Source organism: Silene latifolia, chromosome 7 (genome assembly GCF_048544455.1).
Source record: "Silene latifolia isolate original U9 population chromosome 7, ASM4854445v1, whole genome shotgun sequence".
Lineage (NCBI taxonomy): Eukaryota > Viridiplantae > Streptophyta > Magnoliopsida > Caryophyllales > Caryophyllaceae > Silene > Silene latifolia.
Genome location: NC_133532.1, coordinates 121709727 through 121819805, shown reverse-complemented (window position 1 = coordinate 121819805; position 110079 = coordinate 121709727). Strand labels below are relative to the sequence as shown.

General features: G+C 38.3%; 9 protein-coding genes across 11 annotated transcripts; 3 read left to right on the top strand and 6 right to left on the bottom strand.

Moving 5' to 3' along the window:
* Positions 1-7870: 7870 nt before the first annotated feature.
* On the bottom strand, positions 7871-13207 carry LOC141592862 (uncharacterized). Its single transcript, XM_074413734.1, has 4 exons — positions 13027-13207; positions 9352-10942; positions 8879-9049; positions 7871-8512 (listed from the first exon to the last, which is right to left on the bottom strand). The coding sequence occupies exon 2, from the start codon at positions 10828-10830 to the stop codon at positions 9367-9369; it is 1464 nt and encodes a 487-aa protein (XP_074269835.1). The 5' UTR covers positions 10831-10942; positions 13027-13207; the 3' UTR covers positions 7871-8512; positions 8879-9049; positions 9352-9366.
* Positions 13208-15513: 2306 nt separating this feature from the next.
* Positions 15514-20930, top strand: LOC141592860 (putative LRR receptor-like serine/threonine-protein kinase At5g45780). The gene is made up of 11 exons (XM_074413732.1): positions 15514-15786; positions 16214-16349; positions 16841-16912; positions 17336-17479; positions 17582-17653; positions 17742-17801; positions 18646-18722; positions 18813-18971; positions 19356-19694; positions 19917-20308; positions 20519-20930. Exons 1-11 carry the CDS (start codon positions 15696-15698, stop codon positions 20840-20842), a joined length of 1866 nt encoding a protein of 621 aa, XP_074269833.1. The 5' UTR covers positions 15514-15695; the 3' UTR covers positions 20843-20930.
* A 12842-nt stretch (positions 20931-33772) lies between these two features.
* On the top strand, positions 33773-36687 carry LOC141592857 (uncharacterized). Its single transcript, XM_074413731.1, has 2 exons — positions 33773-34718; positions 36302-36687. Exons 1-2 carry the CDS (start codon positions 34285-34287, stop codon positions 36525-36527), a joined length of 660 nt encoding a protein of 219 aa, XP_074269832.1. The 5' UTR covers positions 33773-34284; the 3' UTR covers positions 36528-36687.
* A 231-nt stretch (positions 36688-36918) lies between these two features.
* LOC141592856 (uncharacterized) lies at positions 36919-38813 on the bottom strand. 3 transcript variants are annotated; one of them, XM_074413728.1, is made up of 3 exons: positions 38656-38813; positions 37747-38028; positions 36919-37581 (listed from the first exon to the last, which is right to left on the bottom strand). In XM_074413728.1, exons 1-3 carry the CDS (start codon positions 38774-38776, stop codon positions 37139-37141), a joined length of 846 nt encoding a protein of 281 aa, XP_074269829.1. In that variant the 5' UTR covers positions 38777-38813; the 3' UTR covers positions 36919-37138. The 3 variants fall into 3 exon arrangements, with proteins under 3 accessions (XP_074269829.1, XP_074269831.1, XP_074269830.1); XM_074413730.1 differs by having other exon boundaries at positions 37747-37870; XM_074413729.1 differs by having other exon boundaries at positions 37747-38045; positions 38656-38763.
* Positions 38814-41290: 2477 nt separating this feature from the next.
* LOC141592855 (pentatricopeptide repeat-containing protein DOT4, chloroplastic) lies at positions 41291-44581 on the top strand. The gene has a single exon (XM_074413727.1). It carries the CDS (start codon positions 41385-41387, stop codon positions 44001-44003), a length of 2619 nt encoding a protein of 872 aa, XP_074269828.1. The 5' UTR covers positions 41291-41384; the 3' UTR covers positions 44004-44581.
* Positions 44582-45732: 1151 nt separating this feature from the next.
* Positions 45733-47538, bottom strand: LOC141592854 (receptor-like protein 51). The gene has a single exon (XM_074413726.1). It carries the CDS (start codon positions 47219-47221, stop codon positions 45920-45922), a length of 1302 nt encoding a protein of 433 aa, XP_074269827.1. The 5' UTR covers positions 47222-47538; the 3' UTR covers positions 45733-45919.
* A 3958-nt stretch (positions 47539-51496) lies between these two features.
* LOC141590667 (cellulose synthase A catalytic subunit 8 [UDP-forming]) lies at positions 51497-94992 on the bottom strand. Its single transcript, XM_074411237.1, has 25 exons — positions 94913-94992; positions 65901-66289; positions 64389-64485; positions 64065-64126; positions 63902-63958; positions 63108-63167; positions 62415-62471; positions 62102-62144; positions 61423-61500; positions 60558-60873; positions 60024-60174; positions 59492-59578; positions 57275-57458; positions 57086-57165; positions 56660-56717; positions 56436-56583; positions 56049-56315; positions 55613-55958; positions 55371-55508; positions 55119-55244; positions 54808-55020; positions 54482-54716; positions 54191-54390; positions 53431-53784; positions 51497-52226 (listed from the first exon to the last, which is right to left on the bottom strand). The coding sequence occupies exons 2-25, from the start codon at positions 66012-66014 to the stop codon at positions 51639-51641; spliced, it is 4059 nt and encodes a 1352-aa protein (XP_074267338.1). The 5' UTR covers positions 66015-66289; positions 94913-94992; the 3' UTR covers positions 51497-51638.
* LOC141590666 (uncharacterized) lies at positions 66291-66764 on the bottom strand. Its single transcript, XM_074411235.1, has one exon. It carries the CDS (start codon positions 66762-66764, stop codon positions 66291-66293), a length of 474 nt encoding a protein of 157 aa, XP_074267336.1.
* LOC141590665 (uncharacterized) lies at positions 88868-108780 on the bottom strand. Its single transcript, XM_074411234.1, has 6 exons — positions 107996-108780; positions 107551-107560; positions 92060-93387; positions 91283-91946; positions 90046-91098; positions 88868-89938 (listed from the first exon to the last, which is right to left on the bottom strand). The coding sequence occupies exons 1-6, from the start codon at positions 108778-108780 to the stop codon at positions 88868-88870; spliced, it is 4911 nt and encodes a 1636-aa protein (XP_074267335.1).
* Positions 108781-110079: the final 1299 nt, after the last annotated feature.

The window sequence follows — 110079 nt, the reverse complement described above, 5'->3', positions numbered from 1 at the left end:
CTTAGTGTAATTATAAAGTATATAAATTATCTAATAAATTATGTATATCTTGTATTGTTAAACATAAATATCTAAAAATTTAATGATTATTTTTCAGATTTATTACACTTTATTACCAACAACCTTCCTATATATGAATAATTGAATATCTTGGTCCATTTTTAAGGTATCCTGGAGCCTTAAGTTTCACTTCGGTATTCAAAATCATTTTAATCTTTATTATCGATTTAAATTTTAAATTTTTGTAAAAGAAATTCGGACTTCGATTTTAAAATCTGTAAGTACACCTTGCCTTCTGCATTATATTTCACTCCCCTGTTGTTTTTTCACTTTTCCTTTTCTATACTTTCGCATTTTGAGGTGTGCGTCAACCCATGGACGGTTTTAAACAATGATTCATGTCAGCCGACCCCAAGTCGGGTTTTATTTGGGTCACTGATTATCAGATCGAGTCGGGTTACGGGTCGTCGTCGGGTCGGGTCTGACTATCTTGGTTTGCAATATTCTCTGGTTCTATCGGATCGGGTTTACTCGAGTTCGGACCGTGTTACTCGGTTGGGCTCAGACTTCCCAACTCTAAATCAAAGTATTATATTGTTCAGTTATCAACCGGAGCAAAGAAAACTATCCATCACTGGAAAACATAACCGGCATAATTGGGCTAACCGTAGATAAAAAGAAGCAGCCCATTAATGAATGTATTATAAATGTATAAAGAAATTTAGCTTACCTAATGTTTTAACCCTAGTTCAACTACATCACTCTTCCCTCACCGTAAACTCCAACTAAAATGAGAACTTTGATCAATTTTTCATTACTCTCCCTCAAGCTCTCTATCACTGGCAAAACCAACCCAAGAATAATGAGTCTCGCTCAAATCTGACTCTTTCATAAGCTTTTCAGTCCTATTAATTTCAACTAAAATTATGGACTTCTATTCATCCTTATTAGAATATTTTTCAGCCATTGGATTTTGAGGTTTGATGATACAATCATTTTTTTAAATAAATTTTGACTGTTCTTTTTTATGATTATAATTTTTTATTTTTTATATGATTCATTAATTTAACTAATTTTATAAGATATTTTTATTTATATCATTCTTGGAATGTTTTACATTTGTTTAATATTTATATGATTAATATTTTGATTTGCCAATTTATTATGATATTTGATGATTTTTATTCGAATTTTGAGCCGAATTGGTGCATTTGTATATTGAAATAAATTTTATCCGAATTCTAATTGTCCAAGTTTTTTTTACCTATTAGTATATTTTTATTTTGTTACAAAATTTACAGGCTTTAGATTTTTTTTATTTATTCTAATTTTATACTGTATAGTAAGAAATTAAAGTTTATAAACTGAAATTAATTTTCATTTTATTTAAGGAAAAAATATCAAGACTGTAGAAATTAGATATCTCTCATTCCGACTGCCTCATCAAAGAATGATATTTTATTCTAATTTTATACTGTGTAGTAAGAAATTAAAGTTTATAAACTGAAATTAATTTTCATTTTATTTAAGGAAAAAATATCAAGACTGTAGAAATTAGATATCTCTCATTCCGACTGCCTCATCAAAGAATGATATTTTTTTCTAATTTTATACTGTATAGTAAGAAATTAAAGTTTATAAACTGAAATTAATTTTCATTTTATTTAAGGAAAAAATATCAAGACTGTAGAAATTAGATATCTCTCATTCCGACTGCCTCATCAAAGAATGATATTATTTTTTATCAATCATTTGATGTATTATTGTAGTTTTATATTATTATAAATAGAGAGAATGCACATGGTGCCCTTGAGGTTTGCCATTTTGCACGATATACCCAAAATTTTGATCCGGATAACTTTAAGAGGTCATAACTCGTGTTTAAAAAATCGAAATGTGACGGGTTTTTTTTTCATATCGATCGTCTTTTCGAGAACTACGATTTGGAAAAAAAATTAGTCGTATTTGGATCCTGTGGCTAGGAGTTTTAGTATGTCAAAGTTTTTTTGACCGAACTAACTTTGAGTAACCATATCTCTTGGTAACGAATTACAAATTTGATTTTTTTTTCAAATCGTAGTTCTCGAAAAGACGATCGATTTGAAAAAAAACCTCGTCACATTTCGATTTCTTAAACACGAGTTATAATCTCTTAAAGTTTTAGGATCAAAATTTTAAAGATATCGTCAAAAGCAAGAACTCAAGGCGCAGCACACATGCATTTTCCCTTATAAATATTAAAAACCAAAATGAATTTATGAATGATAAATGTTAAAACTGATAAATAAAATGCAAGTTGGGACTTCACTCCTGCCAAATAAATTTGTCATTTGCTATTGGCCCTACCACATTTGTAGAAACTAACTGAAATTTCTTTTGAGTTTTGATGACGTGGTTCAACCACAGCTCTCTAAATGCTCTTGCATTAATAAAGAGTAGATACTTTTTTTTAAAAGCTTATTGTATTATTTATACAAAAGATGGAGAAATGGGGACAAAAAGAAGTGGGGGCCAAGACCGTAAGACGAGGGAAGAATGTGGTGATGTTGGAAGAAAATTGGATCAAGAATCCCACTAATTATTTGTCTCTTGTGAGTTGTAGACTTGTAGAGCAAAATTATTCAATGATAAATTATTTTCAATTAGTCTCTCTTAAGTCGGATTTAATCAACTTAAGATTAATACAAGATAAAATCCCATTTATTACATATGAGTATAATATACGGAGTATAAGTTTTTTTTGGTTAATACTTAATATACTATCAGGGGTCGTTTGGTTCGCTAAGGGAATTGAAGTTCCAAGGAAATAAGAGTTCCCATGATTTCGTAAATCACATGAAATGGAAGAAAGATGTTTGGTTAGAATGTGGGAAGTTAATTCCACAGGAATTCACACTTACCTAGGGGGGCCTAGGTAAGCAACTTCCCACATCATGGAGGAATTGAAGTTCCTATGGAACTTCAATTCATGTGATTTGGGGCAAACAAACAACTCTCCCATTTTGCAAATCCCATGAATTGTAATTCATGTGTTTTAGAATGGGTAACCAAACGACCCCTCATTCTACTTTTATCTTATCTATATTATTGACTCGGTTTAAGTTAAAACAGATACTCTTATCTTCAACAAAAATTGTGAATTCATTTTATATGTATTTTTTAATTTATTCTCCTTTAAATTTGTATAACTTTTGCCTTTTTGTCTTTCTTGATTCCAATTATTTATACTTTATCCATGGAATCATTCCTACCTTTTCCTTTTCTTTAGTAAAGTCATTATTAATTTCTTTTATTCATTCACTTTATACCCATTAATATAATATTTGTTTTTTTGGTATTAATTTAATACTCCGTATAATATTGGTGATGAGTATAATAAGATATGAGTTCATCTTGGGATGAAACAAAGATTTAACACAAAGAATGTTCTGTTTTCCACTCGTCATTTGTTTAGTTCAATTTATTCTTAAAACAAAATTCTATTCACATGGTAGCCATCTAATTAGATCGGGTACTTGGACAAATTTTACACTTAAGGTAGCTATGTTGACATATTTTTCGGGAGCTATTCTTGCTTGTAACGGAAACGTGGTGGTAACGTCTCATTATCACATTTTTCTATATACGGATGTGAGATAACACAAGCTTGTGACACATCTCAAATGTAAATTTGTGATTTTTGTGTTCTATCTTGAATTAGTAAGGTCCATCAGTCATTTTTAAATCCTACTTACATAATAGTGTATATTTTACGAGTAGATAATTAAAAATTTAATATTATATATATATATTTGTACCTTTTTAAATCCGTCAAACTATAACTCCATTTTTTTCATTTGACTTCTCATCTTCTAGATCCACCACAAATGCTGATAAAGCCATGGAGTTCGACTATAAATTAGACTAAGGTCCAGTTTTTTCGGCTTATAGGAGGTTAACTGAACTGAATGGAGTTAAAATTTGACTGTATGAGTTAATTTGTGAAAAAATGAGCTGAACTCAGCCGAATAGAGCTAAACTGAACTAAATTGAGCTGAAATTAAGCCATAAAGAACAAAGCCTAAAGCACGCTGAGATTCTCTAGAGTTTATTTTTAGTAGAGTTGATAGAGTTTATCATAAATTGTACCAAGTTAAAAATAATAGACAATTATTACTACAAAGATGTGGAAAATGGATCTAATACTATATATTTAGAATTAGAAAACTCCGCTATAAAAAAATTATTTACAATTTCAAATAATCTTTAACTCGACTAATAAATAAAGTGGATGATGTTAGAGGTCTCTTCTTATATATGTGTGTGAGGGATATTATTGTCCCCGCATCGGTAGAATAATAGTGAATAGACCAGGTTATAAGTAAGTGAGCTACTCCCCATATCACCAATTGGTTTTAGGATGAAATCTCAGTTACTTATGGAACGATCTCATGTATTTATATCTATATAAGCCTGCTGCGAAGAACTTAACAGATGAAACTTGGGAGAGACGTAAAGTAGTGATTAGTCCTTAATGTCAATTTTTCATCTACAAATCTTCATCCAACATTTTTCTTATCCAAACCCACAAGATATGCATGTTGACTTTAGATCATTACACTTGTGAACGGAATTTAACCCATGTCTTTATCCTTAATAATACTTTAAACTTAGTCATATCGGCAAAATCACAATGATTATTATTAAGCTATACTCTATAGCAGTTGAATTCAATCAATCTAAATCTAATTTTCATAATTATAGTTACATGAGTACCCTATTGTACATGTTTGAAATCATTATAGCCTTTAAATCAAAAGTAAACATAAACAATTGTTAAGAGATTACTCCCTATTTAATACTCCATCTGTTCTAGTGATATGTTTACACTTTCTTTATTTTATGAGGGAAAATAAAGAAACTGTAAACATATCACTGGAACGGAGAGAGTAATAGGGTAATTAGAAGTTATGAAATAGGGAGTAATAGAGTACTAAATATGAAAGACAACGGAGTACGATAAAATAGGTATTGACATTATCAAAAAAATGAGTATTAATTAAACTTGTCCAAATATATTATTAAAAGAAGTACGAAAAAACATTAAAAAAAAAGGTTACATTTTTTTTGTAAGATATTTATTGCCAAACTTTAACATATATGTCAAGTTAACGGATTGAAGTTAACCGATTGAAATTTATCTGAATAATATGTTGTACTTTTAAAAAATAAATACAAGTACTCGTATGAAGTTTGTAGCAAAATTTTTGTAAAAGGAAATCTACTTGACATAATTAGTAAAACACGTGGGGCATAAAATCAAATCATTAGGAAACCAAACATATAGACGAGGTAGACAAATTGAGCTCACATCTTTTCTTGTTTACAATTTTATTTAATTATTAAATCAAAAATTTTAGACTTAGATTAGGGTCTTTCTTTCAAAAATGAGTAAAAATGTTTTAGTGCATTAGTCTTCATTCTAAAGTTGGCCACTTTAGATCTCTTTTTTATTTTTATTTTTATTATAGAAAACAAAAACAACAGTTCGTCTCTTTTAAGACGACCATATCCGTCTTAAGTGAGTCAAATACATAAATCTATTTCTTAGACATTTTGCTTTTCATAAATAAATCTATTTGTGACCTGTTTTCTTGTCTAAGATCGATATGTACGTCTTAAACCAGAATTTGCCGAAAAAAAATACGGAGTATTGCACAAGGGACCATATTGATTTTATCCCCATGGTTTCTTTTGAATTGGAATGCAACAGTCTGAAGTGTAGGAGACAAGCTGCACACCTCAATGGCTAAGTTGTCACTATGTATATGGTAAGCATTTGAATAAAAATATTCTAACTCAGAATTTTCCAACTAATAAAATTGTTGCCATGCAGTTTGTCGAATGAATTTTTATAGTGCGCCTGATTCACTGATTGAGTACATGTTTACAGTTTTACACCAATCATTCATTTCACATTTCGATAGCGACTCCCTCCCGTCCAGACCAAATTACCCATTTTTCAAACCAGATTTGTAAATATCGTCGACGTTTTAGTAAATATCGTCGATGTTTTCATTCCAAAAGACGATAATGCCCTTTGCATAATTACACTATTTTCTCTCTCTAAACAATTTTCTCTCAAATTCTACTAAAAATCAACTACATTTCGATCTCTCATTGCATTAAACCAATTAAAAGATGTTAGAAATTAACGCACATCGACTAGAAAACTTAAATAAATTTATAAAATCGCCAAATAAACGTATTAAACACGGTTTTTTTTTTTTTTTTAAAAAATGAACTAGTTCATGGACTAAATGTTAAGATTCAACAATCGACCACGGACCAAACGTTGAAAACCAACGTTTGCCATGGTCCAAACGTGGGAAACTAACGTTGGCCGTGGTCCAAACGTGGAAAACCAACGTTGGCCGTGGTCCAAACGTTGGAATCCCACGTTTGACCACGGAGATTTTTTTTTTTTTTTTTTTTTTTTTTAAAAAAAAAAAAAAATCTCCGTGGCCTAAACGTGGGTTTCAACGTTTGGACCACGACCAACGTTAACGCGTTGGTTTCCCACGCGTTTGGACCACGCAAACGTTGATTTCCAACGTTTGGTCCATGGTCGAACGTTAGATCTCAAAGTTTGGTCCATGGTTCAACTCAGGAGTATAAATTTGATTTACGCAAACAATTAACAATATGTTATTTACAAAATTAATGTCATGAACTAATTAGGCTGACATATTGTTAATTGTTGTTGTTGTTGTTTTTTGTTTTTAATTTAGTTGAGTTTGAGAGAAATTTTTTTAGAGAGAGAAAGTCAAAAGGGCAGTCATCGTCTTTTTTATGAAAAACGTCGTCGATATAAATCAGCCCCCTTTTCAAAATCCTCCTTACGTATTTGTGATTATCGGGTGGTTTGGTCTGAAAGGGTGGAAGTACCGCCTTCTCTTTTTGCAGTTTTTGGTGACCCGAATTCCAGTTAAGTAGACTCACGGGCCAGAAAGCCGGCAAAACTCTTCGTTGTAAGTTTAGATTAACATGGTCTCGAACCTGTAACATTTACAAAGAATAGTGCTTACACTATTACTGTGAAATTACAATCCCTCAAATATCCAAAATGATTGCAATATTTTTAATGAGTGTCGAATTCTGTTCAATGATGAAAATGCGAAGATTCTAACGAATAAGTTAAGCTAATCATGCCGGAAATGCACCCAACTGGGTCCTTCAAACTCATACATGGGTTAACTTCGCACCAGAGGCGCACCAGGCTAAATAGGTGATGTAGGGAGCTTTATTACATACTTTTACTACTGCGAGGGTGTGATGAACTTGGCCAAACAATCGTATAAGTCGATTAGCAATGAAAATAAAACAAACAAAAATCTTCTTATTAGGCCTCCAGTACGGCAGTACCAGCTATGCTCAGGAAGTCTATCCCTCAACAGCAGTTCAAGAACCAGTCTACACCAATTTTTGTTATTGGGTTTATCAGGTCCGCAACACGCATATTCAAATCTCTTATCGGCTTGGGCGACTGGACGCATCCAGAAGCTGTCCCACGGAGCTATGCATCACTCCACATTTATGTTATGCCCATTTGCTACCCTAGTCTTTAATCCCTTGAAGAATAAGCACTCTAAAAGACTAAAACCCATATGCTATACCATGCATAGCTACTTAGCTAGGGTCGTACCCAAGTCGAGCATCAAGGACCAGTGCATCAAGTTTAGCCAATAAAAACATCACACCTAATTGACTTAAAAAAAAAAAAAAAAAAAAAAAAAAAAAAAATGGTTTCCACAAAACCGAATCTTACATCAACACCATCCTAATACCTAGTATATGTACAAGAATAAAGAGCTGGAATAAATGCGAATCGTTTCTAGAAAGACCACCAGTCAATAAAACCGAAAGAACACACAACATAGTCTTTTAGGTAGTATTCCCACACCAACGATATCACTAATCAGTTTAAATACCAAATACAAGTACTTTCTCCGTTTCATTGAGTTGTACATATTTTTCAAAAATGTGAAAGAAAATTGGAAAAATGTACAGAGTTCAATAGAACGAAGTACTATATTCGGTCAAAAAACAATATCAAGATTTCTGGATAGAAGCGGTTTAGCATACTAGGCTATAACGCCCACTGCAATTGAGTCAGACTTGGTACTTAACTCTTCTGCCCAGGAACACTAGACCAACAGGGCAGTAGAATTTTGTGGTGTATTTTACGGGTTGCACATGCGTTCACCTTAGCAACAGGGGTCTTCTTACGCTAGATCACCTAGATGATAAATTGGTGAACTTAAGAGAAATATTATACATATGCACACCTTGTTTTGGAAAGTTAACAATTCCGTCACATGGTCCAAGTAAATTCCCTGACATTGGCGAAGCATTAGAAATGGGGAGATGAGTCCTTGCTCCACTGGAAAGTACCAGTATCACTATTGATCATGATTTCTTCTCAGCCCTTCTATCACTTGATCATCTCTTGGCTTCAATCTGCTTTTGTTGCCTGAAATTCATAAAGCAAAGAGTATTCATTTACAGACCAGAGGCCAATGTTAGCCAATTTCAGCTAAGTTTATTTTAAAAAATATGGCCGAATACAGTGCTGAGTGATTGAGACAGAATTAGGATGCAACGGGACAAAAATGCGGTTTGGTGCATGATGCATATACTAGTGGACTTGCTTATGTTGTGTCCTTAAATGCTCACACACCTATCAGAAACGAAAAACTACAGCCAGGAAAGTAGTTTGCAATTTCCAAAATTATTGTATCGTGTTGTGCAATTACTACCAAATCCTGTCAATCACATGTCATTATTTAACCAAGACATGAAATAGTTCAACCAAAGACATGATGGAAATGAGAATTACCATTTCATAATAAAGGTTGTCCTGGTGCCAGAACTCCACAGGCAATGTCCAGTTGAGACTGGCTTATAAATAATCTGCCATGGTTGGATTATATGTTCCGGCAATTTATATTATGCATGTGCCAGTGCTGCCCAACTCCAGCCTCCATTGATTTCATTGCTGAGTTATCAGCTGCAAGATGATAAATATATTATCAATAGATTAAATTTTGAAAGATAAAGTGCTAAATTCTCTTGTAAAATTTTCTAGTGAATTTTTTTAAGCTCAAATCTAAGACAACAAATCATTATTGCACCCGCAATGCAACGGGGAAGTGAAACTTCTCTAGATACATGAAGAAAACTTTTCAGAAGAACGGGTATCCCTCTTTTTGGCTTTTGCTCAAGTATCAAGTTTATGTTAATCATGGCCACTACAAAATAAAGACAATAAGCTTAATGGATAGAGATAGAATGGAAACACTGCTTAATTACCTGCCTCAAAAATTTTTATCGTGATCTAGCTTGATTTTTTTTACTGTGCAGGTCATCCATCAATCTGTTATAGGAGGCAATATCAGGAAGGTATTCTCTATCCAGCATCTCTTCAACCAGGCGCTCACCCTCTTTTATTTTACCTTCCATTGTGTAACCAGAAACTAATATCTTAAATGTCATTGCATCGGCAGCTAAACCCTTGCTGGAAGCCAGCAACCTCAATCTGTCACCTTCAGCAGTTCTTCCTAGACGACAGGCGTCTTGAAGAAGACAGTTAAATGTCACACTATCCAACAGAATGCCCTCTTTTAGCATCTTCTCAGTCAATGTCATCGCCTCTTCTATCCTCTGAAATTTCCTCAAACCTTCTATTAAAGTGCTACAGGCAATGAAGCTAGGAGCTTTTTCTTTCTTCCACATCTCGTCGACGACCTCTAGTGCTCTACCCACATTGGATTCACAACAAAGCCTCTCAATTAAGTCAGAGCTATCAAACCCATCAGGCAAAACCCCTTTCTTCACAAAGTCGATTAGCAGATCACATGCCATCGATGTCTTTTCTACCTGACACAGACCATTCACCAAAATCTCGCAAGTAACGCTTGATATCTCGCACCCCAAATCAATCATTTCATATGCCATAGCAACCCCTTCCTCAAACTTCTTATCCATAAAGAACCCTCTTATCAAAGTATTGAAAGTAACAACATTAGGCTCACATCCCTTAGCTCTCATCTCTTTAAACAATGCCAAAGCCGAACCAAACATCAAACTCTTACAATATCCACTAATCAGTATATTGAAAGTAAAAGCATCTGGCATTACTCTATCATTTATAAGCCTATCATACAAGCTTAATGCCTTATCAAGTTGGCCATTCTTCACAAATCCATGAATCAAAATATTATAGACAAGAACACTAGCCCTCCCATCAATCAGTTTTCGCATAGTATCAAATGCTACCAATGCATCGTCCAATTTCCCAACTCTGCAGAAAGAATTGATGGCAAACCTAAAGATGGCTTCAATTCTCGGACAACAAAATATCCCGTCAGAGCAGGGGCATGGCTTAGAGGGCATACTTTCTAGTAGAACAACCCGAAGAGCGTCAAAGCGATCTGAAATGGCTAGGGTCCTAACCATCCATTCATAAATATTATGGTCATGGCGATAAGAATCAATGGTACTCGCCCATTGGAAAATGTGGAAGTCAAGAGGCGTAAACTTTGGATGGTAATGGAGCTTGTTCTTGAGGAAATGCAGCAGCGTTTGAGGTGTGATTGGTGGACGTAGGTGTGTCGTAAGGAAGGCTAAAAGCTGGGGTTGCGTTGTCGATGCAACGAGAGATACTGTGGGCAGTGGGGTGGGGAAAGCTTCAAGCATTGGGGTCGAAGCTGGAGCAAGAATCCCTAAAGGTGGTGTTTGTCGAGGCTCCTTGAGCTGAGGACTTATGAGCTTCCTCATTGCAGTTCTCATGATTAAATTGGTAGGGTTCGTTCTCCGAATACCAATAAACCACCAAATCAACTAAAAAGCACCAAAATTCATCTTCTCGGTTTGGTAGCAACAAAAATTCTCTTCTCCAAACCTAATCATATACATTATCAAAGCAAAATAAATACAGAATTATAGCTAACACGAATTTCTCAAAATACTTCAAAAAAATATTAATCAGAAGAGTAGTACTCCTGTTGTACATAGTAGCTACAATAACAAAAAGTAACATTGGAGCAGCACATCACTTAATCCGAATACCAGGCTATCTAATAGAATTCAAGAGTTATGCTCTAAATTTTGAAATGGGTCGTGGCAGACACAAATTTGGGGCCCGCATACCAATACAATTCTCCATTTCTCCTAATTATTAAATGACGTTGTCGTTGCCTATAGAAAGACTAGAAGGAAAAGAGAGTAGAAATGTGATTAACTGAAATTAGTGACGTGAGTCCAATAATTGGCTAAATTTTGTTACAACTCAATCTAGTTACAGTACAATCAAGCTAAAAAGATAAAAAAAATACATAGCATTAAACCTACGAAGAAAACTTGAGAGCCTTGTCTGAACCTTTGGCCTCTCTTCTACCACTCTCCTATTTATTTCAGTTTTTTGCAAAACTATATAGTCCCCATGGTCTACACTGATCCATGGGAATAGGGGGGTACATCACTTCCGAATAATCTTTTGCAAGAAACTTCCTCTACGAATGCCTTGCAAGTTCAAATTCATTTTTTGTTTCATTGCCAATGGCACCTATTACTACAGGAGAAGAAGAAAAATTGCCGCACATCTTAAACATAAGGATTCATCGTGATTAAAGGTGACATAATTGCCTTGTAAAAGCAACCCAGAAAAAAACGATCTTTAAACATTCTGTGACATTGCAATTTCTGATCTAATTAATTTACGTTATCACCAAACAAGAAGCAACACTGCAGCATGGTACATATAAGGTATCAGTATTCAGTACACATTGAAACAAGGCTCCAAATATCACAGTAAATTACACTTGTGTAGACCGTCTAAGAAAGGAAACAAATTACCATGCAAACCTTTATAGCCCCAAGTTCTTCAACAAAAATCACTTAACCAACCACAACCATCAAAACCAGGTACATCTTTTCTTTTAAAGATGACAAATATATTCAGATTGCAAGTTGCAACTACCAGTGAGGCATCAAAAGCTCTGTAAAGGACTAAAAGTCGGGAATAATGGGAAAAATAAAGGGCATAATTCATGAAAAAGATATGGAAAGGATGCACTAGTGGCACTTGTTAAGTGAGCCTTGTCAGAAAGCCGCACCTAGAGTGCACAGAGGCGTTCTAGCTAGTGCCTCATCCAAGGCACGCCTTAGGCGCACTCGAGGCACACCTTTTGTATAAACTAAGAGGAGCACACCGTAAAGATACTCCTTTATCAGTGTTTTATCTTTGAATTGTTAAACAAACCCGTACCACTCGGCTAACATCAAGGCAATTAAGATAGTTAAAGCTATATGCGAAATTACTCGAAACAACCTAACCAAAAACATTAAAAAAAAAAAAAAAGCAAGATATCATATCATTCCGAATAATGTGTATCTCCATTCGCAATTATAGCATAGCTAACTGTAAGAATTCATAATCGAACAATGTGTTTCTTTGATTCTCAACTTAGACTACCAAAAGCACAAGAGAAACCAAGTAATAACAATTTTTTTTTCTCTAATCGTCTTCATTCACGATTATAGCATAGCTAACTTTATGAATTCATATCGAACAATGTGTATCTTTAATTTCCGCAAGTTTGACTACGAAAAACACAAGAGAAACCAGGTAATAACAATTTTTTTTTCTCTAATCGCCTTCATTCACGATTATAGCATTGCTAACTTTACGAATTCATAATCGAACAATGTGTATCTTTAATTTCCGCAAATTTGACTACGAAAAGCACAAGAGAAACCAGGTAATAACAATTTTTTTCCCTCTAATCGTCTTCATTCACAATTACGGAGTACATCACAGCTAACTGTGAGAATTCCGAAACGAAACGCGAAAGAACTTAAACAATTCCTAGAAATTCATTAATGCAATACAAATTTCACAAATTAACGCGTACGGATAGCAATTTATAAGAATATCAATCAAAAGGTAATTAAAATTCCAGCAAAATTGAAGTCAAAAATAATTACCTCAGGTAATAATTGCTATATAGTCGTCAAAGCGGCGTCGTTTGAACTCAATTTCCGATTGAGCGTTTCGTCTTTTCACAGCGGTTTCTGTGTCGTCATCGCCGTCGCGGTGGTCGGACTTTGAAGGATCAAACTAGATTTTTTAAGAGAGAGAGAGAGAGAGTGGATGGGTCACTGCACCAGTATCGATCGAACCCAAAGCCCCAAAACTTATGATTAGGAGTTTAGGCCCGTAGAATCGACTCGGTGACTTCGAGCTCGGACTCGAGCTAAGTTGAACCCAAACCAAGTACGCTAAAATTTGACTCTAAATATCGTTTTTTTAATTAAAATGTAATTTAATTTCTATCAATAATATTTACTTTAAATTACATAGTTTCTACAAGAAATTAATTAAAATATTAGTTCAGAAAATAAAACAACTTATAAATTATTATTTTAAATTAATAAACGAATAATTATTAGTTTGAATTCAAATTTATGACTTAAAAATTACGTTAAAATTAGGATACTGCTCGAGAAAATTATAACAAAGCTTGACCCCAGGCTCGTAAAGTATCATATGAGCCAAACTTGAGCTTTGGTGTCAATAGCTCGAGCTCGAACTTGATTTCTACAATATGAGTCGAGCTCGCGCTTAGCTCGGCTCCGCTCAATGACACTCATACTTACAATCATATAATTTCATATCCATCCCAGTTACGGATTTTTATAAAGTGGCCAGAGTTGGCAAATTAGACCAACTCATATCAAATTCCTTTCGGTCCGGTCACCGGATCCACAAATTTTGGTGACTAGTCTATGGTTCGGTTCGGAACACTATTAAACTTACTTGCACTCTTGCAGTGGTGCTCACCACAATAACAAACATGTTAAAATCTTTGTGACTATAGGTAATGAAATGCGGGCTTAGGTCGGACATGGACCAAACTCATGTTAAATTTTTTACCTGCGAATGAGCGGGTTAACGGGTTAGCAAGCCGGGCCTTTATTTTAAAAATATCGTGGCCAAAGCCGCTTATTTTGCAAAATGTATGAGCCGGTAATGAAAAGGATGACCCATAAATAGGTTTCTGACCATAAGCAAGTCTATTATCAACCCTGGAGAGAATCTTAAAGACAAAATTGACAATTAAACACAAATTCAAATCTCGAGACTAGAGCCTCTATCTTCGAGCTACATGTTCAAAACACCAAAACCAACGACTCCCATATGTTTCGTTCCTTGGCTCCACTCCCCACTATTACATTTTTAGTATAATGCCCTAATAGTAAGGCAAAACATTAAACATATGAATACAACCTTTTTCCACATTACTATAATCTTCATAAAATTTCAACAAGGATCCTCTCCATTTTCTCTCACAAACCCATTTAATAATATTATCTCATCTTTACTCTATTAACCTTACTTTTATGCATAAATCGTAAATCGTTCGATGTTAACAAGATATAATCTGGGCCATTAATAGACAATGGCCTCTCCATTACTTTTTAGAAAATGGAGAGACTTTTGGCTCATAAAATTGCTACTTAGTCCCTGTTCTTTTGGACTGAAACGGATCTGATTTGTACTGAACTGAACTTATAGGATCTGAACTGAACTTATAGATCTGAACTGAACTTATAGATCTGAACTGAACTTATAGGATCTGAACTGAACTGAACTGAACTTATAGATAAGATCTGAACTGAACTTATAGGATATGAAGTGAACTTACACGATTCGAATTTAAATTAACTTAAATATTATTATTATTATTATTATTATTATTATTATTATTATTATTATCATCATCATCATTGTTCTTGTTCTTGTTATTTTTATTATTATTAATTTCTTTTTTTTTTTTTTTATAAAACCGCAACTTTTATTATTATTATTATAAAAATAAACGCAAAATTTTATTGAGATTAAACAATTTTTTTACAAGAAATTAGTGGTCAGTCAAGAGAGAACACTGATAAGAAAATATAGTCCAAAACACAAGGTAAGATAATAACATTTTTCCGCTTTATATACATTGGTTTGTTCATACATTATACTACGGTTACATTACGATAAAAAATAATGAGAAGAGTGATAATTTTGTTTTAAAAATAATAATGTATATATGTATCGAATAATTAATAATGTCAAATATTTTTGCATCAGTTTTTAAAAATAATACTTTGTATATAACTTTTCTAAACTGAATTTATAGGATCTCGAATCGAATCGAACTTATAGAATCAATCGAATCGAACTTATAGGATCGAATCGAATCGAACTTATAGTATCTAAATGAACTAAATTTATAGGATCGAATCGAATCGAATCAACTTATAGGATTCGAAATGAACTTAAGTTAAGTGACTTTTTTAAAAAAAAAAAAAGAAATTTTTACTAGTACAACTTATAATCAGTCCATTAGTTAAGATGAAAATATCGTCTCAATAAAATCCCGGTTCAAATCTCACTCCCCATATAACCAAAGAAAAAAAGTTGCTAATAAAATCTTACTTACTCTTAAAAGTTAAAAGTACCATTTTAATAAAACCTTCCATAAATCTTGCTTTTAATGGAAGTACTCTAATCTCTTTATGTTTCTGACTAAAAAAATCTATCAAAAAGTTTCAAAGATCTTAAAATGTTTGTTATTGTTGTTGCAAAGTAACTATCTTTAGTTATGGTTATCTTTTTGGTTATGCTTTTTTTATGCATTAATGTTGCTGTAGCTGCAGATAGTCTTCTTTCTCCAAAAGGTGTCAACTATGAAGGTCAGTTTCCTAAACCCATTATCAAGTTCAATTAGTCTTGTTTAAGACCGTCTTAAGTTTAGGACAATGTTATTCTGGCTAGTATTAAATGAACCATATGGCATAGAAGAGGCCGTCTTAAACTTAAGACGGCCTAAATGAGGTTTTGTGTGTCAAGTTACCACCTTTTTATTGAATAATTAGTGGGTTTGTGTTTATTTTTGATATTATTGTGTTTTTTTGTTTGCAATGTAATGATATTATGTTGGGTCATTCGCAAACAGTCTCTTTGTGTTGCTAACACAAGGTAAGGCTGCGTACATCTGAACTCCTTACCTCACAATTTACAGGAGCCATTGAGGCATTGGGGTAATGTTGTTGTTGTTGTAATGTAATGATATTGTATGTTGATAATGTATTGTTATTGGATTTGGGATGGTGTATATAGTGGCTGCATTGATGTCAGTGAAGAAGGAAATGGAAGATGATGAGCTCAATGTTTTCGACGGTTGGGATATTAATTCAGTTGATCCTTGTACTTGGAATAGGGTTGCTTGTTCTGCTGAGGGTTTTGTTACTTCTCTGTAAGTCACCTTCATTTCCCTAAAATCAGGTCTTTGATTCATCTGAATAGTTAGGTTTGTGGCGGTTGGACAATGAAAATCCTACGGCATTACTCGTTCGCCCCCCTTGAACTTTTTTTTTTGCCTCCTAATTGAAAATCCTGGTTTCGCGTTGTTCATAAATCTGGATAGTTTACAAATAACTAGGGAAGAATAGTGTCATTTGCTGACAAGTAGTTTAGGTTAATCAACGTTTGGATTTTCTTGACGTAAGTATAGAAGAGGTGGGATAAAGGAGGCAGAGAGCGCGTAGGAGAATAATGCTATTGTGGACGTAAAATTGCTTAACGCTGTCCAAAGAGAGAGGGTAAATGTAAGAGCAAAACAAGTGGTCTCCTTTAATTTGTATTGTACATGTTCTAAGGTTTTGTATAATGGCTGTAGTGCATACCCATTGGGATGTTGATTGTGAAGTTCATGCTTTCAATTTCTACTATTTGTTTCCTTTGCAGTGATATGGCTAGTATGGGATTGTCAGGAACACTATCACCCAGTATCGGAAATTTGACTCATCTTAAATCAATGTGAGCTTCGTAATTCTCTAGTATACTGTATTACTCCCTCCGTCCCAGTCATTTATTGTCCTTTTCCATTTTTGGGTGTCTCGGTCAATTGTTGTCCTTTCTATTTTAGGAATGCATTTGATGAGCAATTTGATCATTCACACTCAATTTGGTCCACTTGTCATCTAATAATTGGCTCCCTTCTCTTTCCTTGGTCTTTGTGCCTAAACTAAAGGACAACAATTGACCGGGACGGAGGGAGTATAATGCTACCTTAAGAGGAGATTATTGTATGGTACTATGGTCTAGGACCAACAGATCATTTTCTTGTCATTCTTATAATATTTCCCTCAAGGGCTCCAACAAACAGCGTGGTAAGGGTGTGAGGGGTCAGATATGGTAGCTCTGTGAACGAAGTGATCTTATTACATAATGGTCATGCAGGTCATTTCAGAACAATCAGTTATCCGGGTCAATTCCAGTTGAGATTGGGATGTTGCAAATGCTTCAAACTCTTGATCTTTCCAGTAACCAGCTTACTGGTGAGATACCTGACTCAATCGGTTACCTCGGCCGTCTCAGTTACTTGTGAGTACAACCTGAAAGTTTTGTCTTTAAACACTGTTTGTACATTGTTACCTGTGAAGGCTATGATAAGTCATATATTATGCATTTTCTCACTCGTTGTAGGAAGCTAAGTAGGAATAATTTGTCTGGACAGATTCCTGAGCGGGTTGCAAATCTTACAGGTCTTTCATTCTTGTATGTTTCCTTTCACTTATTTCCTTGTTTATTCATCTATCTCACTGCTTAGGCAATGAAATGAAAACATTATTTCGAACATTCACAGGGACGTGTCATTCAACAACCTTACCGGCCCCACTCCGAGAATACTAGCAAAAGCATACAGGTATTGACTTTTTCTGCAGATATCAATATGGAACTTTCTTTTTCTTTTCATATTTTTGATGCTCTGATGTGAAGTGATCCTTTCTGCAACACCATAATGTTTCAAATTCATTAACATATGCATTAATGATACAAAGGAACATATTCCGTGCTACGGAGTATTTCAGCTTTGTTGATGATACAAAGAAACAAATTTATCTGCTACAACTTTTCTGCTGAGAGAGTAAATATTTTACGGGGGATGAAATCAAGAAATATGCATATGTTACGATTACGAATTCAGTAAGCAAAGATTTGGAGCTGGAGGCATGACTTTGCATAATATGCCATGTAAGAATTAATAGAAAGCTTTAAGAGACTAAGAGGTACCTGCAAAGGATTGCTTCCTTATTAATCTGTAACTACAATAATCTTGATTTTCAGATTGCTTAGTTTAAACATTAAATCTAAGTAGCGTAACTCGTAAGGCTGTAAGAGCATAGATCAAGGAGATAGAGTTCAGACACTTCAGAGCACATGATGTTATAAGGAACAGATTTTTTTTATAGTCTGTCAAAAGTTTCAACGATGTCCATTAGAAAATCGAGGGATGATACCCAAGCGCACATCGTATTTCAGATCATGTTTGGTTGAAAAATTGAAATGGTTTTCAAATAAGGTAGAATGTGTTATAATTATCCAATCTAATTGAATGGTCTCGTACCACCTTTAATGTTTTTTGGTTGTTACCTACTGGTGGATAGATGAATTTTTTATTCAACTGATCTATTTTTTAATTTCCAATTCTGGCGTGGTTTCTTAGTTTTATATCGGTATTGAGTGACAAACTACATCTGTGATCTCAGTTTAACAGGGAATAGGTTCCTATGCTCTTCATCATCTCCACAAGTTTGCTTGGATGAAACAAAGCCTGTAGTAAATAGTATGCTTTCTACTGAACTCTCTCTGTGTATGTGCTTGTGCACTGTCTCGTGAATCTGTTGTTTTACAAATTGATTAATGCTCCTCGTAGATTCCCTTTCGGACACAAGTACTCCTCCCAGGATAAATCACCAATATCAGTGGAAAAGGCCTGTGGCTGTCGGTGTTAGCTGCATATTTGTGGTTTCTGTATTGCTTGTAGTTGGATGGGTTCACTACTGCAGGTCTCATCTTTTCATGACATCGTATGGTATGTTCTGTTGCCTTTTAATTCTCTGTTAAATTAGGCCGGGCAAAACTAATGCAAGAATGCAATCCAATTGACCCAAAAGAATAACCAATAACTCGAATTGACCCAATCCAAATTCCAAAATGACGGCTTAGTTTATCTGCATAACAGACGACAAAAACTTGAAAAAAGCGATTATATGAAATGACTTGCTCATACCTAATGAATCGTCTTCACTAGGCGTGACTCGAGCTGACCCGGACACAAGATAATCTGATAGTAATGCAACGAGAAAAATCCAAAAGGAAATTACACAACCCTTAACCTACCCGAATGACCCGTTTGCCACATCTCGGGTGAAAGCCGTACAGGTTTTCATGCCCTCTGCTTCTTTTTAATGTGCAGTGCAGCAAGACTATGAGTTTGATATTGGTCATCTTAAAAGGTTTTCGTTTCGTGAACTTCAAGTAGCTACAGGCAGCTTTAACCCCAAAAACATACTAGGCCAGGGCGGGTTTGGAGTTGTATATAAAGGCTGTTTATCAAATAAGACAATGATAGCAGTTAAAAGGCTGAGAGACCCTGACATCACGGGTGAAGTGCAGTTTCAAACAGAAGTTGAGATGATCGGATTGGCTCTGCACAGAAATCTTCTACGCTTGTACGGGTTTTGTATGACACCTAATGAGAGACTGCTTGTGTATCCTTACATGCCAAATGGGAGCGTGGCTGATCGATTGAGAGGTTTGTGCTTGCCTGCCTGACTTCTGTATTTTTAAGTATCTATGATATCTTATGCTGATTTTGTCAGTTATTATCAAGTCCGTCATGTTTATTTGGACTTAGTACAGCTTTATGCGCGGTTTGCTAAAATATACATGTAATATACATTGTGACTCTTCACTTTATGATATTAATCACTAGCTCGTTGAAAAACGGCCTGTGCTTCATTTTCTTTGATTGCAGACCCTTGTCACGAAAAGCCTACATTAGACTGGAGCAAGCGCATGCACATTGCTCTAGGGGCTGGCCGTGGTCTCTTGTATTTGCACGAGCAGTGTAATCCCAAAATTATCCACAGGGATGTAAAAGCTGCTAATATCTTGCTTGATGAGAGTTTTGAAGCTGTTGTCGGTGATTTTGGTCTCGCAAAGCTCTTGGATAGAAAGGATTCACATGTTACCACCGCTGTCCGTGGTACCATTGGTCATATTGCCCCTGAATATCTCTCTACTGGTCAATCATCAGAAAAGACTGATGTTTTCGGGTATGGCATTCTACTTTTGGAACTTATCACTGGGCAGAAGACGATAGATGCTGGTAAAGGTCACGTTCAGAAGGGTATGATGCTTGATTGGGTAAGCATCTGATTATCTAAGTACATCGACTACTTTTTAAGTTGTATGACTTATATTTAAACTGTAAAAAACTGATCCGAACCCGGGACACAAACATAAAAAAAAAAAAAAAAAAAAAAAAAAAACAAATGACTCGAAACCCAGACTAACAAAATGACACAACTCGACTCAAAATGCATGATATAGAGTAATTTCCTTGCTCGTTTACAGGTTAAGAAGCTCCATGAAGAAAAGAAGTTGGACATGCTAGCGGATAGGGATCTAAATGGCTGTTATAGTGCAGCAGATCTGGAAAAGACGGTAGAATTGGCAATACGATGTACTCTGCCTAATCCCAGCATGAGACCGAAGATGTCAGAAGCATTGAAGGTCTTGGAAAGAATAACCGGTCAAACAGGTCATGGTGAAGGATTGCAAGCATGTAATTCACTAACCGAGGAAAGAACTTGTATTAGTATGAATACGCATTACACCGATCTGCATGAGCAACATTCGTTTGTGTTTGAAGACATCGAGTTATCCGGGCCAAGATGACTCGACTTTTGAACTGTAACTACCCATTTCCTGTCAAACAAATCAATCCTGTAATTACTCCTTCCAGAAATGGGAAAGTTGTTGATCAGTTGCCTGTTTAAATCTTATTTACTGTCCCAGTTGGCTTTTTTATTCATGGCGAGGTTAAATACTTAAATGACGGGTTGGCTCATGAACAACTCTAACTAACACGATGCACATTTGAACATATCTCGAGTTTCATTAAATTATTCGTATATTTGAGTTTAACAGATTTGGTTGTAGAAATATTAATACTAAAAAATCCAGCAAATATATATGACAGATCAGATTATAAGATGGAACAGTTCATGCCTTGATTACCAATAATACAGTTTTTCAATTAGAAAAACAGGATAATTACATGCGTATATGACACTTACATATTACCTGATCAATGATATCTGTTACGGAAATATATTATTCTTGTGTATAATATGGTAATATGTGGTAGTCGTGTGATATGGTAATTGTGTCATATGTAAATATCTAGTTTCCTAAACTGTGTTAGGGTTGTGTCGATTGTATTAGTATATATGCATTGTATTATCATCGTAATCGAACACACAGAAATATTCCCACAATTTCCTACGTCTTGTTTGCCTGGTATTACTTTAACTTGGTAATCAGAGCCGTTTTTTTCTCTCAATTGGTGTCTTGCGTCTACAGTCATGACGAAAGATGGAGAAACCAAGAAAACTAAGTCCATCAGTCCGTATTTCCTGTCAACTAGCGATAAACTAGGAGATAAAGTCATTCAAGTCGTGCTCACTGGTGACAATTATGACGAATGGTCCGTCAAGTTTCGTGGTGCCCTACGTGCTAGGAAGAAGACGGGTTTTCTCGATGGCTCAATCGCGAAACCTGATGATAAGTCTGAGGATATTGATGATTGGTATATGGTGAATGCAATGATTGTCAATTGGATTTTTAATGTCATTGAACCAGACTTGGGTTCAACAATCACTTATGTCGATGAAGCGAAGGTCTTGTGGGATGATATTGAGCAAAGGTTTAGTGTGGGCAATGGACCGAAACTCCACCGTGTCAAGGGTTCGATCTCAGCATGTAAACAAGGTGAGAAGGAAGCCGTGTCTGAGTATTATGGCCGTCTCAAACGTTTGTGGGATGAACTCGATAAATACGATCGTAATCCCGTATGTGAGTGTCGTGGCTGCAAGTGTCGTATCAACGAGAAATTGGATAAGAAACGTGACGAATGCAAAGTGCACGAATTTCTGCTAGGACTAGCTTCCCAGTACGCAACGGTGCGTTCGAATCTCCTGTTGCAGGAACCTCTACCCTCTCTAAATAGGGCATATGCTACTATCGTGCAAGAGGAGGGGGTGCGAGGAGATGAAGTCATTGGCAGCTCTGGAGTTCGTGGCGATACTAGGTCTGATCCCGTGGGTTTTAATGCCTCGAGTGCCAATAATGCAAGTTCTATCTCTCGTGGTGAAGGATCATCTCGGTCTGATGGTTATACACGGCCAAGGTGCGATAAGTGTAATAGATGGGGTCATGTGCGGGCCAAGTGCTTTGATATTATTGGGTATCCCAAAGATTGGACTCCACGAGGCACGTCCACTTATAGTGGCAGTTACCGTAACGGTCGTGGCAGAGGTCGAGGACGCGGTGGAGGCTATGGTCGAGGTAGCGTGAATAATGCGGCCGGCAGTGATGAGGCAACGGAGCACAAAGAGCAGTATGTGAGCGTCCCGAAGGAGCAATGGGACGCCTATGTTAACAATGTCAAAGGCACATCGTCTTCTAGTAATGGTACCCGTATGACTGGTAAGATAAATAATCTCAAACTTTGGTTATTAGACTCCGGTGCTACGCATCATATGACGGGTTGTCGTGAGTTGTTGAGTAAGGTCCATAAAATCAGTCCGTGTGTGGTGACATTGCCGAATGGCAAGACGTCACAAGCAGTCGAAGAAGGCGATGTTGTTTTAGGCGGCCGTCTCGTATTAAATAATGTGCTCTTTGTGCCGGAATTTAATTGCAATCTTGTATCTATTTATCAGTTAACCATTGATCTTGATTGCACTGTTCAGTTCACCAATTCATCTTGTGTTATACAGGACCGCGTGTCGATGACGACGATTGGAGCGGGTGAGCAACATGGGCGGCTGTATCTTCTTCAGGGGACAACAACACGTGCGTGTGGGACAACGAAAGCAGACGATGAAGTTGGTATATGGCATCGACGGTTGGGTCACCCTTCGAGAAGAATAGTACAGTATTTACCTTTTGTTAATCATAAAAATATTAGTCATAATTCCGCACTTTGTGATATTTGTTTTCGCGCTAAACAAACAAGGGAAAAATTCGTTGTTAGTGATAATAAAGCTGCTACAATTTTCGAATTGGTTCATTGTGATTTGTGGGGCGATTATCGTACCCCTTCGTCTTGTGGTAGTCGATATTTTTTGACAATCGTTGATGACTATTCTCGTGCTGTATGGGTGTATTTAATTAAGTCTAAAACTGAGGTGTCACAATTGCTAAAGAATTTTGTCGCCATGGTAAAGAGACAATTCGATGTCAATGTGAAAGTTGTTCGAACGGATAATGGCACGGAGTTTACATGTTTAAAATCGTTTTTTTCCGAGAATGGTATCATCTTTCAAACCACTTGTGTTGGTACTTCTCAACAAAATGGCAGGGTAGAAAGGAAACACCGTCATATTCTGAATGTTGCACGAGCTCTCCGTTTCCAGTCTGGCCTCTCGGTGAGTTTTTGGGGTGAGTGTATTTTGGCAGCTGGTTATTTAATAAATCGCACGCCGTCTGTACTGCTTCGAGGGAAAACGCCATTTGAGTTGTTGTTTGGTAAACCACCTATTTATGATAATATCCGAGTCTTTGGTTGTTTGTGTTTTGTTAAGCATCCTCGTCGCGATGGTGATAAATTTGCCTCTCGTAGTCGTCGTTGTATTTTTGTGGGTTATCCTTTTGGAAAGAAAGGATGGGAGGTGTATGACGTTGAGACCCATGAGTTTTTTATCTCACGTGATGTTGTTTTCGACGAGAATGTTTTTCCGTTTCATGATGGTGATAGTCCTAAAACAAAATCCCGTTCTGAATTGTTCACCGAGGCAGACACGGGGGATGATGGTGAATTCTTACTGACGGATGTTGATGTGGGTCGTGAACTGGATGGTGAGCAGGCTGGTGGTGAGCCCGTCAGGGACGTACACCGTGAGCACACTGCCACGGAAGGGGAGGAGCAGCCTATCCTCGACAGTGAGCGTGAGGTGGTGAGTGATGAGGTCCATCGTGAGGGTGAGAGTAGTGGAGAAAATGTGGTGAATGCGGGTACAGAACAAGCTGATACGAGTGAGCTTGGTCGCGGGAAGCGGCCTCATATTCCATGGTCTCGCTATGATAAGGACGAGTTTGCTATTGGCACTGCGCGTGTTGTCTTTCCCACGAGTAAACAGCCCCTTTCCCATGTTGCGTCCATTCCGTCGTCGTCATCAGGTATGCCCTACTCTTTAGCACATTATGTAAAATATGAACAGTTTTCGTTGTCGCATCGTTGTTTCCTTACTAATCTTGATACTAGTGTTGAGCCTAAGTCATATCGTGAGGCTGTGAAATGTGAAAAATGGCGTGAGGCGATGCAAGCTGAGGTGGATGCCTTGATTCGTAATGGTACTTGGGAAATTGTTGATTATCCGTCTAATAAGAAAATTATTGGCAACAAATGGGTATATAAGGTGAAATTGCGGTCTGATGGTTCCGTGGAACGGTACAAAGCGAGGTTGGTTGTGCTTGGAAACAGACAGGAAGCAGGTATTGATTACTCCGAAACCTTTGCTCCTACTGCTAAGATGGTCACAGTTCGTGTTTTTCTCGCTCTTGCTGCTGCTCGTAAGTGGGAGTTGCATCAGATGGATGTGCATAATGCTTTCTTGCATGGCGATTTAACAGAGGAGGTGTATATGCGTCTTCCGCAAGGTTATTCGGTTAATACCACGGGCAAAGTTTGTAAATTAAAAAAGTCATTATACGGGCTTCGTCAAGCCCCTCGTTGTTGGTTTGCTAAATTGTCTGCTGCGCTTCTTGCCTATGGTTTTGCTCAGTGTCGATCCGATTATTCATTGTTCTGTTATCTTAAAAGTGGTGTCGAGGTATATATCTTGGTGTATGTGGATGATCTTGTGCTTGGTGGGAATGACAGCACCGTTCTAGCCCACGTGAAATCGTATTTGCATACTTGTTTTCATATGAAAGATCTTGGGTCGTTAAAATATTTCTTGGGTATTGAGGTGGCAAGAAGCTCCACTGGCATATTCATTTGTCAACGGAAATATGCCTTGGATATTTTGTCTGAGACAGGAATTATTGGTGGGAAACCGGAAAATGTGCCTATTGAGCAGAATCATCGTCTAGCCTTGTCCACTGACGATGTATTGGATGATCCGGAAAAGTATCGTCGCTTAGTTGGTCGTCTAGTCTATCTGACTATTACGCGACCAGACCTGTCCTATACTGTTCATATTTTGTCTCAGTTTCTTCAAGCTCCACGACAGGCTCACTGGCACGCGGCATTGCGGGTGGTCCGTTTTTTGAAAAAGCATCCGGTCGGGTATATTATTTCGTCCGATTCTAATTTGGAGTTGTCTGTTTATTGTGATTGATTATGCGAGTTGTCCCTTGTCTCGTCGTTCGTTAATGACTTATCTCGCGTTTTTGGGAGGTTGCCCTATTTCTTGGAAGACAAAGAAGCAGCCCACTGTGTCTCTCTCGTCTTCCGAAGCTGAGTATCGTGCTATGGCTGCTGCAACTTGTGAGGTCAAGTGGCTGCGTAGTTTATTACAGTTTTTTCGTGTCTCTATCGCTCAGCCTGCTGTGCTTCATTGTGATAATCAGTCGGCATTGGCTCTTGCTCGTAATCCCGTTTTCCATGCTCGTACGAAGCATATTGAAATCGATTGTCATTTTGTCCGAGATGCTATTCAAGATGGTCTTATTTGTCCTTCATACGTGCACACGTCCGAGCAAGTAGCTGATTTGCTTACGAAGGCTTTAGGTGTCAGACAGTTTGAGTATTTAGTTTCCAAGTTGGGCGTTCTTGATCCCCACGCTCCAACTTGAGGGGGGGTGTTACGGAAATATATTATTCTTGTGTATAATATGGTAATATGTGGTAGTCGTGTGATATGGTAATTGTGTCATATGTAAATATCTAGTTTCCTAAACTGTGTTAGGGTTGTGTCGATTGTATTAGTATATATGCATTGTATTATCATCGTAATCGAACACACAGAAATATTCCCACAATTTCCTACGTCTTGTTTGCCTGGTATTACTTTAACTATATCCTAATATAGTAATGCTCAATTTCGTTTACTATTAGTAGGCCAAATGATACCGTCTTTGACCTACGAAGTATTATTTTTCTTCTTTTTTTTCCCCATTTTTTTTCGATGTGGCCGGTGTGTTTTTAAAACAGCTGCATGACGAAGATAGTTGTTTTAACTCTTAACTAGTTTTGTTACCCGTGAAAATCACAGGTGCGTTTGGCCTAGTGGTGGGCGGGACACTGAATATGGTGTTTGGGTTTGTGATAGTTCCGCAAGAGTGTGGTAGGTTTATGGTAGGTTGGAATGGGGTGGTCGAGTTAGTGGTAGAGATGTGAAAAAGAAGGGGAAACAATGTGAAGCAATATGTCTATTAATTTTTAAGAGTGTCCATGGCAAGTTAGTATGTTTTTGTTTGTTTTTCACTTTTTACTTTGTTTTCTAAGATTTCTCTACGGAGAATATTAGGTATTTGTTTTCTATTTTTTTTTCCTTTCTTCACACTTGATTTTTATTTAATATTATGTATTTAACTCCATACCATTGATTAATAGTCCATGCATTTAACTCCACACTATCTATTATTTCATTTGTTTAAGAGGTTTTAAAGAGTGCACTTAACTACACATCACTCAAAACAAATTATGGACATCGTGTAGACGGTATATGAATGATTTTATAATAAACTATTTAAATGTTGATTAAAGACAATTTTATCCTTTCTTCCTTAAATCATGATAGGTATTCAAAGCTTTTTCAAAAGAGCATTTTCGTAAACGTAAATCTACTTTACCTAAATAAATTTAGTCCATTAAGACATACTCCCTCCTATTCACAATAAACCTCCTATTTCATTTTGACACAAAAATTAAGAAAACACACTACCCCACCATATAAATAAATTTGAACCACACAAATACACTACCCCACCATACAATTAAATTTGGACCACACAAACACTTACCAAAAAAAGAAATAGGGAAGTTATTGTGAATAGACGGAAATGGAAATAGGGAGGTTTATCTTGAATAGGAGGGAGTACTTTAATTTGATAGAATATCTATGTGGTGAGCAATAGAACAAAAGTTATTTGAACGAAACGTTTAGAGCAAATATAAATACTTAATGATAGCTTAAGAATGTGTCGATGATTTTCACGTCAACCTTAATACTTAAATTCATAATATATACATTTGATAACACGTTTGCGATGAAACACTCAATAGAATCAACACTCTATACCAAAAGCACCAAGTGAATTTCAAATGGCGATGAATGACCGAAGCTTCAATGTATGTCAAAAGTCACGTCTTTCTGCACCATAATACCATCAATATTCAAAACCTTTCATTTAGTAGAACAACAAATATAAAAATTACATTGAGACGTTAGAGTAAAAACTACAATTTCTAAAAACTATTTATATCACAAATTAAAATAACAAAACGGACAACAAATTCATACCTAGCTAGAACTTTAAGTGAGAGATAATTTTACAGGTTTGCATTTATCCCATTACTCCCACATGTGTGCCTATGAACATTAAGATAAGAAAGTTAATAGTTGAGTCAATGATAAATTACAATATGTATAATAAGTGGCGACTAAAAAATAAAATTGAAAATTTTATATTTCAATGAGATAGAAATGAAACGATGCTATGAGTATTTTTTTTAGGAAAATGCTATAAATACTAATACCAAGAATACAAGCGTTTTGGAAGATTAAAAGTTGGTTGCTCAAAGGTCAAGTAGAAGAGGAAGGGAAAGGGTGAGCAATAAACGGAGGTCCATTGATTGCACAATTTATGTGGAGTAATGGAGTATCATTTATTCTCGAGCATTAAAAGTGTAATTGAACAATTGTCAAATATTTTTTTAGATAATAAATGCATTTACAAACACAAGATTTCTCTATGAAATGCCCTCTTAAAGCTACTAGGGAGTGCCACATAGGTATGCACTCAACACACATCATTTTTATATTATTATATAGATTAGAGGTGTCAACGGATTTTACAATATTTAATTCACATTTTAGTTATCCGTTTTTGTGTGTAGCAAGGACATCTTTTAGGAGAACGAAAGTATTTTCAATATAACACCAACTCAAAAACGATAATACCCTTCTACTACTTAAAAATGAAAGTTATTTTTTGTCTTTCATTTACAAACATTAAATAAACACAAATTTTTATTTCAGACAGACTATTTTCATCTTATTAAAAAGACGAGATTTTGTGACTATTTTATGGTCAAATATAAACACAATGATTCAGCTAGTGTTATAACTTATGTAACTTATTTTCTAAAAATGGTCATATTTGACTGTAAAATAGTATCAAAATTCCATCTTATTGTTTCAGATTAAAATAGCTCCGAGACCAACTCTTAAATAAATGATGTAGACGTTAAAATGCGTGATTAATTTAGAGCATGTTTGGCCTAAATTGTTAAAAATGAGTTTTTGTTTTATAAGCTTAACTTTCAAGAAGTGTTTTTCAAAACTAAAAATACTAAATTGATACTTCTATTTTTAAGGGTAAAAATATAATTTTTGAGTTTTAAAGAAATTTTTTTCAACTTTTAAATAATTGTGTGTTTGACCAAAAAACACTTTAAAAAACTAGGCTAAACACACATAGTGACGTTATCGCTTTCCTAAAATACCATAACTCGCACCGTCAAGGGACAAAATATGTGCAATAAAGAGGTGTACAGGGTACAGCCGACTGACCCCTGAAAGACACACCTACTTACTTGTGGACATGAATGAATATTACAACATGAATGACCGTTTCGAACACGGGAACTTGTCCACATGCTTGGCCCACCTTTCTATTTCATTTATTTTTGCACATACATCTCTTCATTATTGTACAACATTCCATGCCCCCAGTTTATTTCTATTCACTTATTTTTAGGAGATCCGTTATAACATTAAGCGATAAAGATAAACAAAAAACGATAAAGAAAACAATACTCGAATTTATGTGGTTTATTAATGGTGTGTTAGTTACGTTCACAGTTCACTAACGGTGTATTAGTTACGTCCACCTGACAAAAGGAAGGAGAGTATTATTGATACCGAAGATATTCCAGATTTCAGATTGAGATTGTTATGATATGCAGAAGTGTTAGGGTGTGACTTATAAAGTTTATACAGTACTCTCTAAGACTAATACAGAAGGTTAATTGATAAACAATGTCGATATAAGAACCCTTCTTCATAATCAATACCAACATAATTAATAATTAGTAATTAGTACCAAAATATTAACTTTTTTCTACGATAGATACCAAGTCGCCATAAAATCTCATCTTAACATACTCGAAAAGTCCAAAAAGGCATCATTCAAGTACAAATCACTCACTTCCAAAACCCTCTCTAAGATGAAAGCACCTTTAAAGTAGGAAAAAAATAGAGTAAGAAGGCGACAGGTCAGCGAAACCCAATCGTAGTCATTCAGAGTAGCGACTAACAGATTCAAGGCACAAATTCAGCAAGATCTCTACCCATATTATTATTGATAAAAAAATTTGTTATATTGCGGAATACAAAGTAATAAACAAAAACCGAGCTTTGACGTGCTGAATCTTAGTGTGCTCGCGCTTTTTTGGTAAAGGTTTTGCTTCGCTTGGGTCCGAATTCGAACTCAGTTTGACCAACGTAGCGTCAAGCTTTAATCGAAAAGGCCTTATTAAGCGGGCTAAGGCGCCCAACTCATTTACATCCTTCACAAATTCTTATTTAAAATAAACATATCCTAGTTAAACAATAAAACGAGCCAAATAACTTGTGAGACAAAAAGCAGAATAATGTTGGAAATGATAAATTTTATCCCAGCTACTATAGCCCATACCAAGCCGTGCTTCTTTTTCTCCCCGTTTTTCTAACACGTATCCGATTTTCGCCAAAGACTGATTTATTGCACACCGGCAACCTCAACTGTCCTTTGTTGCTTCTCAAATTTTAAGAGGCCGCTTTGTCTAACACGATAAATCATCCGTATGATTTACAGACATTTTGTTCCGGAACCTTATAATCCAAAAAACCATGTATTATACACTTCAATTTGAGTTGTTCGAAAGGCCGTACTGGGTCGTGTTTCTTTTTCTTCCGGTTTTTCTACCACGTGTCCGAAGTCGCTTTATTAGAAATTACTCTATTCAAATTCAACCCAAATAACAAGTATTAAACCATTTTTAACGAGTATCTGATTTCCGCCTCAAACTTAATTATCGAACACCGGCAACAGCAAATGTCATACGTTATTCCTCAAAATATGTAAACATGCTTTGTCTAACCCGATAAAAAGTCTGTTTGATTTATGGACATTTTTCTTTTGGGACCTTTGCATCCCGAAAACCGTGAACTATACATTTTATTTTGAGCAGCTCGGGAGGCCGTATCAGGTCATGTTTCTTTTTTTCCAGGTTTTCAACCATGTGTCCGAGGTCGCTTCAAGAGTTACCCTATTCAATTTCTGCCCCAAATAACAAGTATTAAACCATTTTAACGAGCATCTGATTTCCATTGTTCGAGACTTTTTTATCACACACCGACAACCTCAAATATCCTCTGTTGCGCCTCAAATTTTTTGATGCCGCTTTGTTTGACCCAGTAAATTATCCATGTGATTTACGGACATTTTTGTTCTGGGACTTTATTATCCCGAAACCCGTGTATTATAAACTTCAATTTGGCCGTTCGGGATACCGTATCGGGTCGTGTTCCTTTTTTTTCTCGGTTTTCTACCACGTGTCCGGAGTCGCTTCATGAGTTACCCTATTCAATTTCTGCCCCCAAATAACAAGCATTTAACCATTTCAACGAGTATCCAATTTGTGTCTGAAACTTGTTTATCGCACACCAGCAACCTCAATTATCCTCTCTTGATCCTCAAATTTTGCGAGGTCGCTTTGTCTGACCCAAGAAATCATCCGTGTGCTTTTCGACTATTTTTATTCCGGGACCTTATAATCCCGTAAACCGTATATTATACACTTCAATTTAGGCCTTTCGGGAGGCCTTATCAGGTTGTGTTTCTTTTTTTTATCGGATTTTTCTGCTACAGGTTCAGGGTCGTTTCAGGAGTTACCCTATTCAATTTCTGCCCCAAATAACAAGTATTAAACCATTTTAACGAGTACTCGATTTCCGTCACATACTTGCTTATCGCACACCAGCAACCTCAAATATCCACTGTTGTTCCTCAAATTTTGTGATGCCGTATTGTTGACCCAATAAATTATCCGTGTGATTTACGGACATTTTTGTTCCGGGACCTTATAATCCCGAAAATCGTGTATTATAAACTTCAATTTGGGCCGTTCGAGAGGTCGTACTGGATCGTGTTTCTTTTTCTTCCGGTTTTTCTACCACGTGTTCGGGGTCGGTTTAGGTGTTACTCTATTCAAATTCAGCCCAAATGAGAAGTATTAAAACATTTTTAACGAGTATTTGATTTTCGCTTTAGACTTAGTTATCGCACACCTGCAACATCAAATATCACTCGTTATTCCTCAAAATTTGTGAGGCCGTATTATTTGACCCGAGAAACCGTCTGTGCGATTACTCTTTGTTCCGGAAACAAAATCCCGAAAACCATATATTATTGTCTATATAAAGTAAAAGTTAACCCGATTTACACTTAAAAGGATCAGCTAGTCTTGTTATAGACGGATATCCGTCTATAGCTAAAGACGGGTCAAATAGCTTGAAAGTGGTGATACTTTTGGCCCCACCTCCCTACTTGTTGCTTGTCCTATTAGAAATGTAGTATTGTATTTGACTGTCTTTAGTTATAGACGAATATGTGCCGTCGATAATGAGATTTTGTATAAAAGGATTTTTTTTATTTAGAAAAGAAAACTAGGTTGATCCTTTAGGGTAGGACCAAACTATCTCATCCTTTCGAATGAGGGAGGCAAGTTGAAGCCACCGGCTATCAAACCACCTCGAAAGAGTTGAATTTGTGTAAGTCAATTGGTCTCCCTTGTGACGGGTTACCATTTGTGGCGGATATTTTGTGAGTTAAAATGGTAACAAAATGGGTTAGTGGAGAAAGGGGACCACATGAATAGTGTTGCAGAGAGAGAAAAAGTGGATACTTTGTGAGGTAAAATGATATCCGTCACTCAGGAGTGACGGATATGTGTGGTCACAAAGGAGAATTTGTGTAAGTTGTACGACCTTATGCTTGACCCACCTCTTTTAATTCTTTTTTTTGCGCATACATGTTGTACAATACTACTTCGTATTTCATACCCCAATATATTTCTATTCACTTATTTTTAGGAGATCTCTATCCATATACTGTTATGTTTTTAATTGATTGACTAGGTACACTAACACCCTTTTCATTGATGTAACAGCTCACTAGATCCACATTTTTTCAATTATTGTAGCTAATTATTTGGTAATTTCACATCTTAATCCATAACTACATCATGAAGTATATAATATGAAGTACTTCCTCCATTTCATTCAATTCCATACATTTGCTTTATACACGTATATCAATGCTCATTTTCTTTTGTTCATATCTTTAGTTACATATTAATAAAAATTATAAAAATTTGTTATTTACAATGTACTCGGTAAGACAATTAAAACAAGATCTCACATGACTATATTTTTTGCTATATAGTATTAGAAGTTGTATCGAAAATTCTCTCTATTTGTGAATAGTGTTCAAAAGGGCAAATGTATGGAATTGAATTAAATGGAGGAAGTATTAAACTGTGATTGAATCTTATGTATGCAAATTGTAGAAGTCAATGATATGTTATTTACTTATAAGAAAATGTAAAGGTCATCTTATGTGTCAAAGTTTACTTCAAAAGTTTGGAATTTTTTGTATGTAAATTTTGTATGTGTCTTTTTTTGGCATGCATAAATTTAAAATTTTAAGAATTCGGTGCAAAAGGTAATTTTAATGCTAAAGCGTAACTATATAAATGTTATTCCTTTTGTCTCATTTATTTATTTATATTTTTTTTATTCTTTGTGAATAGTATTTTGATTGGGATGGAGGGTGACAAGCTGAAAATGTCGGTAATTAAGTAGTTGTGACAAATGCCTAGTGACCGTTAAGGCGCATGTTAATGTTCTTTCCACTTACATAATCTCATCTTGATAATATAAAACTCGAATAAAAAAAACTGAAATTAAATAGCACTAGTTCTTGTTTGATATTTGATGAACGTCGTGCAATGAGAGTTAGATTGTTTTTGGAATGATTCAGCAATAATACGTTAAAATATATTATTCAGTAATTATTTTATTTTTAAGAATTTTCACATTTAGTCGAATAACGATTGTAAACGAATTTCATTTAATTTGTCTTTGATGCGCCTCAAACTCTTATTGACTTGAAATAGCTCAACTCTATGAAGATGAGCAACCTAAATAAATCGAGTTATATTAAAAGAAAATCGAAATTAATACTTAGTGCAATATAAACTTAACCAAACATTCTGTTTATTGACCGATTTACACTTCTCACAATAGAATAAAAACGAAAAGAATATATTACATTGGAGAGATTATTAGGCAACAAGGTGGTCCTTAGATTAATACACTTCCTTATATAAAGAGGCACTTTATTTCTTTATTTGCCTTTAATTGTCTTACACAACTCCTTATCTTTTTCAAGCTATTTCAACAAAAAAATCCCACTAAAAAAACACAAAAACAGGGGAAATAAAACAGATAAAATCAGAGGAATGCTTAGATATTTGAGGTATTCTTACTATAATTTCATATATCAGAGGTAAATTTAATTCTAAAAACTTTTTTTATAAAATACACAGAAACTTATGCATGTTTGTGTATGCATGTTATGAAACTATAAACAGAATTACAGCAGAAAAAACAGAGTAAAACAGAGGATTTTATAGATAATTTTATCCAAATTATTGATTTTTAATATGGGTTTAGGTTGATTTGATTTTACCTTGATGGGTTTTCTTAGATTGAGGTAAATTTTGGTGAAAGTTTTGATCTTTATAAAATTAGGTGGAAAAACCGAAGAGGTCCTAGTTTAGTGGTTAAGACGGAGGTATTGTGAGTCACAGGTTCGAATCCCCCTCCTGGCCTTAAAAAATGGGTGAAAGAATAGTTAATGGGTTAAATTTTAATTGTGCAAATAATGATGCAAGTAGTTCAGAAAAGTTACCTGATTTTAGTGGTAAAAGTAGTTGTGAGGTTGAAGTTACTGATATTGAAAGGAATTTTGGAAATCAATCAAGTGATTTAGGAGAGAATTGTGTAATTAAAAATGAGGGTTTGAAGAAATTGGTGGAAAATAAAGAAGAGAAGGAATCTTGTGTTATTGATGTGAAATGTGAAGAAGATGTTGAGGTTTTTGAAGGGGAAAAAGTTTGTAGGATTTGTCATTTGAATTCTGAGCAGGAATCGAAATCGGGTTCGTTAAGGGAAAAGAATGATCCTATGATGCTTGGATGTGGTTGCAAGGGTGAGCTTAGTGTTGCGCATTCGCATTGCGCTGAGGCTTGGTTCAAGGTTAAGGGAAACAGGTGAATTTCTTTTCTTTAGGAGTTTGAAAGTTTGTTTCTTGTTCTTTATTTGAATATAAATTCCTTGTTTAAGACGGTTGTAGGAGTGAAACGGATCAAAAGCGACTCATCAGTACTCGAGATATGTTTTTTGGATCCATTTCATACTTAGACGGTCTTAAGAGAGACTTGCTATTATCTGAATTGCTTTTCTTTTTTATGTTTGAAAATTTTGAGTTTGGTTAATCATTATTACCCCAATGTCTAATTGTCTATGGAGAGGATCTTGCTCCAAAATGCGGAGTAGTGAGTTTTGCATGAGGCGGATTCACATGTGAGACAAACCCATAAGGTTATGGGAAATACTTGCGTCCTCCCTACACTCAAAGGAGGATGACCAAAATGGGAATTAAATATTGTAAAATCCTCCTTTGGGTGTAGGAGGACGTCCTCCGGGAGGACGCAAGTATTTCTCTGGGTAGGGAGCTAGGGACGACGAACATTTGAAATCTTTTGTCTGGAATAAAGGAAGAAGCTATTTGCAAGTGGGTCTTGATTCAAAACACGATTGTCATATGGTATTTCATGATTTAAGAAGCGTATACGATTTAAGACTAATCTTGATTTAGTCCGTAGTATCACTAATTGAAAGAACATACGGAGTTAGTCTTTGGTTCCATTGGATGAACGAGCAGTACTTGTTCTAAGGTATTCAAGTAATCAACAAAGTAGGGTACTCTATCATTCGGAGGCCGTATTTCATAAAATAAACTAGGGTGGTATTTAGCAAAAAAGCGTAGTGATTCTGATTTGTTTACGTATCTAAAAGTTAATTTAAAATTCCTACTTCTATCCATAGGCATGTTGATTTGTTAGCTGAACAACTTTTGTTAGCCTTACCAAATTTTTTGTATTTATTCGAACCACGTAACTCCTTACTACTTTTGCAAGTATTTCCGCGATTAGCACTTTGAAATGTGAATGTTGAACCACAACCTTTTTCTAGAAGTAGAAGGTCGAAGCCCTTTTGTCAATAGACTTAGCCAAAGGTGAACTTTTGTTGTTCGTACTATTCTTTGAATGTTCGGTCCAAAGAGGGTACTAACAATGGTATATTGTAGGTGTTGTTTTCGTGTCAAAGAAAGTGGGTTGCGTAGGACAACATTTGTTTCCAATATATCTCATTTCCCCCTTTATAACAAGAGAATGAATGGTTATCTAAGGATGTCATAAGTAATAATAAGACAATGCTTGTTCGCCCGCCTGTTCCAATCTCATGATTACTCTAAAATTGAACGAATCGACAAAGCTGCACTCTCTTCTCACATACGAGGTTTATCCGTCCGAATAACTAACTGTAACCTAACTTTCATCAATTTTCATATTATCATGTTATGATGACCCTTCATTATTGTCCGAACAACGTTTCCATGGAAATCTACATTTTATGTCGGATATATCGATATCATTCTATTATATGCAGCAAACCCGAATTTGATTCCCTGCTTAATGCTGCAATTATTGTATTTCTAACAACACCAACAAAAATCCTAACATCAGGACCTTATTAGACTAATCTTTCATAAATCTTCTGAGTGGTGCAGGACGTGTGAAATATGTGGGCAAACGGTAACAAACATAAAAGGCGTTGGAAACGAAGGCTTCATGGAAGAATGGAAAGAGAGTACATCGAATGATAACACACCCAACTCATCAGAAAGGAATGCAGAAGAAGCTTGCTGGCATGGCCAGCCATTATGTAACTTCCTTACAGCGTGTTTAGTGATCGCCTTTGTCGTTCCATGGTTTTTTCGCATCAATTTTTGGTAGACATGGGTGTAAAAGTTGCCTAGGAGCTTAAGACCAAATTGCTGAAGCAGCTTCAAATAAAAATTAGATGAGATGAAATATGTTTCTGAATCTCAATTGCCTTTGTATATATCTACAGGTAATGCATTAGTTCTTTAAATAAAGTCCTTCGTTTTCTTAAGTTTTGCAGAAGCGTAAATTTAGCTCTAGCAAATCACGGAAGTTATATCGTATTTGTCTCATTTTTCACTTCCTTATTCTTGTGGGAGTGGGATTGATGTTTTTCTCGAGGAAATGAAGATCAGGTAAGACCGTCTTACATAAGTTTTCAAAGTAGGAACTGTGAAAAGTATAAGGTGATACAAAATTTGGAGGTTATAACCTAATAACACGAAACAGTGGAGTTCTCGGACAGCTAAATGTCTTCCTGTAAAAACATTACTGACATTTGTGAGGATTTATGAAGTTGAAATAATTTATAAATAAGTTGAGGAGCATTAGTTAAGAACAAGATTTCAAGAATGACTTTCAGACTGCACTACAAGAGTGATGTACTATATCAGTATAGTTTCTTTGTGCTCTTTTGTTTGTTGAAATTTCCGTAAGCAGAACTGTGAAATGCTGTGATGAACTTAGCCCTTGATCTGAAATCTCAACAATTCTAAAAGCTCACTCTTCTTTAATTTGGAATAACCTTTGATTCCTCTAACTTTGGCTACCCCTTTGAGCTCACTGAGCTTCATTTCATCGAGCTTTTCGGGATCTGCACGATCTTCTGAGCTTAACTCCGTATCATCCGCAACATTGTTTCTCAATGGTGTGGGTGATGGGATTGGAGACTTCTTCACAAAGTTGGATGGCGGGCGAGTTAGCTTGTTGGATGAGAGTTGTGCTTCATCCAGCACGTTGTGTGCGTTACTTCTTAATGGTGTTGGTGACGGGATCGGTGATTTCTTCGCGAAGTTGGATGGCAGGCGAGTTAGCTTGTTTTTGGATAATTGTTGCGGTTTGGGTAACGATTTCTCCTTTGGTTTCCTTCCTTTTCGAGTTGTTGGTATACTTTGCTGTAAGTTCACTGTGAAAAGGGTAAAAACTTCACATTTCATACTCAGAAAAAAACGGATCCGTCTTAAGCAAGACTTAGTGTAGAACAATCACAATAACGGCGACAGCCTCTATACAACCTTTTTGGTGACACCGTGACAAAAAGAGACCGTGACACTGTGACGGTATATCTTACCTTGTTTCGAGCTAGATTGGTGAGGAAGCTCCGAGATTGTAGCTTCAACAGAAAAATCATCACTTGGTTGTTTAGACCTCCGGCTAGTCCTCCTGATCCCAGATTTTTCTTCCGATATGGACTCCTGGATACGTTTGAACAATGCGATCAGTCTATCTCGGTTCACGATCCGACTGTCAGGTGAGTTACTTGTCCTGACTACACCAGCTCTTATGCCCCTGTCAGTCGACTGAAATGACGGCATATTGCGGTTTGCAAAAGATGTGGAACAGCACACATTTTCTGCCAAATATAACAAGCTGCATCAAGAAATAGTGTCTCAATTTCTATTCATACGTATCCACCCAGTGGCGGAGCCAGAATTTTCACTAAGGGATTAAAACTTTCAGGAGAGGGAACTACTAATTTAGTAAGGTATACTAGAAAAGGTTTGAAAATTTTACATTGTTCGAGGATCGAGCACCCCTACTAGCCCCCTAGCTATATTCACCAACAGTAATAGTCAATCGAAATAGGTACAGCCTTACAGCCTCTATCGTTGCATATAAGCCAGTAAGGAATGTAGACTAAGATATGAACCCATTTTCGACCTGCAACTGAACGTATCAAATTTTGAGGCGGTATCAACTGCATACACTTGCATAACAATAAGATTAGGACGCTAAGACTGCCTCTAGGATCAAGACTGAGATACATTTCACACGACTTGCGTAACGTTGTTATGATCCCATTTCCGGAAAGTTTATTGATCCTGATAGAGATTTACCTCTGAGGCAGCATCGGAAGTCAACTTTCGGAACAGTAACAGGTTCACAGTAAAAATAACATATGGTTCTAGAATTCCATGCATTATGTAATATATATAGCAGAAAATTAAGAGAAATTGGAGAAATAAGATGTAGATGATACCTGTGAACAATGAAGAACTGAGATTGTGGAATTTGAGATGACAAAGGGAAGAGAGACAAGTTGCATCCATTCCAATTTTCCAATCCTCAATATTCAAAGGTGGGATTGTTGTCAACCACATGCTACAATAAGTCCAAACCCATAAATAAACATACAAAGTTGCTTCTACTATCCGAACAATTAGATCGCTGTAAGATGAAATCTAGACTGCTTAGAGGAAATAAATCCTCCATTTATTTTTTAAGAAATGAAGAGAATCCTAATTGCTATCGATCATATTCAAGTTTACCATCGATCAATAATTGATGATAAGTCCAATTTCGATTTACTTATCTTTTTCTCATAATAATCCTGAAATAATTCCTTAAATGTGAATTGTTGTATAACATCCGGTCATCAAGTGAAACATTCTCATTTTCCTAAAAGGCTAAGTTAGTCTCATTTTGGAGCCGGTTCTTACTAAAAAACGGTATATAAGAGAATCCTTTACCTTAAGGCCTTGTTTGGATAGAAGGATTTGGAAGGAAAAGAAGAGGAGGGATTTGGAAGGAGACAATATCCATAGTTTGGATAGCAAAATAGGGTTGGAGGGATTTGGAGGGGGAGGGATAATGGATCCCTCCTTTTCCTTCCTCCAAGCCAAAATGTTTCCCCTCTAACATAGGCAAGATTTGGAGGGAAAACTCCAACTCTCCATTCTCCCTCCCCTTCCCTTCCCTCCCTTTCCCTTCCCTCCTTCCCCCTCCTCTCCCTTTCCCTCCACTTTTGCTATCCAAACACACCCTAAATGGTCTCGAAGAGAAAAAATCTCGTTAATCTTATGTAAAGTGTATAATATCTCTTTCTCTCTCTAACATCCTCTCCTCTCTAAATATCCCAAAAAAACCCAAACTCATCCCTTTTATTGTCCCACCGCCGCTGCCACCCATCCAGTCTCTACCCCATATCTTCCCGTCTTTCGCCGGAGATGACGCTTTCAGGTTTTGATTGCGCTCATCTCCGGCGAACCACCATTCCTTCTTCTGATTAATTCATTATACCAATTTTTCTTTTGTCAATGGGATTGAGTGCTTTCTCGTCTTCCTTTCTATATACAAGTTTCTGAGTTGCATGTCGTTCTCCTCTCTTGGATGTTGCCCTCTATGTGGTCGCTGGTTGTCTACGATCATCGTCTTTCCATCTCTTTTCTTTCCGGGCTGTCGTCATTCTCCAAGATGGGTGGTTTATGTTGGTTTTTTTAATGGTGGGTTTGCATGCAGCTGATTGTTTGACTTTCTCGTCCCTCCGTTCCCTCGTCCCGTCACCGTGAGTGCCGGATTCTAACCGGTGGTGATCCCTCCATTTCCCCACCCTTTGGTTTGGATTCCTTGTATTTGGTTTTTAATGTACGTGTCGATGAGTATAGCTCATCCAGTTGCGGCGATGTTGTACTAGGTGGTCGTATTTTGGATCCGATTTGGTGATCCCCCATTTCCCCATCAATCGGTCCTTTTACTTTATCACTAGTGTACGTCGGTGTCGTCTTCTAGTTTGGTCAGTTGCATGTGTAGCGGTGGTCTGGGAGGTGTCGTTTGGTGAAACGGGTGTCTTTACGGTCTTGCATGTCCCTTGCGTCGGGTCTTTTTTATCCTTTTCTTGGTCTTGACCGACTTCCCTGGGTTGTTGGTTTGTTTGGGATTGGTTGGGCTTTGAGAGTCGGTCCTTCTGATTATTTTGGTTGTCGGGTGCGTCTTTTGCAGCTGTTCTTTCTTGATATAGCTTTTGGCAGGCGGTTCTCATCCCTCCTCTGTTCGTCTTAGTTTAAAATTGGTCTTCTGTGTTAATCATTATGAAGATGGTGGGTCTGATTGTGTCGATATGGGGTAGTACATGGTTTTGGGTGTGTCCGTTGCGGTGGTTTCCTACAATTTCAATGGCTTCCTTTAGTTTTCTTTTCGTCATGTTTTTACAACTAATCTTCCTTTATGGGAGATTCTCCAATAAGCTTAGTTCTGTTGTTTGGAATAATGGCCTTTCTATGGTGTCCTTGGTAGTAATTGGTGTATGGTTGGCCGGGGGGACCTTTCTGGCCTTTGTTATCATCATACTTGCTTCCTTGAGTTGTTGGTCTTTGGACTGTTTGAGCCGATCGCCACGGTGTAAGGGATTCTTCTCCACTGAAGACAAGCTGCTTCAACTTGTTCTTCCTCCTTTCTTTCTACGCTCTTGTGGCGTAAGTGCACCTGGCTCGTCTCGTTGGCTTATGGAAGTTGATAGTATTGCTGATGATTTGGTCGAAGTTATTCGTGGCCTTCCTACCTCATCTTACCAGTTTCGCACCGGTCGTCTCTTTTGTCATACGATTGAGACGATGTTAGTTTTATTAGATTTATGGTTTAATTTTCTCTTAGCCAATGTTGAATGTAATATTATTAGGATTCTCAGATGGTATGCATTATACATGGCCTAAGCGATCTTTTTCTCTCTGACAAAAAAAAAAAAAAAAAAAAAAAAAATATAATCTAGACCAAATTTACACATAAGAAAAAAAGTAAAAAACAAAAAGTAAAAGACACTTACAAATATTAATCCGTTTCAAAGTATAGTTATATAAGACGGTTTTACATAAATAATCGTCGACCACTGCGAAGAGCCAGCCTTGGAAGTTATTTACTCCGTTAACCTTGATGTAGATTATAACTAACTAAAACGTACTTCGTATTACATTACTTTTGTCTGCCATTGTTGTCATGGCAATCATCTCAAACAATCTACATACATTCAAACCCTATCAAATCCCAACTCTAAATTTCCTTAATCACCATCATAATCCTTCAAAATCCCTAAAACCCACTTCAAAAAATCCTAAAAATCCCTCAAATTCAACAAATTCACCATCTTCAATAAACTCAGCTTTACTAAATCAAACAATTTATCCTCAAATTATAGACTGTAATGACAAAATTAGACAATTTTGTGTGGTGGGTAAGTTGAAAGAAGCAGTAGAATTACTCTGTGAATCATCAAAATCAGAACTTGAATTGGGTACTTATTGTTCAGTGCTACAACTTTGTGCAATTAAGAAATCGTTACGCAACGGTCGTAAAGTTCATTCAGTCATTTCATCGAACAGCTTACGGGTGAACACTGTTTTGGGGGTTAAATTAGTGTTTATGTATGTAAATTGTGGGGATTTAGTGGAAGGTAGGAAGGTATTTGATTTGATTAAAAATCAGAAGGTTTATTTGTGGAATATTTTGATTAATGAATATGCAAAAGTTGGTGATTCTAAGGAAGGTGTTTATTTGTATAGTAAATTGAGGGATTTCGGTGTCGTGCCGAATGAATATACTTTTTCTTGTGTGTTAAAGTGTTTTTCAGGATTAGGGTTTGTAGAGGAAGGTGAAAGGATTCATGGGTGTTTGTTAAAATTGCATCTTGGTGGTAAAACCGCGGTGGTAAACTCGCTCATTAGTTTTTACTTTAAGTTCGGGAGGGTGGAGAGTGCGCGTAAGTTGTTTGATGAATTGCTTGATCGCGACATTATATCTTGGAATTCTATGGTAAGTGGGTATGCATCAAATGGTTTGCCCGAGGAAGGGCTCAGTGTTTTCGAGCAGATGGTTTTTGCTGGTGTTGTGCCTGACTTGACGACTATGGTTTGTGTTCTTGCAGCAAGCGCTGATATTGGTGACCGTGATTCTGGTAAAATGCTTCATTGTTATGCAGTTAAAAGAGGATTTAGTCAAGATTTAACATGTAGCAATACACTACTTGATATGTATTCGAAATGTGGAGATTTAGATTGTGTGATTCGTGTTTTTGAGAATATGGATGATAGGAGTATCGTGTCGTGGACAACGATGTTAACTACATACGCGCGTGAAGGTCTATCAGGGGATGCTGTGAGATTATTCTATGAAATGAAAGATAAAGGTATCGAACCTGACACCTTTGCTGTTACAAGTGTGTTAAATGCTTGTGCTTCTAGTGGCTTGTTGGAACATGGCAAGGAGGCGCATGATTATGTTAAGAAACACAACATGGTGTCCGATTTATCAGTATGTAATACTCTTATGGACATGTATTTCAAATGTGGAAGCATTATTGATGCGGAATTAGTTTTTAGTCAGATGCGTGTGAGAGACGTAATCTCTTGGAATATAATGATTGGCGGTTTATCAAAGTACTGTCTTCCTTACGAAGCACTGAATTTATTTCTAGAAATGCAAGATGAATGTAAGCCGGATGGTGTGACCTTCTCAAGCTTGTTGCCAGCTTGTGCTAGCTTAGCTTCTCTGGAGACGGGCAAAGAAATCCATGCCTACATTCTCAGAAGCGGGCTTTTTTCTGACTCATATGTTGCTAATGCACTTGTTGACATGTATGTGAAATGTGGAGCACTGGGTTTCGCCCGTTTTGCCTTTGACATGATTGTCAGCAAGGATTTGATCTCATGGACGATAATGGTTGCTGGTTACTGCATCCATGGGTTCGGAACTGAAGCTGTAACTACTTTTGATGCCATGAGAAAGGAAGGCATTATACCAGATAGGAACTCCTATACATCTATACTGTATGCTTGTGTTCACTCTGGATTACTAAAAGAAGGGAAGACTTTTTTTACCATGATGAGAAAAGACGGTAAATTTGAGCTCGAGTTGGAGCATTACATTTGCATGGTTAGTCTCCTCTCTAATGGCGGAAAGTTGAAGGAAGCATACAATTTTATCGAAACTATGCCATTAAAACCAGATGCTCTAGTTTGGAGTGCTTTGCTTGAAGGTTGCAGAATTCATAATGATGTGAAACTAGCTGAGCAGGTTGTGGATCAAATTTTGAACCTCGAACCAGACAGTAAAGCATGCCATATACTTCTAGAAAATATATATTCCGAGGCCAAAACAAGGGAGAAAGTTGAATGGTTAAAGGGTAGAATTCATCATCTTGGACTAAAAAAGAATGAGATTTGCAGTTGGATTGAAGTTAAGGACAAAGTTCAAATCTTTATTGCAGGGAATGTCGCTGTGCACCCGGAGTACAAGAGCACAGAGGCATTGTTAAAGAAACTGAAAGCTAAGACGAAGCTTGAAAATATATCCATGAAGTCTAAGTACACTGCAATTAGTTCTGAAGCAATGAAAAACGAAGTAGCTCTTTGCGGGCACAGTGAAGCATCGGCTATTGCCTTTGGAGTGTTGAATTTGGCACGTAGCACGACCATACGTGTCACAAAGAATGCAAGAGTATGCCATGAATGCCATGAGATTGCAAAGTCAATCTCGAAGACTTGTCGCAGGGATATTGTTATGAGAGATTCCTTCCGGTTTCACCATTTTAAGGACGGAGTCTGTTCTTGCAGAGGTTAACAATAATACCTATACCGCCTCTCCTTTTTCCGCTGATTGGCTTTGTGCAGAATTTGGTGCTTGAAATTGAGGATTGATTTATCACTCTACTATCCTCCATCTCAGTGAATTCTTCCGAGATTGAAATTTTGTATAATGGGAATCATGGACTGACGGATGGAGGGAGTAGTGAGGGAACTATGTGTAATGCTATGTTACACTCGGACACGGGTATGGACACTTTATTTTAAGCCAAAATATGCAGATCGGAGAACTTCATATAGATAGTCAAGCCTGACACTTAGATATGCACCCGTAAAGCAGAGCCTCATTAGTAATTATTGTAAAGCGATATGGGATTCGGATTTTTACTAAATCCAAGTTTTAAAATGCAAGAGGCTTGTTCTGTAAACTGTACTGCTGTACATGCTTGGCAATTTGGCATTATCTTCCTGCAAAGAGTGTAATTGAGCAGAGTAGTTGAAGTAGAAGATTTAGTTTGACTCTCAGTTGTAATAATTTGATTTATTTAAGCTGACACAGGTTAGCCTGGCTTTGGTGGCAGCATCAACATTTATCTATTGAGTGTACTGATTGATCCATGTTATTGTAAAATGCTTCTTTATTGTACCGGTAGGTCTTGTGTCAGACTGTCAGGTGTGCAACCGTCAATGGTACAACAGAGGAAAAATGACTATTTTATGATAAAAATTGACTATTTTATGTTAAAAAGTAATCATAAAATGGTCACGTTTTCTGTCATCGTATCATAGGACGGCCGTAAATTTTGGTTTATTGTACATAATACGTAATTCTATTTTGGTTGAGGGTATTACAAGCAATATCAAAATCATTGATTATGCCAAATTGTTTGTCTGTGGATCACATGCAAAATTATCAACTGACAGCTTATTCTTCCAGTCTTCCCCAATTCATTATGAATTATGATGGATCTCATTTTGGAAAAATAAAAAAAAATCGCTAAATTAGTTACACGCTTCTTACATTATTATTAACTTCTCGTAAAATAACCTTATGACGTTTCACAAACCCCTTTTTCTTTAACACGGTCGTGTTAACATTTATGCAGTTTGTACATTAAAACATAATTAAACAATTAATGTCAGCAACAATAGAAAGCAACAGCAGAAAGTAAATGGGACATCGACCGGAACAAAACACAAATCATAATCTACACGTTTTGGATAAAAAGTGGTAATCAAATATATTAAGTATGTTTAAAATTAGGCTTTTTCAGCCTTTTACTTAATGCATGGACCAATTGCATAAAGATGTACCTTATAGATCTGCATTTGGTCTCTTGAATTATGTTATTCTTCATTTCTTTGAATTACTTTGTCAGGCATACTTTGCAACAAAGTAAACAAGAATATTGCCAGACCCGTCTTCAGTTAAGACGACATTCACAAACAATTTAAATAATGTTAAACTGAAATAGGGTTGTGTCTCTATGAAGTGTTAACTTAAAACCGTCTTAAACAGTACCTACTATTTATACATTTAGAAGCTCCTATACTTTCTCTAATAGAAAAATCAATACTTTTAACACGATTTACTAAAACCGTCAAATTATTGAATTTGATATAATACATTTATAAGTAGCTTAAATTTTGTACAAATTCACCAATCAATTTCACAGCCAAAATAACAACACTCGCCGGAGCATTAAGATTAAAATGCCGATTTCTTAATTGTAAATAAGCAACAAAATAATCACACAAATACGACGAAAATAAGAGGAATAAAAATTAAAAATTAAATACGTCCCGCCTCAAATTTCAATTTTCACAACTCTTTGCAATCTATACTTCTACAATAATAATAATTTTTGAACAATTTTTTTTTCCAAATTAACAAATTTCCATCCTAAAAACTACACCTAAAAAAACATTAAAAAAAAATAAAAATTAAATCAATTAAACACACCTCCTAGAAAGACAAATAAGAAAAATAATCAAAAACACAATAGAAGAAAGAGCAATAGCAATGCCAAGAACAACCTTATTAGGCCCATGACCACCACTACTTTTTCCACTAGTCTCGTCTTGCGAGCTACCACCATCGTCATCATCACTAGCATCGTCTCCACCATCATCACTACTCGGACTCGGACTCGCTGGAGGCGACATTGGCAGTCCATTCTTATCACAAGGAGATATCCCTTCAAGTTTCAGTTTTGATGAAACATTTGAATGATTATAACACAAATTAGCATTCTCGCCAATTTTAAAAACCGCTAACCTTTTAATAAATGATCCATTAAATGGCAATACACCTTGGAAATTATTCCTTTCTAGATTCAAATACTTCAACCCTTTCAATTCATTCAAGAATTTCGGTATCGTTCCGTTGAACTGATTTGAGCTCAAATCAATGTGTTCAAGTTCCGGCATTGACGACACTGAATCAGGAATTGAGCCGGATAAGGAATTTGTCGCGAGCGACAAATTCCTTAACCCGATAAGGTCCCCAATTGAATTAGGCATTTCTCCAGTTAACATATTTCCAGATAAATCAATATAAATCAGATTTACCAACTCGGTAATCGAACTCGGGATCTTTCCCTTGAGCTGATTATACGACAAATCAATGTAACTAATATTCGGATGCCATGATTTTGGCAGTGTACCAGTAAGATTAGCTTTTGAAATAGTTATCGATTGAAGAAATCTCAAATTCCCAAGAATAACATAAGGTCCGGTTGCTTTAACGGGTACGGATTGAACTATAAGATCCGTGACGTTTAAAAGACGACCGAGGAATACGCCGGTGATTTTTTTAAGGCTGTTGATGCAAGTAAAGGATCGGAGATTGGTGGATAATTCGGTCGGAAAGCGTGACGTGGCGGCGGGGCAATTGAGGAAGGAGAGGGAGGTGAGGGTTGAGAGGGATTTGAGTGCGGTGGTTGAGACGGAGAGGGTGTCGGAGCAGTTGGTTAGGGTTAGGGAAGTGAGGTGGCGGAAGGGTTTGGATGAGTCACATTTAGTGGTGGAGTTTTGGGTTGGGGAACATGGGTCTTTTTTGGTTGGGAGGTTTAGGGATTGGAGGGCTCTTAGTTGTTTTGGGTCTAGGGTTGTTGGTGTGGTGGTTGGTTTGGGTTGGGGTGTGGGTGGGTGGGTTGGGGTTGGAGTTGGGGTGGTTATGGCTAGGGTGTGGTGGTGGGCTAAGTGGAGGATGGTTAAGGTTAGGATGATATGGAGGAGAGGTGGTGTGCCCATTGATGTGTAGTGAGTGGTTGTGTTTTGGGTAGTGTTTTTGGGAGAGTGTGTGCCAAGTTGGTACTTGGGGGACTTTGGGAGTTGGGAGAGTTGAGTTGATTTGGGTATGGAAGTTATTGTGAGTTTTGAGGGTATGTAGGTTGCTAGATTAGCAATTAAACATGATAAGAGTGGATTTAGGGGGAGTAACACATTTGCTCATGTGGGGATGGGAGTTTGGTGATTGTATAGTGGTATGAATGAAAATATAAATGAAGGGACTTTTGTGATGTTCTATAGGGTATGGTGTGTTATTTTGGGATACATTGATTATTTTAGCTTGTTGGAAGTTTGTAAATGAAGTAGGGAGTAGGGAGTAGGGACTAGGGAGAGTGTAGTAATTCGGAAGTTATGAATATTAGATGTCAGCTATGAGCTATTATAATTGGTAAAGTTTCGAGGGTAAAATTCAATATACTCGTGACTTAGGTTTAAATTTCGTTAGTAATAAATTCGTCCTTGTGGCTCCCTCTAGACCAAAGAAAAACTATCAGTTTCGGTGTTTTGTGCAGCCCCATTCTCCGGAGAATATCCTCAGACAAGTCCTTTCCAAAGTGATCTGCGAAAGAAACAAAGCAAGAGTTAAGGTAGGGGAAATAAATCGAAATTCGAGGAACAAGAGCGTTAAGAACGGCGATGGGCCTCACACCGACCCCACTCACCTTTGTCTTAGGGGCGGTATGAGGCCGACATGGCAGAGCGGCTCATCCCGAAGGATGATCGCGTCGGGGAATCCATCTTTTCGGCACCCCACTCTTGTCCACCTCAAAGAGCCTCGGTGCCGACCTCTCATCCTCCTCGAGATAGACGCTGCGGCATCCATTTTGAGCTTCTTCCGGAAACCCATCTATCGTGCTCGCCCGAGTCTCACACCGCAAGTTAACTCGGTCTTTGGAAGGAGCGGGCGGCGGATAGTCATCCCAAGACCTTAACGTACACCCACCGGCCTTGCCAGTCCTTGCAAGAAGGAAGTTTGTCGACAGAGACATAACCCGGCTCCATTTGCACACTGTACCATCCGACGCGGCCAGAGAATGGTTTGAGACAGTGAAGCCGGCGGAATAAATTCACCGTTGGGGCCTCTCCCTTGAAGAGACAGAGCCAGACAAAGCCAATTATGGTCCTCATAGCCAACGGGTGTAGTTGTGCAACGGCAACGTTCATGGCTCTAATAATGGCCATAACGTACCCATTCAGCGGAAACCGGAGCCCATACTCCAAATGCCGCATATACACGCCGGTGTGGCCCGGTGGAGGGCAACAGACGGCCTGACCCTCCGCAGGGATAACAATTTTGTATCCCCTACCGAAGAAAAAATGGCCCTCGAAAAATTTGTCGCCTGAACAACTGGCGAGCTTATGAGTCCAAGCACGGTCAAGACGGACCTTACAAGCGTCGCCGTGATCCAGGACGTACTGCCTCCCTTCATTAGGACGAGGCCTTTCCACTTCATCACCGAAATCATCACCAAAATCACCATAGGAATCAGAATCCTCCCATTCCTCAAGAGTTTGAGGATCAACTTCAGGAGAAGGAGACCTAGGGCCCCCCGACGCGGGTTTACTAGGTCCAGCATCAACAGAAGACATGTTCGCAACAATCACTAACGAAATAAAAGAAGAGTTGTTTGATTACCTTGAAGAAATACACTCGCCGGATCAAAAACTCTGAAGATTAGAGGAAATGGAAACCCTTGAAAGTTTAGAGAGATGAAGATCTTGGAGAAAATTTTAGAAAATTTGAGGAAATGAAAGTAATGGCCAAAATCAAGGAAGAACTGCCCTATTTATAGGGAAAAGCCCATGAAGAAGGACCAATCAGGGCACAGCCCATGAAGAGTCAACCAATCAGCAAACAGACACGTGTCAGACATGCAACCACGAAATGTCAATCAATGCTACAGTTACCAAGCGTATTCAACACGCCCATTCACATCTCTTCGCCTATTCATCTCCCTCAGCAAATTCCTAGGTACCTGCTATCCGCCGGCCACATGATCGACCAAGCCAGGAGGCACCGGCCGGGGGCAATCAAAAATAGCCGGCACTCTCAGCCCTGGTCTCGGCCAGCGTCACATTCTTTCCCACATCGGATACCCTTTACGCATCCATGTGGAGGGGGGATATGGTACGGCCTAACAAGAACCACGCCGATGCATCAGAAGAAGCCGATACCAGAAATTTTGCTAAATTACTTACGCAGAATATACGCTCAACACACATCGGAGCCCATACCACGGCATAGACTACGCTGGGGGCAAATTGATGGGGCATATTCTGCACCGCTGACCAAGTCAACATATTGAGCAAGGTCAAGGGTATCCACAAAGAAAGTCAACGACTCGAGATGGACTAGCCGACGGAGCCCATCGGCTGTCACTTGGGTCTCGGCCCGACAACCGCCTAGCCGGGGCACATATCCGCGTACTCATATCCAAGACCCTCGGCGAGCCCGCCACAGTCCATCGGCCGAGGGTACAATCTGTCTTTCCACCGATAGCCACTTGGCCACTGGCACTACGTGACAAAAGGTGAATGCCTATAAATACTCCTCAACCTTCATTGAGGAGGAGATCCAAAAATTGACCTAATAACCACTATTCATCTGGTAATATCTTCCTTATCTCTCTACAATACACTCTTAGCCAAGTTACAACAACTTCTCTCTAAGTTTACTGACTTGAGCGTCGGAGTGAGTACGCTCGGCCAAAGCCGAGCCCTCAGTTTGTTCATCGTTTCAGGAGACCGCAAGGAGGATTCAAGCAAAGACATCATTCTACGGGCTACGAGTGGTAACAAATATCTGCTCTGGAATTACACCCGGAACAATAATGTCCATTAAAGATAAAATGACCATTCTTTATACTATGATTTTTCAATAATTAGTTTTTAAAAGCATAATATTCGGTCTATTTGCTCCAGACCTAAATTAAGAGGTCTATAGTTTATAGTATCGTGAATTATTACGCATGATTAGATGACCATTAGATCATTATCATTTCAACTTACACATTACACTATACACATTTGTAAATTTAATAATGGGCAATTCATGCAAATATCAAATATGCATTTGAGTGTCCAAATCATACTAACTTAGACTTTAAACTTTCGATAATCTAATCTAACTAACGAGTAAGGATCTTCCGTCACATACACGATCATATTCAAAGTATTTGTAGTTTACGTGCTTAATCATTCGATTCAATTCAATCTCTAGATTGGTCGTAAACTTAGTTTGTTCCATTTATCTAATTAAAGCGTGAACATTACTAGTAATTACTTTCGGATGCTATGTCAATGTCAATTACCATTAATTGTGTTGAATTAATTGCATTATTGACGACTAATAAGTGGGATCAAGTTTATGTTGCTTTCGGGAAAAAACAAAAACCAACAAAAGTGCATGCTATGTTTTTAGGGAAAAAAACCTTCCATACGTCTTTGCTTTAATTTATCCACTTTTGATCATTTGGGGTGGAAAACATTAGTGTTTGGTGTTTAGGTTGATAGGGAAAGGAAAATGAGTTAGCGCCGTTGGATAGCGCCTAATTTCGGTATCATCCTCTCACATGTAATAAGTGGAGATTTCAATAATAATGGCTGCATTAGACCGAATCATACGGAGTATTAGACATGCAGGAACTATCGTTTCTAATATTTACCTTATATTTGCCTTTATATTTATAAATAATATTAAAATTGAGCGAAGTCATAGAACTAGTAACCCTTTCAAATCTTTCTTCTACAATGTTGAATTTGGTTTGTTGAAAAGGAATTTAAATACTTACATTTTTCATATTATTAATTTGTTAACCAAATAAAGGCATCACTATCTCTCTCATACGTAACATAAAAGATAAAATGCGCTCCTTTTACCGACGATTTTTTTAGCAGCGGTAAAAATATTTTCTGTATTACACAATACTTATTTGAAAAATGCAATACAGGTCCATGTTTAAGTGTCAAACGCGATCATAATACAAAAGTCACTCAAATATCTAATGATATATATGAGTCGGATATAATTATATATCCGATCCGAGTATTGAATGTCTACCACATTACGAGATCCAAAATGAAAAGTTGGAGTAAATTGGAAAATAAGTGCAAAACAATCTACTTGGAGAAACAAATTGATCATTCAAGTAGTTAGACAATCACCTTTCCCATAATAATTTTTGCTTGGAATTTACTCCAACAATCTCAAAAATACCTTGCAAAATAAACTAAAAATACACAAAAACTCCATGTTATCATCCCATTTACCAAAAATATTCATAATCGAAGAGGTCTTAAACTCTTAACCCAGTAGTTAAGACCGAGGTATCATTACAATAAATCACGGATTTGAATCCCGCTCCCTCCTATATTCCTCTTAACAATCAATAGAAATACAACTTTGAGCCAAGGCCTTACTATCATCCTTACTCACAAAAGGGTCAATTTTAACCCAAACAAGTGAGAAAACAGAAGCCAATAAAACTGACCACAATATCACTATAGTTGGTGTCCTGTTTTGTCTTCCCATGAGACCCTTTAGGAAGGGGTACAAATGAAGGATAACCCACATGGCAAAAAACACCTTCCCGAAGAGCGGACCCCACGCTTCATACCCGCTGTTCAAGGCGTCTGAGAACCCGGCTACTACCCCGACAATGTTGATGATGATTAGGGAGGTGGGAGGGATGAGTAGGGTTGTCCATTTGAAAGCGTATAGTTCTCCAAACTCACCGTCTTCTGAAGACTTGGCTGTGACAGTGAAGTTGGTGTCGACGCCACCTATTACTTTTAGGAAACCTTGGAAGACCGCGAAGAGGTGGGCTGAGACGCCTCCGATTACCCAAAACTGCTCGTTACGCCACCAGTCTTCGATGCTTACTCCGCTCCAACGTAGTTCTAGTACACTCACTATTATGATTGACATGAATAGGCCTAGGAAAAGCATGCTTGCTAGGTTTGATAGCTGATACACACATCGAAAATATCGTGTTAGTCTTATGAAGACGATAAAACATTCGACGATAAGCTCTTCTTCAGACCGTCTCAGAATAAGAATTTATTCAGACCTATCATGGTTTAAGACAAATAGGTAAAGCGTAACTAAGTTTAAAGTTCTAATCCATCATTCAACAGATTCTTTACGTTTTATTAAAATACTCCTCACAAAAGAATAAAAACGTAAAGAACCTGTTAATATATACATTTAGGCCTCGTTTGGTTGCTCATCCAATTCATGGGAATTCTAGAATCCCATGAATTGGGATTTTTAAAGCTTGTTTGGTTACCCCATTTTTTGTAAAACTAGTTTTACGCCCGTTCAGAAATTGCACGGCCTGCATTGATAAAATTTGTTAAACATATATTTTATTGTCAGAAAATCCACGATTAGGTAATATATTATGACATATTTGAAAATTTTGACTGAGTCATATTTTAATTCAATTGGCCAAATTTTTCGCTTCTTTTTCATGTTCACAATTATTTTTTGACATATACTTTGTATATTGTAATGTATATTTATGTGTTAGATAATGGTTGTGTGTTTGTATTGAATTAACACCCACTTCTTGCATAGGGACCACTTTTTAATTTTTTTTTTCTGAATTTAAGGGGCCAATAAGAGAGCTCTAAAGAACTCAACTTTTATACTATTTAGATGGGGGAGTTCAAAACTCCTAGGAATTTCCAACTCCTACATGATGAGGGAATTTAACTACCTACCCCCCTCATGGTCATTGGAAATTCCTAATAAAGTAAAACTCCAACATGGCAACCAAACGGGTTATTGTAATTCACGTGAATTTTAATGTAGGAATTAAACTCCCGTGCATTGCAAATTAACACGTCAATGTAATTCCCGTATCAACCAAACGAGGCCTTACTTATTTGAAGGCCTTGATGGAAAATAAAATAGAAATTTAAAGGAAAGACGGATAAAAATAGGAATATATATGGGTTCGAGTTGATTTGGATATTTGCAAATAGATAAGAATTCACGGTCTAAAACCGATCAATTGCCATGCCTACTACCGTTTTACCTTCAAATCTTATGGTTATGTACTTACGTCCAATTAACCTTCTGGTAAAAGTGTAAAACAGTAAGTAAATAAATAAATAAATAAATAAATAAAAAATAACTGTTACAAGGTAATGTAAAGGAAACATACCACTGGTATAATGAACTTGCCAGTGAGGAGGCAGATAGCAGGCAAGGTACAGTAAGCAATGAGAGGAAGGGAAGTAAAGGGGTAAATAATGGTATTAGTGTATGCCAATCTCTGAAGCCACTTAAGGCGGCCGCCTCCAAAACCATACCAAAGAGGACAATGTCGACTCATGAAAATCTCGATGGATCCTAGAGCCCAACGAAGAACTTGATGAAGTCTATCTGACAAATTGAGGGGTGCAGACCCTTTGAATGCCGGTCTTAAGGGCATGCAGTATATTGATCTCCAACCCCGGCAATGCATTTTGAATCCCGTCAGAATATCTTCTGTTACCGAACCATATATCCATCCAATCTGCCAAAATAAAAGAAGGCGGTGAAACCCTGAAACTGGTAAATTCCATTGAGACTAACTAAATCTGGCAACAATCCGTCTCATTGTAGACGGACATTATCCGTCTACAGCCTCTTACAAAATGAGAGTGGATTGTGCAAGTATCCACTCTCATTTTGTGAGAGGGACACTATCCGTCTACAGTTTTAGACGGATAGTGTCCGTCTAAAGTGAGAATTTGTGATCTGGCAAATGGGTCATTCAGGTTAGCTATGGTCATTTCAGATATGAACAATTCTGTCCAGGTTATTCCCAGCTCAATGTAGTTTGAATCCGAGCCTCAGATTAGTTACTTTTACCATGTTAACAGCGAATCTAGCCTGTTTTATTAAAAGTCGAGATTTAATTGGAGGGGAATAAAGTTTACCTCTTTTCCCCAGGCAGTCTTCTCTTCATACCCACAGCTAATGACATGTATAGCTTCATTAATCAGCGAGGAAGGGTTAGCAGAATCAGGAATGCCTCCATTTTCCATCATTGTAGACTCGATAAGCACAGAAGATAAGCCAAATGTCTTTTCAAAGCTTGTTTGAGATATCAGCATCGACCTTTCATATTCATCGTAATCTGCATTTCACATTGCAATAGCAAATTTAACTAAAATCATTCATTTCCATCTGTAATGTTGGGATTAGCACAGAACTATAAGTAGACTTACCATTGAGTTCCTTAAGGTTGAAAATGGCAGCATCTAAATCTTCACGTTTAATCTCCGAGATGTCTTTTTCTTTCTTTTTACTTGAAGGACAGCAACAACAGGAAGATGAAGAGGTTTTTGGTTCTATACGAGGTGAGGATGGCGGTCCATAGCCGTACAAAGCTTGCCTGTTGAATACACAACCTGTCCCCACATAAACCGGCCCTTGAATCCCGTCAAGCCCTTTCATATTAACCTAAGATCACAAACAGCACATTTTATATTAGCCACCCTTTAGACCATGCAGACGGGTTTTGACTTATTGAGGGTTTGTTAAAGAATCTTACATCAAAGAAGACAATGTTTCGATTGGCATATCGATCACTTTTGTCAATACCATCGAATCTTTGAGGGAACTGCACATAACAGACATTACAGCCTACAACAGGATCCATCAAAAAGCACATTGCTTCCCGGACTGCCTTGCTGTTGTTAACATAGTGATCACAATCAAGATTGAGAATGTAGGGAGCATTTGTCAGGATTGCAGACACTCTGACCTGTGAAAGGCAACCGATAGCATTAAAACACGTGCAACGATTAAAAGACGGTTTTTGATTCTACAGTACTGGGAAATTGAATGGTTCAGGGAAAATACCAGAGCATTCTCAGCACCAGCCTTCTTATGATGTGGATATCCAGGCCGTTTTTCTCTTGAGACATATACAAGCCTGGGAAGTTCATTACCTTCCATGTCATGTGCACCGGTATTACCTAAGAAAACCTGGAACAATGACAAACATTTCAGAGACCATTTTCTGGTTTTTGAAAGCATTCACCAGAATTAACACATACTCCTGATCAAATAGCCTTGATTACGTTTACGTGTATACGAAGGCTAAAACCAAACCTGAATCATTCCTGGGTGATCACGAGTATTATTCCCGGGCCAAGGTGTACCGTCAGCCATTGTCCAGCCTTCTTCAGGAGTTTTCTGTGCCTTAGCAACTAAGCCATTAACTCTTACTTTGAACTCCTCATAATCTCTCTGTGAACATAGCATACATTATGAGATCACTACCTTAAAACGAAGGTTATACCTGAAATCGGTGTTCAAAATACAAAATAAAAAATAAAAAATGGAAGACGTACTTTCATTGATCTGCGTTCCTTGACAAAAGAGGGCTGGACTTTGTCCTTAAGGTAGTCAATTTTCTGTGAGAAGTAAAACTCAGGTGCTCGTGGCTCGATTTCATATTTCTTGCAGAAAGGGACCCATTTCCTGGCAAACTCAGCAGTCTCGGCAAGTGATTCAAAGGTGAGCATAGAGGCACCATCATCAGAAACATAGCAGGATACTTTATCAACTGGATAGTCCACTGCTAGAATTGAGAGGACAGTGTTTGCTGTAATTAGAGGCGGTTCTTTCAATGGATCCACTGTACTCACGAAGAAGTCGACAGCAGCTAGCTGTGAAACTTCTCCCTCTCTTTCAAACCTGTCCATATTTGATTCACGGTATAGTTACAGGCTTATAGCATAACATGATGGTATGATACCGTAAATACCCAGGAAAGAGTTGGTATACCTTAAAGAGAGTTGATCAATGAAGGCTTGCCGATTTATAGGAGACCACTTAGGAAACTGATCCAAAACCCAGGATATAGCAAACCAGATCTCGCAGATGACAGAAGTAAGCCAGAGGCCAAAGGCGCTGTCAACCGGGTTGGTTATTCTGTAGTGGAAGAACAGAACTAGAATAACCAATCTTGTGATGATCATTATTCGGTATGATGTCAGCTTGGTTCTCGGTATTGGAACCACTCTTGAAAGCGGTAATATAATCTCTCCGTTCCTAATCAGGAAAACAGACAGCAATTAGCGACTGTTTCAATTATGTTTACTCCATAATACCTGTATCTCTTTAAAATGAGCTACAAAACCCTAGTCTCACGAGTCATGGCGGATAACTTACGGCTTTTCTTCCATAACTTGCTCCTGTGGAACCTGATTACTTTCCTTAGCAACTTTAGTAGGAAGCTTTTTCTTTTTATCGGCCTTTCTCTCCCTCCAACTCTCGACACGATTCTTCCATAATGAACTTCCACTTTCACTATATGCTTCTGCAAACATAGGCAAGTCTTAGGAATGCATTGAATGAAAACGAAGACGTAGGAAGGAAGGGGTAGATTCGCTTACCACTATCCACTGTCGATACACTGCTGATATGTCTTGCATGTACTCCATCATTCTGATTCTGTTTTAATCAACCACATGTGAATTTAACTTCTGTAAAGTTTACATGATTGTCTACAACAACATTCAGGGTCTAATGTACATATCCCTTATTCTCTACCCCTACGTGGATTTGACAGATATACTATGTTATTCAGACTCGGTTAAAAGTATCCAATGAAAACCTAAGAGATAAAGCCGAGATGGGTGAAACCGTGCAAGGGGTAATAAGAAAAATCAGAGTAACATAGCATATAGGCTGTTTACGGATGACCATAGTGAAAATTGTGCGCATTTGGTGTTGACAACATAAGATATATGCCTATGAAAATTTAGCATTCAAAGAAGAAATAGCAAGAAAAAATGTCTTTCAATCCGAAATAGTCATACCTGGTCATTGTTGATATAGGTAGTCATTGTGTTACGACCACCGGATCCCTCAGTAGCAGCCTCATCATAAGTTGAAGCATCTGCAAGAGATCGAGCCCATGCCATTAGCCTTAGTTAACCGATACATAAGGTATTTGGGAAACGAAGGGAGTACATTTCAAGCTTGGGAATCACAGAAAGACGATTTACCTACATAGGGAGCAGCACAACGAAAGCAAGCCTTCTTACCCTCTTTAATCTCATAATCAACACAAGCCTTACAAACCGGGAAATTACATTCATGGCAAGCCACAAACACATTTCCATTTCCATCAAACCCGACTTCCTCACCACAAGTATTACACCTAGGAACATCAGACGCCATCATCTTCGACTACTTAAACCTCGTTCTCAACCTCAAACTCGTGATCCGAAACTAACCCTTTAAAGTTTTCATAAGAAGAGGAAGGATATATAGATTGCAATGTGAGTGAGGAAGACAGGGAAGTGCATGTATTATGTAATACATAGAATTTGGTAGGAGACTAAGTTGGTGTCATATTTTGGTGTGACTAATACTGCAAAGTAAGATGAGAAGCAACGTATATATGAATTTTTAAAAATTGCGGGAGTTTTAAGGAAAGAGTTTTTTCTGTTGAAAGAGGTACATCTTTCAACTAATTCACCATATTTGAAAACCCACTGCCTAACTATATATTTTATTAATAAATTGTAAATATATTAGTATTTTAATTTCATGCACAAATATGAATATAAAACCTAAGAAACTTCGAAAAATTATAATAAAAAGGTTAGAATGAGTATCATCGCTCATAAACTATTTCCAATGAATTAGAGGAATGACGGAATTATATTCTACTACCAAAACCAGAATGTATTGATATTAATAATGATTCTCAAAAAATTAGATAAATAAGTTTACACCGTATTTTAAATAATATTGCAAAAAAAAATCAACTCCATTATTTTTATCGGTTGAGACTAAATGGGTTACGCTCATCCGAACATACTCAAACAAACACCGATCTATATTAGTATGATATTTCACTTTGGTTGCATATCGAGCCATACACTTTTGGCACTTTAGTTTTATTGAAGGTCGAACACGTGAAAAATAGTCACACGAGAAACATGTCCGACACTCTGAGATCGTTCAAGTTCAGGCGACCATAAATAAACATTGGTGAGAAGTGAGCCCAACCCGAAGTTGTTCGTTCTCTAACATGTCCATGCCAATAATACTCGATCTTGCAATCAATTTTACTCAATTACGAGACAATAAAAGCATGAGAAGCATACATCAGTCGGAAATTGACGTCGCATTTGATGAAGACTAGTAGTAAATGAAGAAGTTTCTTCCAAATCTGAAGTTGGTACTTCACATTGCAAGGTAAGTTTAAATGTCCCATCTCTTAATTACCTTTCTCAATCTGAGGAAGACAGAAGAAAGTGAACCATCATTCATCACAATTGGTGTCACATAGTTTTACATAATAACACCACCACCAACCACATCGTGCCTCTGATGAAATCCAGAGGGCGTAGATATGTGAGTAGTTTTCACAGACCTTATTGAGATATCCACTTAGTAATGCCGCAAAACAGTTCAGAGAGTCATTTTGAAACTTTGGCCCCAATGGACGTGAAAAACCCGATTAAGTGCGAGTGTAGCAGGAGTGTTGGTGGTCCGTATCAAAAGCACCATTTCAAGGAGATATTCATTCCGTCTGACATAAAACAAGCTGAAGCTCTCTTGGCAAAAGAAACTATAGAACTCAGAACATTTACATACATATAAGCTGGCTAACTCATAAGTGCTTATTTATGACCTAAGTTCGGATTCAGTCGGCCTCAAAATCATCCTCGTGCCTGCCTTTATTCTAAAAAGCACATACATACCACCACGGTATTAAACTACTTGATCATTTATCAGTACTCCTGACCTAAAATTGTTGCACTACATATACAGCTGTTACTACCTAATAAAGAGCGGTATCAATAAACTTCAAACCTTGATAGCTCAATAGCGATGTGGTGCCGCAGCCAATATTAATGCCATGCATACAACAGGTGACATGGTTGATTCAGGTCCTGGACACTGCAATCTGGGATGAACCCCAAGCTAAGGCCTAAGAGCAAATGCTTTCCCATGTTTAAACCTTCCTCAGTATTACAAAAGTCTCTTTGTATTTGGTTAAGTCAACATCGCCTTTAAAACCTAATTTACTTTTTTCTTTGAGCCGGAGAGAGACATGCCTCAAACTCCAAAACAAGAAGCTCTAGGAACTCAATCTTACAGTAAGTACATCACTGGCTTTGTATATCTAAATGTGTTTTAGCCAGACCGAGATGTAAAGGTAAAACTTTTTTTTGGAAGAAATTCAAAAATAGCAGAAAACTTACTTAAGAGACAGTATACACCTTTACCACTTTAGATGTGTCACAGACAACAAGATTTTCTGAATCAGCCGGGGTGGTGCAAAGCCAGTTTACCTGACAAAAACATTGACGTGAGAATACAAAACAGCAGAAACAACAAAGCCTCAATATATGCAAAAGAAAAGCTTTTGATCGGATAACATAAACAATAGTTTGACATGGTTTAAACCTAGATTTAACCAAATATGTTGGACTTGATTTCCTAGGAATCCAAACTCAGGGAGGGAGGGCCTTGACACTCTTATAGTTCAACCCGGCTCGAATCAAGATTACAATGGACTAAGCAAACAAGAAAAAAAGTGAATAGAAGAAAATGGAAAAAACATCAAAATGTTGAAACCTGTTGTATTGAGATAAAGAGATTTCAAATTAGAAAAAAAAAAGGTAAAGAAATTTAAAAAAGAATAGAGTATCACATAAGGCAAAATATGTCACAGTAACATTAGAGCAGGAAAAAAATCCAACAAAAAGAAGGCAACCAGCGGAGGAAGATAATTACTTTTTTCTGGAGATTAATGCTAACGGCAACATTTGTGCTTGCGCAGGTTGTAGTCTCATCAAGATACCGGGACCAATCCCAAATCTTCACTGACTTGTCATTTCCTCCGGAAATTAAAAGCTTCCCTTTCTCCCCGAAAGATGAAAATGTTCTGAAAATTCAACAGAAACAGCATAGCATGATGTAACTTATACCCCTCCATAACACAATGATCTTCTCATTTTACTATACCAAGAGTAAACTTAGACCATAGTATATGTCGGAAATACAATTTTGTGAAAGATTTTATGATAATAAATGTCATTGCTTTGGTATCATATTACTGAGTATAATCTTAACATGTTTAAGGTCAAAGTTTTGAGACTTTGACCCGATTAAGTGAGATGGGTAGAAAATTGCAAAACCGAGGGTGTAAATAGTAACAGAAGTTGTTAAATTAGACCTGACAAAAGCTAGCAACTACTCTGAGAAAACTGACCCGAACCCCACAACCTGAGCAGATGGAACCCGAATATAGGGTGAACAAGAACTTACACGCATGAAGCGGAAGCCGAGTGACCTCCATGCGAGTATTCCAAATGCAATCTTTTCCAGTTCTGGCTCTCAGTGCCTACTGAGTTAGACGTACTTGAGCTGCCTTGAGTACTATTTTTGGATTTCGTGTTTCCTTTTGATTTGGCAACAGCAAGCTCTGATTCAATATTGATAATGCTAACAGCTCCATCTCCTCTTGCAACAGCACATATCTTTCCTGATCTCTCCAACATATCGGTTTCAGGAACAGCAATTGAATGAATAAATGGTGGGTTACAAAATTGTCCTTCCTTTCCATTTTTATGGTCTATTTTTCCTGAAAAGTAGAAAATAATCAGTTTACATTAGTGTCTTCAGCAAGCAAGATACATAATGCAAGCCCAATCTAATTTTCTTGGTGCAGCAAAACCTTTCTAATGATTATGGTCAGTAAAGATTCCAAGAGAAACACCAGCATAGCTCAACAATCAAGAGTCTATTCAAAATCATTTAGATAATCATTGAGTAAAGCCAAATAGAAGCATTTCAAGACCACCTTAGCATGGCACATGTCATCACAAGGCAGAAAAGAAACTAAAAAATTCTGGTGGAAAAACTGGCATCTCTGTTGAAGCATATAACATATGAGAAATTAAAAAAAATTAGGGCATAGTCACTCCTAGATCATCAAAGAACATTACAACTGTCACAAAATTACCTATTGCCGCCAGATAACACAGAAAGTGAGTTTCTTGACATAAAAACAATTAATAGATTAAAACATCGTGATTCTGAAACTCAGCAGGAAAAAAGTTCCGTTACTGAATGGAAACTTGGAAGCAAGCGAGTAATATACTGATTTGCATAGACATTACTTCGTACATACCAAAGTCCACAACAAGGAATGGACGCCCCTTGGAAAAATCCCACATAATCATCTTAGAATCCAAACCACCAGTAATAACTGTCAAGCAACAACAAAACTGGTCAGCGCAATTTTTGGCATAGCGAGATATCTGATATAAATTAGAAACAAACGCATATACTAGTTTTGTGTTAGTGTGTTACTAGTCATGACCAACTATTTTATAACCGGTTGAGAATAGATAGATACAAAACTGAATTGCTAATATACCATCAATATCTAAAATTCCAATGGACACGTCATCACTGACAACATTTACTCACATCAGTATTTCAATTGACTGGCGATATTATACCTGGGTAATGAAAGAGTCGGGGAAGTTATGACTCACCAATCCCAGAGATAATATTTCATTAAACTTTATTACCAAGAAAGGTGTGCCACCATCAGTGGGTTGGGCCATTGAGGTAATTGGCAAATCTGCCATTTGTCACTCTTAGAATGTACTTCACTGAGCAAGCTGCTCAAATCTCTAATATATTAATTTCATCAACTAAACCTCGTAATTGAACTGAGTCAGGAAATACGAGCCTTTTGATTACCAACTTCATAAAATCTCAACGAAAGATTATAATTATCAATTGGGCCACACGAATTACAATTATCAAACCCAAAGATTGCAGATTAACATAGCATTTACCTTCCCAAGGTTTCCAAGGAACAAATTGCACACTGCTACATATCTAGATATATAGGGTCAAGGCCACACACAATCACAATTCTTATTTGAGATAAATATTTTAAACGCTTGAAATTTTTATTTACAGATATAACTAATTGAAAAGAAGCATAAAAACAAAATAGGTACAAACTAAGTGCTGAAGCTCAACAGAAAAAACTGAAATTTGTCAATTTTGGGACTAGCTTATCGATTGAACTCGCGCCAAACCCATGAACCGTAGCATTATCAAGCGCATACAAGGCCAAAAAAGTAGATATAATAGAAAGGATACACTATCATGACCATTTCTCAATGTTTTGAAAGGCCGTCGTTGATGGATGTCAATTATCTGTAATGATGATGCCATAGCAAGAAGCTTAATCAATAATCAGAGAAGTTCTGGATTCTAGTGTACAATACAGCCAAATGCTTCGGAAGAAACGTAGCATAAATATGTATCCAATAAAATAAATGATTTTGCTAGCTAAAATTTTCAAGGGATCAGTAATTTCTTAAATCAATTTTGAGCAAAAAAACTTGGTAGTGAAAAAGGAAAAAAAGGAAACATCCTGTTTTTTTGTGTTTTGCCATCTCATTTATGACTTTGATAACAGTCATCAATTTATTAACGGAGAGCTAAGGTCACCATCCTCTTAAAAATGCTCCATGATTACATATCTTTATACTTATACCCGTTCGCACACCAAGAGAATACTTGGAAAGAAATTACAACATAATTCTCAAGACCAGCAAGCAAACAGACAGCAAAGGGAAATTACAAAACACGGTATACCATAGTCAACTGTACCACTGCAAATTATAAGAAACCAGAAGTAAATGCCCTTAAGAGATACAAATATATTACGTTAGAACTCAGTCTAAGGCATGTTGAGGAGCGTGGTTTGAGGACTACTCAGTCAATGGAGAATATCTAACACACACATCACGGGGCCCGGGCATGCTTAAATAAAGAAGACATTGGTACCTTCACATCACCACTATCATCTGCTGCAGCGAGAAAGGATGACTTCAAGTTGCATGATATCTGCACATGAATGAACAGGTAGCTTAGATGTTAGTATAAATATTTACAAATATGGAGTAACAATAATCCATGGACTTGGAAAGAGATTAAAGTCTAACATGGTAAACTGAATGATTGAAAAAGAGTTCACTACTTTGTTTGCACTTCCTCCATTCTTTAACAGCTTATACAATTGCTTCTTGATGATGGTGATAATCACATAACGGTAAATTTTATAATGTCGTTGAATTAAATATGCAGGTAGACATGTAGTAAAGCAGTTTTTTCTAATAAAACTCGTGTAGTATATAGTGTAGAAATTTAGAGCACTGGCCCAAAGGTTCTTTCTTTTTATTAGTAGCTAGAAGCGAGCACAGGTAACCAAGAAAGCAGATGAAGGATGACGAACAACACTTACCATCAACAATGAGAAATACGATATTAAATGGAACTTCTATCAAGATATCTAAATGTAGAAAGGGGAATTGATTTTCAGTTTTCTTCTTTTAGGGTGGGAGGGGAGAAATGTCAAATATGACCTCATGCATTTCGGAGCAGAGTTAGGTCTGACCTTGCTGCAGAGAATCTTATCTCTTAACCTACCCGTGACAAAGAAGATTTAAACAAACACCTTCAATAAAAAAATTATCAACAGTTAACCAAGTTCAGGACTTCGTAGCTGTGTATGACAGCCTCAATTTCAGCACGTTTCAGTAGAAAGAAATCCCAAACAATAAAACAAGACATTCTTTTACCTGGTTTATTTCATCTTTGTTATAGTTGTAGCTTTCCAAGGGCTTTTCCGGAGTAGCCTACAAGATCAACACCTCAGATTAGCTAATATATATGGAATGTACCAAAAGCGATCAGAAATTAAGGTTCCAAATTCCAACAAGCAACACAAGGCAAGATTAGTACCATTCGAACATCAAAACATCTGACTTCTGTCCCAGAGGATAAGTATATGATATTTTCATTGCCTGAAACAATCAATGAACATAAGTGACAAATATTATATCGAACAGAGAGGCAGCGAAGAAAGGATAGGCTCATCAAAATTTAACAGAACAACACAGCAAATAAAGCTAAACATGAAAATTGCACGCCAAATACATTCTAGTAGCAAGGCAAATACAAACATAATGGCATACGATATTTTCAGTGCAAATAGAAAAATATTAGTAATGAAGTAAATCAATGAAGAGTCTTTAAGAAACTTTTGACATGATCAGAAAAGCACACCTTGTTTAAAGCATATTGATGAAACAGCATCATCAGCCAGCTTCAAGACATGTTGCACATTTTTGCATCGTAAATCAAACAAGCAGACACAGCCATCCTGATGATGTTAAACAACAGTAGCATGGATTTTACCAACAGCAAACCATTTCGAGGAAAAAAAAAATATCACTGCACTTGCAATACACATATTCTAATATTCTTACAAGAATATAAACAGCAATTACATCCTTATCGAGTCATTTGCATAAAGAGGTCAAGGGGTCAAGCCAAGAGAGGGAGTAGGGGTAAATGGGTAATAGCACCCCCAAAAGTAAGCCTCTATGTTACCTTTAGGACTTGTTTGGAACAGGGGTAATTGTTATTAGATTAATAGAGCTCAAAGTTAAAAAGAAAACGGAAGAAATTGGTGGTGGAGGTGGAAGGTGGAAGGTGGAAGGTGGATTGAGAAATAAAGGGCAAAGTTACCCCATGAAAGAGGAAAAAAATTACCCTCTTTCCTTCCTAGAGTAATGTATTACCCCATATGAGCGCAACAGTTACCCCATGAAAGAGGAAAAAGTCGCCCTCTTTCCTTCCTAGAGTAATGTATTACCCCATATGGGCGCAATAGTTCCTCCCGACCTCCTCTTTCCACCTTCCAATTCCACCACCTACCACCGATGTCCTTCACTTTCCCCATATATTGAGCTTCATTACCCTTCAAATATCTACCCCTTACCAAACACGCCGTAAATATGAAATGATCACTAATGATATAGAGCACGTTACATACTACTTAGTAACAATGACACTTTCACGGTAAAATTATACTCCCTCCATCCCGGTCATTTGTTGTCCTTTTCCATTTTGGGGTGTCTAAGTCAATTGTTGTCCTTTCTATTTTAGGATTGCATTTGATGAGCAATTTGATCCTTCACACTCAATTTGGTCCACTTGTCATCTTATAATTGGCCCCCTCCTCTTTCCTTAGCCTTCGTGCCAAAAGCAAAGGACAACAATTGACCGGGACGGAGGGAGTAGTCAGTAATAGGAACCTAGGTCACTGATAATATATAAAGGGGTCGCATCAATTTTTGGTTAAGCTGGTTTTACAATAAGTTAAGCTTTGTTTGGATAAGAAATGTGCAGGAAAAAGGTAGGGGAGGGGGATGGAGTTGGCCCTCCAAATCTTTCCTTTGTTAAAGGTAAAATAATTTGACTTGTAGGCGGAAAATGGAGGGATTTATTTTCCTGCCCCTCTAAATTACTTCCTCCTAAATCCCTCCCTTCCCTTAAATCCCTTCCCCTCCAAATTCCGCTATCTAAACAAATTATTGTGAGACGATTTTACACATGTACTTCCACATAAGGGCTGAAATCCTATCATCTCCATGAACTACTAACCCTTAATACACCAATTTCAATTTAATTTAAACAATTTCAATATTTACCCTAAAAAATTAACAAGTTTCAATAATCAATTAATTAACAGAGTTACAGAAGTAAGTCTAAATAATCAAGAAAGAATAGTACCTCGCCAGCTGTAGCAAGGAAGCCATGGCGGTCACGAGACGAGATGCAGCAAGTAGCTGTAGATGTGTGTCCTTTCAATCTTCTCGGTTTCTGTTCTTCAGTTTCATCCGCCATTGTTAAAGCTTCTTGCTTTACTTAAACTACAACAATGGTGATTTTGGGTTTAAGGGTGTAAAGTGTGTGATGTTTTCTCCCCTTTTGGCACTCCTATGAAAAATTCTCCGAGCATTACTACCTTTCGTGTGGAGTTTGGGCTGTTAAAAAGAGCCCAAATGGTACGAACCCGATCAAATTCGACTTGTTTATAACCCGAGCACAAATGATGTTAATTCATTTTCTTTTAATGAACAAGATTTTTTTTTTTTTTTTTTGAGGGGAAAACCCGAAGGCTTACTTTAATATCGAAAGATCAAACAAAACAGCATCGTTCGCAGTCGGTGGTAAGACACTCGACCACTCCGTTCGACCAGAAATCCTAGGATAAATATGAGCTAAAGCATGGGCAACAGAATTGTTCACCCGACTCGAAAAAGACCAAACAACAGAATTAAAGTACTCGCTTAAACATAAGACCTCGTCTATAACTAGCATAAAAGAACTACGACCAGCTTGCTTCTTGTTGAGCGCTTCAATGACTTGTGCACAATCACTCTCCATCACAATATTCTTGTAACCCAGCCGTTTCGCTTCCTTGACACCTTCCGACACTGCTACAGCTTCCGCCACATGCGGCTCCCAAACTTGATCCTGCACGACAGAAATGCCCCACAAAACCGCACCCCTATCATCCCGACAAACAAGTCCAAGACTCACTCCTACCCCTTCACTTACCTCCGCATCTGCGTTGATTTTAACACACCCCATCGGTGGCAGTCGCCATCCTCTTGTAGACACCTCGTTTCTACACCTCTCGCAAACCACCCGGTGATGATTGGGCCGCATGTTTGATTCGCGGAACGATTTGTGACAGTTCGTAAGATTATCGTCAAGTGATTGCTCAAATATTAATGTCAACCTCTTAGTTGTCATCTACGTCCCGATACGGTCGTTTTGGCGGTAATTAGAGTGCATTTGAGTCCGGGTCAAAAACCGTCTCCATTTTTCGATAGTGTTAAATCCCGAGTCGAATGTTCGGAATGTTAGGATAATTCTATTCCATATTTCTCAAATTTTATCTTTTGGCAAATAATATCCCGTAATATTCAAAAGATAATCGAATCAATTCCGTCCTACCATAACTTAAACACGGAAATCTTTCTTAAACGGAGGAAACCTCACGGGAATAGACGCCAGTCTTTGCGCCTCTTCCAAGAGACGCATGGTGATCGCCTGCGCCTCTTCCCAGGCCCTTCTTTGCATGATTTACGTATCTTTTTTATATCTTTCCGAGATTCACTTCCAAAGAGTCTCCGAAACCCTAAACCTCCGCGTGATTAGTATAAATAGGAGCCTTCGTTCCTCATATTTCTCACGCGAGTGTCCGCCCTTCTCTTCTCCCTTTGCATTCTAGACTTCGTTCTTACTAATTGGCGCCTACGTGCTTGAACCTTCGACCACGTAAGCTCGGATCCTTCGGGTGACCTCTCCGTTGCATGACCGACCAATTTGACCACTACACTCAATCAATCTAATTAATCAATTTGTTAAATCGTTTTCCTCTTTAGAGGGCATTCTTTCCTTGCATTCGCGTCGAGCATTCACTAATCGATCTTCTTAGTTCATCTCGTTCCGTCAACATGTAAGTCTGAGGGTGTATAATTCTCTTTATTGTATTTATTCTATCGTATCATCATTGTAAGATTCACGTCGAAAGTACCTCATTAAAACCGATTTCTAAAACCGTCTTTAAAACCTTTTTTGCGGATTTCCAGTAGACAGACGTCGAGAAAAGACGCAAAGAATCGCTGCGCCTCTTCAAAGGAGCGCAGCACCTGCTGCGCCTCTTTGTGAGGCTGCCGCAGTTCCTGCTTCTTTTCTTCTTCCTCGTCCTCTGTAATTCGTCTTTTGTTTTATTTGTTTTCTTTTGTTCTTTAATTCGTTCGTATAATTATTTATCATTAATAATCCATATGTATATTATTCATTCACATGTTTTAATCATCTCAAATCCGACTTAAATCCTAAATAATCAATATTTACGGGTTTTCGTCATTTAAATTCAAACCCGGATTTTAGAAGTTCAATCTGTTCATATTGGGTTTCTGAGGTTCGTCATTGATATATTTGCATCCATGTTCGTGTTCATTCGTCATGTTTAGTCTAATTAATTGTTTAGTTTGTCCCATTCACCGATGTCACTAATTAATCATTCATTAACATCGACCCTTCACATAATTAATCCGTTTGTTTCCGTCTCATCCATGTTTTACTGTTTTTATGACTTTAATCGCATGTAAATAATCCATTAAATCACTTCCATCCGAGTCAAATAATTTAATCCATCATTAAATTTACCAATTAACATTAACGATTTGCAGTTCCGGCTTCACAGCCAGAACTCACCCTTGGAACAGACGCAGCAACTGCTGCGCCTCTTCCAAAGGGCGCGATGCTCTGCGCGCTGTTCGAGATGAGTTCGTCTCGAACTCCTTTTCTGCTTTGACGTAGTTTAGTTAGTTTACGTATTAATCAACTAATATCCGTATTATCATCCTAATTCCTGTTCGTTATTTTTTATTTACTTTATTTTTTATTCTTTTATTCCTTTTTTATCAAATTATCCGTTTTAAAGGTATTTTCGACATAAATCGCCTTTTCCAATGTAATTAGTGTAATTTTCATTATTGTAATTTATAATTATTTCTTTCATTGCTTGTATGCTCTCGCATGTAATTGAGCATTAAAATCCAACTTCGACCAAATTGCATGATAAACTAATTGTTCACCGACTTAGTTAATTCTCACATGTTAGGATTAATTTATGGATGTTGCATTGCATGCATATAGCCGAAAAGATATCAAGTATGAATAACTTCCCTAATCATTAGTAGAGGCCGCTATCGAGGCGGGCGGGATTAGGTGTTCGATCAAAAGAGCTTCCTAATACGTACCCTCACCCCTTACTCCAGATCTCCGTGAGCACCCGTGTTCATTGGCATCCACGAGAGTCATTCTAGACATAGAATGCTAAGGGTAACGATTGCTTAGTGTTCATGTCACTACTTTGTGTCTTGACATGACACGAGGTATTGAACGGTTCCAATTTCCCATAAAAATTGGTGGCGACTCCATACAAAATGCAAACGCTTGTCCCTCGTTTCTCAACCAAGCGCCCCGTGGCGGCCCGCTGTCACGGTTTGGCGACTCATTGGGGATATACACTTACGTGTAGCTAGGGTGAAACTTGAACAAGGTTAGGGAATAAGTTTGTACAAGACAATTGTCGGTTTTCATAACTCGGTCTTCCTAGACCGTTTAATCCGGCCTTCCTAGGCCCAACCCAACCCATTCGACCAATCGTCCCGTCTAAACGGTCCTAATTCTTATTTGGGCCTAAGGATGGATAGCGATTGACGTCATCCATACCATGATGCTTACTCTTGTTTGTATCAAGGGCCTTCACTACTTGAGGAAATGGACTAGGAATCGGCCTTACTCTTGTTTGGCACGAGCCTCTCCACAGACTTCGGGTTTGATGGTTCGGTATGGCAACCCACCCTTTAAACCAAAACCCTTCTAAATGCACTCAGCATCCCGTTATAATGCTTGTATAAATGTGTAAACCTTACGTGATCACCATTTCAAAACAAATCATGACGAATTTTCAAAAAAATCAAAACCCAATTTCAATCGAAAATTTCGAAAAAAGGGGCCTTTTAATTAGCGCAAAATCCGGTCAAAACTCTGTCCGTTTGTCGTGTCAAAATTCGGGCCACAAGCCCATTTCAAACCTCACCTCGAGTTCATTCCTACAACTACACTACAGTTGGCTAGGACACACATTTTCAAAGACCTCGTCTTTCTTCAAAAATCACTCAACACAAGTGGCACACACCCACTTCACGAGTCAAAACTTTTCCTCTTTTAGCAAGTGTGATAGAATGGTCGATCGTGTTTTGATTCGTCGCCGATCTCTTATCCAGTTTCCAAGATGCCTGGGTCAAGTGATGAAACAAACCTCCAGCAACTTCAAGAAAATAGTGATCGAATCCTAGCCGCGATAGCCCAAATGCAAATCACTCAAGAACAAACCTATGACCGCCTCGAACTTATCGAAGGCCGCATCTTTGATGTAGAGGGAAAGTTACCTTCTCCTGAAAAAGAAGTACTACAATTTTATGATGACGAGTCTAAAAATGAGAACCCTTTCCAAGGGACGACCGCAGCTGAGAAAAGACTCCAATATCTAGAGGAGCAATTGATGTACCTTAAGGGGAATGACATTTACAGGGAGAACAATCGTAAGTATGAAGCCGTCAATTCCAAATTGCCCACTAACTTTAGCATGACGGATATCCCTAAGTTTAAGGGACAAGAGAATCCTTTGAACCACATCCGCGCATTCAAGGACTACATGTCTATCAAAGGCATCAAACCCGAGATGTTCTTAAGGATCTTTCCTTCATCTCTCGACACCATCCCGAAGCAATGGTTCTACACTTTAGATCACAAAAAGGTCGCTACTTGGGAGGACGCCGCCATCGAGTTTTCGAAACAATACGCGGATAATGCCGAGATCCAAGTCAACATGCGCACTCTAGAGGTTCTTACCCAAAATGACAAAGAAGGATTCACCGACTTCCTAAGTAGGTGGAGGAAGACTAGTACCCAACTAGTTGAACGCCCGGATGAGGCCACTCTTGTGGAAAAGTTCGTGGACAATCTCAAGCCCATATATGCCAACCATTTGAGATATCAAAACATCAAAACCTTCAAAGACTTAACTGTACTAGGGACACGAATTGAAGACGACATCCGTAAAGGACTCTTGTCCAAAACAGTAGGTCGAGGATACCAAGGGTCCACAAGTCGTTCATACGGCTCTACTAGCAAGACCGACGAAGTTAACCTTCTCGAGCCATCCAAGAAAACTAGCCCACCAAGGAAGTTCACAAACCTTGGAGATACATACTCCAACGCTCTAAAAAGACTAATGAAGCAAGGTAAACTCCAACCCATTGGGCCTACTGATGTAGGGTTTTGCCGTCACTTCCCAATCAAAAACAATTTATAAAGAACCAAATAAAAGTAGTATTTATTCGGGTGTCGAACACAAAGATGGCGGGGGTTAGATACTTGGTTTGTTTAAGTCTTTAGTTTAGTCAAACAAAATAAGAGGTTGATTTATCTAAAACTAAGATGCAAACAAGTTAAATTAAACTAAATGAGATTGTATTCAATTGATGGAAGGCTAAGGTCTTTGGGTTCACAAAGGGCAATTAGGGGGAGAAACAAGGTCTAACAAGAGAAGGGTAATAATAGTGGTAAAGGGTTTAAGACTAATTTCTTAGTCACCTTAAGCTCCTCAATAAGTTGTCACTTGATCGAGATGAACTAGCTACAAATAAAGCATAAAGACTACCCAATAGCATGAGCACCAAGACGGATCGAATGCATCAAAGAGATGTTCTAACTTTCATTAAAACTCATCTATAAGCACTTCTAAAACTATCTAATAGCACAATGCACCAAGGTAAGCCAAACATGTTAATGAAATGTCCAATTTTCATTGAGGCATTTCCACAAACACTTCAAATGCATTAAGAGTAGAAACCACATAATCACCCAATTCAAAAGGTTAACAACCCAAATTCATCCCCTTAATTACCCAAATTCCCCCTAGACCCTAGATTAGACTACTCACACATGTTCATGGGTGAGAATTCAACAATAAATTGCAACAAAACACAAGTAAACATTGTAAGCATGATAAAGATGGGAACTTTGAATGAATAACAATTAAACAACATAAGAAATGTAAACAAATGAAAATAATGTAAATAAAAGATGAGAATTATACCAACAAAGAGGAAAGGAACAAGCTTGGACAATAATGGAAGAATGAATTTCTTCTAGTCTCCCAAATACAACCCAATTAACTAATTGTATACTAATGAGAAATGGAGAACTTGGATAAATTAAAGAGCAATTACAATAATTTTTAATAAAGATTACAACTTGAGTCTAGGAAAATTGAAGGGAAGAAAATAATTTCTAGGGTTCTAAGATATTTAGAGAGAAAGATGAACTAAGCTAGTCTAATTTTCTATCTAATGTCTAATATGGTCTAATTGGTAGTTCTAGTGTCTTTATACTACTCTACTAATAATAATAATAATAATAATAATAATAATAATAATAATCCTAACACTCAAAAACCAATGCAACCGCTCATCGTGACAACATATGACACAAACAAAACAAAATTAAAGAGGAAGGGGAAACACGGGTGAAACACGCCAAAAAGGGTGCTGAGCCGGCTCACCGGCCGCCGGTCGTTAGACCGGCGCAAAACCCACTGTAACTTTGAGGTGAAAATGATAGGATTTAGAGCCGGTGAGAGATCGGCAGACGGTTGACCGGCTGAGAACCATCTTGAGATTTGTTGCGGAATGAGAGCCGGTGAGGCGGCTGCCGGTTGGCCGGCTGAGAACCATTTCCGGATGAATTAATGAATGCGAGGTGTTGTTGTCGCGGGTTGTTGGTGGTTGCTGCTGCTGAGTGACGATGAGTTTGATGGTGGTGTGGTGGGTGAATGTCGATGGTGGAGATGGTGAAATGAATAATGGTGAATGGTTGTTGATTTCACGGTGGATTTTGTGGTTAAATTGTGCAGGGGAGGTGTTAATGGTGGTATGTTAATGGAGGGTGATGAAATGGTGATGATGGTAGTAGAAGAAAGGGACAACGAAGAAGACATGGTGGTGATAAATGATTTTGGTTAATTGAATTGATGATGGAGATTAAACAAGTATAGGGAATTGAAAGTGACGAAGAGTAAGTGGAAATGTTGGTCAACTGGAATTGAAAGTTGACTTTTGCTCTTTATATGATGAATGTCTTTGTTTTACATATGGAGGAACACGCAGCACTTTGGTTACCTTGATTGGTCAAGGTCAACACAGCTCACCTTCACATCTTCTAATCTGCTTCAATTCTCGGCTATGTGATTCATCTCGAACTCGCCTTTGACTCGTCTTATTTCCGTCTCGAATTACTCTAACTCGAATCTCCTCTTTGTTATACCACCTCGCCTACAAAATATAAACAATAAAATATTATTAATACTAATATGATAAAAAATACGATTAATCATTAAATATGACTAAGACGGCTAATTATTATAAATTAGTAAATTAAATGAGCTATTTAATCATATAAGCACACAAAATCGAGTCGGAATTAGGTATAAATGCGGGGTAAAATGTAACCAAAATACGACTCATCACCTACTCCCGAACCTGAAAGGAAGTCCAAATTCTGGGACGAAAATTCCTACTGTGAATATCATAGAGGCAAGGGGCACGATACAGAAAAATGCTACAAGTTGAAACACGTGCTTCAGGATATGATTGAAGACGGTCGACTTCCAATTCCACCAGGAGGTAAACCCAACAACACTCAGAATCCTCTTGGAGTTCTAGTGATTACAAGTGACGAATCTACCTTAGATTGCTCACATCTCATTTCTCCCACCGAAGATGAAATTCACGCAATTGAGAAAGAAAGACTCTACTCTACCATCTCCCCTACCATTTCCGACTTCATCGCATGGGCAAGGAGTGTAGATAGACAAGTGTGGGAACTAGAGAATATGGTAACAAACTTACGTGATCCTAGGGCAACGCCTAAAGAACGCGTACCATTGACTTTCTCTCAAAACGCCACCATGCAAGAAGTAGTCGCCGTGGTCGACAAGCTTGTCAATCAAATCATACAACTAGAAAGTGACATCATAAGGATGAAGGAACTAGCTGCAATCAATGGGGTTTGGGCTGATGACGACGAGGATGAGTATCTCATCGAAAACTCCTTAGTCAAAGAAATAGTCCAAAATGGCGAAGACCAAGATGTGGATCACCTAACTCGCTCGGGTCGTCCATACCAAAGCACCACTCAAAACGGTCCAACCAATGTCATCACACCAAATGACAACGAAGACGACCCCACTGATCATTTGCTCAAGCAATTACAGAAAACCAAGGCTGATCTTTCAGTCTGGCAACTAGTGGCAAGCTCATTCCCACATCGCCAAGCTTTACTGCAAGCGTTGGCCAAACTAAATGTAGCGCATAACTCTACTCCCGAAGATGTAGTCAACTTGGTCTTCCAAGAATCACCGAGGTTAAGTAATCCTATTACTTTCTCAGATGAAGACTTGCCACCTTTTGGCGCTAGTCACAACCTTGCTCTATACATCACCGTCATTTGTCTAAAGAAGAATGTGCCAATGACCTTGGTAGATGATGGCTCGGTGGTCAACGTCATACCCCTCAAAACGGCATACAAATTGGGCATGAAAGAGTCGGATTGGACTCCCACCAATCAAGGTGTACGTGCATACGACGGTACACGACGAAAAGTGGTTGGACTTACTAGCCTAACCATAGCCACGGGACCAATCGAGCGAAAGGTCAACTTCCAAATAGTGGACATCGAAGCTTCATTCAACATACTACTGGGAAGGCCTTGGATTCATGCTTCCAAAGCAAAGAACATCCACCCTTCACCAAAAGATCAAGATCCCACTCAATGGCAAAGTTGTGACGATCACTTCGTCGCCTATCAAGGCAATAATTGAGAAGCAATCAAACAATCAAGTCCTTACGGATCCCATATATGAACTTGGGGGCTTCCAAAGTGTAAATGTCATAGAAAGTGAGTTGGCACCTTTATACTATAATCCCTACTCTAACTTGGTGGTCAACCACATGCTCAAAAATCAGGGATACTTCCCTGGAATGCCTTTGAACCCGATTCGGAAGAACACCTTCGCGCCATACAAGAAAGGCAACTCGTCGAGAATACCACTTGGACTAGGGTATAAACCCACAAATTTGAAGAAGTTCTTGAAATGCTCGCTCAAGTCCAAAATCGCAAGTATGTAGAAGTCCAAATGAGGCCATATCTCCCCACCTTAAATGGATACTTCGTTCAAGAAGGAAGTTCAGAACTCTTTCACGGGTTCCCCGAACCTTGGCATTACCTTGAGAGGAAGTTAGCCGGAATCGAGATCTTTCACGATTGCTATTTCATTCCTCCCGAAACGGTTCCTACCGTCAAAATCCGTCAAGCACCTTGCTTTGACGAACAAGCCGTTAGCCTATTGTTTGGAGAGGATCGATTCACTAGGGCCGCGCAGGATGAGATCATTACTATGATACTTCAGGATGATCGCTTCAACCCCACCGCGTTGATCACAGAAATTGACACAAAACAGCAGAAAGGATGGAGGAAATCCATCAAATGGACCAACAATCAAGGAAGACTCTTCAAGCTCACTACTGGAGAAGGAGAGATGTTCAAAGGAGAACCAGAAGACGACGAGTTCGAGTCGGAGTCGGAGTCAGAGTCGGAGTCTAGAGAAGTCATTAGAGGGTCTACTCCCGTTGTCATCCCCACTCCCTTCGTTTCTCCTAGCCTAGCATCGAGTAGTCACGGTAGTTCGGGAAATGCCCCACCATCGTTCCTTTACCGCCTTTTGGCCATGGATCGTTGGCTTCTTTGTTTCAACTTTACTCAAATTTTAATATGAATAAATCAGGTTCTGCTTACTCTTTGCGTTATCTTGAGTGCAATTCTGTTTATGATGATACTGAGGATGACCAAGACCCAGACTTGACCGAAATACCTCCCTACGTAGCCAAAGAAATATTACAGGAAAGGGAAGGGGGACCAGTAATCGAGGACACCGAACCTATCAACGTAGGAACTGAACTAGAACCCAAAGAACTTAGGATAGGGACTACCTTGAGCTCTACCGAACGGGCCGACCTCATAGACCTCCTAAATGAATTCAAAGACATCTTCGCTTGGTCCTACAAAGACATGCCAGGGATCGACAGAGATATTGCCGAACATAGAATTCCGATTAAGCCAGGTTTCAAGCCTGTGAAACAGAAGCTCCGACGAATGAGAACAGAGTGGGCTCTAAAGATCAAAGAAGAAGTGGATAAGCAATTCAAAGCCGGGTTCATCAAAGTTTCCGAGTATTCTGACTGGGTGGCTAACATAGTACCCGTACCCAAAAAGGATGGGAGAATCCGAGTTTGTGTTGACTTTAGGGATTTGAACAAAGCGAGTCCAAAAGATGACTTCCTCTACCTCACATCGACATATTGGTGGATAATCTTGCAGACCACGCATTACTATCCTTCATGGATGGGTATGCGGGTTATAACCAAATCAAGATGGCCATGGAAGATATGCATAAGACCGCGTTCGTCACCCAATGGGGAACCTATTCTATACAAGAATGCCGTTCGGATCGATCAACGCCGGAGCTACATACCAACGCACCGCAACTACACTCTTACACGACATGATGCACAAAGAAGTTGAGGTATATGTAGATGATATGATCGTCAAGTCCAAAGAGAGAGAGGGACATATTGCGAACCTTCGCAAGTTCTTCGCAAGGCTACGGAAGTACAACATGAGACTCAACCCTCAGAAATGCACATTTGGGGTAACGTCTGGTAAACTCCTAGGATACGTCGTTAGCCAACGAGGTATAGAGATAGATCCTTCCAAAATCAAGGCTCTGATTGAAATGCCACAACCTCAAACAGAAAAAGAAGTCAGAGGATTCCTGGGAAAAGTTCAATACATAAGTAGATTCATATCGAAACTTACGATGATTTGCGAGCCTATCTTCAAGAAACTCAAGAAAACAGAACACACAATGTGGGATGATGATTGTCAAAAGGCGTTCGACCGAATCAAGGAGATATTGGCTAAACCACCAGTGCTCATGCCACCACAACAAGATCAGCCTCTTGGTTTGTATCTCACGGTAACTGAAACCGCCATGGGCGCTATGCTAGCTCAAACCGTAGGAAGTGAAGAAAGAGCTATTTACTATCTAAGTAAGAAGTTCTTGGAATATGAGTGCAAATACTCACAACTCGAAAAGACATGCCTCGCTCTTGTGTGGGCAACAAAGAAGCTACGTCACTACATGCTTAGTTACTCCGTCAAGATATTCTCCAAAATGGATCCAGTCAAATACCTCTTCGAGAAACCCGTCCTCAACGGACGCCTGGCAAGATGGACCATGATGCTCTCGGAATTTGACCTCAAATATGTACCACTGAAAGTAATAAAGGGTCGCGCCGTCGCCGAATTCTTCGCAGAAAATCCCATCGACGACGCACAAACCATAGATACTTGGTCATTTCCCGACGAGGATATACTTCAAACAGATGTAGACTCCTGGGACCTATACTTTGATGGAGCATCAAACCTAAGAGGGTTTGGAATAGGAGTGTTGCTCATTTCTCCTGAAGGTGAGCATACACCGATTGCTGTCAAACTCGACTTCGAGGTGACAAACAACGCCGCAGAGTATGAGGCTTGTCTAATTGGACTACAAGCAGCAGTAAGCTTAGGCATCAAAAACCTCCGAGTGCATGGAGATTCGTCACTAATCATCAACCAAGTTACGGGATCCTGGAAAATCCGAAGTGAAAGCCTAGCACCCTATCAGGCTAAGATAGACCAAGTCGCTCAATTCTTTGATCACGTAACCTACTTACACCTACCTCGAGAAGAAAATCAATTTGCAGACGCTCTTGCGAAACTTGCATCTTTGATAAACATGCCAGATTACATGATGGAAATGCCTTTGTGTATCGAACGACGGTCGGAGAAAGCTTACGTCCATCAAATTACCAATGAAGAAGAAATCGCACAGGAACCCTGGTTCCAAGCAATCTGAACTTCAAACTTAATGGTACCTATCCTCCGATATGGATAAGAGGGGACAACGAGCTATACGCCTATTGTCTTCACAATACGTTCTCATGCAAGGAGAATTATACAAAAGAACACCTCTTGGTGTAATCCTACGTTGCCTTGATCATTCACAGACACGAAAGGTGATGGAAGAAGTCCACGACGGAGAATGCGGTCCTCATATGAGTGGACCTATGATGGCAAAGAAAATCACACGTCTAGGGTACTATTGGACCACAATGGAATCCGATTGCATCAAATATGTGAGACATTGCCACAATTGCCAAATCTTCGGGAATGTACAACATGTCCCTCCTTCGTTACTCTATACGATGACGTCTCCTTGGCCATTCTCCGCATGGGGAATTGACATAATTGGGAAAATAACCCCTTCTAAGGAACAGAGGTCACTGTTTCATTCTAGTAGCAATTGACTACTTCACCAAATGGGTAGAAGCGGCTTCCTACGCCGCTCTTACGGCTAAAAATGTGGCAAAGTTCATACGTAACAACATCATCTCGTCGATATGGTTGCCCACATGAGATCATCGTGATAATGGGTCCCACTTCCAGCCGAAACCGAACAATTGCTAGCCAAATACAAGATCAAACATCACCACTCTTCGCCCTATAGACCACAGACTAACGGCGCGGTAGAAGCGGCTAACAAGAATGTCGTCACAATCCTCAAGAAAATGACTGACAACTATAGAGATTGGCCAAGCAAAATACCCTTCGCTCTGTGGGGGTATCGAACATCCGTCAGGACGCCCACTGGGGCTACTCCTTTCTATTTGACTTACGGCATGGAAGCCGTACAACCAGTCGAGCTAGAAATACCATCCTTGCGCATCCTACTCGAAAGCCAAATCCCGGAGGCCGATTGGAAGAGGGATAGATACGAAGAACTCATCCTCCTGGATGAACGTAGGCTTCGTGCCTTACATAATGTCCAAACATATCAAGCACGTATCAAACGAGCTTTCAACAAAAGGGTTAGGCCAAGAAACATCAAAGAAGGAGATTTAGTTCTCAAATCGGTCGAGCTCTTTTTGTCGACCCAAGGGGAAAATTCAAACCTAATGGGTAGGACCATATCTAGTCAAATCAATACTCCCAAGGGGTGCGGTTAGAATCACAGACCTAGATGGGAATGAGTTCTCAAACCCCACAAATCTCAACCAACTGAAACGATACTATGCCTAGAATAGGGACAAAAACGCGCCTCGCGTAAACCTACGTGTCGCTCTTGTGGCACTAAATAAACGGCCCCTGGCCCATTTGAATGTCACTATGCTCGTGCATCTTGGCAAACTTGTCATCCTCATATCATCAAACAAACTAAATTCGCACCTCCCGAGTAAGCAAAGGCTCAGGTCTATTTTCTATGTTCATTACAAGCTCTTGCTTCGAACAATTATTCTTTTACATTTACTCGAACTACGCGCAAGGGTTTGATTTCGCTTTCTTAAAGGTGAATACGTAGGCAATCCTTCACAGGATTCAACCCACCATTATATTTAAAATGTAAATAGAAGGACATTTGCATTGCATTTGAAATTCGACAAGAATAATTAAGGAAAATCACAACGGTTTCGTAACCACTTAACCTCTTTTATTTCATTCAATTTCTAATAATAATAATACGTTACATAATAAAAAAATAGAATAGGCTAGGATTCTAAAAATCCCTCCCTTTTATTACGACAATAATAATAATAATCAAATAATAAATAAATAAGACTTGGGCTATTCCTCCATCTTTCCTTTGCCCTTGTCGTTCTTGTCATATTTCTTGTCACGACCTCGAGCCGGGCGCTCTTGCACCACTTCAGACCTAATCACCAACGGTCTTTCTCGAGGCCTGACTTTTCCATTCTTGCCAACCACCATCTCCGCGACAGGAGTAGTCTTCGATTTCTTCGAAGGATGAATGACTTGGAACCCGGCTTCTTCTTCTCCTTGATCGATGCTTCTCCTTCTCTTTTCTCCCTCGCACCTTGTAGTCATGAGCTCGCGCTTCCTCAGTCTTTCGCGCTCTTCCGAAGTTGCGGCTTTCCTCCACATCAGATAAGAGTCCGACACCCACAAGGCATTGGAGGAGAAGTTCAAGAACCACATGTTTCTTTGGGCCCACTTCATAGCCCACTCTCTTCGGCTCTCTGTAGTGAGCGCCATAGCCGTCTGCGGAACGGTGTCGAGCCTAGGGATCATCTGCTTCAACCCGACTTGCCTCATCAATCTCTCAGGAAAGATGCATACCATAAACTCCAAACCAGGAATGCGCACGGACCTAGTAGGATCCAAAGAAGACACTCCAGTGACAGACTTGAGGTGCCACCACGGAACGACCCATCGATCGATCGGCGGGCCATCATCATTCTTGACTTGTTCTTCCAATAATCGCAGACCCGGGTGAAGTCCACCATGTACAGCCGTGTCCTCATCGAAATCATACGGGCATGATAGGAAAGTGCATGAACTGGGGGCTCGAGCAATCGGAGCCGTTCCATGAGCCAAACCTACCAAAAACAGGTATTAGACACCCAAAAAAAAAAAAAAAAAAAAAAAAAAAAAAAAAAACGAAAAGAAATAAAAAAGAAAGGAAAAAGAAGGGTGTCTTTTACCTGTAGGATAACGGGACTCCCCAAAAATGGAAGATCGCGGTTGGATTTCCTATTGTCCAAGCCCAAGATGATCTCCCCCAAACATAGACAAGCTGGGCTCCTGCGCAGCTCCATTTGCTCAATAAGGCCCAATAGACGGGGATCACCTCTCAAATCTTCATCAACATGTCCCTGAAAGACATAAACATGAAGCAAACAGAAGCCAAATGCTCTCCTCCTAGCAACATAAGAGACAGTAGGGTCGGCCCTGTTGATAAATCGATCTATAAAGTCTAGCATCCTCACGCCCTTCGGAGTAACAAGGCGATCTACCTCAAGTCTCGTAAGTCCAAGCAAATCTCTAAACTTGCTCTTATACCCCTGAGCAGTAGAAGGGATGGCAGGTAAATGTTCGGGGTCCCACCCCCCAATAGCAGCAATTTCCTCCGGAAAAGGACAAATATCACCTCCTGGGAACGCAAAAACATGGTAATTTGGGTCCCAATAATCAAGGCAAGCGTCCAAGAACGGTTTTACAACCTTAATGAGTTTCAAACTCAGCAAAGATCCAAGGTTATAAGCACCCATGTCATGTTTCTCAATATTCGAAAACTCATTAGTCCATTCCTTCAAGCGAATCTCTAGGGTATTCATGATGATAATTTTCTCTTGAAAATTTATTGGGAGTTTTTATGTGTGAATCGACGAAGAAGAGGCGGAAGAATTATATGATTTAAAGCTTCGTCGACGCTTCTATTTATACTAATTGCTGTTTCCAAAATCCGTCGTAACCGGCTGCTGGGAACAAAGCGCGCACTCTCTTTGCGCCTCTTCAAAGGGACGCACTCATGCCGCGCCTCTTCCCAAACCTTATCTCTCGTGATTTCGCGTTTGGATCTTTCCTAATTCTATAAGCGAATAATTTCCTATTCCTACGGGATTTTATTTTGGTAAATCCGAGTAATTTACCATGCTTGAGGTTTCCTTAATCCACAAGCGCGCTTTTCGAGGCGACATCGACATTTTCCGCCATTTTTTCTCACACTTTTATATTTAATTTTCATTTTAATTCTTTTTTTTTAAGTCATTTCATTTTCTTAATTTTTTATTAATTTCTATTTTCTAACTTATGATTTCTCTTTTTCTTTTTTTTTCGGGGGTAACCCTCCCTACCATCCGGTCATTTTCGGCAAAATTTTTGCACTTTCACATCCTTTCGAGTCTCATTTTGCACTAATTAAAGGCCTTATGTGTATATAAAAATGTATGTTTTACGTGATTTGCCTATGTAAATTTCGGCGACATGACGGTGTAAACCGTTGTCTACCAAACCTGTTCAAAAGCTAACTGCGCAGTACGGATAACGCAACCCAAAGCAACAAAAGGCACTCGGCCGTCGTATATACAACAAAAAGCAAATATACAAGCAATCGGGGCTTCGCCCCAAACAAATTCAAATGTGCAATCGGGGCTTCGCCCAAACAAGTCAAATGTGGCGGGGGCTTGCGCCCAAACAAATCCAAAAAGAGAGTTCAAAATCAAAACCAAGCAGACTACTGCTGGGTACCCTCCAACTCGGCAACCCTCGCCATAAGAGCGGCGATCTCGGCATCCCGAAACTCGAGCTCCCTCGACAAACGAGCCGTCTCCTCCCGAGACGGGGTCAACTCTCGCTCCGACTCACGATCGGCTTTGTGGACAACAAGAAATTGGCTCATGTCAATCAATTCAAACAAACCTGAAAAACCAAAGATCAAGGAAAAACAAATGAGGTTCATACCTGACGACCTCGACCGCCGACAAGTGCCTCGATGGTAGTAGCTCGTAGCCGGTTGGCCACCCTCCTCCAGTGCCACAAACCGAGATGGCGCGACCGCATTTCAAAAGAATTTTCGCAAACCGAACAAGTTCAATCAAATGTATTCTTACACGAAAATCGCGTAAGATAAGAACTCACCCTCCGAATCGATCCGCCATCATCTAGGCCAAGATCCCGTCACGCCCACGTCAAAGTCACGCGGCTCGGAGATCGTCGTCCTCCCGTAGCGTCGGTGTACTCGAGGGTCTCGGGGTACTCTAGGGGCTCGATGCCCGCCGCCTCAACCTCCTACGAAGACAAATGGCTCTCGTTAATCGATGATCTTTCGTCGCAATTCTCGAAAATCAAAATCCAACAAAAGACACTCACCACTACCGGCCAATACGCCAACCTCCCGTAAAGGAACGCCGAGTAATCCTCGTCGGGGAGAAGAAGGTCGTCGCCACTAGCACCGCCCAAGTCCGCTCCCTCTCGGCCTCGAAGGCTCCCCTAAACATCGTCCTAGGAGGATCGACGGAACCGTCAACGCGCCCGAAAGCAGCACCGACGAGCTAACCGCCGCCCGATACCACACAGACCCATCGACGTCCACAACAAGAGCTCGACTCGAGCTCCTAGGTCGAAGGACCTCGCCGACAAAAGGAGGCGCTCCGGCGTACTCCGCCCAAGGTCCTGGGCACCCACCTGCGATAATATGAAGGCAAAAGTCATTCCTATGATCAATTTAAAACAAAGTATGAGAAGAATAAGTGCATACAAATAGGATACTCACGCGTTTTGCTCGGTGAAGAGCGTTCACATCTCGCCGGTAGACATTGTGAGAAGAACGCTTGCTCTTCGTCCGCACATGACATGACCCTCCCTCACCACGGGGTAGGCCTCTCCCGGCTCCGCTCCGTCCTCTTGGGCGCGAGGCCCGGAAAGTAGGAGTACACCCACGCCGCAAAGCATAGTAATCAATAACGATCTTTCGTGATTCAACGAAGAAAAGAATTTACTTTGATCCAAAGGAAGGTTCATACCTCCAACAAGAGCCTGTGTCCGACGGCGCCAGGAGAAGTCCCCTTCTCCATCAACTCCGGACGAACCATGGCCCTCATAAAGCGGATGAGGACCGCAAAACCAGCAGATGACCCGGTCCCAACGCCCTAGGGAACTCAAGTCGAGAGAAAGGGGAGGAGCTTCGTCGACGACCTCTCACCCTTGTCTCCGAGGTAAATCGAAGACAAGAACCACCAAAGCCAAAGACGAGCCCTCTCGCTCACCGGTGTGCAAGGAGGAGGAGCGATCTCCCTCCCATCAATCACCACCGATGCCGGGTCTTCCCGCAAAGTAATCTCGAACATAGGTACTGGGTACCAAGCCCTAAGCACCGCAACAGCCCTTCGGCGACGGGTTCCAGCCGATCAACCTCCTCGCCTCGGCCGAATCCGCCCTCATGCCGGTCTCCGGCCACACCATCTCCTCGATCCCGCACGCGGCACGTAAATCATGCCGTAGTCCTCCAAGGTGACTCCCACCTCACCAAAAGGCAGGTGAAACGTGGAAGTCGTATCCCAAAATCGATCCAGGAAAGCGCGAACCAGGCTAAGGTTGGCCCGCAACTTCCTCTTCACGATATCCCTCCGACACCGAACCAGAGGACAAACGCTCCACGCTCGATCATGGCTCTCTCCTCCGCCGACAGCCGCTCGTAGTGCTCCATCGCCGTCGTATATCCCGAGAACGACCGGATGTTCCCGGCCTCCTATTATGATTCGAAATAAAGCTATCTTTAGTTTTGAGTAGACTTGAAAGTAAATTGAACAAAAGAAGAAAGGGGTAGGTAATGAGTTAGGGAATTCCTATTTACCAAGCTCTTCACCGTCCTGTAAGACAAATGACCCTCTGCAGCCCATACAAGGTGCCTACTCTCCCAGGTCTCGGCCACGCGGAGCTCCTCGGTGGCGACCCCTCGTCCGAGGTGGGCCCGTCTCGGAATCTCCTCCTCGTCGGCAGCCTCCTCCTCGGGAACCTCGTCTGCAGCAGCCCATCACCGCAGCGGTGAAGGCATGCTCCAAAGCCTCCTCAACAGCAGCAGCATCTATGTCCATGGGGGTCCTCCCCGAAGTAGAAGCATCATCACCTGCAGCATTAAAGTGAATTCAGGCCGCGTCACGTGACGACAAGCCTTTGTTAAGAAATTTTCGAGCCTCCAAGGCCCGGGAATTCCTCATTTCTGGCCATCCTTGGCCATGTTCTCGCCAACCCAATCACTCATGTGACAAACAGGGTCGAGTCAAGTCCGAATCAAAGCCTAGTTCCGGGTTCAAGTCGAAAATTCAGCAGCATTTCGCTACAATGGCGGTTATGCCCTAGAAGAGTGTCCTGCAAAAGATGTCGCAAACCAAAATTCCAAGATGACAGGAAGTTTACCCATCACCCAAGGGTCCCAAATATCAAATTTCATCACAAATGGGCAATCCTAAGGCCATTTTCGAAGCCATTAGCGGTCTAGCTGTGAAACCGTCTCAAAATTCGCTCAAGGGCTCAAAACTCGATGAAAATTCAAAGCAAATACATGGTTATGTTCCTAACATTACCTACTATCCATTCCTAACATCTATTTGGCAAGACAAATCCATTTGGGGGAAAAGCCCCAAATTTTCGATCAAATGGGTCGGAAACCCTAGTTATTGCGGCTCAAAATTCGACAAATATGGATGATTAATGCAAGATTAAGACACATACCTCGATTAGTCATATTTCAAGCAAACTTTTGAATCCAACCTTGACGGAAATGGTGAAGATTTGAGAGAGAAATTGAAGAAAATAAGTTTCGAAAATAAATAAACATAAACCTTCTGATTTCGCGTTTTTACGCAGGAATTGCCAAATTGGGGAATAGACGCAGCAGGTGTTGCGCCTCTTCCAAGAGACGCAGCTCTTGCTGCGCCTCTTCCTTTTGTTCCCTCCGTACGAAATTTCAAAATTTCGTTGGGAGTTCGTTATTTGTGGGCCCATCTTTGGTGCGCCTCTTCCTCGATGCTATTTTGTCATTTTGGTCCGTTTCGACGATTTTCTTTCGTTTCGGCCCATGTTTATCCCAGCGCGACAGTATTTTGCAGTATTGTCCAAACCCATTTTACCCGCGCAGTAATGTATTTTGCAGTATTGCTCAATTTATTTTATCCGGCGCAGTAGTATTTTGCAGTACTGCTCACTCGAAGTTTCTCCCATGACGATCAAGATGTTCCTAGTCGTCAAGATAATCACCCCAACGAGAGTTTGTTTGAGACCAACGCAAGCAGATTCAACCTCCAAATTTCGCCAGAGTTCGCTTGAGACCGACGCAAGCAGACTCCCCCAGCAGTTTCTACCGACGTCCTGCTGTTTTCAATATCTCTTGTTCCCCGCAGAGTTCGACCAAAGTTCCCTGTGACCCCCTAATGCCTTCAGACACCAAGTTATCTTCAGACCAAAGATTTTTTCGAAGCGCCTTCAGTCCCGTTTCGCCCAGGGGTATCTCAGGTATGATCTCTTCTTATGGCTGGCGAGCTTCCTTACGTAGTCTAATGGACTTTAAACGACCCTCCCCGATAGTCGACAGACTCTAAAATGTTCCCGACGACAGGTCCTTGGCTCAGACCCCTTGAGCCGCCTCGCGTCGCCATAGTCGTCAGGTTGTAATCTTCGATTGACCTGATGGCTATACTTTGACTTTCGCCTTGTCCAAGCCTCAGTCAAAGTGGGGGCTCTGTAGACACCTCGTTTCTACACCTCTCGCAAACCACCCGGTGATGATTGGGCCGCATGTTTGATTCGCGGAACGATTTGTGACAGTTCGTAAGATTATCGTCAAGTGATTGCTCAAATATTAATGTCAACCTCTTAGTTGTCATCTACGTCCCGATACGGTCGTTTTGGGATAATTAGAGTGCATTCGAGTCCGGGTCAAAAACCGTCTCCATTTCGATCGATTTGTTAAATCCCGAGTCGAATGTTTGGAATGTTCGGATAATTCTATTCCATATTTCTCAAATTTTATCTTTTGGCAAATAATATCCCGTAATATTCAAAAGATAATCGAATCAATTCCGTCCTACCATAACTTAAACACGGAAATCTTTCTTAAACAGGAGGAAACCTCCTGGGAATAGACGCAGCAGGTGCTGCGCCTCTTCCAAGAGACGCAGTGGCTGCTGCGCCTCTTCCCAGGCCCTTCTTTGCATGATTTACGTATCTTTTTTTATATCTTTCCGAGATTCACTTCCAAAGAGTCTCCGAAACCCTAAACCTCCGCGTGATTAGTATAAATAGGAGCCTTCGTTCCTCATATTTCTCACGCGAGTGTCCGCCCTTCTCTTCTCCCTTTGCATTCTAGACTTCGTTCTTACTAATTGGCGCCTACGTGCTTGAACCTTCGACCACGTAAGCTCGGATCCTTCCGGGTACCAGCCTCTCCGTTGCATGACCGACCAATTTGACCACTACACTCAATCAATCTAATTAATCAATTTGTTAAATCGTTTTCCTCTTTAGAGGGCATTCTTTCCTTGCATTCGCGTCGAGCATTCACTAATCGATCTTCTTAGTTCATCTCGTTCCGTCAACATGTAAGTCTGAGGGTGTATAATTCTCTTTATTGTATTTATTCTATCGTATCATCATTGTAAGATTCACGTCGAAAGTACCTCATTAAAACCGATTTCTAAAACCGTCTTTAAAACCTTTTTTGCGGATTTCCGGTGAGAGACGTCGAGAAAAGACGCAAAGAATCGCCGCGCCTCTTCAAAGGAGCGCACACTGCTGCGCCTCTTTGTGAGGCTGCGCAGATTCTCGCTTCTTTTCTTCTTCCTCGTCCTCGTAATTCGTCTTTTGTTTTATTTGTTTTCTTTTGTTCTTTAATTCGTTCGTATAATTATTTATCATTAATAATCCATATGTATATTATTCATTCACATGTTTTAATCATCTCAAATCCGACTTAAATCCTAAATAATCAATATTTACGGGTTTTCGTCATTTAAATTCAAACCCGGATTTTAGAAGTTCAATCTGTTCATATTGGGTTTCTGAGGTTCGTCATTGATATATTTGCATCCATGTTCGTGTTCATTCGTCATGTTTAGTCTAATTAATTGTTTAGTTTGTCCCATTCACCGATGTCACTAATTAATCATTCATTAACATCGACCCTTCACATAATTAATCCGTTTGTTTAGTCTCATCCATGTTTTTCTTGTTTTTATGACTTTAATCGCATGTAAATAATCCATTAAATCACTTCCATCCGAGTCAAATAATTTAATCCATCATTAAATTTACCAATTAACATTAACGATTTGCGATTCGGCTTCACGGCCCTGGAGAACTCACCCTTGAACAGAATGACGCAAAGAATCGCCGCGCCTCTTCCAAAGGGCGCATGCTCTTTCGCGCTTTGTTCGAGATGAGTTACGTCTCTCGAACTCCTTTTCGCTTTGACGTAGTTTAGTTAGTTTACGTATTAATCAACTAATATCCGTATTATCATCCTAATTCCTGTTCGTTATTTTTTATTTACTTTATTTTTTATTCTTTTATTCCTTTTTTATCAAATTATCCGTTTTAAAGGTATTTTCGACATAAATCGCCTTTTCCAATGTAATTAGTGTAATTTTCATTATTGTAATTTATAATTATTTCTTTCATTGCTTGTATGCTCTCGCATGTAATTGAGCATTAAAATCCAACTTCGACCAAATTGCATGATAAACTAATTGTTCACCGACTTAGTTAATTCTCACATGTTAGGATTAATTTATGGATGTTGCATTGCATGCATATAGCCGACAGTATATCAAGTATGAATAACTTCCCTAATCATTAGTAGAGGCCGCTATCGAGGCGGGCGGGATTAGGTGTTCGATCAAAAGAGCTTCCTAATACGTACCCTCACCCCTTACTCCAGATCTCCGTGAGCACCCGTGTTCATTGGCATCCACGAGAGTCATTCTAGACATAGAATGCTAAGGGTAACGATTGCTTAGTGTTCATGTCACTACTTTGTGTCTTGACATGACACGAGGTATTCGAACGGTTCCAATTTCCCATAAAAATTGGTGGCGACTCCATACAAAATGCAAACGCTTGTCCCTCGTTTCTCAACCAAGCGCCCCCGTGGGCGGCCCGCTGTCCACACCTCTTCCCTCCTCAGCCCCCATTCCGTCCTCCCTCCTCCGTCGTCCTCGCCTCACTTCATACTCCGACCCTTCGAGTTCAGCTACCACATCTCCTACTCGTCGAATAATCACCATAGGATCGACCTCCTTTGCATCGAATATAACTTTGTTGCGATGCTCCCATATCGCCCAACACCCCAACATAAACAGCCTATGCTCCCTCCCACCGAGCTCCCTCCATCTCTCCTCCACCCAGTCACGTATCTCGCCAGCCATGGCTCCTTCCCCGTCCCCTATCCCAAGACCCTCCCACACCTTTTGAGCAACCCCACAATTTTTAAAAAGATGGATACTTGTTTCATAAAATGAATTACATAAAGAACAGTAAGAAATATCACCTCGAATTCGAGACGCGATGTTTGCTCTCGTTGCCAGCGCTTCACTGCACAGTTGCCAAAAGAACAGCTTCACTCGGGGCCAAACCGGGACATTCCAGAGCCTCTTCTACAGCCACATCTCCCTCTCCCTATCCGAGCTCCCACTCACCTCCATCCCGTCTCCACCCGCTAGGGATCTATAGGCCGACTTCACAGAATACATTCCATCCTTCTCCGCTTTCCAATACCAAATATCCATAGGCCGATATTGGCTCACTCTAATATTAAGAATGCGCTCCGTCTCGAAAGGCAAGAATAGACCCGAAACTCGTTCCAAATTCCAGCCACCTTGCTCGGAAAGCAGCTCACAAACTCTCATGTTCTCGTTCCCATCTACACAAGGCGATATAACCCGACCCGTGTGGGTCCCAGGCAGCCACGCATCATGCCACACCCTCGTCGACTTCCCATCCCCAATTCTCCGTCTCATCCCAGTCTCCAACACGGCCCGGGCTTCCAACAACCCTCTCCATGTATAGCTCGGGTTTGCCCCTAGCTGCGCTGTCATAAAATCACCGTTGGGAAAATATTTAGCTCGCATAATCTGTTCCCATAAATTGCCCGTCTCCGTAACAAGTCGCCAGGCTTGTTTCCCGAGTAGCGCAAGGTTGAACAACTGAAAGTCACGGAATCCCATGCCCCTCATTCCCTTAGGCTGACACAATTTCTTCCATGCCACCCAACTAATTCCCCTTCTCCCCTCCTCATGATTCCACCAAAACCGAGACATCAGCATCCGAAGCTCATTACAAAAATTGACGGGAATTTTAAACACACTCATAACATAGATAGGGAGTGAATTGGCCACAGCCTTTAAAAGAACCTCCTTACCTGCCCTAGACAAGATTCTCCCGCGCCATCCTTGCAGTCGTTTACTAAGTTTATCCCAGAGAATATCCGTGAGAACTTTTTTTGAACGACCCACCACCGTTGGGAGACCCAAGTAGCGGTGTTGCTCCTCCACCTCCACTATACCCAACCGATTTGCAATGAAACTTCTCCTTCCCCTCGGTACACCCTTACTAAAGGAGACAGTTGTTTTTTCCAAGCTAACCAGCTGACCCGACGCTGCCTCATACCGCCTGAGAATATTAGATATGGCATCCGCTTCTTCCTCCGTAGCTTTAACAAAGTAAAGCTATCATCGGCAAAAAGGAGATGTGAAATAGGCGGTGCACTCGTGCTTATACGGATACCATGTATCGACCCAATTTCCACTGCTCTTCGCATTTGAAAAGAAAGGACTTCGGCACACAAAATGAAAAGATACGGGGAAAGAGGGTCACCTTGTCTTAGTCCTCTAGCTTGGCGGAATTCTCTCGACGGGTTACCATTAACAAGCACAGAAAAAGAGACGGTCTTCACACACTCCATAACCCTCTCGGACCATCTCCCATCGAACCCCAACAATAGCAGTACACGTTCCAAAAACGCCCATTCAACACGGTCATACGCCTTGGCCATATCAAGTTTAATAGCCATGAACCCATCCGTATTCCTCAGCCCCTTCATAAAGTGAAACATCTCAAAAGCTATCATGATATTATCAGTTATGGCTCTCCCCGGAGTAAAGGCACTTTGGTTCACCGAGACAATCTCACCCAAGAACTGTTTTAACCGGTTTGCTAGGACTTTCGACACCAATTTATACACCACGTTGCAGAGGCTAATAGGCCGGAAATACCGAATTTTATCCGGCGCTTTCTTTTTTGGAATTAGCACAATATTTGTTTTATTAAACTCTTTCGGAGATCGGACCCCACGGAGAATAGCTAAAACCGTGTCAAGCACAGACGGGCCAATAGTGTTCCAGTAAGTTTGATAAAAAAGCACATTCATACCGTCGGGACCCGGAGCCTTGAGAGGGTGCATTTGGTTAAGCGCATCAATAACCTCTTCTTCACTATAGTCACGCTGCAAAATCTGGTTCATTGCCCCCGTCACCCTTTGATCAAACCCATCAAAAAAATTGTCGAAATCGCGTGGGTTCGAAGACTGAAAAAGCTCTTCGAAATAATTAATAGCTACCGTGCCCACTTCTTCTTCCCCCATTCGGACCACCCCCTCATCGTCAAGAAGCTTAGCGATGTAATTTTTCCTCTTCCGTTCCCCCGCTCTGGTGTGAAAAAATTTCGTATTCCTATCTCCATCCCGCAACCAGAGCGCTCTGGATTGCTGCCTCCAATATTGCTCCTCTTGCCTCCTCAAATCCGAGATCTCCGCAACTAATTTCCTCCTCCTGGCCACGCTCTCCTCATCCCTATTCCCTTCATTAAGCCTTTCCAATCTGCCTCCGCGCTTCACCGTCGATAGTACGGCCTATCTCGCTTAATGCTCGTGTTCTTCCAGGCCTTCGTTCCTCGTGCACTCCCGCAAAGCGCGTGACAAGGTTTCCCTGCCCTTTTTTCAACTCCCCTCACAATGTGACTTCTTCACACCCCTCGGACCCCACCCAGATTTGTTCAAAATGGAACGGTCTCACCTTAATTTCTTCATAGGATTTATAATTAAGGACCAATTTGATAGGAGCATGATCCGACCACTCCCGATTACGGTACAGCAGCTTAGCATAAGGAAATATATCCGACCAAGGCCCCGTGCACATTGCTCTATCCAGCATACACTGTCTGTTCGCCTCCCCAGCTTGCCCATTATCATAAGAGAAATTATACCCTTCCCATGGCACATTCCGCAGGCCACATTCATCCACTACAGCTCGGAAATTATTCATCTGTCTCTGAGGTCTGCTTCCGCCCTTAATTTCAGTAGAGAATAATATTTCAATAAAATCTCCTAGACATATCCATGGTAGCGTGGATTGCCTCGCAAGAAGACGTAACAGCTCACAAGAAAGATGTCGGTCAGTCACAGCCGGCCAACCATAAAAACCAGTGATCCTCCAATCCCCTTCCTCACCCCTAATATGACAGTCAATATGATGTACAGACGATGAGATAAATGTACAGTCCACCTCCTTCCTCCATAAAAACGCCAAGCCCCCTGAGCGACCCATACTATCTACCTCTATACCAAAGAAACCATCCAAACTCTCACGCACCTTCCTCATCTCACGATCACACAATTTTGTTTCAGAAAGGAAAAGTATGGCCGGGGCCTCCCTCCGCACAAGATCACGGAGAGCACTCCTAGAGTCGGGGTTGCCCAAGCCCCGACAATTTATGCTTAAAATATTCATTGGGCCCGGCGGGGTTGACACCCGTCAACCTCCGCCTCAGGTATTAAGACGCCCCCGTCTAACGCAAGTCTCGAACGTTTGGACACCTCCGCAACATCATCCTCCTCCCTACTCTGTTTCCCCTCCGTATTCAACACCACCTTCTGGACACCCGTACCCTCAACTCCCACCTCTTCACTGCGAGCCTGCTTCTTCCACTTGCGACCCTGCCCATATCCCCCCTTAACATCACCTCCTCCAACGAACCCAGTCATCAAACTCGTACTCACCCTGCTACACGGCCTCTCCTCAGCTTCCCCTCCACGACCATCCTCACTACTCCTCACAACATCACTATTCTCTCCCACTACCACACCCTGCTGCCATCCTTGTATCTCTCTGTCCTCCCCACGCCCCTGATTCGCTATGTCGCTCTCCCTCTCCTGCTCCTCCAAACTCTCATCCCCCTCCACCATATCAACACCTCCAGCAATAACCATACTGACCCCAGCATCCTCCACTTTCTTTTTACGGAAGTCAATAGCAATGGATTGTAGTTTATTAATCATACAGGTGACCACATCCTCAGAATCTTGCAGCTTCGAAGCCTCAAAGCTTGCCCTTAAATCTCTAGCTGCTTTCCCATGAGCCTCTTTAACAGTCTTAACAACTTTCCACGGCGACGCGCGCCGCCACTCCCCAAATTTTAAGTCCTCCTCCTCATAAGGACCATCATCACAATCCTTCTCGCCATGACCAATGAGACCACATCCATAACAAAACGTAGGAAGGCGTTCATATTTGACGTCAAAGTTTATAACCCGACCCCCCTTCATACGAATAGGCACCCCAGTCTTCAACGGCTTGCGAACATTATGAAGAATTCTTATACGAATTGCCCTGTCCAATTCCACATTTGGTCCAAATTCGACATCAACAAAGGACCCCAGCATATCCCTAAGACGTTTAGCATTAGAGAGGCTCGTTCGCCCTGCCAAAGGCAGATCATAAACTCTCGCCCAGATAGGGCAATGAATCAGAGGTACATCTGTAAGCTTTCCGGCATGATTAGGTTCATTGAAACACCAGAGGAATTTGTCAAAATGCCATGGTTGGCCCTCCAAAACCCTAGCCTTATCTCGATCAGAGTCGAAACGGAAAATAAAAATTTTATCCTTTGCATCCACCACGTTTCCCAAAATCGATTTCGAAGGGTTCCACAGGTTAATCATTGTGGTTATAGCAGCTTTCACATTTATTGGCCTAGACGCCCATAACTTCCCAACCAGAAGAAGGGAGTTCTTACCCTCAATCGATCCTCCATCATCATCCCACAGAAACGTATCCTCCTCCTGCCCCTGCGGCTCCTTCCCTTCCCGGTGTTGGCCCCTCGATTGACTGCTCATCAACACCTGCACAGATAAAACGAAACAAACGAAAACAAAACACAGAAACAGAACAAATGAAGCAATCCCACGGACTGGACGTGAGAAAAGCCTCGAAAACGAAGGAGAGATCAAAGAAATTAAGACGGAACCCTAGGAGAACAAGACGGAGCCCTAGGAAACCCTAGACGACATGAGAGATCTCGTCGTGCAATCATGTATATTTAATGAACAAGATTTTGTACCATGACCATCTAACGGTCAATCCCCCTATTACTAAGAGAATAAAAATTTGTACCATGACCATCTAGCGGTCAATCCCCCTATTACTAGGAGAATAAAAATTCTCTTAGTTTTCCCTCCAAAAAGCATCTAGCTAATAAATAAGGTAATAAATAAAATTTTCTTTCATTACATTATTATATTTTCAATGAATATATTCTTATAAATAAACTCTAATTTTTTAAATAAATTCATAATTACAATTTTTTCATTAAAATAAAACAAAACTGATATTAAATTCTAAAGTATAAGTTGCTAAATTTTTCAATAATTCAATAATTATTACTGTAGAGAATAACTTGACACATGCTTACTATTAGCTTCGTGACAAAAAACAATCACTAAAAAAAATCACAACTTAAATAAAAATAGTTTTCTATTTTATTTTTTTGTTTCATATCAAAATACAATGGAGTGAACTGATAAATATTGATGAGACGCAAATTTTAAAAGATTATTTCTACTTTGGGGCCCTGAGATTTGGTCTAATTCCACTTTAGTGCCCAGAAGTTTGCATAATTTCACTTTGGTGCCCTGAAGTTTGTTATTTCCCACTTTGGTGACCTATACATAACATTCTTAGTATTATACTAAAAAATAATAATTTGAACATAACAAGTCAAACCTTTTTTGCAATATTATGTTGATTATTCTATTTGTAAGTAACACAATATCCAATTTTACACTTTATTTTACTAAAAATATAATTAATTAAAATAAGAGTTGACTATTATATGTTTTAAGTTACCAAAATGAGATTTTATTTATAACTTAGGTCACCAAATTGGAAGGTAGTCCAAACCTCAGGGCACTAAAGTGAAATTATGCAAACCTCAGGGCACCAAAGTGAAATTAGACTAAACCTCAGGGCACCAAAGCGAAAATTTTCCAATTTTAAAACTATAAATCCTCCTATCTACTAAAAGAATACAACTTCTCTAAAGTTTTCCCTTAAAAGTGTTCACACTTATATATGGAAACAAATTAGATTTTCATTTATTAAACTAATTTTCCATTTAAAATAATCTATACATAAAAATTGTGTCTCCTATTATTAAATTCGTGACGAAAAAAGATTTTTAAAAAAAATTTATTGTAGTTAAAATATTTTCATAAAAAACACAATTCATGAAATTATTCAATTCTTTTGATTAATTTTAATATTAGTTATTTTTTATAAAAAATCGCGAGATGTAAATCTAAAATCTATAACTAATACACTAAAAATTAAAAGGTCTATATTTATCGCGCATTTGCGCGGGATCTACACTAGTTATTTTATTAAGTGTATAGTGGATGAATAATAATTTTGAATTGAAATTAAAGAAACTAGTAGTTGGAAAAAAAAAACGATATTCGTTTTTAAGTGTAAAACGATTTAAATACAACCCATTGCCCATATATATATAGATGAGACAAGAGTTTATCCTTCTCTTAAGTATTTTGCTTTTTTGTTTCACCTATCTATTTGACTCGTGACTTGTTTAAAAACGAATATGTTCATTTTAGACCAGAATTTGTGAAGAGAAAAAAAAACAGAGAGAAATCATATAATTTTCGGAAAATTCAAGTGGTACTCCTGAATTTTACCACTTTGCACATGGCACCCATTATTTTATGTTTGTGTATATGATACCTTTGATGTTCGATTTTACGGAAATTTCTCATGATACCCTCGAACTGTGGCAGATTACACATCGTACCTTTGATTTTAAGTTTCTATATATGGTACTTCTGTGTTTATTTTTTCCTTTCCCAGAATACCATTTCCTATAATAACACCCCGATTATTTGTTTACCTTTAGTTTTAGCACTAAAACCAATAAAAGAGAAAAAAGTGGATTAATTATTGTAAGACAAGTGGACCCAATTTAATGTGGATTGTGGAGGATCAAATTACTCATCAACGGCTTTCTAGACTAAATGGTAAAAATGACACCCAAAATGGAATGGATTATTAACAAATCACAAATTCTCATTTGTGACGGCGATATCCGTCACAAGCTTGTGACGGGTACCGTTTCCTCTCACAAAATGCCCATTGAGAGGTGAGTGGGAAGCACATGGGGGGTGCCCCACCTTTGTCCCCTCTCCCTTTTTGTGAGAGGTCACAAGTTTGTGACGAGATTAGCCCGTCAAAAGCAAGACTAGCTGTTAACAAATAAAGGAGATGCAAATTTCACTTAAAGCAGATAATAAGAGTTAATTAATGAAAAAAGAAACAAAACATACGAGTGGACCGAATATATCTAGGCCACCGAATATTGTACGTTTGGTCACTGTTCCAAAATAAAATCATTATCACTCATGTGAATTACAAAAATGTTTTATTGATTGGTTATCTAAAATCAAACAAAGTAGATTAAACTCTAAACCCTCCAAAATACAGTACTTCGTAGATGACTTATCTAACTTAACACCCCAACCCAAATTATGGGTCGGGAGCGGTCACTCACGATAGCTTGACAAGCTGTGTACATGGCTCATAAATCAACGCGGGTCCTTCTAGCGTATTTTGTCCCCACTCATGCGTATCCCAGGAACCTTCCCATGAGGTCACCCATCCTAAGACTACTCTCAGTCAAGCACACTTAATTGTGGAGTTTTTTTGCATCAATAACCAGAAAAAGAAGTGCAATTTGTCTAACGGGGGACTAACTGATACTCGAATTTATATTTTGTAGAGTCGTTCTTAAAATGGAATTGTAAATAATTTCAGGTTTACTTTCAATTATTTGCTTTAGATGGTATCGCATATGATCGGGTTTTTCCCGTTTATTAGTTACATTGCCATGATTAGTAATTCGGCATTTGATTTTTGAAAATTTGATTCATTTTACATTGATTATTTTAACGCTGTTTCACTTAATAATTTGACATTCGGTTTGTTCAATTACGTTAATTAGTTCGATAGGGAAAATTTTCATGATTACATTCTATAAATGCTCCTGTAAGATTAAAACGGAGTAGTTGTATCGATCATTAGAAGACAAGAGTTGACTTATGTATGATTGTCCATTGCATTGTATACAAAGAATGAGGCATTGTTTGGTTGCCCATTGAAATTAAACTCCACGGAAATATCAAATTCATGGGATTTAAGTTCTCACGTGAAATTCATGCAATTTTAACAAATCCATTTGGTTGCCTATATAGGAATTCAACTCAACGAGAATTTGCAACTACTTGGGGGGAATAGGTACTCCAAATCCTCCATTATGCAGGAGTTGGAAACTCCTTGGAATATTGAATTCGTACACTTTGACAAAAAGTGGGCAACCAAACAAGTCTCTATTTTATAATTCATGGGATTTTCCAACTCACATGATTTACAAGGGGCAACCAAACGAGGCCTAAGAATACAAATAACACATTGGATGGATTGCATTACTGTCATGATCAGTGCTGGAGTTAGGGGCGCTGGCCTCAAGTGTCTTATGTCGCGCGTCCTACCAGTTCCACTGATCAACTTGGCCTTGTTCTCCAGCAATGTTATACATGAAAAGACCTTGTCAGTCACCCTCTTTGTGAATGTCTTTACTCCCGTAGGCAATAGGTTGTAGGCTGTAGCTCGATATTATGGATCGCCTTTGGACAAATGGCACATTTTCTTTTTACCAGCAGAATTTTTTTGGGTACCTTTTAACTTAGTTAAATTGAAAGGATTTTGCACATCAAAATCTGTTTTTTTTTTTTTTTTTAGTTTCTACCAAATTTAAACTTCTTGACCGCTTCCTATTTGGTAATTCCATGTCTTGGTACACATGGACATTCAATTTGATCAGTTTTTTTTATAAAAAACATAACAATTTAATTTCGTTTGGTATTTTAATTGCAGACCGAGAAAAGCGACGACTGTTGTATGGAATTTGAGATTCAAAATCATAAAAGAAGCCGCAAAGGGGATTTTGTATCTTCATAAGGATTCTCGATTTAAGATTGTTCATTTAGATCTTGAACCAAGTAATATACTTGTAGATGAAGAAATGAATGCCAAATTTGCTGATTTTGGTTTCGCTAAATCATTTAAGGAGGGTCAAATCATCTATAATGTGTAACGATGTTTATCCTTGTTTTACTATAGCGGTTATATGGCTCCAGAATATGCAATTGAGGGTAACTTCTCGGTGAAATGTGATGTTTACAACTTTGGAGTCATAACCTTGGAGATAGTGAGCAGCCTAACAAATCGTCGTCAACAACCAGATGACGAAGGACTATTAGCTCGTGTAAGTAATTATTATACCATCTTACTAGATCATCTGTATATATATTATGTAATACAGAGTACACCAAACATGATATGACAAATTCAAGTCACAGCAAGTGCGAAAAGTGCGGTCACACTAATTCCCGGGAACAAAGGGGCCCGTAGAAAATAACCTTCATTATTTATATGTATATTCAATTGCCAAGATATATATTATCACAGTATATATACAATATATATTCTTATAATTACTAAAAAATTTGCATGATTATTCGTATTTTGTCATATCTATTGTAATGGTTATTAGTGGTATGCCACAACAATCGTTATTATTGTTGTTGTCGACGTTTTTCTTTTTCTTCATTTTATTATTACTAGTCATTGTTCTGCGTCCTATCGGGCGCGGTGTTCTATTGGGTTATGTTATCGTTCATTTCCGGTTGTATTAATGTTAGTGCCTAATTTGTGTAAATGAGCGACAATATCTATTTATTTCTGTTGAATGTAGTATATATAACATCACATAAATGTGCTTGTTTTTTGGGATTATTTGTGTATTCTGTTCTCAAACATTTCCCTCCAAATTTGTCTATTTAATTCCAATTTAGATTCTCTCCATTTCTTCTCCTCTCATTTTCCTTCCACTTCCTTTTAACGGTCCGGATGATACTTTACTACGATCTAATGGTGCAAGTGATAGATGAGATAAATGTGGAATATTAATATAATATGGGATTGTAAGAGAAAATGGACAAGAAATGGAGAGAGGGAAATGGAGAGGATCTTTGCTCATTTAATCCCTTTTGATTCTCATTACTATTTACAACTTTCTTTTATTTATGGAAAATTTCCATTTTGGTGCCCTGAGGTTTGGGCTAATTCCACTTTATTGCACTGAGTTTTGCATAATTCCACTTTAGTATCCGGAGGTTTGGACTACCTCCCACTTTGGTGACCTAAATTTTAAATAAAATTTTATTTTGGTAACCTAAAACATGTAAATAGTCAACTTTTATTTTAATTAATTATATTTTTAGTAAACTAAAGTGCAAAATTAGATATTATATTACGTATAAAATAGAATAATCAACATAATATTGCAAAAAAACTTGATTTATTATGTTCAGAGTATTATTTTTAGTATAAAATATTAAGAATGTTATGTATAGATCGTCAAAGTGGGAAGCAGTCTAAACCTCAGGGCACCAAAGTGTAATTATGCAAACCTCAGAGCACTAAAGTGGAATTAGGCCAAACCTCAGGACACCAAAGTGGAAATAATCCTTTATTTATCTCTCTTGTTTTGCCTAGTGTCCCCATATGGTTTCTTATTGCACAATTATGTCTACTTGAAGTACTAGGGCAGAGTATGGATCGGGTATTTGATCCAAAAGTGCTAGTTCGGATCGGATATCCATATTAAAAATCCTAAAGTTAGATATCCAATATCCAAACCAAATGTGTCGGATATCCAATGTTCGAGAATCCAAAATAATCGGATCGGATGCGGATATCCATACTTTTTAATTTACTTTAAAATTAAGTTTGAAACACGATTATATTCATAGTCTTACATGATGATTTTCTTTAGTATTCTTATTCCAATGTTCTCGACATAAAATTTAAGTATCACCTAGATATTTCTCTAATATTTTGAATATTAATTAAGTTGTTATATCAAATAAGATATTATTTTCTCGAAATTATACTAAAAAACTATAGTTTCGGATTGGATCGTATATTCAAATGTTTTAATTCTAATTGTTCCGGGTGTAATTCCAGAGCAGTTATACCGTGCTTGTAGAATGACGTCTTTAGTTGAATCCTCCTTGCGGTCTCCTGAAACGATGAACAAACTGAGGGCTCGGCTTTGGACCGAGCGAACTCACTCCGACGCTCAAGTCAGTAAACTTAGAGAGATAAGTTGTTGCTTGGCGAAGGGTTTTACCTTTAAGAAAAATGCTACGCCGGAGTAACAAGCCTGAAAGCTAGAGAGAAGTTTCGTCAAAGAAGGCTAGAAAGAAGAAAATTTTATAGAAAATGAAATTGGTGGCCAATTTCAGGGACTAACTGCCCTATTTATAGGGAAAAGCCCATGAAGAAGGACCAATCAGGGCTCAGCCCATGAAACGTCAGCCAATCAGCAAACAGACACGTGTCAGGCATGCAGCCACGGAATGTCAATCGTCGCAACAGTTGAACGTCAATCAATGCAACAGTGACCAAGCGTCTTCAACACGACCCTTCAAATCTCTCTGCCTATTCATTTTCCTCAACAAATTCCTAAGTATCTGTTCTCCGCCGGCCACACGATCAACCAAGCTTGTCGGCAAGGCCGGGGGCAATCGAAACAACCAAGCACTCTCCACCCCTGGTCTCGGCCGAGCGTCATTGCCTTTTCCACATCGGATGTCCATTACACAACCATGTGGAGGGGGATATGGTACGGCCTAAGCGAGCCAAGCCGAGGTAGAAGAAGCGGGAAAGAAAATTTTGTCTTGCGCGAATATACGCTCAACATACATCGGAGCCTATACCACGGCATAGGATCGGCTGGGGCAAATTGATGGGGCATATTTCGCACCCGCCGACCGATCAACATATTGAGCAAGGTCAAAGATATCCACAGCAAGTCAACGGCTTAGACAGCCTAACCAACGAGGCCTGTCGGCCTGTCTCTTGGGTCCCGGCCGGGGCAACTAGCCAGCCGGGGCACACATCCGCGAACTCATATCCAAGACCCCTCGGCGGCGAGTCAACTGGGCCCGTCGGCCTGCCATGGCCCCTCGGCCGAGGGTAGCTCAGTCTTTCCACCTGCTAGCCACTTGGCCACTACGTGACAAAAGGTAAAAGTCTATAAATACTCCTCAACTATCATTGAGGAAAGGATCCACAATTTAACCTAAGAATCACTATTCATCTGGTAATATCTTCCTTATCTCTCTACAATATACCCTTCGCCAAGCAACAACTTATCTCTCTAAGTTTACTGACTTGAGCGTCGGAGTGAGTTCGCTCGGTCCAAAGCCGAGCCCTCAGTTTGTTCATCGTTTCAGGAGACCGCAAGGAGGATTCAACTAAAGACGTCATTCTACAAGCACGGGTGGTAACGTATAACTGCTCTGGAATTACACCCGGAACACTAATATCCATACCCAAACCAAAACCAAAGATTTCGGATCAGATATCCAAACCAAACTTAAATTTTGGATCGAATATCCAAAAATTCGGATCAGATTCGGATCGGACCAGTTTGGATAATTGGATTTTTTGCTCAACCCTAAGTCTTGAAGAACGTGAGAATGTAAGTTGTTTTTCTCATCATATATTTGAGAACGTTTGTTCAACATACTATGAATTTTATTAGATTTTAAAGACGAATAGGCAGAAGACTTGCCTTACAAATTCAGGCAAATAATAGCTTAGCTTATATGCGGTGCCCCAATTTGGATTATCGTTCGCGCTGTTTGGCTAGTTTTAAGCTCACCATATGCCTAAAGAACGCTTAGTGGATATATTATGTAGTATAGTAAATGATATAAGCGGGAAAAATATATGGCTAAGTGATAAGGCTAAAGTCGTATCACCTAAATCAAAGTAAACCTAAATTACTACTAACTAACAGCTAGCGGTAAGAAGGGTCGAATCCACATGAAGGCGAGGTAATTATTCTAGTTTGTTAATATTTAAGTCTGTCTTAATGTAACAATTTTTGGGGGTTTGAATGTTTGATTTCTAGCAACTAATAACAAGTGAAATAAAGATGAATAACAATAATATTAAAGAGTCTAGAGATCGGGTTCAATAGGTAGTCATCAAAGGGTAAGGTTTAATTCATTGACTGAGCAATTTATATTGTTGAAAGTTATTCGATCGGTCGATTCTAATATATATTTTTAGATCTAAACTTAACATGCAATCGCTATTATTAAGTCGGTCTAGTTCAATTATCGTGGCTTATGCTAGTCTTAACCCTGCCGGTGATAATTCTAGTTTATGCGAGACTAATAATTAATCAATTCGAATCAGTAATTAATCAAGTAGATTTAAGACGATAATTAAACAACGATCAAAAGCAATTTAACAATCAATTCATTAGTAATCCATTTTCTAACAACCTAGATCTCCTTTCACCCTAGATAATAGATTTAGCTACTCATACTAAAGGAAAGAACAACAATAATAAAAAGATGAATAACGATTGAAAAGTAATAATTGAGGAAAGATTAGTAGCAGTACTGTAATAATGAAGAACAAACTTAGAAGATCCGAACAAAATATTACTATTATTCCTTGTATATCATTCTTTTTTGTGTTCATCAATATAAATCGAGTAATAATTAATCTGTTTTAACAATAAAATAGATATCTTCGTTTTAAACCAGAATTTATAATCGAGTATAAACGTAACATTCCACAAGGATTGAGCAAGTCTTACCAATTAAGAACTAGAAATCACGAGCACCACGTAGATAGTGATCTAATAATACGTTATTTTGTTACGAAAGGAGGACTAATAATGCGTTTTTTTTTTTTTAGACAAAGGTGACTAATAATGCGTTACGTAGCTCAATGTTGCATTATTCACGAGCATACGAGTAATATAATAGTATGATGGTAGTTAGGTCAGGTCTCATGGTCAAACCAACGCATTTGACAGTGTCTTCTTCTACGTGATATCTAGCACCTTTTCCTGACCAATCATTATTTGCAGTCTACAAATTCGAGAACACTCCAAATAATGCAACAAAAACAAGACTTATTAGTATAATCTTAAGATTAAATTAGGTCAAATAAAATACCATTTACATACAATAAGACAAGTTTTGGTATTTACTTTCATCTTACCTATGTTATTTAATCCGTTTTAAGATTAAAACAGTAATTCCCGTAAAAAATTAGAATTTGTGAAACGAGACATTTTTTCATTATTTTTGTGACTGAAGTAAATAAGGAAAAAAGAAATGGAAAAATAAGATTCGTTATAAACTCACACGGTAATGTTACCAGGTGTTGCTCCAATGCTACGTGATATAAACGTTCATTCATAAATGAAAGGTTTTCGAGTAAATATAGTGTGTATGTAATCATATATGTTTAACGATATTTAACGAGATTATGCTGATTGTATATTTATTATCTTGATTCAATCCACTTCTTTCCAATGTCAAGTTGATAAAGAAAAGTTTAAAAACTCAAGATGAGAGAGATAAAATTTCTCAATTTGTTATAAATTTAGACGATATTTAACGAGATTATGCTGATCGTGTTGTAAAATAAAGAGAGAAGAGAATTGTAGAGAGGAGTTAAAGTGAAAATAAGGGAGAAAAAACTATGTATTATTGCATTATGAGGGGGTTTATATATACACACAATAGGGTAGAGTTTCCATAATATAATATCTCTAGAATATCCTAACATATGGACATCCATATAATATTACATAATAATATTTCATAACACTCCCCCTTGGATGTCCATTACTGAAGAAGATGCCTCGTTAAAAACCTCACTAGAAAAACCTCTTGGGAAAACACTGGCGAAGGAAAAGAGTACACTAATCTTCAAACACGCATAATAATAGTTGCCTCGTTAAAACATTTCCATGGAAAACCCAGTGGGACAAAATCATGGATAAGGAAAAAGAGTACAACGCGTGTTTACTCCCCCTGATGACTACATAACTTGAAATGAATCATGCTTTAACGTAACTTATCGTCTTGATAGTTGAATAAAATCCATTGTAGTTGATAAACTTGATATCTTCAAATCCTTGATAATTTCTATCTTCATATTTCATTAGAACTCACAATCTGGATGTAGTCATTTGTGATGACTCTTGGATCTTTTATTCAAATAATATTTCCACATTAGTGATAGGGAACTTCTTGATAGATGATCGACATAACATTATATGTTAAGAATAACGCATCTTAATAATCATAGTGTATCAATAATCATAGCGTATCAATGCGCTTATTGTGCTACCTCGTTAAAAACTTTGCTAGGAAAAACCCATTGGGACAAAAAACCTAGTCAAAGGGAAAAAGAGTGTAGCCATCATTCCTTAACTCCTTATCTTAAAGAAGAATCAATCCGATAATTATCAAATAAATAATCCAATACCTTTGAGCGTTTTTCTTTGCTAAACCACATATGTATGAATTGACATTCTCATTGTAGATTTTTACTACATTATTCTAATCGTCATGGTACTTCTGGACCATAAACTCATTTCACATGTTTAATTAGCAAGAAGCTCATTCAAATCTAAATTCCAATATGCTCAAACTTCAGGTTGAGACATCAAGTAAACTCTACAGGAGTTTAAGTATTCCATTTTGGAAATAATCACGAACTTTTCAATCGTGTCATAGAGGTTCATATATAATCATGAGTTCCCAAAACTCAACTAATCAAACATTATCATTTGATAATCGTTTATAAGAAGCTTTTATAAGGAGTAATCCTCGTTGGAGTATCTCATAAGATAACAGTTCTCCTTTTAAAATATTTATCAAAATATAACAATATAATTAATCATGTGCATGCATATATATGATATGTAACTAATTCTAAACAACATTCCAAAACAATGCAATAACTTATATAAAATAAAACTAATTAATATGCAAATGAACTTAATCTCTAAATACACATGATGATGACTCGATAATGCAAACTGTACAGTTTCTTTTCCAATATTCATAACTTCAATTGACTTCAGGTCAATAATTGGACAATTAGTCCATGAGCTCATTTATAATCATAGATTATATGTCGACAATCAAAATTGGACTTACTTATAAGATCCCCATTATCTAGTCCATTATATTCTGCGCGCAAATGCATATCGGTTCCTTAAACATATCGATATATAATTTCAACATCTCGTGATATTGTCAGTACTGAATTAGTGATATCTGAATATATTTGGTACCATTCCTTTTCTACATCGGCCATCTATTATTATTCAGATATCTATGTCACTTCTGGGACATCCAAATTTCTTTACTCCATAGGAGTACCAACTGCCCATGCTTGCCGTTTTCTTATTACTTGAAATATGTGAACCGATATGACTCTCACACTACATTCCACGTGTGGTTATTGTTCAATTTGGCAAGAATCTAATTTTCATTACATATATTTTCTATGACTAATTTATAGCTCGCTATACCACATATAGGGCTAATCTGTCTATAATTAAATCATAGATTTTAATGTAACATACCACATTTTGATAAGGTGATAAAAGTGGTATCATAATACATCTTCATAAATAACCAAATGAATGTCATCATTTCTAATTTCATGAACCTATTGATGTATTTCATATTGAAAACAAACCACTGAACTTCAGGTCCAGTTGGGGATAATATACTTGTTTGTTTTTACCAGCTTTTCCTTATCATTCTCCCCCTAAGGTGGTAAAAACCATAACCACCTTAGACCTTAATTTCTCATATCACCGATAAGAATTTATATGGGCATTTTTGTACATTAACAAAATCTTTTAGGGAGTAACATATAATGCAGTTGGATTTTAAATGTGCTGAATTACAATGCCTTTTCGGAGACTAACGATTGCATATAATAATCAAACTGTGATCTCCAATATCAAATATACCCAGTCTTCGTGTAATATCTTGCCTTTAATAAATTTACACGAGAGATGTTCAGCACTTATATTTTCCTTAGGATAAACTTCAGGTTTATCAAAACGGGTATAATAAGAACCCGGATGGCCTTACTATGTCACATCTGAATTATTTCATGTCAACTTTCTAAGAATCCGGCCAGATAAATGATGTGACATTGGACACAACAGGTGTCTCAATATTTAGGCAAGACTTATCAATATTTCAATAAAGAACGTGACCATATTACTCTTTGAATATTTTCATATATAATTTTTTTTGTTCTCTTTGCGAATTTCAAAATGTACGTTAATATATCTAACATGCCAAAAACTCATAAAATACTGACACAATTTATACAATTAATTGCCATTATAAACTTGGACAACCAAATATCATCCTGACTAATATAAATCAAAACTTCAGCTTTAAAATTATGTCGACAATGTAATTAGATTGGTTTATCTAAGAAGAATATCACGTGACAATGATTAAACCAAAACCAAAACCAACTCATGCTAATATGCTACAATTATCATAATTTTGTAAAAACAATTACCAAATTATCAAAGTCAACGTATTATAACAACAAAACAATAGCGTGAAACCCAAATAGCTAAAACTAGGTAGTGAATTAGGACATATGGCAATATAAAGCCATTACACATTTACACCTATAGCTAAAAAGAATGGATTGAATTTAGACACTTTTACAAAAAAGGGTATGTATCCGCTGAGGTTAATAAACAATTGACTAATAGATCATGAACGGACCAATACGCTCTAAAACAACTAGCGACAAACAACCAAATTAAAACAACTTTCAAATATAATACGGAGTACTAATAAGTTATTCATACTTTTAACATAACCCGAGAAAAAATAGTTAGAATATCTGTAAACATTATGAACTTCAACTCATAATTTCATTATTTGCAAGCACTCTAATTTTCAGGCCATAATGTAAGTGTCAAAATTTAACCAATAAATTTTTTTTTTTTTTTTTCGTTTTCATATCGAATTGCGATCATATATATGAGTTTCACATCACTTTTTATGAGATATTTGCTCAATTAAGGCTTCTTTACAATTGGCTCGCTAAATGTCATATTATTAGGCTCAATTTAAGGCCGCAATATTAGGCTTATCATAACGCCATATTCTCAATCTCTGCTACAGAGAGTCTTTATGAGATGTCACATTCACTTCAAAGAATGAATTAAATTTCATATCTCATTTTACTGTTCAACTCCAAGTGAACAAGAATCATTCGCAAATAAATTTGCATTTCATAAAGACCGCTTTAAATTCCACTGCGGTTCATAAATTCATAGATGTGGACTTCTTGCCAATAACATTTACACGTGGACTTCTGGCCACTTACACGTATACAATGTGAATATATTGTACTGATGAGACGGTGTTAAATTATACACACTTTTAAAACTTTGAACTTCAGGCCAAAGTTATAATATGGACATATTTGCTCATCTTTGTAAAATAAATCTTTTGGAACTTCAGCCCCAAAATTATATGATGTCTTTTTTTTTTCCAAAACTCATATATCTCTTATCAAACAAAATAAAGTAAGTAATACTTTTTACATATATGGAAGAAATTGTGCAAAGAAAACTTACCTTATTGCTATGTGATAATACAAGGTGTTTATCTTTGTGTATGGCTCGACCATCTTAATTTCATGCTCACTTGGTTAGGGTGTCGTGCTGATAACGTGTTGTAAAATAAAGAGAGAAGAGAATTGTAGAGAGGAGTTAAAGTGAAAATAAGGGAGAAAAAACTATGTATTATTGCATTATGAGGGGGTTTATATATACACACAATAGGGTAGAGTTTCCATAATATAATATCTCTAGAATATCCTAACATATGGACATCCATATAATATTACATAATAATATTTCATAACAGATCGTATATTTTTGTATAGAAATAATATCATCATTACAACTTTAACCACAATGCTTATCTCTTGAAACAGGGTAATTAATTAATTAATGAACTATTAGAGCAACTAAACCATACAAAATTGTTTTATACCTTTCCACATCTTAATCACAGTACAATACAGTACATGATAACCTCTAGATACTTTCAAGAATTTGAAAGAAAAAATGTTACAAAAACAGCAAATAATTGCCGAGAAAAAACTTTAATGACAAGATCAAAAAAGAAAGTTGAAAAAAAATACCATGTACTCGATTACTCATTAATCATTACTCCTACACTATGATTATATTCCGACCCTTCTTATTTCCTCGCGTATCTCGAGATCTGTGTATATCCAACGTTCAATAGTCGGACATGGGTATGATACTATGATATGATACTTGTATAGTTGTACACTTCATTTGAAGCAAAAAATACGGATTTTTCATAAAATTAGCAGAGTCGGACACTTGAACATCAGAACATGCATGCACTCATATCGAATACTTTTAAACGAGTTTGAGTAACATATATAGCTCCGAAATCCTTTGATTACAGTTTAACTGTAGAAGCTACATTATGTGCCCAAGATTTAAGATAATCTTTCATATCAATTTGATTAGTAGAAGCAGGAACTTTCCAATTCAACATTGAATTTTCTTTGTTTTTCTTCTTCCTCTTCTCTAATACTTCCCATGCTTCAGAAAGGTAAGGCCTTGAAACATTATTACAAACAATGTTACTGCTTATATCGACGATATTATTATTATTATTATTAGTATTAGTATTAGTATTATTTCCGAGTCTATGTAACCCGGGAATAATAGAAGCCAAGGTTGAATCTTTATCTTCTTCAGAGAAAACAAACCCTAAATCCATAAACCCTTTAAGCTCTTCAAACTCAAGGTCCGATAAACTCTTGCTTAAACCCTTCTTTTTCTTCCGCATACTTGAAATTACCATACTACCCTTTGACGGAGTAGAACGTTGAGAATTTAACTTTGATGTTTTTGAGTCATGTTCTTGAGCTGATTTTTCTAACTTTGAATTATCAAATTGCTCTGTTTCTTTCCCGGAAAATATTGTTTGAAGTTTCGGAGATTGAAGAACAGAGTTCGGAGATGCGGAAAATTCATGAAAATTTGTGGTTAAGCTTATATTTTCAAGAGATGAAAATTTTGTATGAATTGTTGGAAGATTTGAAATATTATGTTCTAAATCATTCATACTTGAGGAGGGTATTTCCGGAATTTTGTTAATTTTTTCGGGTTTTGATCGTTTAAAGAAATCGAGATCATACCAATATGAATCAAAGAGATTTAAAACATTTTCAGCTTCCATTTATGGAGTTTAATTTTTGAAGAAAGAAAAAAGAAAAAGAAATGATGTTTAGAGTTTAGATGTGCTTAATTAAGAGCTTAGGCAAAGGTGTTTAAGGTATTTATATTAGTTTTTTTTATGACGATATTGCCCTTTGTTTTATAAACAATTTACAAAAAAGCTTTCAAGGTCAACTTTTGATTAGTAGTCTAATTACATATAGTTGATTACACGTTTCCACTAGTGTTATTATTGTTTTTTAAATTTTTTAAAATATTAATTCTTGAAGGTCAAATGTATAGGAGAAGAGCAAAGGGCATTTTTGTAATTTACTTAGTCTTAGGCCATCACCATTTCCACACGGTCGGAAATGTGAATTACTACCATTGAGCACGAGTTAAATATGACCCAGAGCATTATTTGTTATGTTAGGTCTTGTTAAAACACGTAAAATGTGAATGCATTATTTGCCTACTTATATTATTGGTGTTTGGTTCTTAGGTTAGTTAAGACTTTAGAGAGTGAAGAAAATAGATTTATGAACTTTTGTTGGTTACGAGTTCAAAAACTGCCTAGTACGGAATATATCACTTGATGGAAATTGTAACAGTAAATACAGATAGTCACAATGATTGAACTTGGTTTGTTTCGTTTTGATCTTTTACTAGGATGAGTATTGATTTTTGTCTCACAATTAGATTCTCACTTCATTTAACGATTTAATATGATAATTCGGACGGAAATGGATGTAAAACTAGTGAATACAAGAATAATTGAGTGGAAATAAAAGGTGACAATCCATACAATTACTCCATATTTGTTTCTTTATATGCTAAAGCTCTTACAAAAAGTGGAGTACTAAACTTGAAAAGGAATAAATCAAATTATTTAGTTTTTTGTGCAAAGGCCAAAACAAAAAAGTGTGAATCAGATTGTGCAACATAAGAAAAATATTTCTGGTAGAATATAAAATCGATCATGGAATTTTAACCATTAACTTAAATTTTTTGGTTGAGATGATTTTTTGACATGGTATCAGAGCCAGTGTGATCAACAGGTCAGGGGTTTGAATCCCTTCCCCTTCAATTCCAAAATGGAATATTAGCACCAGGTATGGGGAGACCTGCAGTTGCATACACACTTCAAGCTCAAAGGGTATTTGTGTGAGGGGGCGTGTTAGAATATAAAACCGATCATGGGACTTCAACTATCAACTTAAACTTTTGGTTGAAATGGTTTCTTGACAATGTCTAACAATCGATCTATGCCTTCTAGACTTCATTCAAGCCCGTTAGGCCGTCATTCCCTAAAAAGGATTTT

Bases quoted from the DNA above. Each gene is read 5' to 3' on its own strand.
- LOC141590666 (XM_074411235.1), bottom strand. From the start codon at position 66,764: ATGGGGTGTGTTAAAATCAACGCAGATGCGGAGGTAAGTGAAGGGGTA.
- LOC141590665 (XM_074411234.1), bottom strand. From the start codon at position 108,780: ATGGAAGCTGAAAATGTTTTAAATCTCTTTGATTCATATTGGTATGAT. The intron at 91,947-92,059 runs GTTAGACGGGGG...CCCCGACTCTAG, and splicing joins TCCAAACGTTCGAGACTTGC to GAGTGCTCTCCGTGATCTTG. The intron at 89,939-90,045 runs GTCCTTTCTTTT...TGCCGATGATAG, and splicing joins TTTTCATTTTGTGTGCCGAA to CTTTACTTTGTTAAAGCTAC.
- LOC141592856 (XM_074413728.1), bottom strand. From the start codon at position 38,776: ATGTGGTTGACAACAATCCCACCTTTGAATATTGAGGATTGGAAAATT. The intron at 38,029-38,655 runs GTATCATCTACA...TATATTTGGCAG, and splicing joins CAGTTCTTCATTGTTCACAG to AAAATGTGTGCTGTTCCACA. The intron at 37,582-37,746 runs GTAAGATATACC...CCCTTTTCACAG, and splicing joins CCAATCTAGCTCGAAACAAG to TGAACTTACAGCAAAGTATA.
- LOC141592857 (XM_074413731.1), top strand. From the start codon at position 34,285: ATGGGTGAAAGAATAGTTAATGGGTTAAATTTTAATTGTGCAAATAAT. The intron at 34,719-36,301 runs GTGAATTTCTTT...TGAGTGGTGCAG, and splicing joins TTCAAGGTTAAGGGAAACAG to GACGTGTGAAATATGTGGGC.
- LOC141590667 (XM_074411237.1), bottom strand. From the start codon at position 66,014: ATGGCGGATGAAACTGAAGAACAGAAACCGAGAAGATTGAAAGGACAC. The intron at 64,127-64,388 runs GTGTGCTTTTCT...TGATTGTTTCAG, and splicing joins ATCAATATGCTTTAAACAAG to GCAATGAAAATATCATATAC. The intron at 53,785-54,190 runs GTAAACTTTATT...TTATTTTGGCAG, and splicing joins AGACTGCCTGGGGAAAAGAG to ATTGGATGGATATATGGTTC.
- LOC141592860 (XM_074413732.1), top strand. From the start codon at position 15,696: ATGGTTATCTTTTTGGTTATGCTTTTTTTATGCATTAATGTTGCTGTA. The intron at 15,787-16,213 runs GTCAGTTTCCTA...TGGTGTATATAG, and splicing joins AAAAGGTGTCAACTATGAAG to TGGCTGCATTGATGTCAGTG. The intron at 18,972-19,355 runs GTATGTTCTGTT...TTTAATGTGCAG, and splicing joins TCTTTTCATGACATCGTATG to TGCAGCAAGACTATGAGTTT.
- LOC141592855 (XM_074413727.1), top strand. From the start codon at position 41,385: ATGGCAATCATCTCAAACAATCTACATACATTCAAACCCTATCAAATC.
- LOC141592862 (XM_074413734.1), bottom strand. From the start codon at position 10,830: ATGAGAACTGCAATGAGGAAGCTCATAAGTCCTCAGCTCAAGGAGCCT.
- LOC141592854 (XM_074413726.1), bottom strand. From the start codon at position 47,221: ATGGGCACACCACCTCTCCTCCATATCATCCTAACCTTAACCATCCTC.